The following is a 144,179-nucleotide window of genomic DNA, read 5'->3' as shown; positions in this document are numbered from 1 at the left end:
TGGCGGTGATCTGCGATTTTTATCATGACTGCGACATTATGGCAGACACATCGGACACTTTTGACGCTATTTTGGGACCATTGTCATTTATACAGCGCTCAGTGCTATAAAAATGCACTGATTACTGTGTAAATGACACTGGCAGGGAAGGGGTTTAAACACTAGGGGGCGATGAAGGGGTTAAGTGTGTCCTAGGGAGTGATTCTAACTGTGAGGGGGATGGGCTACAACTCACATGACAGCGATCACTGCTCCCGATGACAGGGAGTGGTGATCTCTGTCATGTCACAAGGCAGAACGGGGAAATGTAGAAAAAATGATCCGCACTCTGGTTGTTGCTCTTAAAATTTCTTCGTTTTACTGAATAGCCACAGTGAACAAACGCAGATTAAGTCAGTTGACGCGTTTCATCCTATAAGGCCTTGGTCATGACCAGAACGGGGAAATGCCTTGTTTACATAGGCACTTCCCCGTTCTGCGGCTCCGTGACACGATCGCCGGGAGACCGGTGGACATCGAGTCTGCGGGTCCCGCCGGCACGGTCACGCTGTATGTGGGGCGTGCGCGCCCGCGAACCCCGCCAATTAAAGGGGACGTACAGGTACACCCATTTGCCCACCACTGCCATTGTGCCGACAGATATAGGCGTGCAGCGGTCGGCAAGTGGTTAAAGTAAGGCAGTGCCGTATCGCAAAAAATGGCCTGGTCATAAAGGGGGGTAAAACCTTTCCGGAGGGCAAGTGGTTAAAACCCAGTCACCGCCACACACATGTGTCCATGGGGCTCTGAAGTTGTGTGCTGAGCATGCACTCAAGTCGCATTCCCAGCACATTGATTGAGTTGTCACCATCATCTCCCGGTCGCTGTTTGCAATCAGAAGCCATTGATGATCTCTGCGACCGCTCATCATATGACTGGAGTTGGGCTTTAACATATGTATAAAACAAAGGAAACAACTGTCATTTCCCCTCTACACTTATTTCATTACATAAGGGGGTGAGGATGGTCCTGTAGATCTTTGGTCTAGGAAATACACTGTCAATAAGCTCTATGGGATGCCTGGATTGAATGCAAAAATGTCTATAAATGAATTTGTTGCCTATCATCAAATTGTGCCAACTAAGTGCTGTTATCTTCCTTACTATAAACTATTGTCAAACTTACTTCTATGAAAATAGTGCAAAGAAATATCATCATAGCATTGTTGTCTACAGCAACCAATCTTATTATTCCCATTTTTAGTCTATGGGACCCAGCTCTCCTCCTTATAGCTGTGTATCTGGTGCCATCTCCTGGTCAGAACTGAGAACTGCAGCCTAAGAATGGTTTAGGAGTAAGCAGTAGCAGCAGCTAACCTATAAAGTACACCTGAGCGGGTATAAAAGATCAATAAAAGGATTTACAACCATTCCGGGTGACTGTTGGCAGAGCATGCAAAGATTGCACATGAAAATTGGACAACCCGTTGGACCGGCCGTAAGGGCAACTATTTTGTTAAAAGACTAGGTTTAGCCAAAGGAAAAAAAAAAAAAACAGCATAAGGGACGTGGCTTACTAATAATCGGATTTGTCCCTTGTGCGGCTTGCTTCTGGCTCCTGACTTTAAAGCGGGGGTCCACCTATCTATCGTTTTTTTTTTTTTTTTGAGTTCGTTCACAAACTTTTCTTCTCAGCATTACATACTCACATATTGTGTGTAATATGTCCGCCTGTGTCAGATTTTGTCGGAAAGAATAACTTATATTATTCACTGCAGGCGGTTTCCATCTTCATTGTGGGCATTTGAAGCCCACAAGCATTTATTTCCTGGATGTGGTGAATTCTGTGCTCCCAGCAGGGCTGGTGCGAGGATTTTTGACACCCTAGGCGAAACCTCATTTTGCCACATCCATTGGCTCCACCCCTGACTCCACCCCCTTTGCTCTGCTAATTTGACAGAAGGCGCCGCTATACAGGAAGCATCAGCTGTGCTTCCTCTAGCGCTTGCTCCGGTGCTGCGCTGCGCCTCTAATTACACTACCAGTCGGACTGAGTTAGTTACATGCTGCAGCCTGCAGAGCATGCAGACGCGGAGGGAAACCAGCGTCTGGGCGCCCCTAGACAGCAGTGCACTCTAGGCGGCTGCCTAGTTTGCCTAGTGGTAGCACCGGCCCTGGCTCCCAGCATTCACCGCTCATTCCCGCACATGCTCAGTGGCCTCCTGGGAAGCCTGAGACTAGCTCCCAGGAGTCTGGGAGAGGCTAGAAACACGCCTACTCCCACGGGAGGAGAACCAGGAAGTGCAAAGAAGAATAGAAAAATAAAAGGTAATTACGGTGATTTAAATTTTTTTTAAACGGCATGTCAGCATCTAGGCAAGGAAGAGAATACATACAGATATTGTTCAAAATTTGGGTGGAACCCCGCTTTAAGGCCTTGTTCACACTAGTGCGACTTCAGATGCAACTTGGGTTGCCCAGAAGCAGATGACAATGGAAATAACATTGATTTCAATGGCGCCCCTCGGAAATCAATGCAATGCAACTGCGATCCGACTTTGGAGAAGGTGCAGGTGCCACTTTGGTGTGATGCAGCGTGATTTTGTGCCCCGCAGACTTCAGTGGAAACACACCAAAAATGCATGTAAAATGCAGAGTTCAGAGGTCAGAAGTAAGTGATGCAGAATTCAGAGGTCAGTAGTGATGCAAAGGTCAGTAGTAAGACGCAGAGTGCAGAAGTAAGTGACACTGAATTCAGAGGTCAATAGTGGCGCAGAGCAGGGGCGGGCTGGGCCGGGGGGGGGCAATTTCCCCCCGAGGCCGCTCTGATTCCCAGTAAAAAGGCCGATGTGCTGCCAGCTGGGAACTGAGCATGTGCAGTTGGCCCAGTGTTACTGCTCGGGTGACTCCAGAGGGAGGCTGGCAGGGCTGGATACCAGCCCAGAAGCTGCAGGAACGTTAGTGCTGTGAGCGGACATCTGTCTTGTCACAGTGCTGTTCCCGGCTTCTGAGCTGACAGTTCTGTGTCCATTCAGAGCACAGCCGAATAGAAGAGGGGGGATCCGCTCTGCCTCCCCCAGCCCCCTCTCTCACTGTGCCCCGCCCCACACTCCGGGCAGCCTGTGTGCTGCTTCTGTGAATAGAACGTGTGTGCGGGAACGTTCAAACTGAGATCCGTCGGAGTTCTGTATGGAACGCTCTGGAAGCTGATAACTGGAAGCTGATAATAAGCCTGAGACTTTTGCCTGCGGACTTTCAAGTGAGTGATCCAGGGGAGGGCTGGCAGCCTTAGGCCTGGGGGGCAAGTCCAGACAAGTGGCCCATAGAACCGGTGGTGGCAAAGTGATGGATCGGGAAAACGGTCTCTAAGGTTTGGGAGAGAGGGGGGAGACCGGCCTCTCTCTCCCCCCTCTCTCCCAAATTCCTCTCCCCCCTCCTCTCTCTCTGCAGATGAGGAGGTTTCCTTCAGCAGCCTATACAGTACCGGCTCCTATGTACTATGATGTGAGCTCACACTGGTCTGCTGCAGTGTTGGTGATCTCACTGTCTTCCTGCATGTCCCATAGACTTCTATTAGTTTGCACATTTTTGCTGCATTTTCTGAAAGTGTACAAAAATGGCTGCATGCTGCATCTTTGGTGTCCTATAAAAAAAAAACCTAAAAACCTAAAAGAAGCCTATGGGACTGCGGCTAAGGAAAACTGTACACAAGCACTGCGGCCAAACCGCAGCTACACCAGTGTGCGCCCAAAGGCTTGTACACACTTGCAGCAGGCACTGCCACTCTGAAATGTGATCAATGCTCAGGTCACTTTTGCTCATGCTCAGCGGCTCCAACCAGAGCTGTCAGTTTTTTGTTCAACTCGCTGGATTGAGCAAAAAAAAAAAAAAAAAAAACTAGTGGTGTGTACAAGGCTTTACTATGTTGATAAAGGAATCAAGCAACTTTCTTGAGTAGTGGTCTCTCTGTGTGTGGACAATTTGGAGCGATGTCTCTCTGTCAGTGGTGGCTGGTGCTCAAAATGTTTTTTTTTTTTGGGGGGGGGGGGGGGGGGTGCAAACTAAAAAATACTGAAAAAAAACCCATCAATTGCAGCCTCACTCTGGCATTAAATGCAGCCTCACTGTGCCCATCAAATGCAGCCTCACTGTGCCCATCAAATGCAGCCTCACTGTGCCCATCAAATGCAGCTACTGTGCCCTATCAAAAGCAGCCTCACTGTGCCCCATCAAATGCAGCCTCACTGTGCCCATCAAATGCAGCTACTGTGCCCTATCAAATGCATCCTCACTGTGCCCCATCAAATGCAGCCTCACTGTGCCCATCAAATGCAGCCTCACTGTGCCCATCAAATGCAGCCTCACTGTGCCCATCAAATGCAGCCTCACCGTGCCCCATCAAATGCAGCTACTGTGCCCTATCAAAAGCAGCCTCACAATGCCCCATCAAATGCAGCCTCACTGTGCCCATCAAATGCAGCCTCACCGTGCCCCATCAAATGCAGCTACTGTGCCCTATCAAAAGCAGCCTCACAATGCCCCATCAAATGCAGCCTCACTGTGCCCATCAAATGCAGCTACTGTGCCCTATCAAAAGCAGCCTCACTGTGCCCATCAAATGCAGCTACTGTGCCCCATCAAATGCAGCCTCACTGTGCCCCATCAAATGCAGCCTCACTGTGCCCCATCAAATGCAGCCTCGCTGTGCCCCATCAAATGCAGCCTCACTGTGCCCCATCAAATGCAGCTACTGTGCCCCATCAAATGCAGCCCCACTGTGCCCCATCAAATGCAGCTACTGTGCCCCATCAAATGCAGCCCCACTGTGCCCCATCAAATGCAGCTACTGTGCCCCATCAAATGCAGCTACTGTGCCCCATCAAATGCAGCCTCACTGTGCCCATCAATTACAGTCACTGTGCCCATTAATTGCAGCCTCACTGTGCCCATCAAATGCAGCCACTGTGCCCATCAAATGCAGCCACTGTGCCCATCAATTGCAGCCAATGTTACCCCCCATTTAACCAGCACCCCACATCGCCCGCTGTCTGACCGGCACTTACCCCATCTTGGTGGCGGGTCAGGCAGCGAGTGACGGCGGGGAGCTGTCGGACAGGCAGCAGCTCCTGTGTTCTCTATGCTTCCTCCATGCTTTTCCTCCTGCTAGACATCCAATTGGAGCGCCTTTCCTTTCAGCCAATCAGGTGACCGGTATCAGACCCGCTCTTCCTGATTGGCAGAGAGGCGGTTCAGTGTTAGAAAAGCAAATATTCATTTGCTTTTCTAACACACCCGGGTGGGCTCTGCGCTCTGAGTCCACCCTATTTTGAAGCCCATTAGAGCCTCTGGTCAAGCTGCCTGAGGTGAGGTTGGGAGCAGTGAATGAATTAGAACATATGTGTATCATGGGAGAATGAGCAGGCAGCAGAGGAGGAGATCACATCCTTAAATCTCAGCCAGGGTTCATGCTGGGACTTGTAGTCCTTTACTTTTGGGGATGTGACACCCCAAAAGTGAAGGACTAAAGGTCCCAGCATGAACCCTTCAGAGCTCAGGATGTGTCACACACACCTGCCAGCCCCCCCCCAACTAGTGAAGGACTACAGGTCCCACTGTCCCAGCTTAAACCCCTATGAGCTGAGGATGTGTCACCCCCCCCCCCAATTAGTGAAGGACTACAGGGCACAGCATGAACCTGTGGGATCTAAGGGGACACATCCTTAGATCTCAGGGGTTAATGCTGGGACTTGTAGTTCGTCACTAGTTGCGGAGGGGGGGGGGGTCAGGTCCTCAGCTCTGAGGGATTCATACAGGGACTTGCTTGCAATTTAGTTCCTGAAGGCCATGGTAGTACAAGTCCCCCAGAGGCCCTGGAGGGCCACATTGCTCTCTCTGCCCTCCCCCCTCACCTTTGTGATCATGAAAAACCTTAGAGACCGTTTTCCCGATCCATCACTTTGCCACCACCGGTTCTATGGGCCACTTGTCTGGACTTGCCCCCCCCAGGCCTAAGGCTGCCAGCCCTCCCCTGGCGCAGAGGTCAGTAGTCAGTGACACTGAGTGCAGAGGTCTGTAGTAAGACGCAGAGTGCAGTAGTAAGTGACGCAGAGTTCAAAGATCATAGCAGTGGCGTCACTAGGGGGTGGCTTTTGGGGCTATAGCCCCGAATCTGGGGCCCATAGCCCAGAGGCAGGGGTCCCCAAGGGGAGGGGAGGCTCTCTGGGGACCCCAAACTAAGTGGGGGCTCTCTGGGGACCCTGATGCAATGGGGAGGCTCTCTGGGGACCCTGATACAGGGGGGAGGCTCTCTGGGGACCCTGATGCAAGGGGGAGGCTCTCTGGGGACCCTGATTTTAAGGGGGAGACTCTCTGGGAACCATGATTTTAAGGGGGAGGCTCTCTGGGGACCCTAATGTAAGGGGGGCTCTCTGGAAACCCTGATGTAAGAGGGGGGCTCTCTGGGGATCCTGAAGCAAGGGGGAGGCTCTCTGGAGACTCTGATGTAAGGAGGAGGCTCTCTGGGAACCCTGATGTAAGGGGGTGCTCTGTGGGGACCCTGATGTAAGGGGGGCTCTCTAGGGACCCTGATGTAAGTGGCGGGCTCTCTGGGGATATATACACACACACGTATATTACTGTATATACATGTGTATGCCCGCCCAAGCATATGACTTTCTTTACTACGCTGCTATGGGCTCTAGCCCCAGATCTTTTGTAGACCTAGCAATGCCCCTGGATCATAGTAAGTGGAGCTGAATTCAGAAGTCAGTAGTGGCACAGAGGTCAGTAGTAAGTGACACTGAGTGCACCCAAATAAATCCAATTGAGAATCTGTGGCAACTCAAGACTTGAAAATTGCTGTTCAGACGCTCTCCATCCAATCTGACAGAGGTTGAGATATTTTACAAAGAAGAAGAATGGGCAAAAATGTCCCTCTCTAGATGTGCAAAGTTGGTAGAGACATCCCCAAAAAGACTTGCAGCTGTAATTGCAGAGAAAGGCGGTTCTACAAAGTATTGACTCAGGGGGGCGCCATACAAATGTACCCCACACTTTTCACATATTTATTTGTAAAAAAATGTTGAAAACCCATTTATCATTTTCCTTCCACTTCACAATTATGTGCGACTTTGGGGTTGATTTACTAAAGGCCAATAGACTGTGCACCTTGGAAAGTGCAATTGCCCTCTGCAAGTGCAGTTGCTCCAGAGCTTAGTAAATGAGGTAAGGCTTCACTTTTGCAAAGAATACCCAATCACATGCAAGGAAAATTAAAAAAAAACATCATTTTTGCTTGCACATGATTGGTTGATGAAAGTCAGCAGAGCTTCTGCTCATTTACTAAACTCTGGAGCAACTGCTCTTGCCGTGTGCAACTGCACTTTCCAAAGTGCACAGTCTTTTTGCCTTTAGTAAATCAACCACTTTGTGTTGGTCTATCACATAAATCCCAATAAAATATATTTACGTTTTTGGGTGTAACATGAAAAATGTGGAAAATGTCATGGGGTATGAATACTTTTTCAAGGCACTGTATATAATGCATCTAGTGCAGAACAATGCCATGCTACATCAAAGAATGATGTATAAATTATATATTATTTTTGATTTTGCCCAGAGTTCCCCTGTAATCTGATTTGTGCACGTACAACTCACACTCGTGTATTAGAGTTCAGTGAAGATAATACGCTTTCCGTAAATGGAAACAAGTATTCCAGGAAATGCACTGCTAGTATTTTGAAGGTGGCGGAGGGCGGGAGGAGGGGCCCTTGTACTCTCCGTCTATGTAGTTGCATTACAGGTTCTATATAACTGCAGGACAAAAGAGACGTACGGTATAACAAACTCTTCATTGCTGCACCGAAAAAAAAAAAGGGCGACCTCATCTACTGCTTTAAAATAGTTAAAGTTATTATTTTTTTTTTTTTAAAGGCGGGAAAAAAGAGAAGAGGAAGTTCAAGAGCAAAATCAATCGTACATGAAAATTGCTTTCACTTTCAGTTAGGAACTTGCAGACATATTTTCCTTGAAAAGGGAAAGAGCAGACGAGCTGCTGGAGACGTCCATCCGAGGTTGGGATCTTCTGAGGCACCACATAGGAGAAGATGGTCTGGACCGTGCGAGATGCCCTGATCAAGGCCTTGGAGGAGTTGGGTGAGAAGAGCTTCAAGAAGTTCCGTAACAAACTGAATGATTGGAAAACTGAGGCTGGCTTCAACAAGATCACCAGATGCAAGCTAGAGACTGCAGATCGAGAAGACGTAGTGGATCTGATCTTGAGGTCCTACATGACTTCTTATGGACCGGAGCTGACGGTGGATGTTCTAGACAACATCGATGAGAAGCAAGTGGCCTTGGTCCTTAGGGAGGACCTGGAGAAAGGTAAATACGATCATAGGCTTTAGTTGTTTTTTCTTTTTCGGAATGGGACAATGAGCCGGGCCGATCAACAGATACTTGCGTCCAGGGGCGGACTGATAACTCATGGGGCCCCCGGGCAATAGGAGATTATGGTGCCACACAGTACACACACACACAGTATACAATCACACAGTATACACAGACAGAAGTAAAAAAAACACAGATTTATACATACTGTCCCTGGTTTTACTGGGGCTGGCAACCTTGATGGGGCCCCGTAGTGGCCCAGGGCCCTCGGGCAGTGCCCAAGTGGCTCAATGGTCAGTCCGCCCCTGCTTGCGTCCCATTTATAAACATGGGTTATCAAGTTGGTCGGGCAACACAGATCCTCTGGGGCCGGTGTCGATAGGCTTTGATGGGCAAATGCAGAGTGCTTCGAGATGCTTCTGTGATCCAATACAATACGATACAGGTGCAGTTGACCTGCGTGTAGGGTTGCCACCTGTCCGGGATTCACACAGACAGTTTGGGTTGGAATCATGCGTCCGGGTTTCAGAATGACTGGATGGTCACCAGCCATCCCTGTCTGTGACTGAAGTCTCCCCCTTCTCTCTCCTGCCTCTGAGTGAGTACACTAATGTAAATAATGTAAATCAGGGTTCTCAGAGAACCCCCCTTTACACCAGAGGCCACCCTCCTTACATCATAGTCCTCTCCGTACATCAGAGTTCTCAGTGTTCCCCCTTAAATCAGGGTTCCCAGAGCATTCCTTATGTCAGAGTCCCCAGAGTTCTCCCTTACATCAGAGTCCTCTCTATACCGAAGAGTTCTCAGTGTTCCCCCTTAAATCAGGGTTCCCAGAGCATCCCTTATGTCAGAGTCCCCAGAGTTCTCCCTTTCATCAGAGTCTGCACAGCCCCCCTTACATCACACACACAGTATAAGGGAACTCTGTGAGTTCAGATGTGAAAGGGGAACTCTGTGGACATAAAGAGGGACTCTTGTTATTCATTTCATATGATTAGAAATGTTATTTATTTGCAAAATATATGTACAGTGGAACCTCGGTTTGCGAGTAACGCGGTTAACGAGCGTTTCGCAAACCGAGCACTGTCTAAAAATTCTAACTCGGTTTGCGAGTGTTGTCTCGCAAAACGAGCAGGATTCAGGCCAAAGCGGTGTGCAGTACCGCTTTTGGCCTGAAGTGGGGGCGCCGGAGACGAGCAGAGCCGAAAGTCGACGATCGTCGGCGCTTGGAAATGCACGGAAAGGCCCGAGGACAGTTCGGCTGACCTCGGCAAACCTCGGAAAGGCTCGTGAACGGAGTCTTTCCGAGGTTCCAACGAAGTGTGCTCGGGTCTTTTCGGCCGTTTCCAAGGCTCTCCGGCACCCCCTTGCCTCTGGCCGCATGCGGTATTGCATGCCATTGAAGTCAATGCGGAACAAATTATTTTCGTTTCCATTGACTTCTATGGGGAAACTCGCTTTGATATGCGAGTACTTTGGATTACGAGCATTCTCCTGGAATGGATTATGCTCGTTATCCGAGGTTCCACTGTATAGTTTATACTATAAAAAAAATTGCTGTGCTCCGCTAAAGTGTTCTGGTTTGACTTGAAGAAAAGGTGGCGACCCTACCTGCGTGTGATTTGCATTTGATCTGCTTGAGCTGCTTTTCCAAAGTCTTGTATGCGGAAACATCCAAAAAACAAAAGTCCATCAACACTGGCCCCTTAAATTGTTCCAGTTGCCCTTATCTGAAGGGAGAGCTCATTGCCCACATCTACCGATCAGGTCCACCATTTTTCTTTCCCAGGTTGCGCTGGGAGAAGGAAAAGAATGAGCTGATTGGAGAAAAAAAATCATTGTGGGGAGAATTGAACTGGAGCACGCAGAATCTGATGCAACTGTGCATGGTAGCCAATCAGCTTCTAACTTCAGCTTGTTCAATTTAAGTAGAACTATAGTATAGGAAAAACTTTTTTTTTTTTTTTTTTTTTTTTTTTACATATTTTGGATAGAGCAAGGGAGGGTTACAACCTCCTCATATTTTTTTTTTCCATCTCTGTTATATTGCAGAGATTTCCCTTCACTTCCTGTCCCAGAGCCAAACAGGAAGTGAGAGGAAATCCCTGCAAATTAAGGGAATTCTTTGGAGGACCCCCAGCTCACCAGAACTAGTTTCCACATTGGAAGATTTCACCTTCATTACTTTTTTGGGGACAACCCAAATATTGGGATTTTATTTTACTTCCACTTTCAATGATAATAGAAAAACGGGACCAATAGAGGGTGAATCTCCCTAACGGGGACACAGACAGCCAGGGGCATTGCTAGGTCTACAAAAGATCTGGGGCTAGAGCCCATAGCAGCGTAGTAAAGAAAGTCATACGCTTGGGTGGGCAAAAACATGTGTATACAGTAGTATACGTGTGTGTGTATATATATCCCCAGAGAGCCTCCTCGTTACGTCAGAGTCCCCAGAGAGCCTCCCCCTTGCATCAGTGTCCTCCGAGAGCCTCCCCTCCCCTTGGGGACCCCTGCAGAGACTCTGGGCTATGGGCCCCAGATTCAGGGCTATAGCCCAAATAGCCACCACCTAGCGACGCCACTGCAGACAGCACTAAAATCTGACAGGTGTTCTAATCCCTCTCCACTCTATCCAAAACTAAAAAAAATAAATACTTTAAGCTTTTACAATAAAACCTGGAAGATGATTGGTTTCTATAAAACATGTGCACTGTCGAAAAATTTGTTTGTTGTCGTATTTTTCTATTTTCCCGTTTTTCGGGTCATTCGTTATCAGCGCAATTCGTAAATTCTAAAATCTGAAAATAAGAAAAAAAATTCGAAAGAATAACTAACTAAAAATCACTAACTATTAAATTACAGGTATTGGAATTTCCTTTCAAATTTGGCTGTTATTGAACCTAACAAATAAGAATTTATCCGAAGTTCCGAATTATCCGAAATAACGAATGGCGTATCTAAACAAATGGAACAGAACTAATTAATAATAAATAATAAAAAGTTTTTATTTTTATTATTGTTTATTAATATTAATTTGTTGCGTTCCATTCGTTTAGATGCGGCATTCGTTATTTCGGATATTTCGTAAATTCGGATAAAATTGTATTAGTTACGTTCACTAACAGCCAAACTTGAACGGAAATTCCAATACCTGTAATTTAATAGTTAGAAATAGTTAAGTTATTATTAGTTAGTTATTATTTCAGAATTTCGAATTTTCAGGTTTTCGAATTCCGACTTTTCGAATATTCTAATTTACGAATATTCTGAAAAATTCATTAAACAGGTTTTTGTTCATTAACGAATTATTCAAAATTTGTTAAAAAAACAAATTTGGAACTAAACAAATTGCACGTGTCTAGTTTCTAACTGCACCAGATTTTGCACACACCAGTTTTAGTAAATTTCCTCCAATGAGATACTTAGGGGTCTATTTCTAAAAAAAAAAAAACAAATTGCTGTGAATGTCTGTAGCAATAACTAATCTCCAGATTTTCTCAAATATGTGTAATTCCTATGATCGTCAGCGCCATCTAGTGGCCATAATGCAGTATTTTTCCTGAAATACCCCAGTCAGAAAAATACAGCTTTTTGGCCACTAGATGACGCTGATGATGATAGGAAGTAAACATATTACACAAATTACAAGGATTATTCATTAATGCTTAAGACGTTTGCACAGCAATTTTTTTTTTTAATGAATACAAAGACCCTTTTCACACTGAGACGCATTTCAAGGGCTTTCACGTTAAAAAAAAAAAAAAAAAAGCGCCTGAAAAGCTCACAAATTTTCATTCAAATCAATGAACACTTTCACACTGGGGCAGTGCGCTGGCAGGGTGGTGAAAAAACGCCCCCTCTCCATTGAAATGAATGGAAAGCTCTTCAAAAGCGCCTGAAAAGCTCTTCAAAATTGCCTGAAAAGCTCTTCAAAAGTGCTCAGTCTTTTACTGGCAGTTTATAAGCCCCTCAGTGTGAAAGGGGCCAAAGAAAGACCCTTGCTCTCTGTCTGGAAACAGTGGTCTCTGTGCAGAGGTCTGACACACCAACCTGCTGAGTCTGACCTATAGTACCGCAGTCAGCCCATCTAATGCTCCCTGCTGATTTGAGAGCTTGAGATCTGACTCAACATGGGATGCGTGGGACCTGTGCAGAGAGGACACTGCTTCTGCAGCAAGAGCAAGGGTCCTTCTTTATAGTGTGCTGGAAGGGGACAGGCTTTTCTACTCAGGTTGTGGCTGCTTTCTAAGGAAAATGAACTGTGAGGCTTTGCATAATATTTGCTTAGAAGCACCTGAAATAATCAGGGAAATGAAAGGGACAAGACGCCACATCCTGGTACTTTCCCTGGTCTCCAGTTCCTGGGCTGAGCTGATACCTGGGAATGGAGAGTCACACAAGGAGGTGACTTCCCGGAAAGGTTTATGGTTAACAAGAAGTCTGCATTCCAGCTGAGGGATGGGCAGGACTGTGCATGCAGAGGAACGTGGGAAAGCATCACTATGGATAGGTTGTGTCACTTTAAACAGTATTACATGAAAAGTCATATACTGCATCTTACAAATCCGTAAATGGGACGGCTGCGTTCATTTTTTAAGGCTTTTTTCTCTTTATTTTCACCTGGTGATCCGGCCAGTTAACACACTTCCTGTCTTAGGGTGCCTCCACTGCGAAAGAAGAGCAATGGAGACACCTCCAGCCCTTTAGTTCACACTGAAATGCGTCTTTAAAATCCTGCAAATTCACTTGAAATCGCACAGTTTCAAAGCTGCAGGTCAATGTGACTTCATGCACCCCAAAATGGCCAAAAGTAGCGCAGGGACTTCATTTTCAAACCGGTGCGGCACAGCAAAATCGACGTTGCGCCGATTTGAACAGTTCCATGGCCGACAATAGGGTGCGGATTATCACATGACAAGTCGCACTGGTGTGAACGGGGGCTTAGACAGCAGGGGAATACTATAGAATGACACCTGAGTGACAGATTCGAGTTTGCCGGGGATGCCGATATCACATCCAAGATGGTGGCATCCAGTAACAGTCTCCGGGCTTTTGGAGGTTTACATAAGGGGGGCGTTTACAGCTAGATAACATGCATAAAATAACCTAAATGCAATTATAATCTTATGGGAAGATTGTTGTGGCAATGAATGGTCTGCTGACAGGGTCTCTTTAGGTATATTAAATTCGTACATTCGTAAATTCGTACATTCGTACATTCGTACATTTGTAAATTCGTGCATTCGGAAATTCGTACATTTTTACATTCGTACATTTGTAAATTTGTACATTTGTACATTCGTACATTCGTATATTCGTATATTCGTACATTTTTACATTCGTACATTTGTAAATTCGTACATTTGTACATTTGCACATTCGTATATTCGTAAATTCGTACATTTGTAAATTCGTACATTCGTACATTTGTAAATTCGTACATTCGTACATTTGTAAATTCGTACATTTGTACATTTGTACATTTGTACATTCGTACATTTGCACATTCGTATATTCGTAAATTCGTACATTTGTAAATTCGTACATTTGTAAATTCGTACATTTGTACATTTGTACATTCGTACATTCGTATATTCGTACATTCGTACATTTGTAAATTCGTACATTTGCACATTCGTATATTTGTACATTTGTAAATTCGTACATTTGTACATTCGTACATTAGTAAATTAGTAAATTCGGAAATTTGCAAATTCGAAAATTGGGAAATCTGAAATAATAATTAACTAATAATAACTTAACTATTACTAACTGTTAAATTATAGGTATTGTAATTGTGAACGTAACAAATACAAATTTATCCGAAGTTACAAATTATCTGAAATAACGAATGCCGTATGCAAACGAATGGAACGTAATGAATTAATAATAATAAATAACAATAAATAATAATAAAAACTTTTTATTATTATTATTTATTATTAATTTGTTTTCCATTCCATTTGTTTAGATGAGGCATTCATTATTTCGGATAATTCGTAACTTCGGATAAATTTGTATTTGTTACGTTCACTAACAGCCAAATTTGAAAGGAAATCACAATACCTATAATTTAACAGTTAGTTACTATTTCAGATTTTCTCATTTTCGGGTTTTCGGATTTAAGGAATTTCGAATTTCCAAATTTCTGAGTTTTCTAATTTACGAATGTACGAATTTACGAATATACAAATTTTCTAATTTACGAATGTACAAATTTACGAATGTACGAATGTACGAATTTACGAATGTACAGATTTACTAATTGCGATTATAACGAATGACCCGAAAAACTAAAAAGAAAAAAACGAACGAAACGAAAATGAACACAAACACATTTTTTGGCAGTGCACATGTCTAGTTGGGAGTTTACTGTAGTCAGATGCCCTAAAAAAAATTCTATGGAAAATCAGAATTCTTTTGCATTTCTATACTGAAACAATGATGACATACATTTGTGTGTTGAAAAGAGGACAATTTTGCTGTTAGATAAAATAAGATAACATGTTAGGATAGAGAGAGTAACGTCCGTTCTTCTCTCTTATTTTCTTTTTCAGTGGAAGGTTTTACCTGGAGAAGCAAGTCCAAGGTGGAACCACAATCTACCTCAGGGGGTAAGTAATATAAGAACAGATCCTGCCACCAATTATTCTATAAAGGAGGCTTCTTTCCATAAGACTAGGCTACCAGATAGGTCCCCCAGGCATGTTCATTTATAATGATTTCATGGTCTGAGTGTATGTTCAGGGACCAGCTCTCTCTGGTCTTCAGTTGACATTTTCCCCTGGCCATGTCCCTGATATGGTCCCTGTTTGATTGGAGCCTCTAACTCTTTCAATACTGATAGAGCTGGTTGGACTATTATAACGTGAGGTGGATGGTGTTATTTCACCAGACAATATTTCGCACTGGCACCAAGACATAGGGGTTGATTTACTAAAACTGGAGAGTACAAAATCTGGCGCAGCTCTGCATAGAAACCAATCAGCTTCCAGGTTTTATTGTCAAAGCTTAATTGAACAAGTTAGAAGCTGATTGGCTTACTATGCAGAGCTCCACCAGATTTTGCACCCTCCAGTTTTCGTAAATCAACCATATAACTAGTAAAGAGGTTTGTTGGACCTGTCACTAGATCAGTTTGCTGCCACTTCTTAAAGAAAGTTCAGGCTGGCTCACCATCCCTCAACACTCACCATTGGTCAATGGGTCAAAGCAAACTAGTCAGATTGGCTGTGAATTTGGATTGGAACAAAAGGGGGAGTCACCCCTATATACCATTTCGATGTATAAGCAATCTTTTCTTTGTTAGCCTTTAGAGAGCTTCAGTGCTGAGATGTTCTCATCAACTTCTAAATACTTCTTCCAAGTTAGCGATTCTGAAAGTACGTGGCAGCTTAGATTTTTTGAAGAAAGAGTCCAGCACCAAGTTACCCGTGTATTCATAGTTACAAAGATCGTCTGGTTGAAAAAAAAAAAACACCATCCAGTTCAACCACTATTCATATTAAAAGAATTCAATTGGTGTATTCTGGGTGTAGAGATGCACTGAGGAGAGCCCCCTATGAGGCTTTAATGCTGTAGGCAACTTTGTTGCGGAGATCTCTCCTTGCCAATAAACCAGTTTTTTCTACAGAGAATCCTTTGAAGGGGAACATGGAACATTAATTATGGACCTCCCATCCTTGTGGATTCTCCTTAAGACATTAGGGAGAGTTTTTTTTTGGCCAGTGACACAGGTATCTCCACTGAAAAGCCAAACAGTGCATTGCTGATAGCAGTCTGAGCAGAACGTTGAGCTTCTACAAGAAGAAGACACCAGTTCTGGATGAGTGCATAAATGGTTTTCTCCTTTACTTGCCCTTAAAATTAAGTAGATCTTAGGCATATAAATGCTTGATGGGCAGTGGCATTCCGGACAGAACCCCTACAAATAAGTAGAACCTTCTTGGAGGAGACAATGGGCTTCGGTGGGAATAATATAGCAATTTCCTTCCAGTGTAATATTCAAAAGCCGTAAGAGATAAAAAACAGATCATTTTCACTAAGAGAAGCCCCTTTGTTTCGTAAAGTTGTGTGAATATTTTTTTTTTTTTTCCAATTACAGCTTCCTCTTCTTCTGCTTCCAAATCCCAGGTGGTACCGTTTGTGGATAAACATCGGGAGGCACTGATCAGCCGCTGTGTTCAGGTGGCTCCTATCCTGGATGGTCTCATGTCTAAAGGTCTGATAATGGATGAAGATTATGACGTCATAATTGCTGAAAAAACTTCCCAGGACAAGATGAGAAAACTCTACATGTTCGTCAGGAGCTGGTCGGCATCCCACAAGCAGACACTCTATGAAATTTTAAATGAAAAAAATCATCCTTTGGTTGAAGATCTGGAGCAGTCCTAAACTGTCTCCGAACATTACATGACAAATCACAAATGTAACACCATCTACAAGGATAGTTAAGACCCCTTTCACACTGTAGCGCGGCTGCGTTATCGATAAAGCGCTAGTTTTAGAGGCGCTTTACCGTAGTTTTAGCGGCACTTCTCGGCCGCTAGCAGGGCGCTTTTAACCCCCGCTAGCAGCCGAGGAAAGGGTTAAAAGCACCCGTGTTGCAGCGCTGCCCATTCATTTCAACGGGCAGGCCGTTTTGGGAGCGGTGTATACGCCGCTCCCAAACTGCCCCAAAGACGCTGCTTGCAGGACTTTTTCTAACGTCCTGCAAGCGCACCGCCCCAGTGTGAAAGCACTCGGGCTTTCACACTGGGGAGGCATGGGAGGCGTTTTTCAGGCGCTTTACAGGCGCTATTTTTAGCGCGAAAACGCCTGCAGTGTGAAAGGGGTCTGAGGGATATCTAAACCCTAGAACAAAATGTCAGATGTTTCAGCTTCTCAGTCCTTAGATGTGGTGGCTGCCTTCGTTTTCTTTTTTTTCGGGTTAAAGGGGTTGTAAAGGTAAAAATTTTTTCACCTTAATGCATTCTATGCATTAAGGTGAAAAAACTTTTGACAGTACCGCCGCCCCCAGCACCCCCCGTTTTACTTACCTGACGCCTCGAATCTTCGCTGCTCGTCCTCGTCAGCTTCATTGCAGCTCAGCCTGGTCGCTGATTGGCTGCAGTGGATGGATTGAAAGCAGCGCAGCCATTGGCTCGCGCTGCTGTCAATCACATCCGATGACGCGGCGCGCCGGGGGGCGGGGCCGAGTGATACAGAGAGCGGCTATAGCCGCCGGCTGCATCACGGGAGCGCGCCCGCAAGCACTCACCACCGTGCGAGGGAGCTCGCGTGAAGGTGGTAAATGCTTGCGGGGAGGAGCTGAAACAGCCGCCGAGGGACCCCAGAAGACCAGGTTCGGGGCCACTCTGTGCAGAACGAGCTGCACAGTGAAGGTAAGTATGATATGTTTGTTATTTAAAAAAAAAAAAAAAAATAACTTTACAACCCCTTTAAGGAAATTTTTTTCCAAGTACAGAAAAATACCTGTTGATCCTGCCAGAATAACCAGTGACCATGGAACTTCCTCCTAAACAATGTTATCAACCTTCTCAGCTATCTAATGTGATTTACAACATACTTCTTCTAATGGAGATGGGGAATGGGGGATCTGGGGGGGGGCTGTAGTCTAAATCAGGAGATAATGAGCCTAGGGTGACACCCAGTGGCGGCTGGTGTTTTTTTAATTTTTTAAAATTTTTTTTGGGGGGGGGACTTGTTGTTTGCCCCCCCCCCAAAAAAATATATAAAACATCAGCCGCCACTGGATGACACCCTAGGCCCCCCCGGTCGGCCGGTCATCCAGCACTTACCCCATCTAGGTTTGCTATTGTCACACAACTGAGTGGGCTCGGAGTGCAGTGCTCTGCGCCCCAAGCCCACCTTTTTGTGAAGCCTATTAGAGCCTCAGGCTCGAATCATGTGCTTAAAAAAAAACACCCCGCCCTGCATTGGAATCCATGCGTCTGCCGCCACAAACGTAGATTAGGGGGCCGGACGCACGGATGGGGTGGTGGCGCCCGTGCGCCCCTAATGGACTGGCCGCCACTGGTGACCACACTACTCCTAGATAGATGCAGTACAGTAGTGAGCGATGTCACCCAGGACAGGACGTGTGTTACTATCACAATCACCAGGCAGAAATAAAGAAAAAGAGCCTGAAAATAAACACAAATACAGTCACCACATCTAAGGACCGATAAGCTGCAATATATTATACTTCTTGGGGGTTTAGATACCTTTCAAAGAGGAATTCCAGACAAAAACATTTAAAGTATATCTATAATCTAAACTTTTTGGGGTTGATTTACTAAAGGCAACTAGACTGTAAGTGCCGTTTCTCCAGAGCTTAGTAAATGAGGTAAAGTTTCACTTTGCAAAGAATATCCAATCACGTGCAAGGAAAAAAAAAAAAAAAAACGAAAAAAAAAACAGCATTCTTGCCTGCACATGATTGGATGATGAAAGTCAGCAGAGCTTCTGCTCATTTACTAAGCTGTGGAGCAACTGCAGAGTACAACTGCACTTTGCAAAGTGCATAGCCTATTTACCTTTTAGTAAATCAACCCCTTCCTGTAGTTTTGGATAGAGTAGAAGATGGTTGAAATCTCAGTTTTCCTTTGTGTCCTTCTGGGGAGATTTACATTCACTTCTTGTCCCAGAGACACAACACGAAATACATTGGAACCTCGGATTGCGGTTAACGAGCGTTTCGCAATACAAGCACTGTATTTCTAAAATTCCTAATTCGGTTTGTGAGTGTTGTCTCGCAAAACAAGCAGGATTCAGGCCAAAGCGGTGTGCAGTACCTGAGGTGGGGGGCGCCGGAGCCGATCGTCGCCGTTCGGAAATGCACGGAAAGGCCGAGGACAGTTCGGCTGACCTCGGCAAACCTCGGAAAGGCTCGTGAACGGAGTCTTTCAGTGGTTTGCCGAGGTCAGCCGAGGTGTCCTCGGGCCTTTTTGTCCGTTTCCGAGGCTCTCCGGCACCCCCGCCTCTGGCCGCATGCGGTATTGCTTCCCATTGAAGTCAATGCGGAACTAATTATTTTAGTTTCCATTGACTTTAATGGAAAAACTCGCTTTGATATGCGAGTACTTTGGATTATGAGCATACTCCTGGAATGGATTATGTTCGTAATCCGAGGTTCCACTGTAAAAGTAAATCTCTCCAAAGTGATTGTGTGGAAATCCTTTCCTTGAACAGTTGTCACTGGAACAGATATCTGGGCCCAAATGGAAGCTTTCTCTTCACTTTCTGTTTTATTGACAATTGTAGAATTCTGGATTTGCCATCATTTTCCTGCTGGCAACAAACAGAGAGGGTGAATCTCCCCAGAGGCCAATAAAAACCCAACAGAGGTTCTATCCATCCCTCGCTCTGTCTAAAAAGTTTTGACCTTAGATATTCTTTAAAAGCCCAACTCCAGGTTTTAACTTTAAAACCCCACAGCATGGGTTAACTGCTTGTTTTGTCAAACACGGAGCCTATACTCACCTGATCCTCTGGGAAAATGGCTCTCCCCCCATGTCCAGTGGTGGACTATTCCAGAGGTCTTCACATCCAGAGCTGGTCTATGGGCATGATAATGTTAGGAACAGTCCACGGCACAAGTCAGCTGGACTCAGATTGGGGGCGTTGAGGCAGTAGATGAAGGCACTGGTCTTGGGCTGGGAGGATTGTAGGTTTAGGTGAATATATCTCTGCTTTAAGAACCACTAGACAAAAAAAACAGCAGTTAACCCATGCAGTGTAGGCACAGCCCCCACATAGAAACAAAAAAAAATGTATTCACCAGAGTTCTGATTTAATAATTACAGAAGTCATGGAAGTTATCCATATTTTTGTGACTTCGGTCTTCAATGGACCACCCTTTAGTCCCAGGTGCAGGCTAGATCAGTACTATGATGTTTATAAGTCAGGCTGCTTGGCAAGGATCCCCAAAAGACCACTCAGAATGATATTGCCAACATGACTGCAAACAGTATTACAAACTGGTCTGAATGTAAATGCATCTAATATATTGTTCTATGGATCGACCTGCTCATTCCAGGGTTGCCATTTCAGCCATTCTGCCATCAAGTTGGGCTCCTTTTAACTCTGTTGGCTATTTGCCATTTCCATAAATCAGCCAAATAGTTTTCCTTGCTGCTGGATAAAGCTTGGTACAATCAAGACAAGAGGTTTTTCTCTTCTGATTTTAACAATTGTATACAAGTTAGAAGAGGTTTAATGATGAAATATTGTTCTAGAAATGCAATTACAGGCATACCCCACTTTTAAGTACACAATGGGGTTTATTTACTAAAGCTGGAAAGTGCAAAATCAGGCTCCATTCTGCATAGAAACCAATGAGTTTCCAGGTTTTATTACCAAAGCTTAATTGAACAAGTTGGAGTTGTATTCATATATCAGTTGTACTTTATGCATTTTTAAATTTGTGTTTCCCTTGGAGCTCTTTTTTTGGTCTTTAAACTATTTGACTCATCTTATCATTTACGACTGGCAACGCTGGCAAACTACAAGCTACCCTGTCATTGGTTATCAAAGTGCTGCAGGTCAACAAATTGCCATGGACTTTAATGGAGCAGTACACGTGACAGCTCGGAGGTCGTGCCTGACCTGTTTTGCAATGCACTGCATTTCTTGGATGCAGCAAGACCTATTGAGGTTCTTCTCAGCTGCAGGCAAAGTTTGCCAATCTTGCCTTTTCTTGTTAAACACTGGGTTTTTCCTATGCATATTGAATGCCCATTGACTTGAAACCTGTCTACTGTACGTGGGTACTTAAGTATCTCAACTGACCCTCAAGAGAAATGGGGTGTCGGGTAGAAAGCTTCTTGACCACAGACTTGACTTTTATGGCATCCAAAGTATTGAAAAGGCAAAGTAGCCCCTGGGACTAAAGTATAGGGAACTCTGTTGGGGGCCAAGAGATATGCTGTATTCATGTACACTGATTCCTTGGACCTCTATGCTTACTTATATTACTGGTATTCCTCTGTAACGACTATGATGCAGTAAGCCAAAAGTCACCATTTTGTCACCCATTGGATGAACGAGTGGTTTTCAAAAGCCACTGCCCATCATTAAAATTCCATACTAATCTAACCCGTTATAGAATACAAAATGTATACAAAATTACAAAAGCAAGCAAGCAAAACTGTTTTTTTAAAAACTGAAAGGTAAAGGCCGGGCAGCGATTTACAGGTTTGCAGCTCATTAACGTGCATGGGAGAGCCGAGGCTTCTGTGATGTAGCAGATTGATCGTCAGGGAAGGTGTTGCCATAGATTCCTATAGAATTACATCTACAGGTTATCTACAGCAGCCCCTACATATCTAACAGTCTGTGCCAGTACAGCTGATCTCAGAAAAGGTCTCAAACTTCACGAGGCCCTATGGAAGTTAATGAGCTAAGAGAGTTGGATGTCACTGAATGGATACCAATAGCTAGAGAATTTAGGAAGCCACGAGGCAAAGTGCAATCAAAGAGTTCCTTGATGACTTTTTTTTTTTGAAGTCCTGTTTACTGAGCCCAGTGCCTTGTATCTGCAGAGATGTGCAGCGCTTCATTGCTCTGTCCATAGGTGCCCTCTGCTGTGCACACAGAGATTTACTAAAAGTGGAGAGTGCAAAATCTGGTGCAGCTCTGCATAGAAACCAATCGGCTTCCAGGTTTTTTTTTTTGCCAACGCCCAACTAAACAAGTTGAAGTTAGAAGCTGATTGGCTCCCATGCACAGCTGCGCCAGCTTTTGCACTCTCCAGTTTTAGTAAATCAACCCCAAAATGTCTTACGGGTAGATCAAAGGATCTGATTTTTTGCAATATCTTACAAACACAATGTCTAAAATGACTTTTTCTGTTTTTATATACTTTTTAAAAAAAAATTTTTAGTCTAAATGTTTAGGTTAGTTTCTATATACACAAAACAATTCCCATGTTTGTCATTCCATAGCTACCACTCGTTATGGCTGATAAGATCAATACATTTCTTACATACATCATTCCACCTTCAGAAATTCCCACTTTGCGGGTGTTGGTGATGGGGGAAGAAGGGACACAATTACATTATTTGTCTTATGGTTACTAAGGGAAGATGTCTGATTATCCAAACCACACATATCCTATTATATGTCTATCTTGTTGTAAGGACCACTGAACAACCATCCAGATGTTTAATTGACAAAATGTATATCTTTTCTGTGTTTGAAATATTTTTAAAATAAAATTGGGTGAAATCACGTCTCTCAGACTCTGTCATTAATATATGTAAATATACATCCGTGTTAAGAACGTGGACGGGAGTCAAACACTTTGGTAATAATATCCATTCTTTAGCTCAGTGTTTCTCAATCTTTTTTTACTCAAGGCCCCCTTTAAAATTATGGACAGTCTCAAAGCGCCCCTTTCTAAAATGTAAAAAAACTGTTCTAATGCCGTGTACACACGGGCGGACTTTTCGGCATCAAAGGTCCAACGGTCTTTCCGACGGACTTTTGACGGACTTTCGAACGAACGCACTTGCCTACACACGATCACACCAAAGTCAGATGGATTCGTACGTCATGGCATACGACCGGACTAAAATAAGGAAGTTGATAGCCAGTAGCCAATAGCTGCCCTATCGTCGGTTTTCGTCCGTCGGACTAGCATACAGACGAGCGGACTTTTCGACCGGACTCGAGTCCGTCGGAAAGATTTGAAACATGTTCCAAATCTAAAGTCTGTCAGATTTTCGACAGAAAAAGTCAGCTGAAGGTCCGATGAAGCCCACACATGGTCGGATTGTCCGGCGGATTCTTCCCGTCGGACCAGTCCAGTTGAGAATAGATCCCATGACCACGTCCTGTAGTGACGAAACGACGTAGGGAGGAGGAGCCACGTCCTGACGTCACCGCTACACGTCTAGTCCCGGAAGGCACGGGCTGTTTTGGAGCCGGCCGGCTTGTTCTTTTATGCTGTCATATATCTACTTACCTAGATCGGTGAAGGGGACTCTATAGGACGCGATGGTATCTAGTGCCTGCCTGTGAGATCCCGGGCTGGGGTTACAGCCTTCTGCCTAGTGTGGTCCCCTGTAATAAGGGACCAACATCATCTGGTAAGCGGCAGCATATACTTTTTCTGAAGGTGGAGGTTTCATCTTTTCACATATTCACTACAACAGAGGAATTTTTCACCTGTCACTTGGGAAGAAAAAAGTTTTTTTTTATATTTGTTGCTTTTCATGGACATTTTTTTTGGACTTTAAGTTTTTAATTCATGTTGATTTACTGTATACCATTTATTGATTTGCTCACATGTTGAGTATATGAGTATATTCTCTGCTATCAATCATGTTAGTTTCATGTATGGTGTTCAAAACATTTTTTTATCACACTTTACTAGCGCAACTTTTTTCTTTTTACCTTGGCTTGTGTTGTATAACATTTTAGTCGCAGCTTTTCACGTTTATTATTTTCACATAGATTGTTAGCGCAGTATTTTTTTTGTTATCCAGTCGAAAAATCCGCCTGTGTGTACACGGCATTATAGTTTCACATAACGCAGAACAAACATTGGAGGAGGGATTGGGCTATGTGTGAATAGGATTTGGTCTGTCTGACCCAAAATCAGAACGAACAGCAAAACACCTGGTACCAAAAGGCACGGTGGACAAACCCCTTAGGGTCTTTAACCACTTCCCCCCCGGCCCATAGCAGATGACGGCCGGGCGGTGGTTCAGTTATCCTGACTGGGCGTCATATGACGTCCAGCAGGATAACATGCCGCCGTGCGCCTGCGGGGGCGCGCATAGCGGCGATCGGTGGAGCGGTGTGTCAGCCTGACACACCGCTCCACCGATCTTGGTAAAGAGCCTCCGGCGGAGGCTCTTTACCACGTGATCAGCCGTGTCCAATCACGGCTGATCACGATGTCAATAGGAAGAGCCGTTGATCGGCTCTTCCTCACTCGCGTCTGACAGACGCGAGTAGAGGAGAGCCGATCGGCGGTTCTCCTGACAGGGGGGGTCTGCGCTGATTGTTTATCAGCACAGCACCCCCTCAGATCACCACACTGGACCACCAGGGATCGCCACTAGGACCACCAGGGAAGGGGCAACATGTGGATGGCCAGGTATGTACCCCATGGCAATCCACATGTGCCCAATGTGCCCAATCTGTGCCAATCAGTGCCCACAAATGGGCACTGATTGGCACCAACATGTTTCAGGTCTGCCCAGCAATGCCACCAATTAGTTTATTCAGTGCCACCAATCAGTGTCATCAGTACCACCTGTCAGTGCCCATCGGTGCCACCTGTCAGTGCCCATCTGTGCCCATCAGTGCCACCTATCAGTGCCACCCATAAGTACCAATCAATGCCACCTACAAGTGCCCATCAGTGCCGCCTATGAGTGCCCATCGGTGCCACCTATGAGTGCCCATCAGTGCCGCACACCAATGCCACCTATCAGTGCCACCTATCAGTGCCCATCAGTGCCGCCTATCAGTGCCCATCATCAGTGCCCGTCAGTGCCACCTCATTGGTGCCACCTCATCGGTGCCCATCAGTGCCACCGTATCAGTGCCCGTCAGTGCAGCCATATCAGTGCCCGTCATTGAAGAAGAAAACTTACTTATTTACACAAAATTTTAACAGAAACAAAGAAAAACTTGTTTTTTTTCAAAATTTTCAGTCTTTTTTTATTTGTTGCGCAAAAAATAAAAACTGCAGAGGCGATCAAATACCACCAAAAGAAAGCTCTATTTGTGGGAACAAAATGATAAAAAATTTGTTTGGGTACAGTGTAGCATGACCGCGCAATTGTCATTCAAATTGCGACAGTGCTGAAAGCTGAAAATTGGTCTGGGCGGGAAGGTGTCTAAGTGCCTGGTATTGAAGTGGTTAAAGGGGTTGTAAAGCTTCGTGTTTTTTCATCTTACTGCATCCTATGCAGTAAGGTGAAAAAACACCTTGCGCTCTCCGGCCCCCCCCCCCCCGAGCCCCTGTTTTACTTACCTGAGCCCCAAATCTCTGTGGGCGCAATCCCGCGTTGCTTTCCCCCAGCTCTTCATTGGATGATTGATAGCAGCGCAGCCATTGGCTCCCGCTGCTGTCAATCAAATCAATGATGCGGCACGCCGGGGGGCGACGCTGAGTGATACACTTGGCGGCTATGGCCGCTGAGTTTATCACACAGGAGCGCCCGCAAGCTAACCACCTAGGGAGAGCGCTTCCCAAAGGGGGGTTAGGTCTTACGGGGAGGAGCCCAGATAGCCGCCGGGGGACCCCAGAGGAGGATGATCGGGGCCACTCTGTGCAAAACGAACTGCACAGTGGAGGTAAGTATGATATGTGTTTGTTATTAAAAAAAAAACAAAAAAAAACCTTTACAACCCCTTTATCCACTTGCTTACTGGGCACCTAAACCCCCCTCCCATCCAGACCAATTTTCAGCTTTTAGTGCTGTCACACTTTGAATGACAATTGCGCGGTCGTACAACACTGTACCCAAATGAAATTTTTATCATTTGTTTCCCACAAATAGAGCTTTCTTTTGGTGGTATTTGATCACCTCTGCTATTTTTATTTCTTGTTAAGAAAATATAAAAAGATCGAATTTTTTTCAAAAAAAACTTTTTTTTAAATATTTTGTTATAAAATTTTAAAAAAGGTCATTTTCCTCCTTCATTGATGTACGCTGATGAGGCGGCACTGATGGGCACTGATGGGTGGCAGTGATGGGCACTAATGGGTGGCAATAATGGGCACTGATCGGTTACACTGATAGGCAGCACTGCTAGGTGGCACTGATTGGCACCACTGGTGGGCATTGATAGGTTGCACTTGTGGGCATTGATAGGTGGCACTCATGGGCATTGATAGGTGGCACTGTGGGCACTGTCAGGTGGCAATGGCAGGTGGCACTGGCAGGGGGCACTGGTGGCACATATGAGGCAGAATTGCCTCTTCCTCTTCGGGACCGATGTCCCTTGCAGATAAGCCGGTGATCGGCTTTTTTTTCTCAGCGCGAGGAGAAAAAAAAAAACGATCACAGAGCTTTTGTTTTGATCATGTGATCAGCTGTCATTGGCTGACAGCTGATCACATGGTAAGGGGCCGGGACCGGCCCCTTACTCGGATCGGTGATCACCCAAGTCTCAGTGACTCGGTGATCACGGTGCGCGCAGGGCACGTGCACAGGGGAGGCCGTCATATGACGGCCTCCCGGAAATTCAGGTCCGCGCTGTGACCGTCATTCGGCTATAGCGCGGATGTCAAGCGGTTAATAGACAGACCAAAGCACAAGGTATATAAAAGGTTTAAATTTATTAAGAAGTCACAATAGTAAACATATGGACAAAGGGCATGATACATAAAAACAATATCTGATACCCAATATGATACAGTTGTATGAGCTGGTCACTGGACTAGTGGCGGTCAATACAGTGTATAACACCTTACATGTTACGGACTACAAGTCCTTCTTCAGAGGTTTAGCTATTGGTTCAGATGGGTACAGATTTTCTACAATAAAGAGAGTATACAATAGTACTATATTAATATAAAGTAATAGAGATCAATACTGTTTCAGCTGAAAGCACTATACCTTGATTTAACATAACACGTGTTATCAGAAAAATGGATAAATTACTTACATAGTAAGACACTTCATACACAACTGACCTGAAAGGGATAGGATGGTCCAACCAATCATGGGCACTAGGAAGATCTATCTCCAGGGCACAACAGTCCAGTGCTTCGCTACGAGGACTCAAGCCAGTGGAGCCAGAGAGCTTCTACTTATACTGGGCCAGGCTAGCTGAATTAGAGGTATAGAACAGTATTATTGTATTGGTCCGTTCAAAGTGCACAAACGATAAATAAAGCACTAAGTGACCATCCTACCAGCTGAGTTGCATCTATGAAGGTTAGGGTATACTACTGATAAGGTGACAGTGGTACAACATACCTGAGCGATATCGGAGTATACATCCGTGTTAAGAATGTGGAAGGGAGTCAAACGTTTTGGTATCCATTCTTTAGCTCAGTGTTTCTCAATCTTTTTTTTAGTCAAGGCCCCCTTTAACCACTTCAGCCCCGGACCATTTGGCTGCCCAAAGACCAGAGCGTTTTTTTTGCGATTCGGCACTGCGTCGCTTTAACCGACAATTGCGCGGTCGTGCGACATGGCTCCCAAACAAAATTGACATCCTTTTTTTCCCCACAAATAGAGCTTTCTTTTGGTGGTACTTGATTGCCTCTGCGTTTTTTATTTTTTGCGCTATAAACAAAAAAAAGCGACAATTTTGAAAAAAACGCATTATTTTTTACTTTTTGCTATAATAAATATCCCTAAAAAAATATATAAAAAAACATTTTTTTCCCTCAGTTTAGACCGATATGTATTCTTCTACATATTTTTGGTAAAAAAAAATCGCAATAAGCGTTTATTGATTGGTTTGCGCAAAAGTTATAGCATCTACAAAATAGGGGATAGTTTTATGGCATTTTTATTAATAATTTTTTTTTTTACTAGTAATGGCAGCGATCTGCGATTTTTATCATGACTGCGACATTATGGCGGACAGATCGTACACTTTTGGCGCTATTTTGGGACCATTCACATTTATACAGCGATCAGTGCAATCAAAAATGCATTGATTACTGATTAAATGTGACTGGTAGTGAAGGGGTTAACCACTAGGTGGCGCTGTAGGGGTTAAGTGTGTCCTAGGGATTGATTCTAACTGTGGGGGGGAGGGGCTACGTGTGACACGACACTGATCACCGCTTCCGATTAAAGGGAGCGGTGATCAGTGTCCTGTCACCAGGCAGAACGGGGAAATGCTTGTTTACATTGGCATTTCCCTGTTCTTCCTCTCCGTGAGACGATCGCAGATATCCCCACAGACAATGAGTCCACGGGACCTGCAATCACACTCACGGAGCTCGCGGCGCGCGCCCACAATGCCGTGTCTTAAAGGGCAACGTACAGTTACATTAATATGCCTGTATGTGCCCTTCTGCCGACGTATATCGGCGTAAGACGGTCGACAAGGGGTTAAAATTATGGACAGTGTTGAAGCCCCCCTTTCTAAAATGTAAAAAACTGTTCTAATAGTTTCACATAATGCAGCAACATCCACACATGCAGGACACCCAACGTTAGAGGTGATTTTTTTTCTTTATCTAAAAGAAAAATTTGCGCTAGGTGTATAGGGGGCACAAAACAAATATATATACAAAAAAGTGCAGCGCTGGATGACTACTGTACAGTAGACAATAAACTATACTAAAAAGCAGATGAGACCATAAAAAACTAACAAATCGTGCACATGATTATACTCCTAAGGATTAGTGGATATTATCCATGGGTGAAAAATAACAAATACCAATTCAAATTTTCATAAATGACATGCTTAATTATATTATAGTGTCCACATATGTATAAGTGAAGATTCTGCTGAGTAAATCCGTGACTTCCACCGCTGATAAAGACCGTCACCACAGAAAGATTAAAGGCTTACCAGACAGCTATTGAAAAACAGCATGAAATATCCTCCACTTTGGATGTTATCCTCCCTGTGGATGGCTCCTAATTGAGAGCGCTGGAAAGGTGGTTTGCAGACTGGTTCTCAATGGTAGAAGGAGGGGGGAGGGGAAATCCCCTCTTAACGATGATAAATATCCAAAAAAAAGGAAGAGAAAACACTCCAATAGTGTAAAAAAGTTTCAGCTTCTTTTTATTTAAATTGCCATATAGGCATCCATAAAAGTTCCTTGCAAGGAGTTTAAAAACCGGCTCCGATACAAACAGAAAGTCCGCGCATGCGCAGTCCGTGCGTGCGTGTCTACCCTACGGCCGTTTCGTCAGAAATGACATCATCAGGGGCAGGGGTGATTTTTTTTCTGCCAAAGCAAAAACTTTTGCACACTGGTACTGACTAGTATTCCAATGTTTCTCTTCTCCCTCAATTTCTCTCCATCAGTCAGCTAATGTGACCCCAGTGCTGAGGAAGAGAGGCAGAGGAGGGCCAAACAAGGATGTGGTGGAGGCAACAGACATCTGCCTTATCAACTGATGCCAACATTGGTTGTTAGGATGGATGCCAGTGTCTAGAAAGTCGTAATGGTGCACGATGAAAGCCTGTGGCTTTGTGTAACTAAAAGGTGGGCTTTATCTATACGCCGCCTTTTTGATACATTTTTAGGCATTTCGCCAAGGGATCCCTGAAGAAGCCTCAAGGCACCCCAGGGTACCTGGGCACCGTGGCTGAAAAAGTCTGCTTTAGCTAAAAGTTGATCAGGAACAAATTTGCTACGTAACGTGAATATTGACATACAGTGTGATCAACCTCAAGGTCAGCACCTCCAAAATAAATATTACAAAAAGTGCACATTTAGAGGTTGATTTACTAGACTTGGAGAATGCAAAATCTGGTGCAGTTGTGCATGGTAGCCAATCAGCTTCTATCTTCAGCTTATTCAATTAAGCTTTGACCAAAAAAGCCTGGAAGCCGATTGGTTTCTATGCAGAGCTGCATCAGATTTCGCACTCTCCAGTTTTAGTAAACCAACCCCATAGTGTACCTATTCTTGGAGTTTCCCCCCTCCTCATGCTGAGCATTTTTAAAATCTTCCCAACCAGACACTGCGCCCCATGTGCACTCCATAGAGTTTGAATGAGATGCTGTCAACAAGTTAATGGGCTGTGCACAGGTTTTTCATTGAACTCTATGAAGGCCATGTTGTGATTTTTCAGGTGGGAGAGGTCCGTGGCTAGAGTTGCCACCTCATCCCTTTAAACCTGAACACCTTTGAATTACACAGGTTCTGAGGCTAATTAAATGCAGATAAGGCACCAAGTGAGTTTAATTACCACCTTAATCAGCCACAGAAGTAATTAATATGTGTTCGGGTTTAAAGGGATGAGGTGGCAACCATATCCGTGGCTGAAGACTTGGTGTGACCCGTTTGGTGTGGAGGAACTCAAGTGGCCTACACAAAGTTCTGACCTTAACCCTACTGAACACCTTTGGTATGAGAAGTAATTCTGAATGTGGGCCAGATCTTCTCATCCAACATCAGTACCTGACCCCACAAATGCTATGTTGCCCGAATGGGCACAAATTCCCACAGACACGCTTCAAAATTTTGTGGAAAGTCTTCCTGAAGAGTGGAGACTGTTATAGCCACAAAGAGGAAGGGTAGAGGGAGAGGGTGGGCTTTAGATGGACTTTCGGTAATTAAATTAAAATCCAGTTCCAGCTAACACTTTATAGCAGCTACAACAACAGATTTTATGAGTAAAGCCCTGTACACACGGGCCAAATATCATCCGGCAGAGGCGGCTCTAGACTTTGTGAGGCCTTAGGCAAAACTTAGACATGAGGCCCCACTGTATTATGAACTGTATTAAGAGGGTACAGTATAGGGGAGTGGACAGTACAGGGGGTAGGTAAGTGGGCATAATAAAGTTATATTTTCCTCAAGCAGAGCTGCACAGGGAAGCTACTCTCACAGATCCTACCTATTCTGGTATGCTGTCACAAAGAGAGAAATAAAGGGGGATGGGTGGAGAAAGAAAGAAAGAAAGAAAGAAAGAAAGAAAGAAAGAAAGAAAGGAAGGAAGGAAGGAAGGAAGGAAGGAAGGAAGGAAGGAAGGAAGGAAGGAAGGAAGGAAGGAAGGAAGGAAGGACAAATGGAAGGAAAGAAGGACAGACGGAAGGAAAGAAAGAAAGAAAGAAAGAAAGAAAGAAAGAAAGAAAGAAAGGAAGGAAGGAAGGAAGGAAGGAAGGAAGGAAGGAAGGAAGGAAGGAAGGAAGGAAGGAAAGAAGGAAGGAAGGAAAGAAGGACAAATGGAAGGAAAGAAGGACAGACGGAAGGAAAGAAGGACAGACGGAAGGAAAGAAGGACAGACGGAAGGAAAGAAAGAAAGAAAGAAAGAAAGAAAGAAAGAAAGAAAAGAAAGAAAGAAAGAAAGAAAGAAAGAAAGAAAGAAAGAAAGAAAGAAAGAAAGAAAGAAAAGAAAGAAAGAAAGAAAGAAAGAAAGAAAGAAAGAAAGAAAGAAAGAAACAAAGAAAGAAAGAAAGATGGAAAGAAGGACAGATGGAAGGAAAGATGGAGAAAGAAAGAAAGAAAGTGATGGGGATGGAGAAAGAAAGAAAGATGGAAAGAAAGAAAGAAAGAAAGAAAGAAAGAAAGAAAGAAAGAGAGGGGGATGGGGAAAGAGAAAGAAAGAGACAAAAAGAATAGAAAGAAAGAAAGCGAGGGGCATGGAGGAAGAAGGGAAGGAAGAACATCCCCTACATCAGTGTACTCACTGGGAGGCAGGAGGGACTGAATGGATGGATGAATGGGATGGATGGATGGATCAGACTCCACTTGTCCTTTTCTCTTTGCTGGGCTTCAGCTTGAATCTTCCCGCCCACACATCCCCTTCTCTGAGACAGAACAGAGAACACTGCCGAGGAGAGTGGGCGGGGCAGACACAGGAGGAGAGGGCGGGAGGAGGAGGAGCAGAAGCTCTCTCTCCTCTTCTGTCTGGCTGTGCCGGCAGAAGGGGGAGGGGGGAGATCTGTCAGAACAGGCTATGCTGAGCGTCTCTCCCTGTCTGTGATCCGGAGATGTATGTGAGCTCCGATCACAGGTCTCACTTGCCGCCTGTTATCTCTCCCTGTAGCAGAGCGAGGGGACTCAGGACGGAGATCTCTGCTGCTGAATGAGGCGGCTCTCTAATTAGGTAAACTAGCCAGCTGTGCGAGGCCCCTATGACTGCGAGGCCTGAGGCCACCGCCTATTTCGCCTAATTAGAGAGCTGCCTCTGTCAGCCGGTACCAGCCGGTTCAACAGAAAACAGCTGACATTCAACCTGTGTGTACGGCAACCTGTCCGGCTCATGTAGCTCTTCTTCAGGCCGCAGCCCCCTAAAGATAGTAGAGGGCTGGTGGCAGGGCTTTTTTTCAGGGGGAACTTGGTGGAACTCAGTTCCACCACCTCTGGCTCAGACCCATGGGGGGCCTGCTCACCACAATCACTTGTAAACGCAGAAGTCCGGTTTCTGTGTTTACAAGTGGCAGCTCTGCACTCTGTATATAATGCAATCCTGGTATTTAATGCCCCTTTAGGACCCTCCTACTGTTTGTGAAATATGACCACACCCACTATTTGATGTAATTTGGCGGGTGTGTGTAGGGGGAGGGGTTTTGGGGGGTCGTGGTTGAGTTCCAGCACCCATTGTTTGAGGAAAAAAAGCCCTGGGTAAGAACATTACATTTTAAGCTCCTAGACTGTGTAAATGTGAATGGTTAAATTTTATAAAAGGCTGCAAATTTATCCCATGTGCCTATGCCAAGAATAGAGTAGAATAAATAGTTACACGCATTATGAAAAAGCATTATCTGGATCTAGTTAAACCAAGTTTTATAACTGTAAAGAGGGCCTCTGGTTCATGTAGTAATAAAATAACACCATACCTTTCACTTTGAGATTGGCAGCATTTTTGGCATTGGCAGCTTGGAAGGAAATCTCCAGTCATGTCCATTTTGCAGTTATACAAAATAAGGACGTGTTTCTTTCCATCTTCTATGATTTCACAATCCTTTGATTTCAAAAAGCAAAATGAATTAATAAACTATATAAAAGATATAGTTAGATAATGAAATGAACAAATATAAGGAAGCACCTTCTGAAAACTAAGGGCCCTTTCACACTGGGGCGGGGGCGACATCGGCGGTAAAACGCCGCTATTATTAGCGGCGTTTTACCGTCAGTATCGGTAAAACCGCCCCGCTAGCGGCCGAGAAAGGGTTAAATACCACCGCAAAGCGCCTCTGCAGAGGTGCTTTGCCGGCGGTATAGCCGCGCCATCCCATTGATTTCAATAGGCAGGAACGGTGAAGGAGCGGTATACACTCCACTCCTTCACCACTCCGAAGATGCTGCTGGCAGGACTTTTTATCCCGTCCTGCTAGCGTACCGCTCCAGTGTGAAAGCCCTCGGGGCTTTCACACTGGAATGAAAGCAGCGGCTGTTTCGGGTCGGTTTGCAGGAGCTATTATTAGCGCAATAGCGCCTGCAAACCGCCCCAGTGTGAAAGGGCTCTAAAGAAAAGTTACTTTTTTACTGTAACAATGAAAATCAAAATAGCATTTCAGTGTATATAAGCAAACAAAAGCAAACAGTTTATGGGTTCCTAACACTATTTTCGAGACAAAACTTACCGGAGATGGAGATAATACTTCTCCCTTAAGTTTCCATTGGGCATGAACGTCAGGTTCTGAGATTTCTACTTCAAAACGAGCTGTTTCACCTTCAAACACTTCCACTCCATACAAGGGGCGCTCTACTTTAATAATGCGTGCTAAAACCACAAAAACAATGGCGGACATTTATCAAAACTAGAGCAGCTGTACATGGCAAACAATCAGTTTCTGTCTTCAACTTGTTCACTTAAACTGGTTGTAAAATCAGAAGGTTTTTTTTTTTTATCTTAATGCATTAAGATAAAAAAACCTGTGTGCAGCAGCCCCCCTCAGCCCCTCTAAAACTTACCTGAGCCCATCTCGATCCAGCGATGTTGCACAAGAGACTAGGCTGGCCAGACTCTTCCTCTTGATTGGCTGAGACAGCGGCAGAGCGCCATTGGCTCCCACTGCTGTCAATCAAAGTCAGTGAGCCAATGAGGAGAGAGAGGGGGCAGGGCTGGGCCACGGCTCCATTTCTGAATGGACACATGGAGCTGTGGCTCGGCTCAGGTGTCCCCATTGTAAGCTGCTTCCTGTGTGGGCACTCGGCAGGGGGGAGGGGCCAGAATCAGCAAAGAGGGACCCGAGAAGAGGAGGACCTGTACTGCTCTGTGCAAAACCAGTGCACAGGGCAGGTAAGTATAACATGTTTGTTATTTTAAAATTAAAAAAAAAACAAAAAAAAGAGACTTTAGTATCACTTTAACCACCTGCCATCTGTGCTATGGCCGAATGACGGCCACAGCGCGGACCTTAATTCCCGGGAGGCTGTCATATGACGGCCTCCCCTGTGCGCGCTCAGGGCGCGCACCGGGCGCACTGTGATCACTGAGTCACCGAGACTCGGCTGATCACCGATCCGAGTAAAAAAATCCGGTCCCGGCCCCTTACCATGTGATCAGCTGTCAGCCATTCTCAGCAGGTCAGGTAGGAACAGACCTAGTCACCAGCTGAGAAGGGGACGTGACCCTTCCATAGGTGTATACGGCTGCAGTGTATTGGGTTAGTGTGCTACTTTAAATGGCTTGTTGGTGCGATACCAGCCTCTAGGGGGTGACCTCCCATCCGGGGCCAGGACAAGGTCATCCAGTGCCCAAGGCGGAGATGGAAAATTTTGCCCCCCCAATCCTCACCCCATACACCCCCTTCCAGCACAAATCTCCCCTCTCAGCAAAAACCACCCCCATATGCTCCCTTCCAGCATAAATCATCCCCAAACCCCTCCTTTTTACACAAATCCCCCAAATCCCCTCTCTCAGAACATACCCTCTCCTCCATCTCCCCATCCCAGCACAAATACAGCCTTCCAGCACAAATCACACTCTAAGCACAAATCTCCACCCCCATTTACTTCCTTCTAGTACAAATCCCCCTCCCAGTACAAATACCCCCTCTCAGCACAAATAACCCCCCGCCCATCCATATGCACCCTTTCAGTATAAATTCCCGCAAACTCATCCTTCTAACACAAATTTTCCTACCCTCCCAAAATCTCCCCTCTCGGCACAAACCCTCCCTCTCTATCTTGCCCCTCTCAGCACAAATTCTCGATGATCAATGCGCTGGAAACTCAGGGACTCCAGGCAGCAGATGTGGACAGGTGCCCAGTGCTAGCGATAACCAACACTGTAGCAGTGTACTGGTGCCCCCCCCCCACATGCACACACTAGCACATTGTGGACAGGACAGGTGTCCCTTTCACTCCCACCCCTTGTCCCGGCCCCGCTACCAACACGCTATTGCACTGCCATGCATAAGTCAAACCTTTTGTCCAAATTTTGGACTGCTGAGGTTTAACATTGTCTGATGTTTGGCCAAAATCCTTGTAACTGTCAGCTTGCAAATCCTGGGAGGTTCAACAGGTAACAAAACTACATTACATGGGGCTCAGGAAAACACTGCTGTGTTAATGTAACAGACTACATCATATACACTATATTGTCAAAAGGATTGGTACACCTACCTTTACACGCACATGAACTTTAATGTCCCACATTATCCCCTGAGGAAGCCATCATTGGCGAAACATGTTGGGATTTAACATCCATCTGTGGCCATCCTTCTTTTTTCCATTCAAGTCACCAACAACCCAATATTTGTACCAGGTAAATGCTCTATCATTGTTTTTAACTATTTTTTGTGTGCCCTGTTCTTTATTCCTTTGTATTTAATAAAGAAAATATAGTTTTTTACTCAACTTGTTATGAAATAATGGTTGGTAGCACCATTACAATCCCATTCCTCCACATTTCCAATTTTGTTTAGTGGGATGAGGTGCATGATAATATAGAGCCACGCAGATTACATTCTATAGTCCATAAAGAAATAGATGATCGAGTTTGGAGTGGAGGAACTTGATTGGCCTGCCTAACTGGAACTAAGGGGCCAAGCCCAACCCATGAAAAACAACCCCACCCCATAATCCCCCCTCCACTAAAAGATTTGGACCAGTACACAAAGCAAGGCCCATAAAGACATAGATGAGCGAGTTTGGGGTGGAGGAACTTGACTGGCCTCAACCCCATAGAACACCTTCGGGAGTCCAAATTCCATTAATCCATCCATGCCTTTATGGACCTTGCTTTGTGCACTGGTCTAAATCATTTGGTGGAGGGGGGATTATGGTGTGGGGTTGTTTTTCCGGGGTTGGGCTTGGCCCCTTAGTTCCAGTGAAGGGAACTCTTAAGGCGTCAGCATACCAAGAGTACAAAGCAAGGTCCATAAAGACATGGATGAGCGAGTTTGGGGTGGAGGAACTTGACTGACCTGCACAGAGTCCTGACCTCAACCCGATAGAACACCTTTGGGATGAATTAGAGCGGAGACTGCGAGCCAGGCCTTCTCATCCAACATCAATGCCTGACCTCACAAATGCGCTTCTGGAAGAATGGTTAAACATTCCCATAGACACACTCCTAATCCTTGTGGATAGCCTTCCCAGAAGAGTTGAAGCTGTTATAGCTGCAAAGGGGGGGCCAACTCCATATTGAACCCTACGGACTAAGACTGGGATGCCATTAAAGTTCATGTGCGTGTAAAGGCAGGTGTCCCAATACTTTTGGCAATACAGTATATGTCATTTTTATTTTGCTCATCATTCCACTGTAAACTAATCTGCGGATACAACACATATCGACAGCACAGTTGTACAGAACACACGTTGGGGTCATGTATGAATGTTTAGTGCAGATAAAAAAAATTCTGAAAGAGGAGAACCTCTTTGACATATAATCACACACATAGGTTGGACTTGATGGACTTGTGTCTTTTTTCGACCTCACCTACTATGTAACTATGTTATAGGAAATGAACTGCCTGTATATTTCAGGTGGTTGTTGGAGGAAGGAAGGATTTGTGTCCTCTCCGTCTACGAAGTTGCATTATAGAGCTGCAGAAAAGACGTCCAACCAAATCTTAACCAAGATTACAAGCTTGACCCCATCTGCCTCACACAAGGAAGCTTTGAATTAAGTCAGGGTGTTTTTTTTTTTTTTGTTCGAGACAGAAAAAAAAAAACAAGTGAGTTACTTTCGATTTCAGGTAAAAACTTGACAGATTTCCTTTTGAAGGCACCACATAGGAGAAGATGGCAGGGACTGTACGAGATGCCCTGGTCAGGGCCTTGGATGATTTGAGTGGAAGTAGCTTCAAGAGGTTCCGAAACAAATTAATGGACTGGGACATCAAGGAGGGCTTCAACACGATCCCCAAGAGCAAGCTAGAGAAGGCAGATACAGATGACGTAGTGGAACTGATCGTGAGTTTCTACAAGGATTGCTATGGACCAGAGCTGACGGTGGATGTTCTCAATGCCATTAATGAGAAGCAAGTGGCCTCAGACCTTAAGAAAGCCCTGGACAATGGTAAGGCCATGGGCTTTAGATTCAATTGATATGACCATAACTTTTGACCATAACGTTTCTTTAAAAAATAAAACTGGCCATACACTGTTTGAATTTCAGCCAGTTCATGATTATTAGGCTGAAATTGGCTTAGTGAGTAGATCTGTTGGCCCCCTTTGACTGAAAAATCAAAGGCGTCGGGTGGAAAAATTGGTGGGAAAAAAGCATCTACATCCAATTATGCCAGCCAAAGATAGTTCGAATCGTGCATGGGCAGGCTGATTGTACCCAAGTTGATTGATAGATCAGCCTGTTGGATTTTTCATGTGACTGTTGCCAGTGGCTATAGCCGCTAGCAATAATCACTGTGTGTTCTCCCAGCCGGGATGGCTCCCTCCACCGGGAGAACACAATTCACAGTTAGTGTTGATGGGGGATTCACCAATGGTTGCAGGAAAGAAAATTGCACTAACTAAGGCTGGTTTCAGATGCAGCTTTTGTTCGGGTACTCTGACAGTCGCCATCAGCAGCAGTCAGAATACAATAGTCCAACAGGGGAATTTGCTGTATAGCATGAATTAAGGAATCTGCTATACACTATATTGTCAAAAGTATAGGGACACTTGCCTTTACACGCACATGAACTTTCATGGGCATCCCAGTCTTAGTCCGTAGGGTTTAATATGGAGTTGGCCCACCCTTTGCAGCTATAACAGCTTCAACTCTTCTGGGAAGGCTGTCCACAAGGTTTAGTAGTGTGTTTATGGGAATATTTGATATTCTTCCACAAGCACATTTATGGGATCAGGCACTGATGTTGGATGAGAAAGCCTGGCTCGAAGTCTCTGCTCAAATTCACCCCAAAGGTGTTCTATCGAGTTGAGGTCAGGACTCTGTCCAGGCTGTGTTAAAAAGTGAATGAATATTCGCTTTCCTAACACTAAACCGCCTATCCGCCAATCAGGTGCTTGGATCTGTTACCCGTCACCTGATTGGCTGAAATGACAGGCGCTGTGATTGGACGCCTATTAGGTGTCCAATCATAGCAGAGGACGGGAGGAGAGGACGGGAGAAGACATCGAGGAGCATTGAGGAGCTGTCCCACCAAGACAGGGTAAGTGCAGACGGCGGGCGGGGGGGCACACTGGCAGCATTTGATATGGCATAGCGGGAGCATTTGATATGGCACAGTGGCTGCGTTTGATGGTACAGTGGCGGCAATTGATGGTACAGTGAGGCTGCAATTGATGTTTTTTTTTTTTTTCAGAATTGTTCAGTTTGTTTGCGCCCCTCAAAAAATATTGAGCACCATCCGCCACTGGGTTTGGGGAAGGCCCCTTCCTGTTCCAACATGACTGCAAAGGTTGGGCCAACTCAACTGCGCACCAGTGCACAAAGCAAGGTCCATAAAGACATGGATGAGTGAGTTTGGGGTGGGGGAACTTGACTGGCCTGCACAGAGTCCTGACCTCAACCCGACAGAACACCTTTGGGATGAATTAGAGCGGAGACTGCGAGCCAGGTATTCTCGTCCAACATCAGTGCCTGACCTCACAAATGCACTTCTGGAAGAATGGTCAAACATTCCCATAGACACACTCCTAAACCTTGTGGACAGCCTTCCCAGAAGAGTTGAAGCTGTTATAACTGCAAAGGGTGGGCCAACTCAATGTTGATCCCTAAGGACTAAGACTGGGATGCCATTAATGTTTATGTGTGTGTAAAGGCAGGTGTCCCAATACTTTTGACAAAATAAGGTATTCTGTTAGCTCACAGGCTGAATGAAAAATATCTAATCCCACCCCAAACCATGTCCATGCCCAAAAAAACTCCAATCAAAAACAAAACAAAATAAAATATCTAATAGTGTATGGCTAGCTATAGGAATTTAACTATTGTGGGCAATTTGCATAGAGTGGAGTGATAGTTGAGATTGGCATAGGTGCCAACATGTACAGATAATTTCCAGGAACACCCTTTGTTGCCGAAGCAGTGCAGCCTGCAATCTCTGGGAGATACAGAAACCAGTAATACTCTCCATATAACTGTATTGGATAATAAGACACTTCTTACATGTGTAAACCTTGCTGCTATTGCCTTTATTAATAAAAAAAAAATCTTCTTTTGTACCCCTCCTCTGATTTGGTTTCACTTTTTTTAACCGGGGCCTGAGTTTCTCAGATTAAATGGCCAAGTCCTGACAACTGGCAGCCTCTAGGCAGATAAAGGGTTAATGTTTAAAGCATTTAGCGCTTGCTTAGCCTTGCTCTATCCGTTGAGAAAATCTTGCTGTGATGAAACGCGTTGGTTGGCGGAGTGAGGCATGCGCCCAGGCTACATTCCTGTAGCAGCGGAGAATCCGTGAGAGTAAACTGAGCATGGAAAAGAGTCTGAGCTTTATATATTGGTGTGAGTAAAGAGAATATATCAACGTTATAATACTAAAGTCGTTTTCTTATGGCATTGCTCTGAGTGGAATGTGTTGAAGATTGAATGGCACGGAAAGAGACAGGATTGGAGGAAATGTCAGGAATGATCAACAATGGCAATCTTTTAATGAGGATGATAGTGGAACATAAGAAAGAAAAATTATGGAAAGATGACATCACTTATTCAGTTCATCTCTCACCCCCCGTACACCTACCATAAACCAGAGCTATGTTTACACTTCCGCTGTTGGCTTCTTATTTCGGCAATAACTTTGCCATAACTTAAAGTGTTACTAAACCCACAAACAGTAAAATCAGTCTATATATGCAGTACAGCATGCTTGTCATACTCACTGTGGAACCTAAGGGGTTAATCTTTCGCATTGTGTAAAACAAGCAGTTTGATCCTGTCTTCTCTGATCCTCCCCTTCTTTTACTGTCCCCAGCCATCTCCTGATAGTACAACTCTCTCCTCTGCACATGCTCAGTTTGGTGTGTCTTGCTAGAGAGTTTTTTTTTTTTTGGGAGGGTGCATGTGATCAGCACAGGGCCAATCAGCACTGTCCAGACCGAGAATCAGGGGTCCGGCAGCCTCATAGGACAGTCAGGGGAAAATGAAAACTCCTCCTATAAGCTTTAACCAGACACTGATAGAAGTCACAAGACTGCTATATACTGCTGATGAAAAAAAGGTATTTAGCAGTTTATTTTAACTAAAATAATTACATTTCTATGTTCTGTGTACTGTGGGAGACCAGATATAGTGAATGCAGGGTCCTGAACACTTTAAGATATCAAAGTAAGGCCCCTTTCACACATATAGTAGAAGAGAGAAGGGCCGGCAACTCCATGTCAAATGTAAATCGTTTTATTGGCACATGTAAAAAAGTACAAAAGCGGGCGCGTTTCGGCACACCGTCTTGATCACTGCACACAATTAAAATGAGAAGCATACTATATATAGAGTACAAAAAAGGGGAGGAAAGGAACCCCACCCACCGAATGGGCAATAATCCAAATAAAGTGAAGAGCCCATTGAATTGTCCAAAGGATGGGGGGGGGGGGGGGCTCTTTCACACATATGCCTGGAGAAGGGGACAGTAAGAACAAGTGGTTGAGCTGTGGAAAAGCATTTAACGTGGCATGTGGAGTTGACAAGCGGCAGCCCCAGGCAAACATCAATCATTCAAGTGATTTGGGCTGCTCAACCGCACTTGTGGTATGAAGTGTAAGTCCCATTTAAAATTACAATTCTGACATTTTTTTGCTTTAAAAAAAAGCAGAAAACAGGCATTCAGGAAGTGGCTGGATGGAGGGAGGAAGCTGCTGCAGGGCTGAAGAACAGGACATGCTACATGTGCCCTGTGTACTTCAATGAACTTTTTGGGGCATATGTAGCATGCCCAGTGTCCACAATGGGTTAAAGTATATCTAATGCCAATTTTTTTTTTTTTTTTAGCAGTGAATGATTAAAACCCCCAACGGTGTCACTGCTATTTGCTGCTGAAACTCTGACGCTACTTGTGTGAGCTTTCTGACTCCTGTGCTAATTGTACTATGAGTGAGGATCACCCCCTTGATTAGGTCCTCCTTGTGGTCTTCCCTTTCCACACCTCCCAACTTTCTGAAATGGGAATGAGGGACACCTATTAGCAAAAGTATGTAGGCATAAGACACACCTCCTGCCACACCCCCTTTAAAGGAGAATTGTACAAAAAAAATGATTGGTTAAACCCACAAGTGCTTTTTACCACTACTATTCCTTTATATTGGCTTTTAGTATTTACAAATGCAGCAATTTAGAAATCAGATGAAAGGTTTAGCACTGGGAAACACTTTTTCATAGATAAATAGTACATTTTATATACAAACTATGTGGATCAGACCAAAATGAGGGACAAATGAGGAGGAAAGAGGGACAGAGGGACAGTTGGGAACTATGCCCTTCTACAAGCTGCCCAAGAAACCTTCTGCCCAGACCCCAGTACCTGAAACATGTCCGATGACAGTAGACCCGGATTACTTCACAGTTCAGCACATACCCATCTCAGTTCTATTTCTAAGAATACGGAATCTTACATAAACACACATTCGGGAAGTTGAATTGCAGCATTTACAAAAGTTCAGGAAGTGAATCTGCCTTCTGAAAAAAAGACTTCAAGCTCTAGAAATGCATAGCTCCCAACTGTCCCTGATTTCGAGGGACTATCCCTGATTTGGAACAAAGTCCCCCTGTCCCTCTTTGCTCCTACTTTGTCCCTCATTTTGGTCTGATCTATATAGTTGTATATAAAATGCACTACTTATCTATCAAAAAGTGTATCACAGCGCTAAACCTTTCACTCAATTTCTAAATTGCTGCAACTGTAAATTCAAAAAGCCAATATAAAGAAATAGTAGTCCTAAAAAAAAAACACTTGTGGGTTTAACCAATCATTTTTGTTGTACAATTCTCCTTTAAGGGGGCGTGGAAGAGGGTGTGTCCTATGCCTGCATACTTTTGCTGATAGGTGTCCCTCATTCCTGTCTCAGAAAGTCGGGAGGTATGGAAATAGATGACTAGGTAGGGATACATGGCTGCTTACAGAATACTTTTCATAAATGTCCGTTATTGTGCATAAAATGTTTCATTAAAGGGACCCTGGCACCAACTTAAAAGTTGCAGGTGACAGAAAAATCAAGTATTCTAAAAGCATACTTGTAGTGTTTTTTCCTTCAATAAATTATTTTTATTCACTTGGTTTGTACCTGGTGTACTGTGATTTTGTGTGAGCGTTCCCTCTCTCTTCTTATATAAATTATTGTATTCCACGCTTAGGTATAGGCTAGGCTGCTGCCTCCCCTGGGGGGGCTTCCCATTGAAGCTCCCTATTGAAAGATTGTATAGATGTAGGGGTGGGTGGCGCTGCCCGTCATCTTACCAGTGCAAAGATGACACATCAGAAATCTTTGCACAGCTGTAATGAATAAATAATGAACCGTTTACATTTGTGTTTCGATAAAGAGGACAATTCTGCTGATAAATTAAGATAACATGTCAGCGTAAAGAGACTAATGTCTGTGCTTCTCTCTTATTTTCTTTTCAGTGAGAGGCCTAAGCTACCCAGAGAAACCCAAGGAGGAACCACAACCTACTTCAGAGGGTGAGTCAAATAAGAGCAGGTCCTGTCACCCAGGGCCGGTGCTACCACTAGGCAAACTAGGCAGCCGCCTAGGGCGCACTGCTGCCTAGGGCGCCCGGCCCCTGGTGTTCCTACTCTCTTCTCTCTGCAGCAAGCAACTAAGTCTCAGCATCAGCGGGCAGCCGCCCCTCCATTCGCTGTGACTGTGTCCCGACTCCCAAATGAATGGAAGCAAGCAAACATTCATTCATGGGCACTGGTAGGCTGCATTGATGGTCAATTGTAGGCTGCATTTGATGGGCGCTGGAGAGGTTGCATTTGATGGGCGCTGGTGAGGTTGCATTTGATGGGCGCTGGTGAGGCTGCATTTGATAGGCGCTGGTGAGGTTGCATTTGATGGGCGCTGGTGAGGTTGCATTTGATGGGCGCTGGTGAGGTTGCATTGATGGGTGCTGGTGAGGCTACATTTGATGGGCGCTGGTGAGGTTGCGTTTGATGGGCGCTGGTGGTCTTCAGATGACATTTTCCCCTGGCCCTGGTGAGGCTGCATTTGATTGGCGCTAGTGAGGCTGCATTGATGGACACTGGTGAGGCTGCATTGATGGGCGCTGGTGAGGTTGCATGTGATGGGCGCTTCATTTAAAAGGTGTGGTATACATGGGCAGGGCTAAGGGGGTCGAGTCATGGGTGGAGCCAAGGGGGAGACAAAATTAGGTTTCGCCTAGGGTGTCAAAAATCCTTGCACCAGCCCTGCTGTCTTCAATTATTCTGTAGAAGAGGCTTCTTTCCAAAGATTAGACTAGCAGAAAGGTCTCTCAGTCCTGTCCATTTATAATGATTTAATGGGCTGAGTGTATGTTCCGCGACCAGATTTTCCTGGTCTTCAGCTGACATTTGCCCCTGGCCCTGTCCCTGATGTAAAAGCCAGTACCTGTTTGATTGGAGTTCCCAAATGTTTCAGTGCTGACAGCCCCAGTCAGATAAATCAAAGGTCAATGAGGTGGATGGTGTCATTCCACCGGGCAATATTTTGCATTGGCCCAACATATAGTGAAAAAGTACAGAGGCTTGCTGGACCGCTCACTAGATCACTTTGCTTCTTATGCCGCGTACACACGATCAGACTTTCCGCCAACAAAACCGTGGATTTTTGTTTGAAGGATGTTGGCTCAAACTTGTCTTGCATACACACGGTCACACAAATGTTGACCAACAATTACGAACGTGGGAACGCGGTGACGTACAAGACATACGACGAACCGAAAAACAGGAAGTTCAATAGCCAGTGCGGCTCCTTCTGCTTGATTCCGAGCATGCATAAACTTTTGTGCGACGGACTTGTGTACACACGATCGGATTTTCCAACAACAAAGTTTTGTTGGCGGAAATTTGAGAACCTGCTAGCAAACATTTGTTGGCGGAAAGTCCAACAGCAAATGTTCGATGGAGCATACACGTGGTCGGACTTTCCGACAACAAGCTCACATCCAACATTTCCCGTTGGAAAATCCAACCATGTGTACGCGGCATAATAATAAGTCTCAACTTACTCACCACCCCTCACCGCTCACGATTAATGGGTTGGTCAAAGCAAACTGGCCAGATTGGCTGCAGATTTGGATTGGCACAAAGAATTAGGTTATCCCTATACATCATTTCAACGTGCGCTAGTATGCTCCACATATTAGCACAATATGGCAGACTAAAGCTGTCAAAGAAGCCCTCCAGTGCTACAATGTCACCAGTCCAGTGGGTCCCGGGCACTTTCATTTTCTCCCTGGTCTTCCTCCCAGGTTCAGTCCATTCAGCCTCTCGAATGGCCAGGTCACGATGACTTTACTCCCAAGCATGCACCCAGGAGTCCCATCATGGTGGTACCAATTGGCTCCCTAAATGTAATCTGAGCTGCAGCTAAGTGTACATGACGGCTGACAGGCAAGAGGAAGCTTTTATGACAAGACCTATATAGGTTATTTACTAAAACTGAACTTGTTATATTTCCTCCTTCCTGATCCCCCCCATGACTTTACCATTAAGATCAACAGCAAAACCATCGGTCCCTCCACATATGCCAGGGTGCTGGGTGTACTCCTTGACTCTGACCTCTCCTTCAGCCCCCACATCCAATCACTGGCTAAATCTTGCCGCCTTAACCTCCGCAACATCTCCAGAATTCGACCCTTCCTGACTAACACCACCACAAAGCAACCTATTCACTCCGCCTTGACTACTGCAAATCTCTCCTTAATGGCCTACCCTTACACAGGCTATCCCCCCTTCAGTCTATTATGAATGCTGCTGCTAGACTAATACACCTCACTAATCAATCCGTGACTGCTGCCCCTCTCTGCCAATCCCTTCACTGGCTTACCCTACCCCACCGTATAAAATTCAAAATGCTAACCATAACATACAAGGCCATTCACAACATCTCCCCTAGCTACATCACCAATCTCATCTGCAGATATAGCCCAAATCATCTCCTCCACTCCTCCCAGGACCTCCTGCTCTCTACTCCCTTGTTACCTCCTCCCATGCTCGCCTTCAGGACTTCTCCAGAGCCTTTCCCATCCTCTGGAATTCCCTGCTCCAGTGTGTCCGATCAGCCCCTACCCTGTCCACCTTTAGGAGGTCCCTGAAAACTCACTTATTCAGGGAAGCCTATCCCACACCCACCTAACAACTGTCCCCGAGCCACTCCCATCAAATCATTTCCCTCATCTATTACCTTTTGTACCACCACCCCTCCCTTTAGAATGTAAGCTCTATGAGCAGGGCCCTCCTGTCCCTTCTGTATTGAACTGTACTGTACAGTAATTGTGCTGTCCCCCTATACATTGTAAAGCGCTGCGTAAACTGTTGGCACTATATAAATTGTGTATAATAATAATAATAATAATAAAAATGAAGTGTGCTAAATCTTGTGCAAATTTGCATGGAAACCAATCAGCTTTCAGGTTTTATTGCCAAATCTTAATTGAACAAGCTGAAGTTAGCAGCTGATTGGCTACCATACACAGCCGCACCAGATTCTGAGTGCTTCAGTTTTAGTAAATCTCCCCCATAGGGTTTCTTCTGTCATAAGTTTTCAGAAAGTGGGTTTAACCATGACTTTTTTAGGTCTTCCTTGTGGTCTTCTTCCAAGTTAGTGATTCCGTTGGAAATACTTCTTCCAAGTTAGTGATTCCCAAAGTACATGGAAGCTAAAATTTTTGGAAAAAGAGTCTGGCACCAAGCAACCTGTATTCATTTTAAAATAATTCCATTGATGTACTTTGGGTAGAATGATGCACTGTTCAGATACAGCGTTGAGTCTTCAATGCTGTCTGCAACTAGGTCATGCAGATATCTCCTTGCCTGAAGACCAGCCATAACAGGCCTAGCTTGGCTGTTCCTACAGGGAATTCGCTGAAGGGGAACATGGAATAGTATTTATGGACCTTCTATCCTTGTGGGTGCGCCTCAAGACAATAAGGAAAGTTTATTTCGACCAGTGATACTAGTAGCTCTATTGAAAAGCCAAGCTGTGTAGTGCTGAGCAGAATGGTGGGGGTGTCGGTGGAGGAAGGGGGGCTCCTTTCATCTTCCCTAGTGGGGATGTCTGCAATGCGGGGCTCGGGGGAGTCTTCTGCCTGTCTGGGGGGATTGTCCTCTTGGCTCCGGGGTGCCTGGGTCTCCCCGGGGAGAGCTGACTTTGCGGGGAGCCCCAAGATCCAGGGGGCTGAGTAAGCCCGCTTCAGGGGGTCAGGAACTGGAGACACAACGTGAGCAGGAGAGGGGGAGGATCGGAGAGACTGCATTTAATAGCGAGAAGAGGAGAGAAGCAGTGGCAGCTGGTGGGTGAGTCAGTCCTCCGTCTCCTCCGGCTGTGCATCGTCCTCCAACCGTGCGTCTCCTCCCTCCTCCTCCCAGGCCAATAGGATCCTTTTTCCTTTCGGCCAATCGGGAAACGGGTTTCAGGACCCGCTTCCGATTGGCGAGGAGGAGATTCAGTGTGAAAATAGAAAATATTCATTCTCTATTGTCACACAACTGGGTGGGCTTGGAGCGCAGTGCTCTCCACCTTTTTTTGAAGCCTATTAGAGCCTCAGGCTCTAATCACGTGCTTCAAAAAAACACCCCCCCCCCCATTGGAATCCATGTGCTGACACCCTGCATGTAGATTAGGGGGCCATACGCATGGATGGGGGGCGGTGCCTGTGCGCCCCTTATGGACGGGCCACCACTGATCCTGATAGAACTCCTAAAAATAAGTAGAACCCTTCTGGAGGAGACAATGGGCTTTAGTGGGACTAACATGGCAAATTTCATCCAGTGTAAATTTCAAAAGCTGTAATAAACCTATCTCTAAAAGATAATTCTCACTAAACAAGCCCCTTTGTTTTGTAAAGTTGTGTGAATATTTTTTTCCTGATTACAGCTTCCCCCCCTTCTGCTCCAGAACCCGCGGAGGAGCCCTTCCAGCATGAACCTCCGAGGGATTCGTCATTCTGTGTTGTCTGCTAACTGATGAACAATGTGACATCATATGAGCTGAAAATATTTCCCAGAAGCAGATGAAGAAACTCTACATGTTCATCAGGGGTTGGTCTGAATCTGACAAACATACACTCCATGAAATCTTAAAGGAAAAAAATAAAAAACCTCACTTGACCAAAGATTGGGAGCAGTCCTAAACTGTTTCTGAAAATGACATCACAAATGTAACACCATCTACAAGGATTATTAAACACAAGAACAAAAATGTCATATATTTAAGCTTCCCAGTCCATAGATAAGGTGGCTGCTTTCGTTTTCTTTTCATCAGGCTAAGATACAGAAAATACAGAAAAGTACCTGCTGTCACAATCAGCAATGCATTCCCCTCTCTTTCTGACCAACTCTTCCTCTATAGAGTACGAGTACCGACACTTTTTTTTTTAGTACTCGACGATACCAATTCCCGATACCTGCCGCAACTGTTTTGTTTTCCCTTCAGCTGTCAGCAATGGTACAAAGCATTGAAAAGTTATTTACAAATGAAATAAATTGATTTTTTTTTAATTTTGCGCTTTTTCAATGTGAAATGTGTAAATATATGTTAATATACATGTGTAAAAATATTCACTAACAAAGCAAACAAAAACAATTTTTAATTATTTATCGTTTATAAAAAAGACGTGAACAAAAAAAAAAAAAGCAGGAAAATAATAATTAAATGGAGGAGAATAGGGAGTTAATTAAGGCTGATTAGAGTAAATTAAGGGTTAATAAGGGGTTAAACAGAGGAACATTTGTTGATCCCTTTGATCTGCAGATGAAGAAAAAGAAAGATACAAAAAGAAACAATGTTTCCTTTTATTTTAGTGTTTCAGCGGCTGATCAATGTTGTTAATCAAAACTTTTTTTTGACAGCTCCAATTACCGGACTTCTTTAAAGTGGAGTTCCACCCAAAAATGGAACTTCCACTTTTTGGATCCCCCCCTCCCCTCCGGTGTCACATTTGGCACCTTTCAGTGGGGAGGAGGGAGCAGATACCTGTCTAATACAGGTATTTGCTCCCACTTCCTGGCATAGCTTACCGCGGCGCTTGCGGTGACCTACGCCACTTCCGGCGCCTACCCCGTCCTCCCCCGCTGTATTCTGTGAGACACAGAACACAGCAGGGACCTGAGAGGACGCGCAGCGTGACTCGCGCATGCGCAGTAGGGAACCAGGAAGTGAAGCCGCACAGCTTCACTTCCTTATTCCCTTACAGAGGATGGTGGGGAGTCAGGGGAGACCCACTGACAGCTCAAAGAACCGAGCCTGAGAGTATCAGTTTCAGGTATCAATGCATTTGCATGGGTACCGATACGTGTGTAAATACTCGGTATAGGCACCGATACCGATACTAGTATTGGTGCAACCCTACTCTATAGTAACTCTTCTTCTTTTTTCACTGCAGGTAAATTATGGATTCCAAGCAGAAGCAACATGCTGTCATTGAGTTCTTGATGAAGGAGGGGTGCAGGCTGTCCAAACATCCACAGCAGGCTACAGAATGTTTATGGAGATGACACCATTGACAAGAGTAATGTCTTGCCATTGGTGACTCTTAACAATGGTGTCACCTCTGCAAATATTCTGTAGCCTTCTGTGGATGTCAAACAGCCTGCACCTCTCCTTCATCAAGAACTCAATGGTGGCACGTTGCTTTTGCTTGAAATACAATTTTTACCTGCAATGGAAAAAAAAAGAAGAAGAAAAATTACTATAGAGGAAGAGTTACTTAAACATGAAATACAGTAGAACCGAAAACAGCGTGGGATTGAGGAAATGTTCTTAGTACACAGTAAGCATTGACAAAAGGTGAACCCGTGGCCTTCTGGCCACTGAAATTAATTAAAGCTGAAGCACTTGATGTGCCTTGATGTAGGCACATTTAGATGCGTCAATCATTTTTTCTGCCTATAAACACCCCTGCCTCTAAACTCCTCTAAACGCTAATGTCTGTATGAACACATGGCTAACATGGAGGGGTGACACCCCGAAAAGCAGCGTTAAAAACATTGTGCGTGTGTGTGTTGTCTGGGAAATTTAAGCTTCTCCCTATAAGCAAATAATGCCGGGAAAGCACGCTTGTATGTCTCCAAGTAACACAGACAGATGCTGGTATCACCTTGAGCTTAGCAGAATCCTCAAGAGAATAGCCAGCTCCTTTTATTTATACTTTAAACAGGGCTTTTTTTCAGGGGGAACTTGGTGAAACTCAGTTCCACCACCTCTGGCTCAGACCCTTTGGTTGCTCACCACAATCACTTGTAAACACAGAAGTCTGGTTTCTGTGTTTACAAGTGACAGCTCTGCACTCTGTGTGTAATGCAATCCTGGTATTTAATGCCCCTTTAAGACCCTCCTACTGTTTTCGTAAAATTTGACTGAACACACCCACTATTTGATGTGATTTGGAGGGTGTGTGTAGGGGGAGGGGTTTTGTGGGGCCGTGGAGGGGTTTTGTGGGGCTCCAGCACCTATTGTTTGAGAAAAAAAGCCCTGACTATAAAGGAAGGTGGTGGCTTCAGAATCAGCCAGACTCTTGTGTTCTTTCAAAAGAACCAATCACACACATGTATATATTCAAACAGAAATACAGTAGTGATGTATGCAGATGGTCATGTGCAAGGCCATGCGGCAGAGTGTCTCACAATTTGAACACTACTTACATGGCTCTGAACATGATCGTGTGCACATTGCCACTGCTACCAATGACGCGAGCCATACTCTATCATGGCTCAGTGGGCCATAATTTTGTATGGTTATGCTATGGTTCCCATGTACACAGATATGCTTACTCAGGAGTTTAGATGCGGTCGCCATGGAGTGGCCAGTCTCTTGGTGAGGCATAAACAAACATCCTTAAAGCGGGGTTTCACTGTCTCCACATAATTTTTATTTTTGGCAAACTGACAATGTATAGTATATTTTAACATTGAACTTACTTGTTCTGTTTTTCCAGCTTACTGCTCACCGTTTTCTGCATTAAAAAAACCATATATTTTTTTCTTTAGCCGGGTTTCATCTTGCCTATGGGCATGTGAAGCCCACAGGCATCCTCTTCCGGGATACGGTGCTGCTGATAGACCAGCATGCACCACCCGTTCTAGCCCCGATCTCGCGCATGCTCAGTACACACAGATCGGATCGCCGTCAAGAGCTCAGGTTGCCATCACAACAGGCGGCGTCATAGGAAATCACGTGAGATTTCACGGCGGCTCTCCGCACTGACTGCTGGGATGAATGACACGAGATCCCAGGAGACAGTGCGCCGAAAATAGGAAATGACGAAAATACCCGCAAAGTCCCCACCCACAGCCGCAGGGACAGAACAAAGGAAAGCACGTATATCGCAAGGTAGGGAAAAAAAAAAAAAGGTCCATATAGCACTCGGTGCTATCTATACAAGCCACTGATATCAAGTATAAAAAATGGGTAAAGATCCGCTTTAAAAGAGCAAACAAATATGCCGTGTCTGCAGCCAATGGTCTTCCACCAACGTCTGTATGTGCGAATACGCTCGCATGAGGTTTCCATAGCAACGGCAGTTTCAGAGGAAGTTGCCGACCCTTCCCAGAAGGCATTGCAAACAGGAAATGATGTGATGGGCCGCAGCCAGGGAGGAGGAAGTGAAAAATTAATACAGCAGATATACAGTAGGTGCTGAGAAAAAAAAAAAAAAAATATCCAATTTGTTTACATTGGAAAGTTTAGTGAGGAATGCTAAAGAGTTGTAAAAGTGGGTGGAACTTCACTTTAATAAAAATTTCCACAACAGTGTGTGCGCACAAGCCCTAATACTATAGTCTTCCTAGCATAAAACAAAAGTAATCTCAGGAAGGTCTTTTGAGCACCTCCAAGATCCATACCACCAAATAAACCTAATGGGCACCAGTTTGTGTTACAGCTATTAGGGATTTCAAAGTTTTGCAAAATAAATTCTGTAATCTGAGACCAAAATGGTCTAATCATAGGACAGTTCCAGACCATATGTATGCGAACCCAATCAGGACAGAGGAAGATTTCTCCTAAAATAAGAAGAATCAACACAAGGGACATGTCATACTAACTCTAAGGTATATCCCTTGTGCTGATTATTCTAGTTGTATTTTTTAGTAAACCTAGGCTTTAATGATTACAGAAGTCATGTCAGTTATCTTCATATATGTGACTCCTGTCCCCAATGGACCACCTCTTAGCACACTAGGTACTATGATGTCCATACATAAGCCAGGTCACCAAGGACCCCAAATGACCAAGCAGAATGATATTGCACACAATATTGCAAACTGGTCTGACTCTTGTTCACACTGATGCGACAAATCGCTCCGACTTTGGAGCACTTGTCGCATCAGAAGTTGGACTCCATTCGGTGCAATGGAACCGTTCTAATCGGTGCAACTTGACTTAGAAAATGGTTCCTGCACTACTTTTAGTCCGACTTTGGTCCGACTTGCATTGACTTCTGGTAAAGAAGTTGCATGCAAGTCATGCCGAAGTCACGCTGGGGTCCGACTTCAAAGTCGCGCAACTTTGATGTCGCGGGCAGTCTGAACCCCAGCTAATTTTAAATGTATCTAATATATTGTTCTGTGAGTTGACCTGCTCCCTCCTGGGTTGCCAGAATACTGCAGCCAAGTTGGGCTGCTCTGAAACTCTACTGGCTTTTTTTTTTTTTTTTTTTAATCACAAATCATACAAATACGGTAGTTTTCCTTGTTGCTGGATAAATTTGGCTGCATGTAAAACTAGACAACAAGAGGTTTTCTCTTTTGATTTTAACACTCTTATACAAGTTAGAAAATGTTTAAGAATCAAATATTGTTCTAGAAAAGCAACTACTTCTATATTAGTTGTATTTTATGCATTTTAAATATTCATTGCCTTACATTTGAAAAGATTTTCAAATGCAGGTCAACAAATTGCCATGGACTTTAATGGAACAGTGCACAGTTCAGAAGCTGAGTTTGACCTGCTTTGCATTGCACTTTATTTTTTGGATGCAGCATATCCTACTGAGATGATTTTGAGCTGCAGGCAAAGCAGAACAAATGCGTAATGAGTTCAACTGAAAAACGCTATGTTTAACATAAACGCCCATTGACTTGGACCCAAACTGTCTAAGTACTTGAGCAGCTCAACTGGCCAGGTCATTGAGAGAGATGGGATGTCAGGTAGAACGCTTCTTGACAATGAAGTGAACTTTTATGACATCCAAAGCACTGAAAAGACAAAGTGACCCCTGGGACTACTGTAAGAGAACTCTATTGGGGGCCAAGGGGTGTTGTATTCATGTACAATGATTCATTGGACCCCTGTGGTAAGGTAAGGACTTACATACACATTTGTATAAAAATATATAAATTTATTGAAACAAGGACAAGATTAAAAGGTCCTAAAAAGAAGGAATATACAACACATATAAATTCAATCTCTGAACAAGAACTGAGCAATTGGACATGCATCCATCCAGGGAAAGGAATCGGAATGTCGTCCTAGATCAGTTCAGACTCAACATGTTTCGCGGTGTGACCGCTTCTTCAGGAGTATGTTTCCAGAGACTGTATACAGTATATATATATGTAGCGCTTACCCCCGAAGGAGCGGCTGATTAATTGTTATATCCGTAATTCACGTTTACCACCTAACCCATCGCAGCCTATATAACCAGACAGTCCAAATTGCATTTTTCTCTTGCTTTATTAAATAACATGAACTGGGATAGGAGAAGGATTTCTTTTGAGATGCTCTTTTGTTGCTTTGTAATCTTTTCTTTGTCTCTCATGCAAAGACCTAGCAGCATTGCGGATGATAGGAAATCACCCTATGTAATTTCTTCAATCAGGGACAATGGAAGTAGATTTGATAGAGAATAATCGATAAAGAGTCACTCTGAATAACTTCTTCATCTGCAGAACTTTTTAAGAACAGTCTGTATCTCTATATGTGTGCTTGCAGCTTCACCGCTACCTTTTTACCACTACTTCCCATCTGCATGGTACTTCCAAGTTGAGCTAAAGAAAAGTCACTCTGAAGGAATCCCGGGGCATTGCTGAACCCAAAGTCACAGGCCATCACCGCCTGTCTCACTGACTTGCTTACCAACATCCCTCAGCCTCTGGCAGTACCCTTCCCTTGGGCTTTCACTCACGTGATCAATAGTCCATGTACCACTCATAAACGGTCGATCGCCCAGTTACCTTCCGCTTTGTTGCTACTTCTTCTGCAATGATTCTTTGTTCCCTTTCCGCCTTCCTGGCACGCTCCCTTCCCCGCAGGGGTGGCCAACGACACCAGCGACTACATGCTGTATGGTGTCATCTCTTCCTCTTGGAGGCCGGTTCCCCATCCTTCTCGCAAGGGGGGGGGGGGCACCGTTGGCTCCCCGGAGAGGGAACCTCTCCCCTCCGGGAACGAGGCTGTGCTTCTCCAAGCTCGCACAGGAAACTACTCTCTGACCATGTGACCAGGCTTTTATAGGAGAGTCCTGGGGCGTTACCAAACAAATTAATGATTGGCCGAGACTTGCATACAAACCACCTGCCACTCAAATCCCAAATAAACAAACAGGCCTGCTATACAGTACAAGCCTGCCTAAATTTACCTGAAACTGTTAAGCTAGCAAAAAGGTCACCTACAGGAAAGTAGGTGCCCGCTACATATATATATATATATATATATATATATATATATATATATGTAAAGGTGACACAGCAAAAACTTGCTGATGAAATGTGTCTCTGATTTAATAGAGACTATACCAAATAGGATTTTTTTAAAGTGTATATTAAAAAATATGTATAATATCTCATCATTAGTACGCACCTGAAATAGATGCCCATAAAATAAATTGCATATGTGGCAGTGGGGTCAGGGAAAGTGGACCTCTCAGAGATAGAACAGAGAGCCTCACTCAAGGAGAAAAAGCTGTAGAAAAAAAAAAAATATATATATATATATATCTCTAAGCATATGTATAACACCCCAGAAATATTCATATAGCTATACATTAGCCTATAAAAGCACAGCCAAAGCAGTGTCCATGGATTCATTCAAGAAACAGGGCTGATATAAAAATGACTTACCCTGATGGAGGAGGTGCAATGCATAGAATGTTTCATCACTCCTGGAAGGGATACAGTCAAAAGCCAGCCCAAACAGATGGTTTAAAGTGTGATGAAATCCACCATAACCAGAAGATTTCCTGGAATTGGCAATAGATAGGAGGCAATGAAGCATAAAAATACAGAAATGAACACAAAGGAGCCAAATGGCCATTGTAAAGTGCTGCAGATAATCAGGTGTGCAAAAAATGCCAACCACAAAGAGGGTCCAGGAGGGAGCAAACTGCCGCTGTCCCCACTGGCATACAACCACATAATGGGAAAACAATCCCATTAAATAGTCGACCTGGTGGTCCTTCAATGCCGCCTCCCCCCCCCACACACACACACACACACACACACACACCATCATTCTCGTCCTTTATCGATGACTGCTACAATAGATCAATTAAAAACATATCTCCACTATATACTCCCCTCCATCATCTCTATATACTCCCCTCCATCATCTCTATATACTCCCCTCCATCATCTCTATATACTCCCCTCCATCATCTCTATATACTCCCCTCTATCGTCTCTATATACATCCCTCTATCATCTCTATATACACCCATCTATCATCTCTATATACAGGTATACAGGCAGGCCAGGACGGTATACAGGCAGGCTAGGACGATATACAGGCAGGCTAGAACAGTATACAGGCAGGCTAGGACGATATACAGGCAGGCTAGAACAGTATACAGGCAGGCTAGGACGATATACAGGCAGGCTAGAACAGTATACAGGCAGGCTAGGACGATATACAGGCAGGCTAGAACAGTATACAGGCAGGCTAGGACGATATACAGGCAGGCTAGAACAGTATACAGGCAGGCTAGGACGATATACAGGCAGGCTAGGAGGGTATATAGACAGGTTAGAACAGTATACAGGCAGGCTAGGATGGTATACAGGCAGGCTAGGACGATATACAGGCAGGCTAGGAGGGTATATAGACAGGTTAGAACAGTATACAGGCAGGCTAGGACGGTATACAGGCAGGCTAGGCTCTAGCCTAGGAGAGAGAGAGAGAGAAGGTGATGATCATGAGGAAGAGAGGGGGAGGGAAGAAGGTGCATAGAACAAAGGGGTGGGAACAGAGAGGGGGGTTATTCTGGGGGTCTCACTCATCAGTTATGCTCTCCCATTCAGGCTGGTCTCCCCCAGGGCTGTGGCAGTCATTGTTTGAAAACAGAACTCCCCTCACAGCACAGTACAGTGCATTGCATGCATGTGGCTGGAATGTGGGCGGGCACAAATGGGAGGCGGAGTATTGGATTGGACAAGCAGTGCAGTGAGGGAGGGGTTAGGAAGACAGTGGAGACAGAACACAGCCCGACTCCTGCACAAGCTGTCTTTCCACGCTCTCACTATATCACTGTGACAGGATGCCAGAGGCTGTGGAGCGCCGGAACTAGAGGGGAATAGTTATCCTTCATCTCCACTCCATACAAGTCTTGCTGCCTGGGGGGAGAAGACGCTCCTCCCACAACTGCCCACAGACTCCGCCCCCTGCTCTCCTTTCTAGTCAGAACAGCTTGTTTATCCTCATCCCCGCCCTGCTCATACAGAGCTCCGAAGGATGGCAGTGCAGGGGGGGGCGGCCGCAAAAGCTGAGAAGTCGCCGCAGGAGCGGGGCCGCCCCTGCACCACTGCCGCCCCAAGGCCTGGCCCCGGTGGCCTTGTGGGAAATCCGGCCCTGGCCGTGATGGTGACGTTTGAATGGAAGAAAGAGATTCTGTGGACAGGTGTCATTTATACACATAACGAGTCATCCTTAGGAGCACCTTATTATATTGACAGGACTAATCTGTGTACTACATGAGCACCTACTGTAGTCCGTCTGTGGAGGGCAGAATTATTGTTGATTGGTAGGGGATCAAATACTTATTTTACTCACTGAACTGCAACTCAATTTATAACATTTGTATCATGTTTATAATGAGAAAAGAAAAAGAATTTTGGGACTTTAACTGAGGCAGGAACCAAAGGGGTAACTGCCTCCATCCCTATCATTGATTACAATTGAGAGCGAATGGTGGGACTTTATATGAAGCACACAGCAGCACAAAAGGAAGTCATGTGACTGGGAAACACTGTTTATTCATGTTGTATAATATAACATACAACTTAATGGGTATATAACCTCCAAATGCATTAGATCATTTACAATGATCATGAGGCATGTGCAATTCGTTTCGGTCCGAATTAGTTTTTTAACGAATTTCGACAAATTCGTTAATTCGGGAATATCCGAATTAACGAAAACCCGTTTAACGAATTTTTTCCGAATATTCGTAAATTCGATAAAATTGGACATTCGTAAATTCGTACATTAGTAAATTAGTGAATTCATAAATTTGTAAATTCGAAAATTTGGAAATCTGAAATAATAGTTAACTAATAATAACTTAACTATTAGTAATTACTAGTAACTTTTAAATTATAGGTATTGTAATTTCCTTTCAAATTTTCAAATTTTCCTTTCAAATTTTCGGGTTTTTGGATTTTCAAACTTCGAATTTACAAATTTCCGAATTTTCTAATTTACAAATGTAAAAATGTACGAATGTACGAATGAACGCATTTACGAATTTACGAATCGCGATCATAACGAATGACCCGAAAAACGAAAAAAGTAATAAACTAATGAAACGAAAACGAAAATGAACACATTTTTTGGCTGTGCACATGTCTAATTTACAACATAACATACCAATGGATACAGATATTTACCAGAGTGACAGTAGAGTAGCTTGGAATTGATTGGTTGCTTTGGGGCGATAATGATTTCCTCTAAAATGAATGATATTTGTATTTAATATCTTATATATATTTTATATATCTATGAAAAAAAAAAAAATGCTGTATATCTTTATTTCTTCAAATGCTCTTTATTCTAATTTCATGTTTTTATTTTATTTTATATATTAATTATTATTATTAATTAATATTATAATAATATTTATGTATATATTTATTTTCCTCAAATGCACATTATTCTAAATGATCTTTTTTATTTAACTTCTTTAGTATATATATATAATATTTATTATATATATTTTATTTATATACATATATATTTATTTTACTTATATCTTTATTCTCTTTAAATACTGTTTATTCAGAAATAATTTTATCTCTATTGTATACCTTTTTTAATTTATATAATATTTATTATACAATTTTATATGTATATATATATATATATATATATATATATATATATATATATATATATATATATATATTTATTTATATTATATTATATCTCAATTAGCTTTAAATGCTCTTTATTCTATTTTTTTAAACAACCTTATTATATAGAATAGAAAAATAGAATAAAGGGCATTTAAAGCTAATTGAGATATAATATAAATTATATATATATATATATATATATATATATATATATATATATATATATATATATATATACACATATAAAATTGTATAATAAATATTATATAAATTAAAAAAGGTATACAATAGAGATAAAATTATTTCTAAATAAAGAGTTAGCTTTATTTATTTATTAGCTTTAAATGCTCTTTATTCTATTTTTTTAACAACCTTATTATATAGAATAGAATAGAAAAATAGAATAAAGGGCATTTAAAGCTAATTAAGATAAAAAATATATAAATATAAATAAATAAATAAATATATATATATATACACACACACAGTATCTCCAAAATGGAGTACACCCCTCACAATTTTTGTAAATATTTTATTATATCTTTTCATGTGACAACACTGAAGAAATGACACTTTGCTACAATGTAAAGTAGTGAGTGTACAGCTTGTATAACAGTGTAAATTCGTTGTTCCCCCAAAATAACTCAACACACAGCCATTAATGTCTAAACCGCTGGCAACAAAAGTGAGTACACCCCTAAGTGAAAAATGTACAAATTGGGCCCAATTAGCCATTTTCCCTCCCCGATGTCATGTGACTCATTAGTGTTACAAGGTCTCAGGTGTGAACGGGGAGCAGGTGTGTCAACATGGCACCTCATGGCAAAGAACTCTCTAAGGATCTGAAAAAAGAATTGTTGCTCTACATGAAGATGGCCTAGGCTATAACAAGATTGCCAAGACCCTGAAACAGCTGCAGCACGGTGGCCAAAACCATACAGCGGTTTAACAGGACAGGTTCCACTTAGATCAGGCCTCGCCATGGTTCACCAAAGAAGTTGAATGCACATGCTCAGCGTCATATCCAGAGGTTGTCTTTGGGAAATAGATGTATGAGTGCTGCCAGCTTTGCTGCAGAGGTTGAAGGGGTGGGGGGGGGTCAGCCTGTCAGTGCTCAGACCATACGCCGCACACTGCATCAAATTGGTCTGCATGGCTGTCATCCCAGAAGGAAGCCTCTTTTAAAGATGATGCACAAGAAAGCTCACCAACAGTTTGCTGAAGACAAGCAGACTAAGGACATGGATTACTGGAACCATGTCCTGTGGTCTGATGAGACCAAGATAAACGTATTTGGTTCAGATGGTGTCAAGTGTGTGTGGCGGCAACCAGGTGAGGAGTACAAAGACAAGTGTGTCTTGTCTACAGTCAAGCATGGTGGTGGGAGTGTCATGGTCTGGGGCTGCATGAGTGCTGCTGGCACTGGGGAGCTACAGATCATTGAGGGAACCATGAATGCCAACATGTACTATGACATACTGAGGCAGAGCATGATCCCCTCCCTTCGGAGACTGGGCACCCCAAGCTCACCCTATTTTTAAGCTTATTAGAGCCTCTGGCTCTAATCAGGTGCTTCAAAAAAAAAAAAAAAAAAAACCCTGGCTGCTGTAATTCATGCGCCAGGTGACCCGAAAGGGGCTGGACACATGAATATGGGGCGGCGATGGATAGATTCATGCTATGCATGAATCTATCCATTACTCAAATAGGGGGTGGTGAGAAGAGAGGGGGCGGCGCCTGGGCGCCCCTAAAAGCCAGGCCACCACTGCCTACAGTCAAGCATGGTGGTGGGAGTGTCATGGTCTGGGGCACCATGAGTGCTGCCAGCACTGGGGAGCTACAGTTCATTGAGGGAACCATGAATGCCAAAATGTACTGTGACATACTGAAGCAGAGCATGATCCCCTCCCTTCAGAGACTGGGCCGCAGGGCAGTATTCCAACATGATAACGACCCCAAACACACCTCGAAGACAACCACTGCCTTGCTAAAGAAGCTGAGGGTAAAGGTGATGGACTGGCAAGCATGTCTCCAGACCTAAACCCTATTGAGCATCTGTGGGGCATCCTCAAATGGAAGGTGGAGGAGCGCAAGGTCTCTAACATCCACCAGCTCTGTGATGTCATTATGGAGGAGTAGAAGAGGACTCCAGTGGCAACCTGTGAAGCTCTGGTGAACTCCATGCCCAAGAGGGTTAAGGCAGTGCTGGAAAATAATGGTGGCCACACAAAATATTGACACTTTGGGCCCAGTTTGGACATTTTCACTTAGGGGTGTACTGACTTTTGTTGCCAGCGTTTTAGACATTAATGGCTGTGTGTTGAGTTATTTTGAGGGGACAGCAAATTTACACTGTTATACAAGCTGTACACTCACTACTTTACATTGTAGCAAAGTGTCATTTCTTCAGTGTTGTCACATGAAAAGATAGAAGAAAATATTTACAAAAATGCGAAGGGTGTACTCACTTTTGTGATATACTGTAGATAGATAGATAGATAGATAGATAGATAGATAGATAGATAGATAGATAGATAGATAGATAGATAAATAATATATATTTTTTTATCTTATATCTTAATTCACTTTAAATGCATGGGGGGAGGGGCTATTGTTGCTGGGGGTCTATTGTTTCAGGGGGAGGGGGTCAGTCTATTGTTGCCAGCTGCAGGGGATCCATTTTACCGCTTTTCTTTTCATTAACCACTTCAATACCGGACACATTCACCCCCCTCCTGCCCAGGCCAATTTTCAGCTTTCAGCACTGTCACACTTTGAATGACAATTGCGTGATCATGTAACACTGTACGCAGATGAAATTTTTATATTTTTTTTTCACACAACTAGAGCTTTTGGTGGCATTTAATCACCACTGTTTTTTTTTTTTTTTATTATTATTTATTTTTATTATATAAACAAAAAAAAGACCGAAAAAAATGAAAAACACTTTTTTCTTTGTTTCTGTTATAAAATGGAACAAATAAATTATTCTTCATACATTTAGGCCAAAATGTATTCTGCTACATTTCTTTGGTGAATATAACCCAAATTAGTGTATATTATTTGGTCCGTAGGAAAGTTAGAGAGTCCACAAGCTATGGGATATCTATCTGAAAATGGATCAATTCTGATGTACTGACAGTCAATCCCATTTTTGGAGGCCCCAAAAATGACAGGACAGTACAAATGCCCCCTTTTTGGAATGTAGACAGTCTGATGTAATTATTTAGAGGCACAGCAGTTTTTTTTTAAGTTGTAATGCTTTGTTGCATTTTTTTGGAAAATGAAGAAAAAAAAAACAGTTCCCCATTTTTTTTTTTTTACATACTGTCACCAGTGCAGTACAGTGTCCTCATATAACTGGTGTGGCAGTATATATATTTTTTCCATTTTCAGTTTTCTAAATTCATTTTCCTTTTTTATTACATTTTTTAATGATTTTTTTTTTTTTTTTACATACTGTGACCAGAGCAATACAGTCTTCCCATACATAGTAACACTGTACTACTCTGGGGAGGTGATCGGGATTTTTATTTTTACACACTGTGATTGCTTATATTTCACTGGTATAAACAACCATTTTTTCTGAATTAAATCTATTCATTCCATGTTTACTATTGCTAATCACATGGTACAGATAGGCTGTGATTGGACCTGTCTGTGCCATGTGATCACTATGGCCAATCACAGAGAGCAACACAATAGTACACAATCAATGGCATGAATAGAAGCCATTCATTGTGTACAATTGTCATGTTGGTCTGCGGTGATTGGTCACAGCAATCACATGGCACCGGCAGCACGCCGGTACACTGATCTGTCATCCGTTGTGTCCGGCTGCAGCGCGGTATGTGAGGCACGCGAGGTGCATTCTAGGGAGGACATCATATGATGTCCACTGAGAACAGCGAAAATCCCGTCCAGCCCTCATTTTACGGCGGGGCGGGAAGGTGTTAATGGTACAGGGACTCTCACCGCCGACCCGGTCGCTGCCTCCTGGCTGGCTGTCTTGCCTCGCAACGCTGTGGGTCCTGAGAGGAGTGCGGAGGAGCGAAGGGGATCGAGAAGTGGTGGACAGCCCCAGGCTCGGCTTGGTTCGGCTGAGTAGCTGTGATATCCCGGGGTGCGGGAAGCTCCTCGGAAGCCATCGGAGGTCACGTGGGAGCCTTCGGTAACTCCCGGGAGTTGCTGGTCATCTGGTCACCTGATCCACCCGACACGCTCAGCTGCCAGGTCGGGGCCCCTGGGAGAACCTCGGGGAAGGCCGAGACATCGGAGCGGCAGGCGCCCGAGAGGTCCATCAATCCCTGCATCTGAAAAAAGCAGAACAGAGCAGCAGCAAGAGCCACTGAGGTATATCGAGGACTAGAATATTGAGTGAGTCAAAAAAAAAAACGATCTGTAATGAGACTGGATGAGAGGATTGTGACTGTAAAAAATTGAGCATAAATTAGCCTTTAACCTACATCCCTGGAACTGAAATTGCATAGATACCTGCATACCTATGTTGCTACCCTTGCAAGAACTATATCATAATCTGCATATCTGCATAAACTGAGTGCAAAATCTATACTATTCAGCAGCCGTATAAAAAAGATCTACATAGCTACGCTCATAACTGCTAACAATCTGCTGATAATCTGCTGAGAATACCTGCATGTCTCCTTCTATATACACATTATAACAAAAATCTGAACTTCTGTACACTTGCTGGTGAAAATTGCTTAACCAACATATTATTCATACATCTGGGATATACTCACCACTAGATAACAAAATATTTAAATTATCGGTGTACTTGGCTATAAAAGTTGTATACCCAAACTGCTCACTCTTGGTTGGGGAGAATTGGAGTCGTGAAGATGAATGTGCTACCCAGGTTGCTGTTCATGTTCCAAATGATTCCGTATGGAATACCTGCAGGTTTCTTTACGCTGATAAGATCGTTAATCAGTAAATATGTCTGGAACAGAAGACGAGCCAGGCTTGCTAGGACCCTCCTCATTAGACCCAAAAGGGAGGTGGGCTTAGCCCTACCAGGTTTTAAAAGATATTTCTTGGCAATTGTGTTGAATAGAATATCTGACTGGAAGTATCACAAAGACTCTAAGCTTGGGGTTCACCTGGAAACTGAGCTCAGTGGCACAGATCTTTTCACACGAATTTGGATCCCTAGGAAATACAGAACTTTGTCCTCTACCACATTACCGCTTACATGCTCCACCCTCATGGTGTGGGACTCACTGCGCAAGACGAATAAATGGACATATAACTCTCCTCTCTTGTCAATGACCGGTCATAACTACTTTCCCCCGGGTAACATTGACCCCGGGACTCACGTTTGGAATTTTGGGGCTACGGCCCAACTACATCAAGTAACTACTCCATCGGGTATCGTGCCTTTGTCTATAATACATAGCTCCACAGTGACACTCATGGACCAGTTGAGATACCGCCAACTAGCAGCTTTTGTGCATTCTCTCCCAAAACCGTTACGTTCCGTCTCGGATCTGACACTCTTAGAAGCCGCTTTTTCTGAGGACCAACCAGTGGAGAAGCTTGTCTCCCACTTTTAACAAGCATTGCAAACGCTAACCTCCACAAGAGACACTACTTTCTTACGCAATTGGGAACAAGACCTCCGCAAAGAGTTGTCAGCAGCCCAAAGATCCACCATCCTCATAATGGCTCATACCTCCTCTGGGGCTTCCAAAACCGCAGAGGTGAACTATAAATTGTTGATGAGATGGCACTACACACCCCTGTGGTGCTGCACAAGACCTTTCCACAAGCATCACCTCTGTGCTGGAGGGGATGCAGTGAACAAGCAACACATGCTCACATCTGGTGGTTTTGCCCACTTATACGCCCATATTGGCTAGCTATTCTACACTGGGCCAAGGAGATCCAAGGTTATGAGATTCCCAATGATCCGTGGATTGTATTACTACATTGTACAGGCAAACCAGTGGGAACGTATAAGAAATCTATAACACCACACCTCCTTAACGCTGCAAAGGCACTTATTTCCCAATATTGGAAGCAACCGACCATACCCACGCTACACCAATGGCTAGTGAAAGTAGACCATATATACTATATGGAAGACTTGACTTTCTCCCTTAGAAATAAATCTTACCTAGCAAAGAAAATATGGTCCTGCTGGTTTGCCTTCAAATACACATCTGCTTACGCGGAAATTATGTCTCAACCTAGGTAATGTGATGTTGGCTAATTATATTGCATAAGAGGGATTGGACCAAGGCGGACACACTCCCCCTCCCTCCCCACCTTGTCTCTTGTTCTCTACTTTCACTCTTCTCTTTTACTTACATTCTGACTTCTCAAGGTTTTATGCCCAAGTAAAGGGCTTTTACAGGGAAGATACTGGAGCCTATGCCCTGTGTTTTGTGAATATGTCGCCGATTTTAACAAGATGGTAAGAACTGAGCGCATTGAGCCTCAATATATGTCACAGATGGTATTTGAATATGTATATAGATGTTTATTCCTGCATATATGGTTAACTGACTGTTCTGTTACTACGAGGTTCACTCGTCAACTTGTTTAAATCTTCTCTGTGTTGTACATTGTGCATTATACATACTATTCTTCAATAAAAACTAATTAAACAAAAAATAAAAGTTGTATACCTTTAACTTATTACACAGCAACAACTCCTTTTTTTCTATGTCTAGCGGCTTGTGAAAACCAAAGCAGCAGGGATTGGTCTTTCAATCTACATATCTAGTAGTATTTATTACTGTGTCTGCGTATCCACTGGGGGACTGAAGGCTGTGAAGGTTGTGCTTATATGACACTACAAAATTACCCAGAGTAGGGATTACTGCTTGCAGTGATCTCCATTCGAGGAAATAATGGTGAAAAAGGGAACTAAAGCAAACCAGGCGGAAGTGGGGAGCCATAACACCAATAAAACCATACTTGGTCCAGGAGGGGTTAGACCAAACAGTAGAAAATATAGGTGCGAACGTAACACCATTGCTGACAGGGTATAACTTGCCTTTGCAGTAAGGTGCACATGAAAGGAGCAAAAAGCAAATCCACACAAAAACCTCCTGCGCTTGGGAGTAAACCCACACAATGTAAGTTGGCTATATATCCGTCCTGGCTTGTATAGATGCACTTCGTCTTGCTGCCTCTTAGGACTGGGGGAGTCTGGAACAACTGAGACCATAAAAAGACAGAGAGGGCGCCCAGACTTAGTGCTGTAGACCCCTTTCACACAGGAGGCAGTTTTCAGTCGTTTTAGCGCTAGAAATATCGCCTGTAAACTGCCTCCCATGCGCCCGAATGTGAAAGCCTGAGTGCTTACACACTGGGGCTTGTAGGACGTTACAAAAAGTCCTGCAAGCAGCATCTTTGGGGAGGTTTTGGAGCATTATATACAGCGCTCCCAAACTGCCCCTGCCCATTGGAATGAATGGGCAGTGATTCCGAAGCACCTGAAAAGCCATTCGGACACGCCGCAAACACAGGTGCTTTTAACCCCATCTTCAGCCGCTATCGGGGTTAAAAGCGCCCCACTAGCGGCCCAAAACCACTGATTAAACAGCGCTAAAGTGCCGCTAAAACAAGCGGCGCTTTAGCGCTAACGCTGCCCGTGTGAAAGTAGCCTTATCCTTAACCACTTACCGACCGCCGCACGACGATGTACGTCCAAACTTTGGCGGCGGATATCGTTGTTATGGTAGCAGCTGGCTGCCATAACCCCGGTATCCCCGTTTTCGTGCGGCGGCTGGATTTCAGATAAAAGTGGTCCTTGCGGCGGATTCACCGCGAGATCACTTTTATCGGTGGCGGGAGAGGGGCCCCCCACCTCCCGCCGCAATCCAGTGCCCTCCGCCGCTTACCAGAGCCGTCGGTAGCGGCGGAGGCGATCGCATCCATCTCCGTCCTGTGTCTGGAGACGAGTGAGGCTAAGATGGCGCCCACTCGTCTCCATGACACTGCTGGGCGGAAGCGACATCAAAATGTCACTTCCGTCCACGCCTCTTAACCACTTCAGTCCCGGAAGGATTTACCCTCTTCCTGACCAGAGCACTTTTTACAATTTGGCACTGCGTCGCTTTAACTGCTAATTGCGCGGTCATGCAATGCTGTACCCAAATGAATTTTGCGTCCTTTTCTTCCCACAAATAGAGCTTTCCTTTGATGTTATTTGATCAGCTCTGCGGTTTTTATTTTTTGCGCTATAAACGGAAAAAGACCGAAAATTTTGAAAAAAAATGACATTTTCTACTTTTTGTTATAAAAAAATTCCAATAAACTCAATTTTAGTCATACATTTAGGCCAAAATGTATTCGGCCACATGCCTTTGGTAAAAAAAATGTCAATAAGTGTATATTTATTGGTTTGCGCAAAAGTTATAGCGTCTACAAACTAGGGTACATTTTCTGGAATTTACACAGCTTTTAGTTTATGACTGCCTATGTCATTTCTTGAGGTGCTAAAATGGCAGGGCAGTACAAACCCCCCCCCCAAACGACCCCATTTTGGAAAGCAGACACCCCAAGGAAATTGATAAGAGGCATGTTGAGCCCATTGAATATTAATTTTTTTTGTCCCAAGTGATTGAATAATGACAAAAAAAAAAAAAAAATTACAAAAAGTTGTCACTAAATGAAGGCCATAGTTTTGAAGGCCATAAAATGCCCAGATGGCACAACCCCCCCCCCCCCCCAAATGACCCCATTTTGGAAAGTAGACACCCCAAGCTATTTGCTGAGAGGCATGTTGAGTCCATGGAATATTTTATATTTTGACACAAGTGGCGGGAAAGTGACACTTTTTTTTTGCACAAAGTTGTCACTAAATGATATATTGCTCACACAGGCCATGGGCATATGTGGAATTGCACCCCAAAATACATTTAGCTGCTTCTCCTGAGTATGGGGATACCACATGTGTGGGACTTTTTGGGAGCCTAACCGCGGACGGGGCCCCGAAAACTAATCACCGCCTTCAGGATTTCTAAGGGTGTAAATTTTTGATTTCACTCTTCACTGCCTATCACAGTTTCGGAGGCCATGGAATGCCCAGGTGGCACAAAACCCCCCCAAATGACCCCATTTTGGAAAGTAGACACCCCAAGCTCTTTGCTGAGAGGCATGGTGAGTATTTTGCAGCTTTCATTTGTTTTTGAAAATGAAGAAAGACAAGAAAAAAAATGTTTTTTTTCTTTTTTCAATTTTCAAAACTTTGTGACAAAAAGTGAGGTCTGCAAAATACTCACTATACCTCTCAGCAAATAGCTTGGGGTGTCTACTTTCCAAAATACTACTTTAACAAAAAGTCCCACACATGTGGTATCCCCGTACTCAGGAGAAGCAGCAGAATGTATTTTGGGGTGTAATTTCACATATCTCCATGGCATGTTTGAGCAATATAACATTTAGTGACAACTTTGTGCAAAAAAAAAAAAAAAAATGTCTTTTTCCCGCAACTTGTGTCACAATATAAAATATTCCATGGACTCGACATGCCTCTCAGCAAATAGCTTGGGGTGTCTACTTTCCAAAATGGAATCAACAATAAGAAAAGGAGCCAATATTTGAGCTTTCCCGGGGATCACTGTCACATCCCATGTAAGGAAGAAAACCAAAAAAGGAGGGTGTGCCCCAGAGGGATAATATGGACAGTGTATCACCGGGAAACCAAGTGGCTGGTGCAGAGAATCAGATATACAATTTTGTTAAAATTAATAACAACGATTTTTATTAGTTACAAAGTGTACAAAATATTCTATAATATAAAAGCAAAACAAAAAGAGGTAGAAAAGACAGTAATCAAAACATAATCAAACTGCTAAGGTGCTGTCATGCAACAACCCAGGAAATTCAAGAATTTCTTCGTTGGGGTGAAAGTACGGCAACACGTGATACTCTACATGTTTCAGAATATAGAAAGGCTCAATTCCTTCAATACTGAAAAGAAAAACAAGGATATATATGTATATGTGGGTATGTATCACAGAGTATAAGTATGATTAGCACCAGCATGGAGTATAAAACAATTGTGTCACCAAGTATAAGAGACTGTTAAACTTTAAGCAAAGCATAAGGATAAAAACAGAATCTCAGTCTGAACAGGCATGAACATTTTGGTGTACTCACTAGAAAACTTAGCAGTGCTGATGCGCATGACGATCGGTCTCGCGCCTGCACATATGGTAGTTTTCCATCCTTACCCCGCCAGCCTGCTGTCTTTCTGTGTCTGCGGCCTTTGTCAGCGGATGATGTCACTGCACCTTCTGACGCGCTGGCGTCCTCCGCTGCTTTGCTTTTATATTATAGAATATTTTGTACACTTTGTAACTAATAAAAATCGTTGTTATTAATTTTAACAAAATTGTATATCTGATTCTCTGCACCAGCCACTTGGTTTCCCGGTGATACACTGTCCATATTATCCCTCTGGGGCACACCTTCCTTTTTTGGTTTTCCTACTTTCCAAAATGGGGTCATTTGGGGGGGTTTTGAACTGTCCTGGCATTTTATGCACAACATTTAGAAGCTTATGTCACACATCACCCACTCTTCTAACCACTTGAAGACAAAGCCCTTTCTGACACTTTTTGATTACATGAAAAAAATATTTTTTTTTGCAAGAAAATTACTTTGAACCCCCAAACATTATATATTTTTTTAAAGCAAATGCCCTACAGATTAAAATGGTGGGTGTTTCATTTTTTTTTTTTCACATAGTATTTGCGCAGCGATTTTTTAAACACATTTTTTGGGGAAAAAACACACTTTTTTAAATTTTAATGCACTAAAACACACTATATTGCCCAAATGTTTGATGAAATAAAAAAGATGATCTTAGGCCGAGTACATGGATACCAAACACGACATGTTTTAAAATTGCGCACAAACACGCAGTGGTGACAAACTACATACATTTTTAAAAGCCTTTACAGGTTACCACTTTAGATTTACAGAAGAGGTCTACTGCTAAAATTACTGCCCTCGATCTGACCTTCGCGGTGACACCTCACATGCATGGTGCAATTGCTGTTTACATTTGACGCCAGACCGACGCTTGCGTTCGCCTTAGCGCGAGAGCAGGGGGGGACAGGGGTGCTTTTTTTTTTTTTTCCTTTATTATTTTTTTTGCTTTTTTATCTTATTTTTAAACTGTTCCTTTCATTTTTTTTTTTTAATCATTTTTATTGTTATCTCAGGGAATGTAAATATCCCCTATAATAGCAATAGGTAGTGACAGGTACTCTTTTTTGAAAAAATTGGGGTCTATTAGGCCCTAGATCTCTCCTCTGCCCTCAAAGCATCTGACCACACCAAGATCGGTGTGATAAAATGCTTTCCCAATTTCCCAATGGCGCTGTTTACATCCGGCGAAATCTAAGTCATAAAATGCTCATAGCTTCCGGTTTCTTAGGCCATAGAGATGTTTGGAGCCACTCTGGTCTCTGATCCGCTCTATGGTCAGCTGGCTGAATCACCGGCTGCATTCTCAGGTTCCCTGTTGAGACAGAAGAGCCAGAGAAAAACACAGAAGACAGTGAGGAGGGGGGGCATTCCCTCCCACTGCTTGTAAAAGCAGTCTAGAGGCTAATTAGCCACTAGGATTGCTTTTACATGAAAGCCAACTGGCTGGCTGAAAAGAATGATACCAAGATGATACCTAAACCTGCAGGCATCATTCTGGTATAACCACTCAAAGTCGTGAATGGCGTACCTGAAGACAAAAAAATGGTTAACTATAAAGCACAGTAAACGGTAAAGTATAAAAAATTGCTTACCTGAAAAGCAAACATGATAAAACATAATAACAATAAAACATTGCAGAATAGAATACAGTAAAAAAGAGCATAACAATAGAGAGAGAGAGAACAATAAAACGACAACTATTATTTTTTATTTTATATATATATATTTTTTTTTTTACACTTTTTTTTTTTGCAACTAACTGTAACCGGTTCCAGGTTCGGGTCTCTCAAAATGCGATGGCATCTTGGGAGACCCTGTGAAAGTGTGCCTAGTCTGTGCAATGCTGTACCCTACGCTAATACTCAACTAGTGAATGTTAGCGTTCAAAACATTCACCAATGCAAAGACCGGGATTGTCAGGACAGGAGGGACAATAATAGCGGGTGTCACGTCTATATCCGCGCTTGCTGCAGGCATGACATCTTTTTTGGGGGGGGTTCGCTGGGTAGGGGTACTCGGGAGGACATAAAGAAAATGCCTCTCATGCAGCCGACTGCATTTGGTTGGGGATGTGAATGGGGGAAGTACGGGCGCTGCAGAAGTGGTGGGTTCCCAATTAGGATTGGCGAATGCAGCAGGAAGGGCATTATGGGCACGACGGGCCTGTTTGTCTTCTTCTTGGTGGCATCCGGCGAAATCTAAGTCCACAGCCACAGCCCGGCGCATACAGTTGCAATGCCGGCGCCGCCGAACGGAGGGGGAGACGAGCGGGGCTTCCATCCCCCGCATCGCTGGACCCAGGGACAGGTAAGTGTCCAATTAAAAGTCAGCAGCTGCAGTATTTGTAGCTGCTGACTTTTAATTTTTTTTTTTTGATGGGCCCTCCTCTTTAAGTGGTTAAACCATCACTTTATTAATATAAAAAGTGGTAAGTATTATACTCACAAGATGACAAATGTATCAAGCACATCACATAGTACACTGTCATCTAATCCACATTGCATCAGATCATGTGGTAGGAGAAGGTGAAGAGCCAATAGGCTAACATGTTTCGAGGACTAGCCTCTTCCTCAGAGCCCTGAAGAAGCTATTCCTCGAAATGCATTAGCTTATTGGATCTTCACCTTCTCCTACCACATGATGCAATGTGGATTGGATGACAGTGTACTATGTGATGTGCTTGATACATTTGTCATTTTGTGAGTATAATACTTACCACTTTTTATATTAATAAAGGGATGGTTTTAGGATAAAGCACTAGGTCTGGGCGCCCTCTCTGTGTTATTATGGTTGCACATGGAAGGAGATTGCACAATACAGGCAAAGAAAAATTCCCAGCAGACTTACCAGCCAGCCAGCAAAAGAAACAAATTGTCCTGTCTAACAATTCAGGGTAAAAACAGAGGCTTTTGTTGCACTCATTTGCAAAACTATGTGGAAGCCGCAGCGCCCCGCCAAGGCTCCTCTGTAAAGTGCGGCCCTAACTCTATATATATGTTTAGTTGCAGGTTTGTCCCTACATAAGATTGTTACTCTTTATTGCTTTCACTAAATATCCTATAAAGAGACCCAGTCACCAGCTACAACTTTTCAATTTACAGGATTTTATTGACGCATAAATGTACTTTATTTATCACAAGTATTTCTATAATGTCGACAATTTACACATTTATATTGCACATTCATATCAGCCCTCTCGGATCTAACAATCTATAGCCGGCCACAGAAGGATTGAACCTCGGCTGGTTCAGCAGGGACAGGCCTGAGATTCAATCTATCCATAGGCAGGCTGGTTGTACTGAAATCGATTGACTTCAGTACAACCAGTCTGTGGGATTTTTATTCAGGCAATCACAGCTGGCAATGATCATTCTGTTCTGCCAGCAGGGAAAGCACCCCGCAGGCAAAACACAATAGCGCTATGGGAGGGATTCCCCCATCTGTGTTGATGGGGGAAATCAAGCAATTTTCTTTCCATTCACCCATTGTGTAAAAGAAAGTTGCATAATCTATGGGCTGCTAAAGTCCTTAAGGTTGGCCATAGAAGTGTATTTTTTTTTTTTCAATCAGGCAGTGGGCGGATCGGAAAAACCAAATGAAATTCCCATCCCCATCTGTTTACATAAAGCAAACACCCTAAAGAACACAGTTATATAGAAATGTAACAGTACCACACCAGTATTGTTAAGTAATAGTAGTCAAATTTGATTACAATATCCAATAAAAAAAATCCCATAGATGGGACTATATTGCAAATGTAGAAAACACTTTACAGTAAAAGGCATTGCCACCCATGGTGGTAGATCAGTGGGTGTAGCTGAGCCTAAGAGGTATTGCCACCCTTGCTGGTACAAAAAAGTGGTTACTGCCCGCCCCCACCTGTAACTGGTAACTGCAGAAAGGAGCATTTCAAAGGCAAACACATAAAAATAAGACATTTCCACACTCAACTTACCGACCAGCCTGTGACCAACCAAACTGTCCTGTTGAGCAGTATGTGTCAAAGACAGGGGTTTAGTTGCACACATTTACAAATGCATGCGTAAGCCACAGAGCCACGGCAAGGCACCCCATTTTCTGTGGAACCTTAGAGGCATTGCCACCATTGGTGGTAGATGAGTGTATGTAGGTGGGAGCAGGGGGTACGCTGGGCATGGGGGAGTGAGGGCAGAAACTTGGGGGGAAGTTCCACTGGCCACACTCACCCCATACCCAGGGTGGTAGCATCCCCTCTTGGTGGTAGATGAGGGGGTGTGGGCAAGAAGTACATATGGTTAAAGGAAGATGAGGTGTATATTCACTATAGATAGGTAAGGGGTGGAGTATGGCTTATAGAAGCCTCATATATATATTTTTTTTTTGGGTGTTGAGTAATATGGACATGGCTCATTGAAGCCTCTTAATTTTTTTTTCTCTTGGTTTGGGCGAATTGGGAGCATATTTAATATAAGGTATTTGGAGGAGGGAGGAGGGGGGGGGGGAAGGGAAAGTTTTTTGTTTTTTTTTACCCAGGGTGGTAGCGTCCCCTCTTGGTGGTAGATGAGTGGGTGTAGGTGGGGGCAGGGGGTATTACCAGTATGCTGGGCATGGGGAAGTGAGGGTAGGTGAAACTTGGGGGGAAGTTCCACTGGCCACACTAACCCCCTACCCAGGGTGGTAGCGTCCCCTCTTGGTGGTAGATGGGTGGGTGCAGGGGGTATTACCAGTATGCTGGGCATGGGGAAGTGAGGGTAGGTGAAACTTGGGGGGAAGTTCCACTGGCCACACTCACCCCCTACCCAGGGTGGTAGCGTCCCCTCTTGGTGGTAGATGGGTGGGTGTAGGTGGGGGCAGGGGGTATTACCAGTATGCTGGGCATGGGGAAGTGAGGGTAGGTGAAACTTGGGGGGAAGTTCCACTGGCCACACTCACCCCATGCCCGGGTGGTAGCGTCCCCTCTTGGTGGTAGAAGAGTGGGTGTATTGGGTTGTGAGGCAGTTGATCCAGAGGAAGGCGAAAAACCCCAGCAAAGCATGATCTAATGTGCTCCAGCTGGGGAAAAAATTCCTTCCTGATCCCCCGAGAGGCAATCGAATATTTCCTGGATCGGCCCTGTGTGTGGGGGAGGGCGGGCAATTGGAGCCCCACCCTCCGTGGTAGGTGAGTGGAGATGTGGGTGTCAGTGTGTGGAGAGCGGGGGAGGAGGCACCATCCCCCACACAGAGCTCTGGAGGGAGGAGCCATTGTCCGGACTACAGCCAGGTCACGGCGTGTCTGTGTGATCTGCCTCCTCTGTTCAGGGTCTAAAGCAACTACAAGTCCCAGCAATCTGGGAGTTGTAGTTCCTCAGAGCCGGAGCAGAGGAGGCAGGTTCCCCGGACACACAGACACGCTGTGACCCGGCTGTAGTCCGGACAATGGCTCCTCCCTCCGGAGTTCTGTGGTGGAGATGTTTCCTGGATCGGCCCCGTGTGTGGGGGAGGGCGAGCAATTGGAGCCCCACCCTCGGTGGTAGGTGAGTGGAGATGTGGGTGTCAGTGTGTGGAGAGCGGGGGAGGAGGGACCATCCCCCACACAGAGCTCTGGAGGGAGGAGCCATTGTCCGGACTACAGCCGGGTCACGGCGTGTCTGTGTGATCTGCTTCCTCTGCTCAGGCTCTAAAGGAACTACAAGTCCCAGCAATCTCTGTCCACATGAGGAACTACAACTCCCAGCATGCACTGTGTAAGTGATGGGGGTTCCGCTCCCAGCCTGGAATAAGATGCTGTGGGACTACATATCCCAGCATGATTTTCTCTATGGAGATATTACAGGTCCAGTGATCTCTACATACCCCAGTCTGCTCCCCGGCCCCTCCCCCTCCTCAGGGGGAATTGCACCTCCCCAGTCCTGATCAGCCCTCCCCCATCCTGGGGGGAGGGGACCCACCACCTGTGGTGGGAGAGGATGGTGAGGTGCAATTACTCCTGAGGAGGGGGAGGGTAGCAGGCTGGGGTATGTAGAGATTGCTGGGACTTGTAGTACATCTATAGAAGAAATCATGCTGGGATATGTAGTCCTGTAACATCCTATTCTAGGCTGGGAGCTGAACCCCCATTACTTACACAGTACATGCTGGGAGTTGTAGTTCCACATGTGGACAGAGATTGCTGGGAGATGTAGTCCTTCAGGGGTTGAGCAGAGGAGGCAGGTTCCCCGGACACACAGACACGCTGTGACCTGACTGTAGTCCGGACAATGGCTCCTCCCTCCGGAGCTCTGCGTTGGAGATGTTTCCTCTTCCCTGCTCTCCTCACACTGACGCGCTCCCTTCCCCCGCTCGGCTATTTACCTGATCAAGCCGTGACGTCACAAGTGTAACGGCTCCAGCCTCCAGCTCCTGATTGGCTACTCATCCTCTGGTCACGCCCGTCCCATGCGCTGATCACGCCCACTCCCACCTGAGCCGTTAGGTCGCTCTCTGCAGCAGTCACGTGTTGCACGTAACGGTCAGAACGAGGCCACGTGACTTGACAGGAGGAGACGCATGAAATCCTCCCTACAGCTACTGCGCATGTGCGGCTCAGAGACTGCAGAAGGTAAACAAGCCGAGATAATGATTTCCATGGAAACCATTAGCCCCGTGAATGCCAGACACTGGAGTCCCCGCCCCCTGCAGGTTCACAGCCTATCTCCTGCAGGCTGCTGCTTGAGTGGGCGGGATGGGGGGTGTGGCCTGGAAGAGGGAGGAGTTCCTGGAGGTGCATTACTTTCCAGGCCTGAAACTCGCCCTCGTCAGTGTTGTCTTTGGTCAGGGTGAGCAGGAAGCTTTCTTCAGCTCCTCCCCCCTGAGTCCTGACCTCTGACCCCCCTCCCTCCAGATCATACTGTCACTGAACTCCAGGCTTTGGATGGAGTAGTACTTCTGCTGGAGGGGGGAGGGGAACAAAGTCACAAAACTTTAAGATTTTGGAGAGAGGTGAATATGAAGCCAGCCTAGAAGTGCAGAGAGTTGTCACTGCAGTGCTGAGCAAGAAGCCAGTGAAGACATCTCTATGTCTCTCCATGTGCCAGGAATCTCTGCCCAGCCATTTCTATATCCCATCCCTGTATATTTCATTCTATATACCATCCCTAAGATCCCTGTATACTTCATTCTATATCCCATCCCTAAGATCCCTGTATACTTCATTCTATATACCATCCCTAAGATCCCTTTATACTTCATTCTATATCCCATCCCTAAGATCCCTGTATACTTCATTCTATATACCATCCCTAAGATCCCTGTATACTTCATTCTATATACCATCCCTAAGATCCCTGTATACTTCATTCTATATACCATCCCTAAGATCCCTGTATACTTCATTCTATATACCATCCCTAAGATCCCTGTATACTTCATTCTATATCCCACCCCTAAGATCCCTGTATACTTCATTCTATATACCATCCCTCAGGTCCCTGTATACTTCATTCTATATCCCACCCCTAAGATCCCTGTATACTTCATTCTATATACCATCCCTCAGGTCCCTGTATACTTCATTCTATATACCATCCCTAAGGTCCCTGTATACTTCATTCTATATCCCACCCCTAAGATCCCTGTATACTTCATTCTATATACCATCCCTCAGGTCCCTGTATACTTCATTCTATATCCCACCCCTAAGATCCCTGTATACTTCATTCTATATACCATCCCTCAGGTCCCTGTATACTTCATTCTATATACCATCCCTAAGGTCCCTGTATACTTCATTCTATATCCCATCCCTAAGATCCCTGTATACTTCATTCTATATCCCATCCCTCAGGTCCCTGTATACTTCATTCTATATACCATCCCTCAGGTCCCTGTATACTTCATTCTATATACCATCCCTCAGGTCCCTGTATACTTCATTCTATATCCCATCCCTAAGATCCCTGTATACTTCATTCTATATACCATCCCTCAGATCCCTGTATACTTCACATAACAAACATTCCTCATCACATTTCTATATACCATCCCTCAGGTCCCTGTATACTTCACATAACAAACATTCCTCATCACATGTTCTTGTATTTCGCACATAGGGGAACCCGTTCTCTTGAATGGGCCGCCATATATGTGACAAACACATCATAGAAGCTTTAGAAACTTTTAAGGCATGCAACTTTTCCACAAGACAGAACACACGTCTGATCATCGCATTTGGGGCGCCATTAACAATTATTGGGCACCACAAGTTCTTTGCGCATGTGAAGTACATTTCTGAAATGCTCTGCAGATTGCCCGTTATCTGTGCACTTTGTCACACATTCAGGTGACCTCAAATGTCAATGTGGCCCAATGTCTCGTATACACGGCTAGTTTTCTTTTCATTTCCGGGGGGCGAGCCCTGTCAGGTAAGTTGTAGGGGGCCCCGTGATTTCTAACAGCGGCCCTGCGTGACCAATGGGGTGCCATCTCCTACTCATGTATCCCGTGTGTCATGTATGTAATCTGTTACCGTCCCATGTGTCATGTATCTAATCTGTGACCATCTCGTGATCATGTATGTAATCTATGACTGTCCCGTGTGTCATGTATGTAATTTGTGACTGTCCCTTGTGTCATGTATGTAATCTGTTACGTCCCGTGTGTCATGTATGTAATCTGTTACGTCCCGTGTGTCATGTATGTAATTTGTGACTGTCCCTTGTGTCATGTATGTAATCTGTTACCGTCCCGTGTGTCATGTATGTAATCTGTGACCATCTCGTGATCATGTATGTAATCTATGACTGTCCCGTGTGTCATGTATGTAATTTGTGACTGTCCCTTGTGTCATGTATGTAATCTGTTACCGTCCCGTGTGTCATGTATGTAATCTGTGACCATCTCGTGATCATGTATGTAATTTGTGACTGTCCCTTGTGTCATGTATGTAATCTGTTACCGTCCCGTGTGTCATGTATGTAATCTGTGACCATCTCGTGATCATGTATGTAATTTGTGACTGTCCCGTGTGTCATGTATGTAATCTTTGACTGTCCCTTGTGTCATGTATGTAATCTGTGACCATCTTGTGATCATGTATGTAATTTGTGACTGTCCCGTGTGTCATGTATGTAATCTATGACTGTCCCTTGTGTCATATATGTAATCTGTGACTGTCCCTTGTGTCATGTATGTAATCTCTGACCGTCCCGTGTGTCATGTATGTAATCTCTGACCGTCCCGTGTGTCATGTATGTAATCTCTGACTCTCCCGTGTGTCATGTATGTAATCTATGACTCTCCCGTGTGTCATGTATGTAATCTGTGACTGTCCCGTGTGTCATATATATAATCTATGATCGTCCCGTGTGTCATGTATGTAATCTCTGACTCTTCTATTATTACCTGTACTGACCCATAGACTTCTATTATTACCATTACTGACCCATAGACTTCTGTTATTACCTGTACTGACCCATAGACTTCTGTTATTACCTGTACTGACCCATAGACTTCTGTTATTACCTGTACTGACCCATAGACTTCTATTATTACCTGTACTGATCCATAGACTTCTATTATTACCTGTACTGACCCATAGACTTCTGTTATTACTTGTACTGACCCATAGACTTCTATTAATACCTGTACTGACCCATAGACTTCTATTATTACTTGCACTGATCCATAGACTTCTGTTATTACTTCTACTGAGCCATAGACTTCTGTTATTACCTGTACTGACCCATAGACTTCTGTTATTACCTGTACTGACCCATAGACTTCTGTTATTACCTGTACTGACCCATAGACTTCTGTTATTACCTGTACTGAGCCATAGACTTCTATTATTACCTGTACTCAGCCATAGACTTCTGTTATTACCTGTACTGAGCCATAGACTTCTATTATTACCTGCACTGAGCCATAGACTTCTGTTATTACCTGTGGGTGTGGTGTGCTTTCAGAAAGTGCATCACCCCTGCAGGATATAATAGAATTCTATGGCAAAGTGCAGCTAACCCACAGGAAAGCCACAGGCGCACTGCGCTGAACCCACGGTACAGGTAAACTGTAGCGCATCAGTGTGAAAGCAGCCTTAGCACTCATTCATACAATCGGTCCCTGCTTTGCAGGGAAGCAAAATCCAGCACATCCCCCACTGACAGGACAAAGCTCTGCCTTGTTTACATAGGCAGAGCTCTGATCTGTGTCTCTCCTCGCTAATCAGCTGGTGTCAGAGGACATGCATTGGCCGGAGGACATGCATACTTACCTCCTCTATGCAGTTGGTTTTGCACAGAGCAGCCCGGATCCTCCTCTTCTCAGGTCCCTCATCGGTGCTCCTGGCCCCTCCCTCTTGTTGAGTGCCCACACAGCAAGCAGCTTGCTATGGGGGCATCCGAGCCGAGTCACCAGGGCCGCTGTTAGAAATCATGGGGCCTCCGCACAGCCTACCTGATGGGGCCTCTTTCAACCACACCCTTGACCCCACCCCTGACCTCGGCTCAAAACAAAATGCAGGTTTGTTGCCATTTACATATATGTGTGTGTGTTTGCAATTGCACAAAGGAGTGGGGCAGTTTAAATTGTATTTTATTATTTTTTTTTTTAAATAAAAAAATCTTACACTGTATCTTTTACATTTTTTTTTCTTTGTTTTTTTCTTTCACAAGGGATGTACAACATCCCTTGTGATAGTATAGGCCATGACAGGTCCTCTTTATGGAGAGATCTGGGGTCTTTTAGACCCTCTTATATGTCCTCTGGCCTCCAAAGCACCTGATCAAACCAAGATCAGTCTGATCAGATGCTTGTTCAGGCCGGTAATGGATTGTTTACATGATAACAAAACCGGAAGTGATACAATTCTCGCCACTCCTGGTTTGTGACGTCACACAGTGGGAGGTACGACATCCACCCCTCTCACTGTGTCTCAGGAACTGGATGCTACTGGTCCCATCTTAAAGGTGGTGGTTGGGGGACCCCCTTCCACCGCCTGGAAAAATAATCCAGCGGCTTCTTAGCCGCTAGGATAAAATGATATCATTGCTGCAGTGATGACCGAGATATCACCCTTCCAATCCAGAGACGTACTGGTACATCGCTGGAGGGGAAGAGGTTAAAGTGGATTTGTTTGGGGGGCAGTAAAAATTCAGCTCTGCTGCACATCTTTACTGCTCCCCCCAAATGAAGTGTAAAGTAGCAGCATCTCACCGTCTTATGATCATCAGCATTACAATAATCACACAGACAGCACAGTAAGCAGGTGCTCTATCATGGCCCTATCATGGCTCTATCATGGCTCTATCATGGCTCTATCATATCCCTACCATGGTCCTATCATGGCCCTATTATGGCTCTATCATGGCTCTAACATATCCCTATCATGGTCCTATCATATCCCTATCATGGCCCTATCATGGCCTTATCATAGCTCTATCATATCCCTATCATGCCTCTACCATGGCCCTATCATGGCCTTATCATAGCGCTATCATATCCCTACCATGGCTTTACCATGGTTCTACCATGGCCCTATTATATCCCTATCATGCCTCTACCATGGCTCTAGCATGGCTCTATCATATCTCCACCATATCCCTATCATAGCTATATCATGGCTCTATCATATCCCTATCATGGCCCTATCATAGCTCTATAATATCTCTATCAAATCCCTATCATGGCTCTATATTATCTCTATCATATCCCTATCATGGCTCTGCTTTTGAATGAACGAAATACTATTTGAATTTTTTCATTAAAAAATTTCTGAAACGAAATTCGAAAGAACAAAAAACATTTGGATAATTTTGTTTATCGTATTTTCTAACATAATTAAATTATTAACCATTATTATAGTTTTTATTATTATTATTTTAATAATAAATAATAATAACCTATAATAATAGTTATAAACTGTTAAATTATAGGTATTGGAATTTCCTTTCAAATTTGGCAAACTGAACGTAACGAATTTATTTGAAATAACGAATGCCGCATCTAAATGAAATGATCTGATAAACGAAAAAAACAAAAAAAACAAATAAAACGAGCACTTACTGTGCTGCCTGTGTGATTTATTATAATATTGATACCCTGCTGTGCTGGGAGTTCTATAATAGGACACAGTGAGGGTTCAATGCTCTATTATTCACTCGCTGTGTCCAGTGCAGCTACGCTCTCCTTCTGATGTTCCCTGGCAGCCTTTTACGTCACGTAAGGGAATTTAACAAGACTCGTGGCCACTCATTAAAATTAGAAGAAATGCAGTTTTACTGCGTAGAGGTTTCTTTACTGTAAGGGCGGCAAGGATGTGGAATCCCCTTCCACAGGCGGTGGTCTCAGCGGGGAGCATCGATAATTTCAAAAAAACTATTAGATAAGCACCTGAACGACCGCAACATACAGGGATATACAATGTAATACTGACATATAATCACACACATAGGTTGGCCTTGATGGACTTGTGTCTTTTTTTAACCTCACCTACTATGTAACTATGTTTTTTGAGAAGCGCAGCTCCTTACGTTTATCTCTTTATGCTTGTGTACATTTCACTTTGAGCTGCAGCTGTAGTTGTAGGTTTGGAAACAGCGCAGTTTTTTTCTTTTACATACTACAGGAGACGGTCAGAGACTGCAGACATATTACAAGAGATGGTCAGAGACTGCAGACATAGTACAGGAGATTGTCAGAAACTGCAGACATAATACAGGAGACGGTCAGAGACTGCAGACATGATACAGGAGATGGTCAGAGACTGCAGACATGATACAGGAGATGGTCAGAGACTGCAGACATGGTACAGGAGATGGTCAGAGACTGCAGACATAGTACAGGAGACGGTCAGAGACTGCAGACATAATACAAGAGATGGTCAGAGACTGCAGACATGATACAGGAGATGGTCAGAGACTTCAGACATGATACAGGAGATGGTCAGAGACTGCAGACATGATACAGGAGATGGTCAGAGACTGCAGACATGATACAGGAGATGGTCAGAGACTGCAGACATGGTACAGGAGATGGTCAGAGACTGCAGGCATGATACAGGAGATGGACAGAGACTGCAGACATGATACAGGAGATGATCAGAGACTGCAGACATGATACAGGAGATGATCAGAGACTGCAGACATGATACAGGAGATGGTCAGAGACTGCAGACATGATACAGGAGATGGCCAGAGACCACAGACATATTACGGGAGATGGTCAGAGACTGCAGACATGATACAGGAGATGGTCAGAGACTGCAGACATGATACAGGAGATGGTCAGAGACTGCAGACATGATACAGGAGATGGTCAGAGACTGCAGACATATTACAGGAGATGGTCAGAGACTGCAGACATGATACAGGAGATGGTCAGAGACTGCAGACATATTACAGGAGATGGTCAGAGACTGCAGACATGATACAGGAGACGGTTAGAGACTGCAGGCATGATACAGGAGATGGTCAGAGACTGCAGACATGCTACAGGAGATGGTCAGAGACTGCAGACATATTACAGGAGACGGTCAGAGACTGCAGACATGATACAGGAGATGGTCAGAGACTGCAGACATATTAAAGGAGATGGTCAGAGACTGCAGACATATTACAGGAGATGGTCAGAGACTGCAAACATAAAACAGGAGACGGTCAGAGACTGCAGACATGATACAGGAGATGGTCAGAGACTGCAGACATATTACAGGAGACGGTCAGAGACTGCAGACATAATACAGGAGATGGTCAGAGACTGCAGACATGATACAGGAGATGGTCAGAGACTGCAGACATGATACAGGAGATGGTCAGAGACTGCAGACATGATACAGGAGATGGTCAGAGACTGCAGATATGATACAGGAGATGGTCAGAGACTAGAGACATGATACAGGAGATGATCAGAGACTGCAGACATGATACAGGAGATGATCAGAGACTGCAGACATGATACAGGAGATGGTCAGAGACTGCAGACATGATACAGGAGATGGCCAGAGACCACAGACATATTACGGGAGATGGTCAGAGACTGCAGACATGATACAGGAGATGGTCAGAGACTGCAGACATGATACAGGAGATGGTCAGAGACTGCAGACATGGTACAGGAGATGGTCAGAGACTGCAGACATAGTACAGGAGACGGTCAGAGACTGCAGACATAATACAAGAGATGGTCAGAGACTGCAGACATGATACAGGAGATGGTCAGAGACTTCAGACATGATACAGGAGATGGTCAGAGACTGCAGACATGATACAGGAGATGGTCAGAGACTGCAGACATGATACAGGAGATGGTCAGAGACTGCAGACATGGTACAGGAGATGGTCAGAGACTGCAGGCATGATACAGGAGATGGACAGAGACTGCAGACATGATACAGGAGATGATCAGAGACTGCAGACATGATACAGGAGATGATCAGAGACTGCAGACATGATACAGGAGATGATCAGAGACTGCAGACATGATACAGGAGATGGTCAGAGACTGCAGACATGATACAGGAGATGGCCAGAGACCACAGACATATTACGGGAGATGGTCAGAGACTGCAGACATGATACAGGAGATGGTCAGAGACTGCAGACATGATACAGGAGATGGTCAGAGACTGCAGACATGATACAGGAGATGGTCAGAGACTGCAGACATATTACAGGAGATGGTCAGAGACTGCAGACATGATACAGGAGACGGTTAGAGACTGCAGGCATGATACAGGAGATGGTCAGAGACTGCAGACATGCTACAGGAGATGGTCAGAGACTGCAGACATATTACAGGAGACGGTCAGAGACTGCAGACATGATACAGGAGATGGTCAGAGACTGCAGACATATTACAGGAGACGGTCAGAGACTGCAGACATAATACAGGAGATGGTCAGAGACTGCAGACATGATACAGGATATGGTCAGAGACTGCAGACATATTATAGGAGATGGTCAGAGACTGCAGACATGATACAGGAGATGGTCAGAGACTGCAGACATGATACAGGAGATGGTCAGAGAAATCGGGCATTTAATGTCCAATTGAACTTTCAGTTAAAATCAGCTAAATGCATTTCAGGTGCATCAAAATAAAAGATCCCCCTCCCCCCCCCCCTTCTTTTCCCCTCTCCTCCCCCCTTCACTCCCTTTCACTTAAACTATTTTTTATAGTAGATTTATATTTCACTTAGGATATTTTCTTTTATTAATTTTTGCACTACTCCTTTGGCTAGATTCCAGCCGAACAATTTTTTCGGGCCCTATTTGGCATCTCCCTATGTGCACTACCCAGTGACGGTTTTACTTGACATTGAGTCGCAAGCAAAAGATCCTCATATGGGTGAGCGGTTGGTGATGGGCATGGTAGTCGACAGCCTACTCTACCGTGCCATTATTATTTTTATTTCCTATTTTTTTTTTGTATTGTATTCTAAGTCAATGTAATGTTTTTAATTTTGTTTCGTTCTATGCAGTGTTACATCTAATTGTCTTTAAAACATCCCTTGATGAGCCCAGAGTGGCGAAACATGTCGGGACAATCACTCCAATGATATTGCCGAGTGATTCAATGTTGTCATCTGCTTTGAATTCTAGATGTTTCCTTGTACATGTGCACATATCTTATACAGTGGAACCTCGGATTAGGAGTATAATCCGTTCCAGGAGAATGCTCGTAATCCAAAGTACTCGCATATCAAAGCGAGTTTTCCCATTGAAGTCAATGGAAAGGAAAATAATTCATTCCGCATTGACTTCAATGGGATGCAATACCACATGCGGGCAGAGGCGGGGGGGGGGGTGCTGGAGAGCCTCGGAAACAGCCGAAAAGGCCCGAGAACAGTTCGGCTGACCTCGGCAAACCTCGGAAAGACTTCCTACCCGAGATTTGCCGAGGTCAGCCGTGCTGTACTCGGGGCCTTTCCGTGCATTTCCGGACGTTCGGCTCTGCTCGGCTCCGGCGCCCCCCCCCCCCCCACCTCAGGCCAAAAGCGATACTGCCCACCGCTTTGGCCTGAATCGTGCTCCTTTTGCGAGACAACACTCATAAATCGAGTTACGTTTTTTAAAAATACAGTGCTTGTATTGCGAAACGCTTGTTAACCGCGTTACTCGCAATCCGAGATTCCACTGTACCAAAAAAACCTTTTAACTTTGTCTTGTATGTAGCAATAAAAATCTTGTCATTTTTTTATACATATTGCGGAGTATTGAAATGACTTCTTCTTGTTTTGCCGGCACCCTCAAAAATTTCCCTTGTCTACACTTATCTACAGGGATGTTGGTGCCATTTCCTTGTCATTGTCACCTACCCATATTGCTACATCCCAAAAGATGCGCAAAGTTTTACAGTTGTGTTTCTTTTTCTTTTTTTTATAAAGCAGCCACAGCCTGAGTAGAAAATCCTGTCCTCTGCCAGCATGCTGCAGAGTGGCACCCTTGCTGTGGTCTTCAGAGGCTCAACACAACCCCTATAAGCCTCTCAATTGAAAAGTTCCTGCTCCCTGCTGATTGGAGAGCTCCTGGTCTGACTCAGCAGGGGGGGGGGGGGGGGCATGTGCAGAGAGGCTGCTGCTTCCGTACAGGAGATGGTCAGAGACTGCAGACATAGTACAGGAGATGGTCAGAGACCGCAGACATAATACAGGAGATGGTCAAAGACTGCAGACATAGTACGAGAGATGGTCAGAGACTGCAGACATACTACAGGAGATGGTCAGAGACTGCAGACATAATACAGGAGATGGTCAGAGACTGCAGACATAGTATAGGAGATGGTCTGAGACTGCAGACATGATATAGGAGACAGTTAGAGACTGCAGACATAGTACAGGAGATGGTCAGAGACTGCAGACATAATACAGGAGATGGTCAGAGACTGCAGACATAGTACAGGAGATGGTCAGAGACTGCAGACATAGTACAGGTGATGGTCAGAGACTGCAGACATGATATAGGAGACGGTTAGAGACTGCAGACATGTTACAGGAGATGGTCAGAGACTGCAGACATAGTACAGGAGATGGTCAAAGACTGCAGACATAGTACAGGAGATGGTCAAAGACTGCAGACATAATACAGGAGATGGTCAGAGACTACAGACATAGTACAAGAGATGGTCAGAGACTGCAGACATAGTACAGGAGATGGTCAGAGACTGCAGACATAGTACAGGAGATGGTCAGAGACTGCAGACATAGTACAGGAGATGGTCCGAGACTGCAGACATAGTATAGGAGATGGTCAAAGACTGCAGACATAGTATAGGAGATGGTCAGAGACTGCAGACATACTACAGGAGATGGTCCGAGACTGCAGACTAAGGATGAGCTCCGGCGTGTTCGCAAGCTGCACTTGCAGAGCCCACCAGGAAGTCGGCACTGCACAGCGCTAATCGCAGGCAGTGACACATTTCCCAATCTCTGCAGCCGCACATTGGGAAATGTCTCACTGCCTGTGATTAGCGCTGTGCAGTGCCGACTTCCTGGCGGGCTCTGCACGTGCAGCTTGCGAACACGCTGGAGCTCATCCTTACTGCAGTCATAGTACAGGAGATGGTCCATTAGACCCCTTTCACACTGGAGGCGTTTTTCAGGCGCTTCAGTGTTAAAAATAGCGCCTAGAAAAAGCCTTATCTACAATCCCAGTGTGAGAGCCCGAATGCTTTCTTTCACACTGGAGCAGAGCACTGGCACGACGTCCAAAAAATTCCTGCAAGTAGCTTCTTTGAGTCGCTTTAGGAGCGGTGTATACAAAGCTCCTAAAGCGCCTTTGCCCATTGAAATCAATGGGCAGTGCCTGCAAAGCGCCTCCGCAGTTGCGCCTTTGAACCCTTTAGTGGGGGTTAAATGTACCTCTAAAGCGACAGTAAAGTGCCACTAAAAGTTGCGGCGCATTACCGCCAACGCCCCCGCACTGTCAGTGTGAAAGAGCTCTTAGTACATCTCATTATACATCATATCTGTAGATGGACTACTGAGGTGCAGGAAGGGACAGGGCCTGTGTATCCTATGTAATCTATCTTTCCATAAAACATCTCCTAGCAGGGGCAGCCCAGAGCACATGTAAAGGTGTGCTGGGGATACCATTCCCACACACAGCACACTGAAAAATGTGACTCACCTCGGTTCTCTCTCCTTGCAGCCCGAGATAGAGATGGGAGGGGGAGGCATTCCAACTGGAGTTGGTGGAGACAGTGCGGGATCCCAGTGTGAGGAATTCATTCCCACACATCAGCACTCAGCAGCCACTGACTAGAACCCTCATGTCAGGAAAAAGAGCGCCCCTCTCCCCGAGCACTGCCAGGCTGGACTGCGCTCACACTAGTGTTCTGGACGGACACTCACAAGGCGAGAAGGAGGGAGGAGAGAACTCTGGCACTATGGCGCCCCCACCTCTGCAGGCGCCCGGGTGCAAAGCACCCTGCGCACCCCGGGTAGGATCAGCCCTGGTAGGAATGGTGTTCTTAGGGTCATAATCAGCATTTTTCTTCCTCCAAACACGGTGAGTCAAGTTAATACCAAAGAGCTCAATTTTGGTCTTGTCTGACCACAGCACTTTCTCCCAATCCTAATCTGAATCATTTAGATGTTCATTGGAAAAACTTCAGATGGGCCTTTACATGTACCTTCTTGAGGAGGGGGGCCTGGCGGGCGCTGCAGGATTTCAATCCACGGCTACATATTGTGTTACCGATGGTTTGTTTGGTGACTGTGGTACCAACTGCCTTGAAATCATGCACAAACTTCTCCAGTGTAGTTCTCGGCGGATCCCTCACTTTTCTCATGATCATCCTCACCCCATGAGGCAAAACCTTGCATGGAGCTTCAGACTGAGCAATTGATGGTTATTTTGTATTTCTTCCATTTGCGAATAATCGCTTCAACAGTTGTCACCAAGCTTCTTGATGATGGTCTTGTAGCCCATTCCAGCCTTGTGCAGGTCTACAATCTTATTCCTGACGTCCTTTGACAGCTCTTTGGTCTTGGCCGTGAAACAAGTAGTTTTCTTAAGCCACTGCCCACAATTAAAATGCTGTACTAACATAGGTGTGCGCAGCCTATCGCATTAGGGTGTGCACATCAAATGTATTAAAACATGGACGGTGTCACTAGAGCAGTGGACTTCTCAGTAGAGCAGAGGTTGGTGTCAGTAGGGCCATGGACAGTGTCACTAGCTTTTTATTTTTATTATTTTAATTTTCTGCAATTTTTTTAGGAGCCTTGTTCAGGGGCATTGGTGCAATATCAGCAGAAGGAATCTGCACATCAAGCGGTGATTAGGGTGTGCCCAGGCACACCCGGCACACCCCCTGCGCACGCCTATGTGTACTAATCTAACCCATTAGAGATAAAGAGAGTTTAAAATAAGCCCACTCTTACATATTTGTTGTTATATTTACAAAAATGAACAATCAAAACTGTTTTCAGGCTGTGCAATGATTTACAGGTTTGCAGCTTATTAACATACATGGTAAGTAATCAATAATCAGATATGATGGAACAGATTGATTGTCAGGGAAGGTTTTTTTGCCATAGATTCTTATAGAACTGAAGCCTAGTACACACTGATTTTTTTTTCGCTCAACTCGGCGGGTTGCACATGGCCCTTCGACAGAAGGACTGGCTCCAGTACACATGGGCAAAACGTTGGCCGGTTTCCATTGATGCCGCCCGAGATTCGGCTCATGTGTACTAGGCTTAAATCTACAGGGTATCTACAGTAGCCCCTACTGCATATAACAGTCTGTGCCAGTACAGCTGATCTCAGAAATGGTCTCAATCTTCACAAGGCCCCATGGAAGTTAATAAGCTGTATACTACTGAATGGACCTCACTAGTTGGAGAACCTTTTTGAGGGACTTATTTAGGAAGGGCAAGGTGCAATCAAAGAGTTCCTTCAAAGAGTTCCAGTGCCCTCTGCCATGCACACATTATGTCTCACTGTCCATTTTTTTTAAATGTAGTCTAAATGTCCAAACAATTAAGTTCTTCATACACAGAATATTTCTATATTTGTCATTCCATGACTTGGGATGGCTAATAAGACTAATGCATTTCTTACATACATTATTCCACCTTGACAATTACCACTTGGGGGGGGGGGGGGGGGGTGGTGATGGGGAAAAGAAGGGACACAGTGGCCAACTATTTTATGGTCACTTAGGGATAATGTCTAATTATTCACCCCACAGATATCCCATTACATGTCTATCTTGTTGTAAGAACCTCTGAAAGACAATCCGAAAGTGTGGCTACAATGCCAAAGGAAGAGCCAAGTAAATCAGAGTCATGAAACGTCAAAAACTAAAATACTAGTTGTGGACTCAACCAGATATGAAAAAGGGTCTATACATGCAAAAATCTCAGTAGCCAAAGCATTGTATTAATCCACTTTATTGTACACAAATGTTAAAAAACAATTTCTAAAACACCTCCACTATACTCAAACAAATGCCCTAGTGCAGGGATGCTGAAACTACGGCCCTCCAGCTGTTGCGGAACTACACATCCCATTAGGCATTGTAAAACTCTGACATTCACAGACATGGCTAGGCATGATGGGAATTGTAGTTCTTGAACAACTGGAGGGCCGTAGTTTGAAGACCCTTGCCCTAGTGCATATTGTATATGCTATGGTCAAAATATATTGTCCTTGGTGATGCAACAGCAGCTCTCTGTGTAATAAATGTGACGCCCTTACAAAAATCAAGAAAAAAGAAAAATGTCCATGGAAGTTTAGATAGTCATATCGTGCATTGATTGGTAGGACACAAAGCATTTAGTGTCTATATAGGGATTAATGTCCATTGGGATATATATGTGGCTCCATAAAATTTTGAACATATGTTAACCATGCAGATCATATAGTGTGGTCTAGAGGAGGGCACAATGAAAAGGGGGGAGAGGCTATGCAGATGTTGATCCACCTCCCTCGCACACTAAAGTAGGATGGTATGCAGTCTATATTTCAAGACGTTGCAAACCCTTCATGTAAACAATGTAGATCATATATAGAAGTTGATAGCAGATGAACAATAGCGTGGTCCAGGGGAGGATTTCAATGTCATACAGTCCCCCTTGCATGCTATACTTGAAAACATATTCATGCATGTATATGCCAGTAGATTGCGTGTCAAAACTTGTGATGTTTCAACACAGATCACATCTGTAAATCCTGTGATAGGTAAATGTAGAGGCGTGGTAAGCCACCATTTATCCATCAATGACCAGCAGAGTCTCTTATGTGCAATACAAGTGTCCAAATGCTGGTCATATATCAACTAGCAGAAAAACAGTTACATGGAACTCATATGTTTCGGCATCGCATCACCAAGTACAGTATAAACAGTCCCAAGTTTCCATAATGGATACATCCTAGTAATTAGTATATTTATCCCTCGGCCATGCATGCGCCCATAGCCTATTTACTGGGTCATCTGAGTTGAGGGTGGGGGTGGTTGAGGAAAAAAAACGCCAACCTGACTGGTTTAGCCGGTTCTACCAGCTGTCGCAGAGGTACGGCTCTCCCAAAACCAGAATCATCCAAGCACAAAGAGCAGAGACAAAAACAAAGAATCTGGCCCCCTAAAAGACTGACTTATGATACTTTAGGCGAAAGTTCTGAGGAAGCTATCTTCTCCTCATAAAGAACTCACAAAGGGCCGACCCATCCAGTGGATTCGATTCAGTCCGATTCGGTGGAAGGCAACTCCAACTTACTCCCTGGCACATCTAAGTGGGCCATCCGATATCGGTGGCTTATGGGCAAGATAACCTCACCGCTTATGGCAAATGGTGGGAGGTTACCTTGCCAGATTCAAATGCACATGTCATTTGCTTGTTCTCTTATTTGTATTAAAATGCTTTTGCCTCCTGATGTATTTTGAGAGCTTGTATCAGGTTATGGACATTATACTGACTCTAAAAGAAAACAAGGAAAGGGGCGCCTCTGAGTGTATAAGTAAAACACTTTAATAATAAAACACAATACCAACTCACATGGGAGCAGGTATTTTAGAGTACATCTCTGGGCTGAGTAGTGTCCAAGAGCAGGATGGGTGACCAGGTCACAATAGTTCCACTTCTCCCTGACGATGTGGAGCACGTCAGATCCCAGGAAGGATGGGGTGGTGAGCTGTCAATGCCTGTAGTGCTAAGAGCTGGGGCTCCTGAAGTCCTCCACCTTCAGCGGTTACAAGAGAGGACTTCAGGAGAAGTTCCTGGACACTACTCAGCCCAGAGATGTACTCTACCATACCTGCTCCCATGTGAGTTGATATTGTGTTTTACTATTAAAATGTTTTACTTATACACTCAGAGGCACCCCTTTCCTGGTTTTCTCTCAGCTTTACAGGAATTGGCTTCTGGTCTCCAATGGTGACAGCCCTGACATATGGACTCTATACTCATCTATACCTGTTTGGACTATCATGGTTTATAAATGGTTACTACTGAGGTACTAAAGTTTTGCGCCTTTTACTTGTATATTATACTGACTCTGTCACTCCTTTGGGGACCAAAGATTCTTTGGTGGGAGGAATGTGTAGTGGGTGTAGTGGACACCCCTCCTCCCCCCTCTCATCCCCTCATGCTGCCAGAACAGGGAACAGAGCGGCAGTGCTGTGGGTGGCTGACCCCCCCCCAGAGAGATAGAGCGGCTTTCAGTTTTCCTGCCCACTCGCCTCTCCGCCTGTCAACAGTGGGGTCCAGAGAGGACCAGAGCAACTACAGGGGAGGACAGCGGACTCTCTGTGATCTTAGTCTGCCAGCCGCTTTGTCTTTCCCTCCCTCTTAGCAGCACCAAGAGCCAATTAGAAGAACCTGAGGAGCATCATGGGAAATGTTGCCCCAGAGACAGTGTGACCCATAAAATTGATTGGACATGGACTACAGCCCCCAGCTAGCTTGGACACAGACAACCAGATTGGACGAGAGTTTATTTTTTCCCAGGCAAAGTAAGTCACCTCAGGGCAGAGTTTCCAGGGGAGAAGGGAGAGAGATCGAGCCACTGGAGAGCCATTACTGTCAGGAAGACTAGAGCACTGCACTGTGTTTTGAAAGCTGAAGGACACAGCTGCTGCCAGGGTACAGTCCCTGCCGTTTCAGAGGTTACCACGGGCAACTGAGAGTGAAGGGACAACCGCCCAGAGGTGCCACTGCATTGCTGAGTCTGGTGAGAGGCCGTCGGCCATTGTCTACTACCGTCCTTAGAGACTGAGCCATTAGGAACCATCTAGTCAGCTACTCCATTGCTACATTACTGCCTGCAGGCCTTATTGACTGCCTCAAAGGGCTCCGACGGTTAAAGAGCTCCAACATTTTAGCCAACTGAAGAGATAAGACTAAAGACTAACCCCTAACCTTTGCTGCCCCAAAGCCTTCGCCCCTTTGCTAGTTAAAGAGGCACCTCTTAGCCTGCCAGTGACATTTACACAGTAATCAGTGCATTTTTTATAGCACTGATCGCTGTATAAATGTCACTGGTCCCAAAAATGTGTGAAAAGTATCCGATCTGTCCGTCGCAAAGATGTTGCAGTCCTGATAAAAATCACCGTTATCACTAGTAAAAAATAAATAAATAATAAAAATGGCATAAAAATGCCATAAATCTATTCCCTATTTTGTAGATGCTATAACTGTTGCGCAAACCAATCAATATAAGCTTATTGTAATTTTTTTTTTTTTTTACTAAAAACATGTAGAAGAATACATATCAGTCTAAACTGATGAAGAAATTTGTTTAAAATTTTTTTTTTTTTTGAATATTTATTATGACAAAAAGGAAAAATATGTATGAATCTCAGTTGTTGGTCCGGTTGGTGAAAACAACACCCTTCCTAAAGACACCTCATCCCAATGAAGACTAAATCAAAAAAGGAGATTAGGGGGGATTTTTGCGGTGTCAGATATGAAGATATACAATTGACTTCTTATGAATAAAATATAGTATTTATTATCAAAATATATTTAAAAAAAGGGGGAAAACAAACAAGACATACTGTAACTAGACAATATGGAATTACAGGCATTTGGTGGTAAGCATCATATACAGAGGAATATTGAATCACAGCAAAGAATATTGCACACTAGCCCGACATGTTTCACTACTCAAGCTTCCTCAGGGGATGTGCAAGGAGTTTGTTATGCTGAGACCACTAAATAAATGAAAAAGCAGAATTATAACAACAATTCACAAAATATTCAAGGAAATTATACATACAAAGTGTTAATTGGGATATTAAACCTATTTGCATGAAATAAACTAGACACTTACCCCATGCGGTAATAGTACCCATGAGCCACCTGGCAGAGCCCCTAACTTGGTCCCAAAAGACCGGATCCAAGGGGGTCAGTTTGGCAAGGTCATAGAGGGCTGATAGGGAGACACTGAGGGACAATAGATTTGCCAAGGATTACATTTCTGGATTGAATATATAAAGGTAATTTGGTGTGGAGGAATGGGGGGGGGGGGAGAAGGGAGGAATGAGGGGGAGGGGGGGTGGGGGGAGAAAAGGGATGAGGGGGGGGAAGGGTTGGGGATGGGAAAAGGAACATCTCTTACTAAAAAGGATTTATATATGTATATATATACTTACACTGAGTTTTCTATTCGTTTGGTTATCTAATAGTCCATAGAACACAATGATGTTTAAAGGGTTATGGTCAGACCCTATATGAAGTTTTCTGCTGGGGAAGACTGAAAAATGATAATAGGGGATTTTTAGTATATAGTTGTAATGTTTATGATATTAAAGGTGAAAAAAGTGAGTAAATAGGATTACATGATAACTAACGTGGGTTGTTAGGTATGCCTATGAGAAGAATGGAGGCACTGTAGAATATGGCTGACTATCCCAGAATGGTAGCTGAGCGTCAGCAAAGGAATAAATAAATGAAATAATAGATAGAATAGGTTGCAGGAGACAAGCTCTCCATACTTAAATTACTTAATACAAGCAAAGTAATGTATTATGGGTCAGCTGCAAAGAGCGATGCCACACAGCTAGATAGGAATAGAGACACCGATCGTCATAGACATGGATAATATAGACCAGTAGCCTCCAAGTAAAGACAGATTAGTGCACAGTTGAAGGATAGCATAAGGTTAGTTAATAAGTCATGGGTCCAATTCTACAGCGTCTTACCTCTCTATTCAGTGGTCACAGATCCAGTATCTCCCTCCGGCTGAACTGACAGCCTGAATAGCCGGTTTATATCAGCCCTCCAACGAGCCGGCGTGTGACGTCACCGGCTCGAGGCGGACGTGAAGACGCCTGTGCGCATGCGCACAAGCCGCTCTCCACCCTCTAAACTACAATTACCATGAGACCCTGCAGTGAGGAGGAGGGTCCAGGCTCATCCACATTCAGGAATGTTCCCGGATCCCTCAACCAATCACTGCAGCGCTCAGGCATGCAGTGCTGGTGCAATATGTATATATGTATATTTTTTTTTTTCAAAATTGTCGGTCTATTTTTGTTTATAGCCCAAAAAAAGAAAAACCGCAGAGGTGATCAAATACCACCAAAAGAAAGCTCTATTTGTAGGGGAAAAAGGACGTCAATTTTTTTTTTTTTGGGTACAATGTCACACGACCGTGTAATTGTCAGTTCAAGTGACGCAGTGCCTTATTGCAAAAAAAATGGCCTGGTCAGGAAGGAGGTAAATCCTTCAAGGGCTGAACAGGAGTGTGTCTATTCACTAATAATAACCCACAGCCAGGATAAAAGTTTTTTCCACTTGTGTCTTTATTCGTGCTTACAGTGATTTTCATTCAACTAGGTGTTTCGGAGGGTCTGAGTTTGTTCTTGGAGACAAGGCGCAGAACAGAGAACTTATGCCGCGTACACACGGTCGGACTTTATGGCAGACTTTGCCCGGCAGACTTTGACGGACTTTATGATGGACTTTCCGAATGAACGGACTTGCCTACACACAATCCACCAAAGTCCGTCGAATTCGTATGTGATGATGTACAACCGGACTAAAACAAGGAAGTTCATAGCCAGCAGCCAATAGCTGCCCTAGCGTGGCTTTTTGTCCGTCGAACTAGCATACAGACGAGCGGACTTTTCGACTGGACTCGAGTTCGACGGATAGATTTAAAACATGTTTCAAATCTAAGTCCGTCCAACTTTTGAGAAAACAAAGTCCGCTGGAGCCCACACACGATCGAATTGTCCGACCAAATCCCGCCCGCCGGGCAAAGTCTGCCGTAAAGTCCGCTCGTGTGTACGCGGCATTAGATTTACCAAGCGGCTCCTTCAGGGGTGGCTCTACATGTAGATAAAAACATTTTTATGAGAGGAAACCATTGTTCTATGAAATGAAGTGCTATTATATTTCAGGTGGTTGGAGGAGGGAGGTGTCTGTGTCCTCTCCATCTACGAAGCTGCATTATATGTCCAACGCTCAGAAAAGACGTTCAACCAGATCTTCACTGCAAAAAACCAAGCTGACCTTATCTGCCTGACACAAGGCAGCTTTGAATTTAGTCAGAAATCATCTGCATTTGATACCCAAAGCTCTATCAGGAAACACTACTTCCATAAGAGGCTCCTGAAACTCAGGGAGCTACCATGAATATAATCTAATCACCAATACGGAGATCGCAGACTACCCTGGGCGCCCTACATGATCGCGGTGGTGAGGAGATTGTGGATGACATAATCATATGCTGTTTGCCCCTTTGGGGTTGTTGGATCCGGTGAGTGGGGACCCTTGAGGGGGGAGCACAAAAGTCACTAAGAACAATTGAAAGCACTCCAGTCACGGTTTGCTTGAAGAAAATTTGAACACGTTTTTTTGCAGAAATTTATCACCCTATGGACTATGATCACTATTTATAATTTGTTTGGTGTTATTTGTATATACCTGAACTATTAGGCAGAGGTGCACTTTTATGTCTCTGTTCAATGCTAAATCACTATACTATATGGTGGTCTCTCTTTGAAGTTGCATCACTATTAATTATAGGTGTTTAGCTCACACCTTCTATACTCATGTGTTTACCATTTATTATGATTTTTCCTATCACTTAAGATTGTTATTAATTTGGCACAATTCTATTGGTGGTCACCGTAAACCACCACTAGGGGTTATGTGGTTTTTGCAAACTACATTTAGATATTCATTATAGTTTACACTATCACAGGACACAAGGGGATAACAACCCCCCCCCCCCCCCTCGCTGTAGCTGCTCATCCCATATAATCCTATAGGGAGCGCCATACCCCATTGTGAATAATCTTTGAATTTAGTCAGCGTGATGTTTTTTTTTTTTTAGGCGGGAAAAAAACGAAATGACTTTCACTTTCTGGTAAAAAACTAACATACATATTTGCCTTGAAAGGGGAAGAGAAGGTGAGCAGCTGCAGACGGAGCTGAGGTTGGCATCTTTTGAGGCACCACGTAGGGGAGGATGGCACGGAGTGTGCGAGATGCCCTGCTCAGGGCCTTGGATGAGCTGGGTGAGAAGAGCTTCAAGAGGTTTCGGAGCGAATTAATGAACTGGGAAATTAAGAAGGGCTTCAACAAGATCCCCAAAAGCAAGCTAGAAAAGGCAGAAACCGATGATGCGGTAGATGTAATAGTGAGTTACTACATGGAACCTTATGGAGCGGAGCTGACGGTGGATGTTCTAGAAGCCATTGATGAGAAAAAAGTGGCCTCAAACCTTAAGAAAAACCTGGAGAATGGTAAAGCTGATCATTAAACTAATATGACATCTTCTTTTTTTTTTTTTTTTTTTTAAATAAAGCGGGCCATCCACTTTGTTTCCATTTTGTCCATTTCCTGATGAACTGGCTGAAATTTTGCTTAGTGGGTGGCCCTGTTGGCGCCCTCCCTCCCAACTTTCTTTGACTGAAGAGATCAAAAGAGCTGGGCAGAAAATTGATGGCTGAACAGCCTCGACATCCGATTGGATGCAGCTGCTGTTTGGGTACTCTGACAACCGCCCACCGGCAGACGTCAGAATGCTGTAGCCCAGCAGGGTGATTGATCCATCTGTGCTGTATTCCATTCGGGAGGAATCTGTTGAAAATCTGTTAACCTGCTGGCTGAATGAAAACGATCTAAAAGTTGTACAGCCAGCTTTAGGAATTGAGCCTATTGTGAGCAGTTTGCATATAGTGAAGTGAAATGAAGAGATAGGCATAGGTGCCAACATGTACAGATTTCTCCGTTCCCTCCCTTTTTCTTTTCTGTACGTAATTGATACAAAAAAAAAAAAGGATTAAGTAACAAATACAGAACATTTCCAGGAGTACTCTTCTGCTGAAGCAGTGCTCACTGCAATCTCTGGGAGATACAGCACCCTGTAATACTCTTCATATACTGTAACTATATTGGATAATAGGATACTTCTTACATTTGTGAATGTTGCTGTTTTTGCCTTTATTAATCAAAAAAGCTTCTTTTGTGCCCCTCTCTGATTTGTTTTCACTTTATTACTGGGGCCCGACACTCTCAGACTGAATGACTAACTCCTGCCAAGTGGCGGTCTCTAGGTAGACAAAGGGTTAATATTTTGAGTGTTTAGCTTTTATATGGACGACCCGGCTCCATGCTTTGAGCAAGTCTTGCTATAATGAAACGCATTGGGTGGCGTAGTAAGGCATGCACCTAGGCTATGTTCTTGTAGCAGTGAAGGAAGTGTAAAGCCCCGTATACACACGATCGGACTTTCCTACAACAAAACCGTGGAAAATTTAGGATGTGTTCAGGCTGAGATAACATAAGAGAATAAAGAACTTAAATAAAAAATAGAAATTGGAATATAGAGGCCAGATAAGGACACAAAATATAAAAGATCATACATTATTTTTGCATGACATATTTAAAACAGGCATACAAAATGAATGTCTTCTTTAAATAAAAAACAGTAGTGCTTCAGGTAGAATAAATCAGATACACCGAGGAGCGTGGACGTGGAGGACGCCACCGTAACCCGCTGTAAGACAGGTAAGTCCCGACTCCCGGGCGATGCACACTGGCAGCATTTGATGGGGCACAATAGCGGCAATTGATGGGCACACTGGCAGCAATTGATGGGGCACAGTAGCGGCAATTGATGGGGCACAGTAGCGGCAATTGATGGGCACACTGGCAGCAATTGATAGGTACACTGGCAGCAATTGATGGGGCACAGTAGCGGCAATTGATGGGCACAGTGGCAGCAATTGATAGGTACACTGGCAGCAATTGATGGGGCACAGTAGCGGCAATTGATGGGCACACTGGCAGCAATTAATGGGGCACAGTAGTGGCAATTGATGGGGCACAGTAGCGGCAATTGATGGGCACACTGGCAGCAATTGATAGGTACACTGGCAGCAATTGATGGGGCACAGTAGCGGCAATTGATGGGCACACTGGCAGCAATTGATGGGGCACAGTAGCGGCAATTGATAGGGCACAGTAGCGGCAATTGATGGGCACACTGGCAGCAATTGATAGGTACACTGGCAGCAATTGATGGGGCACAGTAGCGGCAATTGATGGGCACAGTGGCAACAATTGATGGGCACACTGGTAGCAATTGATGGGTACAGTAGGTGCGTTTGATGGCACAGTGGCGGCAATTTATGGGTACAGTGGCTGCGCTTGATGGACACAGTGGCTGCACTTGATGGGCACAGTGGCTGCGTTTGATGGGCACAGTGGCTGCGTTTGATGGGCACAGTGGGTGCGTTTGATGGGCACAGTGGCTGCGTTTGATGGGCACAGTGGGTGCGTTTGATGGGCACAGTGGCTGCGTTTGATGGGCACAGTGGCTGCGTTTGATGGGCACAGTGGCTGCGTTTGATGGGCACAGTGGCTGCGTTTGATGGGCACAGTGGCTGCAATTGATGGGTTTTTTTTTTCAGTTTGTTTGCGCCCCCCCCAAAATTTTGAGCACCAGCCACCACTAACCTTAACTAAGAGTTTACACAACAGGAAAAACAAAACAAACTGCCCGCTGCAGCAGAAAGTATGTAGCAAGTCTTAAAACTACACAACACTGCCCTGACATCTATATAAATAACCAGAGTGAAAAAAAAAGGTTCAGAGAGAGCCACCTGAAGGTTGGGCATTCAGGATGGTGGGGCCTTCTTCCGAATCATATCAGGTGGTCCCCTCTCTGAACCCACAATAAGCCATAGTTAGCAATGAAAATAAATTTACGGTGCAAGTTTGCTGTAAAAATGAAAGTCCAGGAAAGGAGCAAAAATCACTTTATATCCAGATATGCAGTGGTGGAAAGAGTCACCAAGAGGTCCCTGAGCAGGACAAATTTTCACAGGAACACAAGGAAGCCACAGAACAAATGCAGGGCCACGATCTTGGCACCCAAAGTAGGTACGGAAGTGCTGCCAAAGGATTTATCAGATGAGTGTGAAAAATAAATGAGGCTCAGTTACATAAAAAACCTTTTTCTGGCTAGAGACATACAGTACATGTGTTACAACTTTTCAGAACCGGTAAAAGGGGACACCTTTTGGCACAAAGTATGTAGGTAGAGTACACAGCCCTGCCACTGCCTCAGTTGTACGGACCATGCAGAAATAAAAAAAAATAAAAAAGTGTTTTTTTGCCCTTTTTCTATAACAATCAATAGAAGGACACATTTATAGCAGAAATCTTTATAGCTGCAGAAAAAACTTAAAAGTCCTAAAATCAGGTCTTACTCACTTACTCAATGTCCTATTAGCTGTTTGCCACCCAGCCTCCACAGGTAGATCCTTTGTGAGGGAGATGTCAGAACAATGCCCTCCAGCAAAAATCCTGTAGCAACCTTCTTCAGGCCTTTAGCTCAGCACCTGCCGAGACCCAGACTGCAAGTCTTGTCTCTCATTAGCTGCCTCCCAGGGGCAGCAGCCCCAGGAGAACTGGAATCCTTCTAGCAGAGGAAGAACATTTTAGGAAGGCCTCCCAAACATTTATCCTCTCCTCAGCCACCTTCTGGATGCATCCTTCCAGGGGATTGGCTGGGGCATAATTAAATATTCATACTGGACATTTGACTCTACCTGCCCTTCTCCCAGAAGCAAGTAGGAGAGTTCAAACACCAAGCTTAAAGAGCCCTGACCAGACAAAACCAATAGATCACTTGCTCTATTGGCTACAGGGAAACCAGCAACTAAACAAAGGTAGTTGGGAACAATGGACATGATATGTCATGAACCTGAACTTCGGGATACTACATGCCAGGTAGCACAAACATAACCCAGACTGGTTACAGAGGACCAAATGTATCCACCAATGTGTGCACATCTTATTCAACATGGCTGTGCAGAGGACAATGATGATATGCTGTACCAAAAGCAGCCAATCAGGTGTGAGCTTGCTGCAGTAGTATATTTAGGTTTTGTGCTGCCCTAGGCCTGACTAAACCCCCTAATTTAAATATGACCCACACCTTCCTGTCAAGACCACACCCCTTGCTGTTTAAGCCCCGCCCTGAAATCTTCGAGTGGGGACACTAGTTCTGAGGGCCGGGGGGCGGGGCAATGGATTCCCTTAATTTGCATAGATTTCCTCGCACTTCCTGTCTGGCTATGGGGCAGGAAGTGAAGGGAAATCTCTGCAATGGGACAGGGATGGTAAAAAAAATATACTGACCGGGGCTATAACCCTCCCTTATTCTATCCAAAATGAAAGAAAAAAATGTTGCTTATAGTTCTACTTTAAGCACAAATTTCTGATAATTTTATGGAGAGGACTAAGAAGATAAAACTATGCCAATGGTGCAGCAGAAAACATATAGCACAGTGAGGAAGGTTTGTGGTCCAGGATGATGGGATAGTCAAAATTGGAAGCGGCGCCCCCCCCCCCCCCCCCACACAGGCAAGATAGCATGTTGGCGTAGAGACACTAATTCTTTTTTTCTTTTTCAGTGAGAGGTTTTAGCTGGAAAAAGAAGAACGAGGAGGAACCACAATCTACTTCAAAGGGTAAGCTATATAAGAGCAGGGCCTGTCACCAATTATTCGGTAGAGGAGGCTTCTTTCCATAAAAATTAGGCTAGCAGAAAGGTCCCTTAGGCGTGTCCATCAATAATGATTTCCTGGGCTCAGTGTATGTTCAGTTACCAGGTTTTTCTGGTCTTCAGTTGACAGTTGTCCCTGGCCATGTCCCTGATAAAGAGCTTGTCCCTGTCAACTGCTTTAGTGATTACAGCCCCGGTCAGATAATTATACTGTCAATGAGGTGGCTGGTGTTAATCTGCCAGTGAATTTGTAAAGAGGCTTGTTGGATCTGTCAGCACATTATTTTACTCCTACTTCTCACACTAATGCCCCGTACACACGGTCGGATTTTCCGACAGAAAATGTGCGATCGGAGCTTGTTGTCAGAAATTCCGACCGTGTGTAGGCTCCATCGGACTTTTTCCATCGGAATTTCCGACACACAAAGTTTGAGAGCAGGCCATAAAATTTTCCGACAGCAAAATTCGTTCGCGTAAATTTCCGACCGTGTGTGGACAATTCCGATGCACAAAGTGCCACGCATGCTAAGAATAAATCAACAGACGAAAGCTATTGGCTACTGCCCCGTTTATAGTCCCGATGTACGTGTTTTACGTCACCGCGTTCAGAATGATCGGATTTTCCGACAACTTTGTGCGACCGTGTGTATGCAAGACAAGTGTGAGCCAACATCCGTCGGAAAAAATACGATGGATTTTATTTGTCGGAATGTCCGATCGTGTGTACGGGGCATAAGTCCTGGCTGACTCACCACCCCTCATCGCTCACGTTTTTTAAAATTTTGGAAATAATTTTTATTGGTTTATAAGAAAAGGTAAGTAGTATAAAAAAGAGCCTCTGGGCATTTCCCCAGCTCAGGTAAAAACAAAAAGAAAACAATACAATACAAAAAAAAAATACAGCCTTCAATAACAATATTCAAATATACCCCGTTTCCCCAAAAATAAGACCTAGCGTGATTGTCAGTGATGGCTGCAATATAAGCCCTACACCCCAAATAAGCCCTACCTGGTTTCCCCGAAAATAAGCCCTACCCTGAAAATAAGACCTACAGGGACTTTAACTAGGGCTTATTTGGGGGGTTTCGGGGAAACAGGGTAGTTCTAAACAATGAAGAATACATCTTATCCACTGAAATAGAGAAAACACACATTTAGAAATTAAGAGGCTGCACACCCCTAAAAAAATTGGAAAAGTTCCCCCAAGGGGTTTTTTAGCAGCGAAAAGATACCCCTGGATACCCCTGTCCATGTGGCTGTCATTCTGTAATATAATGTCTTGCTCCACTGTATCAACCTCACTATTCATGATGAAATGTGTTTTGTATCATATAATCAGAGCTCATATTTTATTTCATACATGCTATTGGAATTTCATATGGCAATAAAAAGAATTTTACAAATAGTTACTTCTTTTTTTTTTTTCTTTGATCAATTTAACCCCTTTATGCTGCTAAAAAACCCCTTGGGGGAGCTTTTCCATATTACATCTTATGCACCTGCCCTGGTGATGACTGGTTTCTCTCAGTCAATCACACTGTGTTAGTGTTGCCACCTGTCCGGGATTAATCCGTACAAATCGGGTTTGGAATCATGTGTCCGGGTTTCAGACTGCCTGAAACCCGGACACATTATTCAGACTGGACTATGGCTTTCCAGCAGGGTTGTTGGCTGCAGTTGTCTAAGCTAAGAGTGTCTGTTACACTTTCTTTCATGCTGCCCAAAGCTAACACTATCAATCCCCCCCCCACACACACACACACACACACACACACACAGACAGGAGAGGAGGAAGGGCTTGATCTGCTCCTCTTCCTTCCCCCCCTACCCTTCTGTGTCTGCCCACACTCCGATCCCTGGTGCTGTGCCTCAGAAAAGGAAAGTGGGGGCCGTAAATTTGAAGTCCAGCAGCCTCAGATACATCTGGATGAGAGGTACTGACTGCCAAGGGGTGAGTGAGCTCACCATCCATCCCTGTCTGTGACTGAATATGAACACTAGGGGTGATCAAAGGGTGAAGTGTTCCCTAGGCAGGTGCTTTCTAACTGTCAGGAGGACGGCCCGACTGGGAGTAGAGAGCGATCGCTGTTCCTGATCACTAGCAACAGCTGATCTCTCTCTCTCCTCCCCTATCAGAACGGGGATCCATCTTTTTTACCCTGATCCTCGTTCTGCCTCTCATACCATGGGTGGCCAGAGGACATTGAGCACGCCCACTGTATCTAATGCACAGACCGATGTACAGGTACGTTGGTTTGTGCAGCCGGACCGCCCTGCCCCAGTATATGTGCAGTGGGCGGTCCGGAAGTGGTTAAAGATGTGGGTGGGTGCAGCGTGGTGCGGCGGCAGTAAACACACGGAGTCCGGTTGCAAATAACAGAACTTGTTTCGAAGGAACAACCCACAGTTACAATCAGCCCAGTGGGAAGGAATCCAGTTCTGTGCAAAAATGTACAGCGGAGAAGGTTCTGATGCACTGACAGCATCTGTCTCCAAGGGCGGAATGTGGCTTGGTCAGTCTAAGCCCAATTTGGAGGATTCCGATGCAGGATGGTGTCCCTAGCCTGTCCCTACTTGTCTGGAACTTTTCATTACCGCTATTCACTTTCTTTGACAGACAGGTGCTCTTTCCCTACACTTTCCGCTCTCAAAATGCATGCCAAAGACTAGGGGCAGGCACATAAAAATGCTCTGCTGACCCAAGATGGCCACCAGAGTCAACTGAAAGCAGCAAAGCCAACCACAATGTTGCCTCAGGAGACCAGGAAACCATAGGGAAACCAGGTTTCCTTTGACTTCCCCTCCAGTTGCCGTACCACTCTGGTCAAGCGCCACCTACAGTGGGGAAAGTAGACTGTACCTGCCTACAAAGAGAATTCACTGAAGGGGACTACGGTACAGTAATTATGGACCTTCCATCCTTGTGGATTTTCCTGAAGACAATAGGAAGACTTCGCTTGGGCCAGTGACACAACAAGTAGCTCCACTGAAAAGCCAAGCTGTGCAGGGCTGATAGCAGCCTGAGAAGAACGTAGAGCTCCTACAAGAAGAAGGCCTCAGTTCTGGAACAGTGTATAAATGTTTTTCACCTTTGTTACCTCTAAATATTCAATAGATCTTAGGAACTGTGCATACAAATGCTTGAATCCCTGCAAATAAGTAGAACCTTCTTCTAGGAGACAATAGGCTTCAGTAGGATGGCAAATTATTCTCAGTGTTAAAATTAAAAGCTGTAAAACGTTCACGACTAATATATAATTCTCACTAAACAATCCCCTTTTTATTTTATAAAGATGTGTGAATATATTTTTTTCTGATTACAGCTTCCTCCTCTTCTGCCCCAAAATCCCGGGTGGGGCACTTTGTGGATAGACATCGCAACAAACTGATAGCTCGCTGTGTTCTGGTGGATCCCATTCTGGATGATCTCGTCTCTGAAGGTCTGCTATCTGATGAAGGATATGATGCCATACGAGCTGAAAAAACTTCCCAGAAGCAGATGAGAAAACTCTTCACGTTCACCAGGAACTGGTCTGCATCTGACAAAAATACACTCTATGAAAGCTTAAAGGAACACGATCCTCATCTAATCAAAGATCTGGAGAAGTTCTAAAATCTAACATCATCTACAGAGATATTTAAAGTATAACTAAAAATTGAATAACTTTTATTTTAAGTTTTGAATGGAGTGGAGAGGGATTAGAATACCTGACAGTCTTTTATTGCTGTGTCCCCGCTATGGAGATTCACCCTCTGAATTTGTCCTGTTTACCATTATCATTGAAAGAAAAAATAAAATATTGTCCCCAAAACAGTAATAGAGGGTAAATCTTCCAATGGGGACACTAGTACTGGTGATCCTGGTGACAACCCGGGATTTCATCACTTTGGAGGGATTTCCTCTGGCTATAGGCAGGAAGTGAAGGAAAGATTTACATGGTTTTAGTGGATAAACAAAAGCGACACATACAGCCATAGGAAAAAAGGTTATACAGACTGTTATCACATAGAATACACTTGTGTCCAACAAATCCTATTGTGTTCGAGTGAGGAACTGTTTAAATAGCTAACACCTGGGCAAACACAACTCATTGTGGATAGATTTTAGGAATTGTGGAAACTTTCTAAACATCCATTGAAACTAAGTCCATCATAACACATGGTGTTAGAAAGATGTGAATGGTTATGCGAGTCAGAAATATTTTAAAATATCTACATGTTATTATAAGACATTTGAATTATGTATGATAATGTAGGTCACAGAGATTATTATAATTTTAGTATCTGCGGACCCAACAACTTTGGTATAAAGAATATATAGATATAGATATATATATATTTATATCTATATATATATATATATATATATATATATATATATATATATATATATATATATATATATATATATATATATATATATATATATATATATATATATATATATATATATTGGGGCGGCACAGTGGTCTAGTGGATAGCACTCTCACCTAGCAGTAAGAAGGGTCGCTGATTCGAATCCCAACCACGACACTACCTGCCTGGAGTTTGCATGTTCTCCCTGTGCCTGCGTGGGTTTCCTTCAGGTACTCCGGTTTCCTCCAAAGACATGCTGGTAGGTTAATTGGATCCTGTCTAAATTGTCCCTAGTATGTATGAATGTGAGTTAGGGACCCTAGATTGTAAGCTCCTTGAGGGTAGGGACTGATGTGAATGTACAATGAATATGTAAAGGGCTGCGTACATTGATAGCGCTAGATAAGTACCTTAAATAAATAAATACATAAAAAAATATGGATAGATATATCTATCTATATATAGATATATCTATATCTATATATAAATATATAAGAAAGTGTGATTTTGTAAGTAGAAGTGTTTTAAGAAACTACCGTATATACTGGAGTATAAGTCGAGTTTTTCAGCACATTTTTTTGTGCTGAAAGTGCCCACCTCGACTTATACTCGAGTCAAGCACTTTTCTGCAGCAAAAAATTTCATTTTCCGAACCGAATTTGGGGCCCCGTATCTCAGGGCCACTTTGTGCAAGAAACCCCAAACTTGGCGTGCAAACCCAGTGGAACCGGTACCACAACATATCCAAAGCTGGGGTTCCTAGCACCAAGTGGCCCCGAGATACGGGGCCCGAAAATCGGTTCGGAAAATGTCATTCTCTGCTGCAGAAAAGTGCTTGACATTTTCTGAACTGACTTTGGGGCCCCGTATCTCAGGGCCACTTGGTGCTAGGAACCCCAAATTTGGTGTGTAAACCCAGTGCAAACCCAGATACGGGGCCCCAAAGTCAGTTCAGAAAATGTCAAGCACTTTTCTGCAGCAGAGAATGAAAAAGCACAAAAGTGCTTGACATTTTCTGAACCGATTTTGGGGCCCCAGCTTTGGATATTTTATGGAGCTAGGTCCACTGGGTTTGCACACCAAATTTGGGGTTCCTAGCACTAAGTGGCCCCGAGATACAGGGCCCCAAAGTCGGTCAACTGTGTCCATCTGCAGCAATGTCATTTTGGGACCCTTTGGGTTCAGAGACCCCAAATTTTGGCTGCAGCTAGGGGGCATCTAGGAACCCTTAACTACCGAGTTTGAAGTTCGGGGGACCTATGGTCGCAAATGGGCACAGTGAGGCTGCAAATGGGCATTGTTGACCCTCTTTTCCACTTACAGTAGCTGCACATTTCTCACCCTAGGCTTATAACCGATTTTGGGTCCCTGTATCTCAGGGGCACTTGGTGCTATAAACCCCAGCTTTGGATATTTTATGGAGCTAGGTCCACTACAGTAGCTGTGCATTTCTCACCCTAGGCTTATACCCGGGTCACTAAGTTTTTCCCATTTTTTTGTGGTAAATTAGGGCCTCGACTTATACTCGGATCGACTTATACTCGAGTATATACGGTAATTAGTATTATGAAAAACATATAATCATGATTATAACTATATAAGACTGTAGCCTATGTTTAGCAAATATTAATTGGATATATATATATATATATATATATATATATATATATGAATTATACAGGTATCCATATAGATAATCATTTTATGTGATATTGATTAATATATATAACAACATGTGTCTTTCATAGATAGACCAGTTTTGATAGATATACATTTATAGATATACATATATATAACCATTTTTATGTAATGGTGATTAATCAAAATTATACTGAGTGTATTTTATATTAGACCGATTACCAGAATATTTAAAGGTATATATTCTTCTCACCATTATATAAACTAATACATATTAGGAAAATAGAACATATTAACTTCAGAAGATAAAACTCAAAACACATGTGAGACACCTGGGGGTTGAAGGAGATATTACCTAAAACTCACAGAACTCCCTGGGAGGTAATTGATTAAGTTTTGCTTACCAATGGAAATAGAAGCCATACCTTTTTTTTCGTCTTAAAAATCCTGGTAACCAGCAATCCAGACTAGTAGCCATTTTTGAATGGTTAATTATGTCATGTTGATTTTATCTTGTATGTTCTCTCAAATACTGATGTATTGAATATTATACTATTGATAATCGTTCTCCCGAATCAATAACCGCCTTGTAGATTTTTCTCTAAAGATTAAATTTTTCATTATATTTTTCTTTTTGCATAGCTGCCACTTTTATTGACAAAACAAATGTCTAATATATTTCACACTGTTAACCACTTACTTACCTGCAGTATTTCACAAGGTTATTGATTCTACTGAGAAGTTATCATGGTAGTATTATGTCAAAGGGACTGCACGCCCATTTTTGTGAGTGTTTTTATTGATTTTTCAAGACGTTCATGTAACGCAATCGGTATTTTAATTTCATGTAAAGATTTGTTTTGTCAACCAATAAATGTAACTAAACATTGAAAGAATTGAGTTTCCTCTGGGTGGGACTTTTGAAAAGGGATAGATAACGCAATGAGGTGTGAGAGTAATATAAAAAGTATGTAGAATTTTATTAGAAAACATAAGTTTAAAATAGTAAGCACTAGGGGTGCAACGGATCAAAAAACTCACGGTTCGGATCGTTCCTCGGATCAGAGTCACGGATCGGATTGATAGGGTTGAAATAATGACTTAGATTTCCACTTTAATTGTTTCTGTTTCTTTCTTACCTGTGTACGTATCTGTCACGGAACGTCCCACACTCCGCTTGAGTGCTTCCGTCATATACCGCTTCCTAAGTTCTGGAACACGAGTCCAATGGATCTGGCTATAGGAACCCCAAGAACTAGACAACACCAGTCTTGGAGTACATCAGAACTACCTTTATTTTGAGATCTCCCAGACCTTTATACAGCAGGGATGACTCAAAGCTAACCTAATTAACATGACCTAATTTACTACAAAATGTACCCAGACCAGATGACAGTCTTGTGGGCACCGAGCTTCACACATTAATACAATTAACAATACAAACAACAATCTCCCCCCTCCTCAGCCTAGACCATTTGTCTATTAGCCAGGGCTGGTGGCTAATGTGATCAGCTCTCTTAATTAACATAAACACATGTTGATAACACCAGCATCTCCTCACAGGATGTGTCCCAGCAGAATGAATCGGTCTTATCAGCAGGGGGCTGCTGGAGGAATCCCCCCTCCCTCTTCAGGGACACAAATATACAGTAAGGAGTCCCCATACAATATATACATGACTGAGTCCGATTAATACAGTTCAGACTGGATTTCTCATTCACCTCAAATGCTAGGGCCCATAATCGGTGGGCAACAGGCTTGCACACAGTCCTCTCCAACAGCCTCCGCTCTGGCCATGCCCGTGACATTTCTCCCCTTTCGGCAGGAGACTAACACAGGAGGAGACCCCAGACGGGTTGACTCCGAAGTTAGTAAACAGCTCCAGTCCTCTACTGCCTGTACCCACACAGTACCCCAAACAAATTATCCCAAACAGTGCATTACTCACCCAGCCATCCTCTGCCTCTCTCAGAGAACATATCTGCCGCTGGAGAGAAGACAGGGTGACTGGGCTCACTCTGTCATGCTGTTGGGGATCTGGGCCCACTGCCCAGCATCCCTGGGGTATACAGGCGGACACTGAAGTCCCATCCACCTTCACAGGAAATCCATCCTCTGTTAGTTGAGGGCAGAGTCCAGCAGTCCTCGGCCCTGTTGCCAGCCCTTCTGCTGGAAACCCCACACCATCTGTTCCGGCTAACTGTTGGAGAGGGAGGCCGACTGCCCCGCCTCCCTGGAACTCTGTAGTTGTTGCCGGTGCTGGGCAGAGGTTGGTAGCACTCTGCCCTGTTGCCAGCACTTCTGCTGGGGACTCCGCATCCTCTGCTCCGGCTAACTGTTGGGGCAGGCAGCTGGCTTCCTCCACTCCCAAACTGTGTAGCTGCCATTGGGGAGGTGAGCCGGCTGCTTCCCTTTCCATTCCCTCATCTGGCTGCTGGGACGACATGTCGATGGTACTGTCTCCCAGGTACACGGATCTTTGCTGGGGAGGAAAGCCCACTTCCTCCACCCTGGCCAACTGTTGGGGAGCGACAACACACACCTCCTCTCCCTTCTCCCCCTGTATCTGCTGCTGGGAAGTGATTGCCATCTTCTCACCCTGAGCCTCCACAATTGCTGCAGGTGTGGGGCAGAGGTCTTGGACCCTCTGTCCGGTTGCCAGCACTTCTGCTGGGGGTTTGCTAGGTGGTTCCTCCTCTACAGAAATGTCTATTAAATCCCCAGTCTCTGAAAGTGGTAAAAGTGTGGGACAGAGGTCTTGGACCCTCTGTTCAGTTACCAGATCTTCAGCTGGAGAAGTTTGTTTTAACTCCATAGATGCTGCTGGCAGAAAATCACATGTCCCTGTCAGTGTCGTGGGAGAAAGGCCGACTACCTCTTCTCTCAGGAAGGCCGAAGCCACTGTTGGTGCTGGGCAGAACACAGTGAACTTTGGCCCTGATAGCAGCTCTTCTGCTGGAGGCTCATCAGGTTGTTCTTCCTCAGCAGAAAAGTCTATCAAATCCCATGTCTCTGCAACTGATGTCGGGGAATAGGGGTTCACCATCTCCTGTCCATGGAACCCAGAAGATGTTATCATTTCTGGACAGAGGTTAGCAGAGCTCTGCCCTGTTGTCAGCACTTCAGGTTTGGGGACGGCAATCTCCGGATTTTCCACTGCCGATTCTCTGGCATGCTGCTGAACTTGTTCTAGCAGTTTCCTGTATGCCCTTTCCAGATGCTGCTCCTTCCTTAGCAAATGGTCCAGATCAGGTTTGAGCTCTGAGACCCCTGCAAGACCGAGCATAGACTCTCTATAGTCTCTCATGTCCTCAAGGTCAGGTTCCCCTTCATCGCCAAACATAAAAAGATCTGTAAGGTTCTCCCACAGCAATCCAGGGCCGCCAAAGTCATATCCCTCCGGAGAGCATTCTGTTCTCTCCCCTAAATATCCCTCCTCTGCGTGCCATTGCAGAGCCCGATATCGATTGTCCAGCTCTATCTCCTGCTGGACCAACCTGTCCAACTCAGTCACCCATTGCTCCTGGGGCTGCTCTCCCAGGAATGCCATCCGCAATGCCCGTTGGTCACTGGCCCGTTGCTCTTGGGTTGGAAAGCACTTGCCCTGTTTTATACCAGCGAGACGGAGGGCTGCAATCCAGAGCTCCACCCGAATCAGCTGCCTGAGCTCCAGGTATTCATCCTCAGACACAGTCCTGGTGTACGTTGAAAGGATGATCCGCAGCAGCCCCGGGAATTCTGATGCCAGGTCCATATCTCCGCTGGGGTGACTGAAGTCTGCTATGCTGATCTTGGATCCAGTTGGAGGTTTGGATGTCCCAGACTTCAGACTTCAGGAAGCTTTCCCGCTGCTTGCCACCAATGTCACGGAACGTCCCACACTCCGCTTGAGTGCTTCCGTCATATACCGCTTCCTAAGTTCTGGAACACGAGTCCAATGGATCTGGCTATAGGAACCCCAAGAACTAGACAACACCAGTCTTGGAGTACATCAGAACTACCTTTATTTTGAGATCTCCCAGACCTTTATACAGCAGGGATGACTCAAAGCTAACCTAATTAACATGACCTAATTTACTACAAAATGTACCCAGACCAGATGACAGTCTTGTGGGCACCGAGCTTCACACATTAATACAATTAACAATACAAACAACAATCTCCCCCCTCCTCAGCCTAGACCATTCGTCTATTAGCCAGGGCTGGTGGCTAATGTGATCAGCTCTCTTAATTAACATAAACACATGTTGATAACACCAGCATCTCCTCACAGGATGTGTCCCAGCAGAATGAATCAGTCTTATCAGCAGGGGGCTGCTGGAGGAATCCCCCCTCCCTCTTCAGGGACACAAATATACAGTAAGGAGTCCCCATACAATATATACATGACTGAGTCCGATTAATACAGTTCAGACTGGATTTCTCATTCACCTCAAATGCTAGGGCCCATAATCGGTGGGCAACAGGCTTGCACACAGTCCTCTCCAACAGCCTCCGCTCTGGCCATGCCCGTGACAGTATCAATTGTTCTATTTAAATAGTTTGTGCTCCTTTCTTACCTGTGTACGTATCAATTGTTCTATTTAAGTTGTTTGTGCTCCTTTCTTACCTGTGTACGTATCAATTGTTCTATCAATCTGTATCTAGATGGAATTTGGAACTGCTGAATAATCATTACATGTTCGCTGATGAGAAACTCTTTGTACCTTAACCTCATTTGGTAATGCCGATAAGATTACTGCTTTTGGAACTGCCTATAAAAGAAGTAAAGGGAGCAGTCCTTTTTGGGGGATGCTCAGAACTTTGATACAGACATACCTGACTCTGTGTCTTAATTCCTATATGAAGCAATAATTAGACAAAGCAATATAAACTATAAGCAACTTGTTTAAGAGTTGCCCCTAACATTTTGGCGCCCGAACAGGGACTCACCGATGATACTACAAGAGGTGGACGAACGCGGCTGACGGAACAAAAAGACAGGCATTCCGGGAACCACAGATCAAAAAAAACCTGCGCAGGTAAGAAAAAGCTTTATTTTTCTTATATTCTGTGCTCCCCTGATTTGTGCCTATCCGTTCTGTCAGTTACGGTTCTCCTGGTTTTAAAACACCAGCCTCTGTAGTGGTGAGTCTAGAATTACTGCATATTTTAGTTTATATTGCTGGAATTATTTGTTTGTTTTGTTATCTGTGTTTGTCTTGTCTGTCTTGTTGAGAAAGTGAATGAGCCTTGTCAAGGATGGTATGAGTTAGAAGGGGATTGCCGAACTAAGCAACGGAATGCGCCTTACCTCACACGATTGGGAACCTGAGGGCTTGTGAGCTTGGGGGTCTGACGCTTATGCTTAACCTCACATCTAACTCATAAACCATAGACGGGTTGAGAGTATAAGCCCTGTCTGCTCCATAAAGCAGGGATAAGAGTGTATGAGAGGGATTCCCAGATACGGGGAGGGAATAAGGTCTCAACAAAGTCCCGAGATCTAGTCGGATACCTGGCCACTTAAAGGAATGTTTGTATATGTTGTAGCCGCATTTTTGTATATGTTGTAGCCGCATTCTGGTTTGTTATTGGGCTAGCATATAAAGTAATTATTTATTATTGGGCTAGCATATAAAGTAATTCGGTTTCAGAAATCTCATTCCGGAGAGGTTTCTAGAATTCTAGCACCCTAGGAGGAAGGCAACGAGGAACTAGTGTAACTTAGCTGGTTTGCTATTGGGCTAGCATATAAAGTAATTATTCATTCTTGTATATGTTGTAGCCGCATTATATTGTACACTAAGTGTCCCACACGCTACCTAGGCAGGACTGTTAGAATGGGCCAGAGGAACACAAAACCCCGTCAGGGAATTGTGGCGCACTATACGGTGCCACAGATAATTAAGAACATTTATGGGAAAACTGAAGCACAGGACTTAAAGGATGTCCTTCGTAAATTTAAGGTGAAAGGAGCAGCGGGTTTAGACCCGGATGTATGGAGTGAAATAGTGAAAAAAAAAAAAGTGAAATAAAAAAGGACAGACAAGGAGAGGTGTTAGAGAAGCAATGGATGAGTCAGGTTCAATGCTTAATTAAGGTTTCAAATAGAGAAAAAGAAGAGGGGTGGAAACATAATCCAGATTGTGATGGTTGGGATATGAAAGACAGAAGAACAAAAAATGTTGAAATTTTAAATAATCTTAGTTCAACCATCCCACCCCCATATACTGACATAGAACGTAAACCACACAAGATATATCCTGTACTTAAGGGTAGAGAATGTTTTTTTTTTTTTTTTTTTTCAGGTTTGTGGAGTATAAGAATTTCATTCAGAAACTGTAGCTCCCGTACGCACTGATACATGCATTATAGTAAAGCCAGCTGCTTTCTGTAGATTTGTGACACAGTTAATGAATACACATGAAGCAACCTGGCAGGATGAGGAGGATTTATGCAGACATAAAATGACTCTGACCCTGTTTAACCAGTTTATGACCGACCTGCAGACCAAGCTGAGGGGGATGGCAATTTAGAGACAGGACACACGTCAGACACATAGACTCAAGGGCCCCTTTTATTGCTAGATTAGAAGCTTTTTGTCAGGCAAAACAACAGGAGAGGGGGTCAATATCACCCATGAAACAAATGCCAGGACAGACTGTATCAGACTTTTACTTATCTATAGAAAGTTTGATGGCAGATGAGGGAATGGATTTAGAGCTGCCAGTCACGATCTGAGCCTTCAATAGACAGTTTATGGAAGGATTAATTCCACAGATAAGTGAGAGACTGAAAGCCTGCACACCACCCTTAATTTGTTGCGATTTTTGGCAGAAAAAGGTTGCAAGGTTAATAAGAAAAAGTTACAAGTGTGTCAAGAAAAAGTTATCTTTTTGGGACATTGTATATCACAGGGTACAAGACATCTCACTGAGGAGAGGGTTCAAGTGATAAAGGGAATGTTACCCCCACCGAATTTCAAACAATTGCGTATGTTTTTAGGTATTGTGTCATATTGTAGACAGTGGATACCACATGCTAGCGCTTTGATGCAGCCATTATACGATTGTTTGAAAATTGTACCGTATGTGCTTACAGAAGTAGCTTATGAGTCGTTTATCACTTTGAAAAAGTTGTTGATTTCTGCCCCGGCTATTGGTATACCAGATTACACCAAGATATTTAATCTGTACATTGCTGAGATCACTGGACACGCCACAGGTGTTCTGACACAGGCACATGTAAAACAAAGACCAGTCGCTTACTTTTCAGCAGCATTAGATCCAGTATCTAGAGGTTCACCGTCTTGTGTACGGGCGGTAGCTGCAGTGTCAATTATCATAGATAAGTCATCAGAGATTGTTCTAGACAATCCAGTCGTAGTGCATACCACACATGACATACATGCAATCTTGTCTCAGGTACAGCCCAAACACATTTCAATGGCTAGGCAATTAAGATTACAGTGTACTTTACTCTTACCTCCAAATGTTACTTTTCAGCGCTGTACAACCTTAAATTTGGCCACCTTTTTGCCTCTTCAGTCACCAGATTTGGCAAGGGGGAATGATAGTACTAATAGTACTAGTGAGAAAAGAAATGAGGACACTGACACTCTTTTGTTTAAAGAAGTAGATCAGCACGATTGTTTTCAGCTCATGGAACAGGAGACAATGGGATTCCCACATGTTACAGATACACCAATTTTAAATGCTGAGCACACCTTGTATATAGATGGTAGTAGGTTTGCTGATGACAAGGGTAAATATCACACAGGGTATGCTGTAGTGACTGATACGCAGGTAATTGAAGCACAGGCCTTACCAGCCCACATGTCAGCACAGGAAGCAGAATTAAAAGCTTTAGAACAAGCCCTAGAATACTTAAAAGAACGAGAAGGGAATATTTACACTGACTCTGCCTACGCTTATGGTGTAGCGCACGATTATGGCCACATATGGAGGGCTAGAGGTTATCTGACAGCAGCAGGTACACCTGTAAAACATGGAGAAGGGATTAAGAGAGTCCTGAACAATCTTCAAAAGGTTAAACGAGTAGCCATTATGAAGATAGCGGCACACACGAGCGCAAAAACAATTGAGGCAAAAGGAAATGCATTTGCAGATTTGACTGCAAAACAGGCAGCTCTAGGGGAAGGAAGCCCTGAGACCTTAGCAGCGGTAGAGGTGAGTATCCCAGAACCAACATGGCAGCAGCTGAGTAAATTACAGGAGCAAGCAGGGGAGAGCGAGAAAGATAAGTGGGTCAGGATGGGAGCAGCACCAGACCTTGACAATGTATGGAGGGAAGGAGGCAAAATATGCCTGCCTGCCTCTCTGTACCCAGAAATGGCAGCAGCAGTTCACCTACCCACACATGTCAGTTCCAATTCCATGTATAGGATTGTGAACCAAGGATGGCTCGCCCCTGGATTCAGTAGCACTGAAAGAAACTACTGTGCAGCCTGCCAAATCTGTCTCCTGAATAACCCAGGACAGAGAGTAAAAACCCCACGAAAACACCAGGTCCGGGCCCAATACCCCTTCCAGAGACTACAAATTGATTACATACAAATGCCTAAGAGCGGCCCTTTTGAATTTGTCCTCGTGTGTATCGATTTATTCTCAGGTTGGCCCGAAAGTTATCCAGTAAAATCGGCTACAGCTAAAGCCACAGCTAAGAAACTGATCACTGAGTTAATACCTAGGTTTGGTCTTCCTGAAACCATAGAATCAGATAGGGGGACACACTTTACAGGAGAAATCATGCAGAATGTGATGACCATGTTAGGGGTTCAACAAAGTTTTCACACCCCTTACCACCCACAGAGTTCAGGATCAGTGGAGAGAGTAAATGGGACAATAAAGTTAAAAATACAAAAAGCCATGCAAGAGTTAAACAAGCCTTGGCCAGAATGCCTGCCTTTGGCTTTGTTCTCTATAAGGTACACTCCAACAGGAAAGACAGGATTATCCCCATATGAGATACTTTTTGGGAATGCACCTAGATTGGGTTTATACTTTCCACAGAGTATGCAATTGCAATGTGATAGTTTGACTGCATATGTGATACAATTACAACAACGTCTAACTAAGATCCACAAAAGTGTGTATTCTTCTCTTCCAGACCCTAATTCAATAACAGGTACACATACTCTGCTACCAGGGGATTATGTATATGTGAAGAAACACACCAGAAAGACATTGGAACCCAGGTTTGAAGGTCCTTACCAAGTACTCTTGACCACAGCCACCTCAGTAAAGCTGGAAGGAAAACCTACCTGGATACACGCATCACATTGCAAGAAACAACCCGAGAAAACAACATGATGAAATATCTACTTACAGATTTTTTGTTGAAGATTGTTGTTTTACAAATATATGCATGGACTCCTGGTATTAATGTACTTGAAGTAGAGGAAACAACAACTTTCGAATGGGCTATAGATGATCCTAAAGTAGCAAATTATTATTGACAAAGGTAGACTAGTACATCTTTCCTCACAGATACAACAGGATACTGCACCACATTGGTGGGATATATTTAGTGGAATGTCTTCTACAGCAACCAATACCTTTCACTGGTTGTTAAGTCCAATGGTAATTATTATTCTAATATTAATATCACTTACAATCACGAATATATGTGTATACAGGAAATTAAATAGGAAAATTAGGAGAATAGACAGGGTATACTGATAAGTGTGTATTGACATCACCCTACTCCTATAAAACTCCTCTTCTTGAATTTTAAGATGTTGGTAATACCTAGGGGGATGGGTTCTACCCCTCTGACAACTCGCGGTCAGGGAAAGGACTCTGGGGAAAAACTGACTAGAACTTATTCATGAGGACCCAGGGGGAAGGAGAGAATGATGTCAAAGGGGGAAATTGATAGGGTTGAAATAATGACTTAGAGTTCCACTTTAATTGTTTCTGTTTCTTTCTTACCTGTGTACGTATCAATTGTTCTATTTAAATAGTTTGTGCTCCTTTCTTACCTGTGTACGTATCAATTGTTCTATTTAAGTTGTTTGTGCTCCTTTCTTACCTGTGTACGTATCAATTGTTCTATCAATCTGTATCTAGATGGAATTTGGAACTGCTGAATAATCATTACATGTTCGCTGATGAGAAACTCTTTGTACCTTAACCTCATTTGGTAATGCCGATAAGATTACTGCTTTTGGAACTGCCTATAAAAAAAGTAAAGGGAGCAGTCCTTTTTGGGGGATGCTCAGAACTTTGATACAGACATACCTGACTCTGTGTCTTAATTCCTATATGAAGCAATAATTAGACAAAGCAATATAAACTATAAGCAACTTGTTTAAGAGTTGCCCCTAACAGGATCATTTTCGGATTAACAAAAAAAAAAAAAAAAAGACAAGACAAATAAACATAAGTTTTGTTTTTTTGTTTATTAACACTTTTACATTACTTGAAAATATATAAAATCAAGTTAAAGTGCACAAAGGCATAATCTCTTCTTTGTAACATAATGAAAAACTTAAAGTGCAACATAAAAAAAGGCATATCTCCTTCCTTCAAACATGGACCGATGGGCAATGAGCCAAAAACAACTGAAAGTGCAACATAAGAAGGCACATCATCTTCCTTGAAACATGGATTGTGAAAGCCTAGTATGTCCACACCATCAAAGAAGAATAAAAGAAAGAAAGCAAAGCATTCCTGAGCTTATAATTTCAAATTCTTTTTCAAAAAGACAAGGGTGTCTACATTGTCTGGGGAGAGTGTGGACCTTGTTGCAGTCACTATGTCCCCTGCTGTTGAGAACACTCTCTCGGAAGGAACTGAAGAGCCTGGCACAGCGAGATAGCATCTTGCCATCGTGGCAATATGAGGGTATCTACACTCATTGCTTTTCCACCATGTCAGCGGATCACCATCCACTGTAATGCCGCTTGCTGCCAGGTAGGATGCCACCTCCTCTTTGATGATGTCAGCAGGAGTCTTGTTGTCTTTGCTGGAAGTGGCAAAGGTCTCTCCAAAAAGCTCTGCCATCGCCAACTTCTTTTGTGGAGGAGATGATGAGTCCAAGTTTGCTCCTGTTGGTTCTGCAGCTTGACCCTGCAGAAAAAAAAAAATGTTGATTAATTAAACCTATTATTTATTTTCATGTTTATATATGAAAATAATAACATTTAAAAAAAGCCATTATTACGAAAATAAAAAATGTATTTAGATTTAAATTTATGATTTTTAAATAATATTCTTTTTCTTTACCTCATCACAGTCTTCAGTGCCCAGACTGCTCACAATCTCAGTGGTGAGGTCACTGTATGTCCTCTGGCGTAGGGCAGGGTCCATGTGAGACAGGGACTTGAACCTCGGATCCAGGGCAGTAGATCTGTGAAGGTAGTCCTGTAGAGTAGGGGGTGAAGTGTATCTGTGCTGCAGGTCCTCTCTAATGGCAGTCTTGACATCTCGAGTGATGATGCTGTCTTCCACACTTGGAGCCATGTCATGGATTGTAGAATCCTTGTTTTAAGCGGCAGGATCATTGACACAGATGGTGAACTTTCAGTGCTCAGCAGAGATGTTACAGTTTTGAGGGGTTTAAGCACCTGGAGGACCTCCTCTGCCACTCTCACATCATCATCAGACAGGGTAATGATGTCTTTGACATTTTTCTTCAGGGTCTTGTCGGTCAATGCAGAGAATATAGCTGCCTGCTGCTCCAGATAACGCTCCATCATATCATAAGTAGAGTTCCACCTTGTTGGGACATCATGTATGAGCTTATGAGTAGGCAGCTTTAGCATTTCTTGCTTTGTCTTAAGCACATGAGCAGCTGTTGTGCTTCGGTGGAAGTAGGAAACCACCTTCCTGATCCTCCCAAGGAGGCGGTCCATCCTATTGATTGAGATTCCCTTCTGTGATGCCAAATTCACTACATGTGCAAAGCACCCTATATGTGGGCCCAGTCCTGCCTCATTCACTGCATTTATTTGATTTTTGGCATTATCAGTTGTGACTGGGATATTAGTACTGGGCCTCTTCATCTTCCATTCCTCCACTGCTTGAGTCAGTATCTGCGCAAGATGAGTGCTTGTGTGACTCTCATAGAGGGGACGTGTCTGCAGCACCGGACTTCTCATCTCCCAGTCTGCTGTGATGAAGTGAGCGGTTATCGTCACATAGCTCTGTGCTCCCCTGGATGTCCACCCGTCTGTCGTGAGCGCAACAGAGGATGCTCGGGATAGTTCATCCACAACTTTTTTCTTCTCCTGCTCATAAAGATCTGGCACAATCTTTTCGCTGAAGTGGGTGCGCGACGGGATGTTGTAACGTGGCTCAAGCACTTTCAGCATGTGTTTAAAGCCCTCGTTTTGCACAACCGAATATGGCCTCATGTCTGCACCTATAAACACACCGATGGCTTTTGTGATGGCTTTAGCCCGGTCTGATTGTGCAACAAGTGGCTGCGTAAATGCTGCGATGATAAGCGGTTGTTGAGTAGCTTTCGTTTTCAGTTTCACTCCTGTCAGTGAAACACCGGGGTGATGTCGCTTCAAATGCGTAGCCATGCTTGATGTGTTTCCAGTGTCATATGGCTTTCTTGTGCCACAGTGCCTACACGCCGTCACGGTTTTATCCACTAACCTCTTTCCTTCATCATCATATTTGACAGGGAAGCCAAAATGCTCCCATACAGGGGATTTCAGTAACGTGGGGCGTTCAAGCTCCTCCGTTCCTCCGCTCGCCATGACCACACTGTGTGTGTGGACTGATTCCTATCTCAAAGTAGAGGCAGGATGTGGAAGCGCTTCGGTAGCCTGGAGGACGTTCCAGGGGAGGACGAAACAGTGGGCAGTCGTTTGCCCGACTCGCCAGTCAGGGAAGGCAGGGGAGCTCACCTGGAAAAAAGGAAAGAAACTGCGCTAAGACCTAGAAGCGATCTTGTGCGGCCGAAAATCGCCTAAGACTCAGTGGAAGCAGCAATCCTTCTGCAAAACCCCAATACAAGGAAAAAAATATAGAAAAAATAGGATTGCGCTAAACGTAATATTACAATAGTGAACGACGTAAATGACGTAAACACATGAATTGACAAGAACACCAAAAATATGAAAAATAATTAGAAAAATATATGAATCTAAAAGTCAATTTGGATAAATGTGCAAAATGCAATTAATTGAATTTGCAAAAACCTGTGAAAATTCCACCACCATATAGTCCCCACTGTAATCCAGTTATCCACAATCTCCCCCACTGCAATATCCATGTCATCTCCCCCACTGCTGTAATATCCACGTCATCTCCCCCACTGTAATATCCACGTCATCTCCCCCACTGTAATATATCCACATCATGTCCCCCACTGTAATATCCACGTCATGTCCCCCACTGTAATATCCACGTCATCTCCCCCACTGTAATATATCCACATCATGTCCCCCACTGTAATATCCACGTCATGTCCCCCACTGTAATATCCACGTCATCTCCCCCACTGTAATATATCCACATCATGTCCCCCACTGTAATATCCACGTCATGTCCCCCACTGTAATATCCACGTCATCTCCCCCACTGTAATATATCCACATCATGTCCCCCACTGTAATATAGCCACATGTCCCCCACTGTAATATAGCCACATGTCCCCCACTGTAATATAGCCAGTCTACATGTCCCTCACTGTAATATAGCCACATGTCCCCCACTGTAATATAGCCACATGTCCCCCACTATAATATAGCCAGTCCACATGTCCCTCACTGTAATATAGCCACATGTCCCCCACTGTAATATAGCCAGTCCACATGTCCCTCACTGTAATATAGCCACATGTCCCCCACTGTAATATAGCCACATGTCCCCCACTATAATATAGCCAGTCCACATGTCCCCCGCTGTAATATAGCCACATGTCCCCCACTGTAATATAGCCACATGTCCCCCACTATAATATAGCCAGTCCACATGTCCCCCGCTGTAATATAGCCACATGTCCCCCACTGTAATATAGCCACATGTCCCCCGCTGTAATATAGCCACATGTCCCCCGCTGTAATATAGCCACATGTCCCCCACTGTAATATAGCCACATGTCCCCCACTGTAATATAGCCACATGTCCCCCACCGTAATATAGCCACATGTCCCCCACTGTAATATAGCCACATGTCCCCCACTGTAATATAGCCACATGTCCCCCACTGTAATATAGCCACATGTCCCCCACCGTAATATAGCCACATGTCCCCCACCGTAATATAGCCACATGTCCCCCACTGTAATATAACCACATGTCTCCCACCGTAATATAGCCACATGTCCCCCACCGTAATATAGCCACATGTCCCGCACCGTAATATAGCCACATGTCCCGCACCGTAATATAGCCACATGTCCCGCACTGTAACATAGCCACATGTCCCCCACTGTAATATAGCCAGTCCACATGTCCCCCACTGTAATACAGCCAGTCCACATGTCCCCCACTGTAATATAGCCAGTCCATGTCCCCCACTGTAATATAGCCAGTCCATGTCCCCCACTGTAATATAGCCAATCCATGTCCCCCACTGTAATATAGCCAGTCCATGTCCCCCACTGTAATATAGCCAGTCCATGTCCCCCTCGGTGACGATCCGTTGCACCCCTAGTAAGCACATATGTACACTACACATATCAAAAAATCATAATTGAGTACTGGACAAGACTATTCAGACAATAGAAGTTCAGAAGGGACAGCTGATAATCGCAAGGATCTGGTATGTTGAAGATGAACATAAGAGACAAGACCCAATGTGTTTCGAAAATGCTATTTATTCATCAGGGGTGTATGCGATTTTGTCGCAGAACCTAAAAGCGTCGTGTGAGCTGTGTAGTTCTAGAATAGATTTCTTATCCAGGGTTTAACATTTAAAAGCAGTTGTGTGTTGCAGCTGTCAGCCTGTGGGGCCCCCGGCCCGGCGGGGTAAGCCGGAGCACCAGCGCAGATGGATAAATCCAACGGCAGTAGGAGGGGGAGCAAAAGCAGAATCCCACACAAAGGACAACCCAAGCTGGCCCTCCGAGATGCACCCCTTGCCTAGAGGCGGTCACAGTGAAGGGGGAAAAACAGATGCCAAAAGCCAAAGAGACAGTGATCTGTTTGTTTGCAGCTCTACACATCCATGAGTCAGCAGACCAGCAATGACGCCCAAGGGGATGAGCTGATGGATGTGGGAGCTCAGTAAAAAACGATCCTGTGCAGTGTTCACCCTCACAGCAGACAAGTGCTATGTAACTATTTTGTATGATCACATGTCTCTGTGAATACGTTTCGTATGTATAGACTGTGTCATATAGATTGATCTTGTATCTTAAAAATATCCTTGTTAAAAATTACTCAATAACAGGAAACCTGTCTTTAAAAAGCACAACAGTACACACGATCAGACTTTCCGACAAATGAAAATATATAAAGTGATCTCGCACGGTAACATGAAATCACTAAAAAACACTAAGTGAAATCCACAAAGGGATTAATAAAGTGCAAAAATATTATAATTGCAAAATGTTATATCTCCACAAAAAAAGTGCAAAAAATATGTATAAGTGTCCAAATAATGTGCATAGTCCTATGCAAAATGATGATATATGAAATATATATATATAGGAGGTCACAAAAAGCAGACAATGAGTACCGTCCTACAAGGAGAATGATGGTGCTGAGGGGGAATCAAAATGGTGGACACAATGGATGAAAAATAAGCAAATAAATAACAACATATTGTCTATAAATAACTCCACGAATTGCCTCCTGGAACAATAGTCTCACAGAACTCTCACCTCCTATACATGAAGAAAATTGCATCAATGAGTAAGACTCTCCACAGCATCCTATTGGAACCCTTTCCTGCTCACATACACTGATGATGGGGCCATAGGCTGCTTCTCCAGCTTTATAAAACCTCCACTGAGCCGTCCATTTACAGTCCTTCGGAATGAAGCCCTCCACCTCCACACTGTGACTGGGTTTGACGATGTAGTTATTTAGGACAAGTGTATATTCTGCTTCCTTATCACACAAACTTGTTTTGTCTAAAAAGTTTTGTTGGTGGAAAATTTGAGAACCTGCTCTCAAACATTTGTTGGCGGAAAGTCCGACAGCAAATGTCCGATGGGGCGTACACGCCGTCGGACTTTCCGACAACAAGCTCACATCCAACATTTCCCGTCGGAAAGTCCGACCGTGTGTACGCGGCATTACTCTATGCAAAACAAAAAAAAATTTCCTTTAGTTTTACTTTATAGGTTACCTAAACCCGAAGAACAAAAGTGTAACATATTTGAGCTTACCGGTCCTTACATATGTTGTACATTAGTATTCTTTTTCAAGCTTTGAATATTTTTTGCAAGTACAAAAAAAAAAAAAAACTCTTGATCCAGCCTGAATTACCATTGTCCCTGTAACCTCCCCCCCAAACAATGCTATTGACCTTCCCAGCTATCTTCTGTGATTTACAACACACTTCTTCTCATGTAATGAAGATGGAGAGGGGGAGTGGAGGGGAGGTTGCTAGACTACTCAAGAGAGCAGCCTAGGGTGACAACACTACTCTTAGATAGATATAGTACAGTGACTGAGTGTGGTCACCCAGGACAGGAAGTGTGTTTCTGGCAGGATCATCAGGTGGAAATAAAGGAAGATAGATAGAAATTCAGCCACCACATCTCAGGACTGGTACGTTGCAATATGTTACATTTCTTCTGGGTTTAGATACCTTTTAAAGATGAACTCCAATTTGTTACATTTTTTAATGACTTTTTTTTAATAAAAAGTGATATTTGCTTAGCCCAGGCTTTGTAGTGATGTGTAGCACCTCATTGCTCTGTCTATCAGTGTCCTCTGCTGTGCACACATTACCTCTAATATTACCTGTAATATAATCTAAATATCACATAGAATCTGATCTATGCAAGGTTTTATAAACATTATTACATCTAAAATCGCTCTTTCAGTTGTTTTTAATATACTTCTTTAAAAAAAATTGTTGAAATGCTTTTCATACACAAACATTCTCATATTTGTCATTATTCCATGGCTGCAACTTGGCATGGCTAATAAGATCAATACATTTCCTCTCTACATTTCTTCTGTTCCTAATTCCACCTTGATTTGGGGGGGTGTGGAGGCTGGTGATGGGGGGAAGATGGGACACAATCAGGGCCCGTGCAAGGATTTTTGACACCTTAGACAAAACCTCATTTTGGCTCCACCCCTGACTCCACCCCCTTTGCCATGCCCATGTATATCCTACCTTTTTAATGAAGCACCCATCAAATGCAGCCCCACCAGCGCCCATCAAATGCAGCCTCACCAGCGCCCATCAAATGCAGCCTCACCAGCGCCCATCAAATGCAGCCTCACCAGCGCCCATCAAATGCAGCCTCACCAGCGCCCATCAAATGCAGCCTCACCAGCGCCCATCAATGCAGCCTCACCAGCGCCCATCAAATGCAGCCTCACCAGCGCCCATCAATGCAGCCTACCAGTGCCCATCAATGAATGCTTGCTTGCTTCCATGCATTTGGGAGTCAGGACACAGACACAGTCCTCTGCCGTCGCTGTGCCTCTGACACTATGTGGGAACGGATCGGCGGCTGCCTGCTGATGCTTGCTGCAGAGAGAAGAGAGTAGGAACACCAGTGGCCGGGCGCCCTAGGCGGCTGCTTAGTTTGCCTAGTGGTAGCACGGTCTCTGAACACAATTGTCAACTGTGCTATAGTCACTGAAGGAAGATGTCATATTATTCACACCACAGATATCCCATTACATGTACATCTTGTCGTAATGACTCCTGAACAACAATCTGAAATTGTCATTAACAAAGTTTAAATCTTTTCTGTGGATGACATGATTTTATCACAGCACTAAAATTAAAATAGGGTAAAATGACTTCTCTCAGACTCTTTCATTAATGTATTCACCTGTGTTAAAGAAAGGAAGTGAAACACTTTGTTGGCAAATGTTTTTTGAGCTATCGTGATCAGAATAAAATTTCTACATAAGGCAAATGTTGACATATGACCGACCTCATGGTCAGGGCTTCTAAAACAGTTATTAAAAAGCTATCTTCTAGCCCAGGGGTCTCCAAACTTTTTAAACCAAGGGCCAGTTTATTGTCCTTCAGACTTTAAGAGGGCCGGATTGTGGCCAGCTGGGGGCAGAAAATGTCCTGGGCCCAGCATCAGTGAGAATAAATATGGCCTCAAGGTTGGTGGTCACTCAGTAGGCGGAGTAGTAGTTCCCCCTATTAGTAAGAGGAATAGTATCCCATCATTGATATCAGTGGAAGAAACAGTGCCCCATTGTTGATGTCAGTGACTGGGAGGAATATTGCCCCAAGGACTAGATAAAGGTTAGCAAAGGGCCACGTCTTTGGTTTGGAGACCCCTGTTTTAGCCCGTTCTCGTTCTGAGCATTTTGGGGGAAATCACACCTCCCAGACTCTTTCATTAATGTAGTCATCTGACTGTAAGGAAAGGTAAGGTAAATGTTGACATAAGTTTAAGCTCAAGGTCAGCCCTTCCAAAACAAATACTAAAAAAAGTGCACTTTTAACGTACCTCTCCTTGGAGTTTCCACCTCCTCATGCTTTTTAAAATCTCCCAGCCACACATCCATTAGAGATTGATGGAGATGGTGTCAACAGGCTGATGGGCTGAGGACAAGTTTTCCATTGAACACTATGGAGGCCACGGTGTGGAATTCGCAGGTGGGGGAGGTCATAGGCTTTACGAAGAAGAAAAATGAAGCAAAGCTGTTCAGCGCCTGGTCACATAGCCCAGATCTCCAGATGAATGTGTTTTAGGTAACTAGATGAATGTGTTTTTCAAGTAACCAGAATTTGATTAATATTTAGCACAAGAAGGATAGGTGAATTAAACATCATTTAAATCATTTAAAGCAGTGGTCCCCAACCTCCCCGGCACCTGGGACTGGCCTTGCAGAAGGCCTTGGGGTGAAGTCTGTCATGTCGGGGGGGGGGGTCCAGCCTATTACTTCGAGTCAGTTCAGTATGAAGGACCCCCTGTCCCTCTCCTATCTCCCCTTCTTCTCCCCCTTCTCCTCATCTCTCTTCTTCCCACGTTTTGCCGATGTGACCACAGAGAGGGAAGGGTGTATTGGATTTACTGCTCGCCACCCACCCCCCTGCTGCGTAGGCCAGTCCCCAGCAGGGTGGTCCATGGCCTGGGGGTTGGGGACCTCTGATTTTAAGCTCATCTACTGCCCAAGCTTCACTCTGTCATATTATTTTATTGCTATTTCTCTCGCAGTTTGGGAAATTTCCCCCCACTTCCTGTCTCTTTGACACCCTGTTTGTGATTGGGTGTCCCTAGGAGAGGAAGTAAGGACTGTATACTTCAATAGTGCTGGGCTGAATGTTCAATTCAACCAAAAGAAAAAGAAAAAAAAAAAGTTTTAGTAGGAAATTCTCGTACATGCCATCATAAATACACCCAGAATAACCAAAGAGAAGGAATATGGAGCAATTGGATTGAAACGCGTGCAGCCAACAGCCAACATTACAGTCTACAGTCTAGCAGCAAGTATAGAAAAACACAGATGGCATGTAGGCCTAGCGCATTATCCTTTATATATGTTTTTATTGAGAAGTAGAAAACGGAGCTGAGCCCAGGTTCACACTGGGATGCGAGAATGGAGCCGTGCGAGTTCAGCTGAACGTGCACGATTTCACTGCCGCTGGCGGTCCCGATTTCGGACGTGATTTCAGAGACATCTGTGCACGTAACGTCCCCCTGATGAAGACACGTGATTCCCGGTGTCGAAGACGCGTAGGGGAGGGGCCAGGACGGAGCGATCAGCACAGAGCTGGGTTGTGGATTTCTCATACCCCGCAACACGCCGATTAGCGTTAATTGGACCTGTATTGTATGGTGCACAATAGCACCTGAAAAATGTGAGTACCCCAGTGTGGGGATGGGGTGTATTTTTAATAAAGTATCTGGCGGTATCACACTATATAGTCCTTCTCTTTTTTTGGTATGATGCTTATGGAGCCATAGAGAGCCTGCTTGGAGATCATCTGTTATCAATCATTAAGCCCAGGGGTGGGTCCATAGCGTGTATTGACGCAGCTGAACAATGTGTCGCATGCTCTAAAGTGAGCGCAACCACTTTGGGGGTCACCGAGGCACATCACGGCATGATTTGGGCACTCTGATTCAGCAACTGGATTTTTTCTTTGAAGCACTTTATGTACCAAAGTTTTCTTTTGGAACTTTTCACTGCACACTGTTGTGTTGGAAGATTTTTCACAAATAAGGACAATTGTTGTCTCAAATATCACCTGTCACACATATGGTTATTTTTTTATTTTTTTTTTATTCAATATCACCTGTCACTTGTATGGTTACAGTGGAGTTTTGCACGTGACATGTATATAATATATTATTTGTAGTGCACGTTTTTAATTTATTCCATTGAGTATTATTGATTAATAAGTGTTTGCTGTATTTATTTATTTATATATGCAGAGTTGATTTCAGATCCGTATTATTTGCACATTGCACTTTGGGATTTATTGTATATGGCACCTTGTTGCACTTTCTGATATATTTATTTATTTTTGTATGCAGAGTTGATTTCAGATCCGTATCATTTGCACATTGCACTTTAGATTTAGTGTATATGATACCACTAGGGTGAACGGACACATAGATATACTCCTAAGCGCAGCGCAATTTTTTGTTTATGTTTCATTGCACGGTTATGAATACGTGATCTGCGTTTGCAGCTGGGCATTCACTTCAGTTGGTTCTCCATTAAGGTATTGGATTATTGTGGCTCGCAAGATTTTTTCTTTTATTACAGTCTACAGTCTAGCAGCAAGTATAGAAAAACACAGATGGCATGTAGGCCTAGCGCATTATCCTTTATATATGTTTTTATTGAGAAGTAGAAAACGGAGCTGAGCCCAGGTTCACACTGGGATGCGAGAATGGAGCCGTGCGAGTTCAGCTGAACGTGCACGATTTCACTCCCGCTGGCGGTCCCGATTTCGGACATGATTTCAGAGACATCTGTGCACATAAATCTGTAAATCGCGGGCTGAAATTGCAAAAAGTAGTACAGAAATTACTTTTTGAAATTGGTCCAGCTCCGCAGATGCGGCGTCGCACCGATTAGGACAATGTCATTGCCGGCAATTGCCGACATGTCAAATCGCATGTCAAAGCTAAGCAGGGCTGAATCTACTCACAAACCAATGCTTGCATCATGGCTTTAACACAACATCAATTGCTTGAATCCATATGCGTGAATTCACAATGCTTGTGGACACATCGGCTAACACGTTTTGAGGTTTCCCTCTTCATCAGAGCCTCAACTGGATGGCTGTTAGTTAAAGGTTCGAAGCTCTTTTGGTCCTGCTTCGTGTCTCTCAGGTCAGTGACTCAGTGCTTTTCGTGCTCAGAGCCTCATTCCATGCCTGAACTCTAGCAGCCACCCCCTTATACACCTCAGACCCCCAACCAATAGTGCCTACAAAAAAATATTACCAGCAGGTTTTAGGTAATTAAAGGATACTTATCATAGGAGAAACATGGAGCCTGCCATTGCTGAGTTCTTCTGAAAAAGGATGACCGCCATGCCAAACCTCTAGCCCAGCCTTTCTCAACCTTTTCAACACAGAGGGACCCTTGAAATAGTTCTCTGGTCTCAGGGAACACCTGCTAAAAATTTGAAATCTACAACTCATGATTCATTAGTGTGGTGGTCAGTGGGAAGAATGGTCCTTACACTTGTGGTTATTGGGAAGAATTACCTCCTTACAGATAGCTAAAAAGATCAATGGTGTCAGTGGAAACCTATCTGAGAGGCAGAAATTGCCCCATGCTGAAGGAACCCCCAGCAACCTCTGGAGGAACCCTGGTTGAGAATCACTGCTCTAGCCTATACTATGTGACCAAAAGTTTGTTGACACTGCTCCAAATTATCCAGCTCAGATAATTCCAGAAAAGGATACTGGTAATGTTGCAGCATGTAAAGACATTTTAGACAATTCTCAACAGTTTAGTGAAGGTCCTTTTTACACATGGTGGGTGTAATGCAAGATAGATTCATGGGCGCCAGACACTTCTTGAATGCAAAGAGATTTATTTTTCTCTTGAACAGAACTGTGGAAGAGAGGGTTAGGGCCAGGACACACTTTAGTAGTTGCAATGCCATACAGGGAAAGGCATCCAGTGGGACACCACATCTGCTTGTGTAGGAATGCTGTCTCCTATGGCAACAGTCTTATAACAGTTCCTAACACAAGCTGTTACAAAAAAAACAGTAAACTCCTTTACTTCCACTACAATCACTTCTTGTAGATTTTCAACCCACTGATCTCCCAGTCTCTCTCACTAGACTTGCTGATTCACTGCCACTGAATCCCTCAAGCTCTTCTGATCAGGTTACTCAGTATCTTCCTCAAGTGTCATCCCCCCCCCCCCCCCCTGCTTCCCTACTGGGTCCCTAGCTTGGCATTTCAGATACTTCTCAAGCGTCTCCCCTCTGGCCTGCTCAGTCCCTGGCTTGACACACAAGGCTGCTCTACAAACTTCACCTCCACTGGTTGGGTCCCTGGCTTGACACCTGCTGAAGTTTCCAGATTCTTCACCATCCTCAGTTGGTGTGAATACTGCCCCGGTACTTGCTTCAGCTACTCACTGTGATTCCTGGTAATAAGATGGTTGATCCCTTAGTGGTGACAGCTTCCCCTCTACCTCCGACAACGACAGGTTCTCTGGCCGGCAGAACCGTCACTTCTGGTTGGATTGCCAGCTACAATCCCAACCCTGCGCTGCCCTCACTCAGCCTGGCAGCCTCACGTCCCCGGCATAGGCCCAATCTCCAGCCTAGAAACCCGGGGCAGACGACACACGTCCATCCAGACGGCAGTCCGGGTGGCACAGAACATGGATCACCGTCACATCTGGCTGGACTGCAAGCTGCAATCCCAACCCTGTGCTGCTCTCTCGCTTCTGGATAAGCCCTCAGACAGCCTAGCAGCCAGATGTTCCCAGGTTAGGCCCAAACTCCGGCCTAGCAGCCCAGGGCAGCACAACACACATCCACCCAGACAGCCATCCAGGTGGCACAGAACATAGATCACCTGACTCCACCCAAATATATAGGTTCTCCCAGCAGGCCAAGGGATTTAAGAAAACCCCTGCCCATTGGCTGAGATACCCCATATACTCCTAATCTGCCCTTGCATCGCCCTTGTCTTATATAATGTCACCAAGTACCTGGCCACCTAGCGACAAAAGAGAAAAGTGCAGCAATTCCAGATTTGGGGTGAAATCAATCGATCCCTAACAATTAGCCAAGGCAACTGCATGATGGTAAAAAAAACCTCTATGTAGAAGCCCCCTTCCCCCCCATAATACTTACTTGGGCCCAATCTTCCTCCAGCAATGTGCACAAGAGCAATTAGAAGAGGGTATGTCTGGACAGCCGCACTCCAATAAAAACACCTTTATTGTGCAAAAGCTATGACTATGCACTGTTAAGAGTGTGAAATGCTTCAGTTTTTTTTATCCTGTACCCTGCTGTGGTTTGTACTTTTGCTATTTTGCACAATAAAGGCGTTTTTATTGGAGTGCGGCTGTCCAGACCTTCCCTCTTCTAATTGCTATATGCTTAGCCTGCACCTGATGCTTCCACCTTGAGGAGAGTGTCATTTCCACACATCCACCTGGAGCGTGATCCCTTCCCCAAATGTGCACGAGAGCCTCGGCTCTCCAGGGACTCTCCTTCCTCATTGGACAACAGCGGGAGCTATTGCCACCTTCTGCTGTCAATCACAGCCAGTGAGCCAATGAGGAAAGTGGGGGCGGGGCCAAGATATGGCTCTGTGTGTGAAAGTATAACATGTTTTTTTTTTTTTTTTTAACCTTTAATGTCAGTTTAAGTGCCGGCTATACTGACTAGAGGTGTCAAGAACACGGTTTTCCACAAACTTGTAAGGGGTGAGTTGTGGCAGCTTGGATATAAGTGTCTGCATGTTTTATTTCCATTTCTACCCTTGTCTGGATCGGGGAACTTTGGGATTCTTACGATAATTGACCAGGGTGCTGGTCCATTTTCCTAGGATGCGCGATGAACGGTGATACCCTCCACATTGTTCAGTCTACCTGGTCCCTGTACCCCTTGGTACCCCTGATCCAGGACAGGGAGGATTTAGGGAAAAAAAAAACTGTAACTAATGTTGGTGACAGACTGTATTTAGTATGTAATTTTCTTCTCAGAGTTCCACTGGAAATTGATCCATGCATGCACGGCCGGTGTTGAAAACTCCAACCCCTCAAAATCTCCAACAGCAGTAATTGCAGATTTCGACGACTTGGCTGTTTTCACAGAACACTCGCAGTGTATACACTATGGTACACTACATAATGAGTGGACATTACTAGTCCGCCCGCTAGCAGCCAACAACATGGCCGCCTCAAAGGCGGTGACACATTTTTTCCTCCTTAGCCGGTGTTCTGTCAAAACAGCCAACTCGTCGTGTACCATAGTGTAAACACTGCCAGTGTTCTGTCAAAACAGCCAAGACGTTGAAATCTGCAATTACTGTTGCTGGAGAGAAACCGTAACTGACATGGTTGGAGAATTTGATGGGTTGGAGTTTGACAGAACCCCCTGGGACAAGGGGTGGCCAGGAGGGGCGGCTGCCCTGGGCACTGTGGTAGTGGAGGGGCACCACTAGGAGATTGGGGGAGGGGGATTTGTGTTGAAAGGGGGAATTTGTGGGACAGCAGAGGTTATATGTTGTTTTAGTTGCGGAATTGTTTTTTCTTTAGGGCGGGGGGTGGGGGGAGTTAAAATTGGTGATTTAAGGGAATTTGTGTTGGGAGGGTGGAAGAAGATTCATGCTAGGAGGGGGGATTTGGGGGGAATTTGTGCTGGGGGGGGGGGTTAAAGTGGGGGGATTCATCCAATGCATGAATCTATCCATTGGTCATAGAGGGGGTGGCTGGAGAGAGGGAAAGGTGCCTGTGTGCCCTTATGGATGCACCGCCTCGAGTGGCACCAGTCCAGCGCTGTCTTCCACTCAAACTTGATACCCATAGACTTGTATGGGAGAGAAGCAGTTCTGAATTTGAACCAAAGCCTGTTGTTGCTGAGAACTGACTTTCCCTGACTTGATGGCCAAGGCCCCATGTGTGTACATGCTAAATCAGGTTAGGGAGTCTTAAAAAAAAAATAGACCTTCAGATGAGACAGTGAGCCCAAATCTTTGTAAAAGAATATTAGGTGCTTTATTCATAGACTGCAATGGAGGAGACACAACACACACCGACTTCCAGCTCTACCGGGCGGAATGAAGAAGGAAGTGTCTCTGACCTACAAACTAGGGTCGCCATCTTTTCTTCAAGTCAAACCCGAATACTTTAGCGGCGCACAGCGATTTTTTTTAATACATATAATTTGCTAATAAATAACATTTCTAATCATATGAAGTTAATCACAAGAGACCCTCTTTACATCAGAGTCCACAGAGTTCCCCTTTTACATCTGAACTCGCAGAGTTCCCTTTCACTGTAAGGGAGAACTCTGCAGACTCTGATGTAAGGGAGAACTCTGCAGACTCTGATGTAAGGGAGAACTCTGCAGACTCTGATGTAAGGGAGAACTCTGCAGACTCTGATGTAAGGGAGAACTCTGCAGACTCTGATGTAAGGGAGAACTCTGCAGACTCTGATGTAAGGGAGAACGCTGCAGACTCTGATGTAAGGGAGAACGCTGCAGACTCTGATGTGAGGGAGAACTCTGCAGACTCTGATGTAAGGGAGAACGCTGCAGACTCTGATGTAAGGGAGAACTCTGCAGACTCTGATGTAAGGGAGAACATAACATAACATAAGGGATGCTCTGGGAACCCTGATCTAAGGGGGAACACTGAGAACTCTGTTGTACGGAAATAACTCTGATGTATGGAGGGGACTCTGATCTAAAGGGGAACACTGAGAACTCTGATGTACGAAAAGAACTCTGATGTAAGGGGGGACACTGTGGCCTCTGGTGTAAAGGGGTGCTCTGATGTAAGGGGTACTCTGAGAACCCTGATTTACCTTAGTGTACTCACTCAGAGGCAGGAGAGAGAAGGGGGGAGACTTCAGTCACAGACAGGGATGGATGGTGAGCTCACTCACCCCTCGGCAGTCAGCACCTCTCATCCAGATGTATCTGAGGCTGCTGGACTTCAAATTTCCGGACCCCCACTTTCCTTTTCTGAGGCACAGCCCCGGGGCTTGGAGTGTGGGCAGACACAGAGGGGTAGGGGCGGGAGGTAGAGGTGCGTATCGAGCCCTCTCTCCTCTCCCGTCTGTGTGTGTGGGGGGAGGGGGGATTGTTAGTGTTGGCTTTGGGCAGCATAAAAGAGAGTGTAACAGACACTCTCAGCTTAGACAACTGCAGCCAGCAACCCTGCTGGGAAGCCATAATCCGGTCTGAATAATGTGTCCGGGTTTCAGGCAGTCTGAAACCCGGACGCATGATTCCAAACCCGAACTGTCTGGGTGAATCCCGGACAGGTGGCAACCCTATTAAAAACATATATTTAACAATATATACTTTATGAATATGCATAAGGTCTAGGCATGTTATAGGTGTGACCGCATAGTTTAGTCCAATCAATGTCCATATCTTCTTAGGAGCAAGGGAACAGTTAAATGAGTGTATACATCATGTGACTGATAGAAAAAGAGATTACAACAGTATTTGGTTGGTTCAGACTGGTTTGGATAAGGAAGTCATTTTGAGAAGCGTCACATACGCAACAGTTTCGATTTCTCAGGAATTGAAACAAAACAAAACAAAAAAATGCCTAGGGAAGGTAAAAAAGTGCATTACCAATTCTTAAAGTGATAGCATATATATATATATTGTAGGGGATCAGAGGGGTGGACATCTGGCTCAGAGACAGTCCAGTAAAATAAAAGTGGCTTTATTCAGCAAAATGGCAAAATAAACATAAGATAAGACAGACTCGTCTTGTCACACGGTTGTGCACACAGGTACAGCTCACAGTTCAGCAGCACACAGGGTTACAGGTAATAGTTCAGAGCTCCACTCAGAGCTACCGTCTTTATGTGGTTAAGCTCACCCAGCAGGTACACCATCCAGCAATGGACCTTTTCACACAGCATGGTTCTGTGTGTCTCTCTCTCTTCTACTCAACAGCTCTTCTCTGACATTTTCAGCCCAGCTGACAATAAGCAGGTCTGAAGGGGAAATACCTGCCCTCTTTGATTAACCCCTTCTTAACCCTGCCCCAGGCTGACCCTCTATATATCCCCCCCCCCCCCTTCTGTTCCACGCCAGGGTTCTGGACCACCACTAATCCAGTGGCAATAGACCCGGGAAAGGGCATCCGCATTCTGATGTACCTTTCCTGGTCTATGTACTACTACAAACTTGAAGTCCTGTAGAGCAAGGAACCACCGGGTGATTCTGGAGTTTTTGTTTTTATTTTGGGCCATCCACGTAAAGGGGCGCATGATCTGAAACTAACTTGAAGGGTCGACCCAACGAGTAGTAGCGGAGTGTTTCCAAGGCCCATTTTATTGCGAGACACTCCCTTTCCACAATGGAATAATTCCTCTCAGCTGGTGTGAGCTTCTGGCTCAAGTACACAACGAGGTGCTCACCACCCCCCCAACCATCTGGGACAGTACTGCACCCAGACCCAACTTTGAGGCATCTGTTTGTACCAGGAACTCTTTTTGGAAGTCGGGAGCTACCAAAACTGGTTCCTGGTACAAAGCTTGCTTCAACAGGCAGAACGTTGCTTCTGCTTCTGCACTCCATTGAACAACAGTTGCGTTCTTTCCCTTGGCGAGATCAGTCAGAGGCGCTGCTAGACTGGCAAAGTTGGGGACAAACCTCCTATAATAGCCCACAATGTCAAGGAAAGAACACACCTGTTTCTTTGTGAGTGGACGGGGCCATTTCTGAATAGCCTCCACCTTGTTTAGTTGGGGTTTAATCACACCCCTGCCTACAACATACCCCAGGTAGAGGGCCTCCTCCAACCCAACCTTGCTTTTTTCTGGGTTCACTGTGAACCCTGCCCTTCGGAGTGCATCCCAGACCAGCTGGACCTTCGGTAATGACTCTCCCAGTCCTGACTAAAGAAGACAATGTCATCAAGCTAGGCTCCTGAGAATTCCTTATGAGGTCTCAGGACGAAGTCCATGGCCCTCTGGAAAGTGGCTGGGACCCCATGTAACCCAAATGGCATTCGGGCATACTGCCATAACCCCTCTGGTGTAGCAAATGCAGTTTTCTCTTTAGCCTATGGGGAAAGTGGGATCTGCCAGTATCCCTTGGTCAAGTCAAAAGTGGTGATGTACCGGGCCGGTCCTAATCTCTCGATTAACTCATCCACCCAGGGCATGGAATACCCATCTGGCTTGGAGACTTCATTTAACTTGCGAAAGTCATTGCAGAACCGCCAGGTTCCATTCAGCTTGGGTACAAGTACTATAGGGCTGGACCAGCTACTTGAAGACTCCTCAATGATCCCAAGGTCCAACATACTCTTAAGCTCAGCCAAGACAATATTCCGGCGAGCTTCGGGTATGCGGTAGGGTTTGAGGTTTACTCGAACGCCAGGGTCTATGATGACATTATGTTCAATTACTGAGGTTAGGCCTGGGAGGTTTGAAAAAATGTTTTGATTCCTCTGCAAAAACTGCATCTACAGATTGAACCTCCTGGTTAGAAGGGGGGACTTTGATAAAATTCTTTGCCAGAAGGAAAAAATGTGGTTATATAACCTAAACAGTATGCAACCTCAAGGGTTAAATAATGAATGTAATCTTGCTGTATTTCTTACTTCTTAGCCCCAAGCTGTGAAATGGTAACTCTTGACATATCAGACTTTTGATCCTATGTCTGCTTTTTTTATTCATTTTGTGTTTTTTACTATGTATTCATAACCCCATTATTTATTCCTCTCACTTCATTACCTATCCTTATTATACTTAGGTCCTCTTCATATTTTTTGTAGAATTTTCCCCTCCCCTTTTTATCTATTCTTTGGGCGTCTATACTCCCAGACCGGACCGCTGATTCCATGTTGTTGTCTTGTATGAATGGTAGTCCATTGGTTGCGCAGTTGCCTAGACAACCAGATGCGGACCCGACTACGTAACTTGAAGCTCTGGCTATTTAAGGACGTCTTGTTGGCTTCTGCGCATGCACTGAAGAAACCCTGGTGATGGGTGAAATGCGTCAGCATGACGCCATCACGCTCCCTGTAGCGCACACGCTGGTTCATTCACACGCCAAGGGGACACCTCCGTGAGCTTCACGAGTGCCGACGGAAAGCCCCGACTCTCTGTGACGGCTGTGCTGTCAGGGCTACGAAGTGAATAAAGACTTTCCTGCTCTGCTCGGCAATATACGGCAATACTCAGTAACACATGGAAGGCGGATATCCCTCGTAACCCAGGAAACTATCCTGATGAGCTGAAGGAAGACTCTTTCTGAAGGAGCTGCTTGTCCATCGGTGTGGAGGTGCGGAGGTGGTGTTCGCTGTCAAGAAAGCAGTGAGATCTTACCTTTTACACCTCCCGTCAGGGAGGGCTATACTCACAAGCTAAACCACCTACTATCTAAACACACACCAACCTACCCACATTGAACCTTCTGAGTCAGCAGCAAGCTCCATACAACTTTAGTTCAGCCACAGGATTCTCCTCCAAGCATACCTAGCACTGACTTAGTCTATATGAGCACAGTGAGCTCTGTGTTCATTGAACAAGTACTAAGGGCAAGTGCAATCAATCACTATATCACTGCTGTTGATCTCTGACCGTCCATAACTCAGCGGGGAAGATGATCCAACAGTGACTATCTTTATTCATACTAATCCATAGGGGAATGCATGGAATGCATGGAGGAATGTGTGATGGCCATAAAGCGTGTATAGGCAACGTTGTCTATTTTAATGAATTGTTGGTGGTATTTCTTTGATGAATTTTGTTTGATCAGTGTTTAAGTGATTTGCATAATAAAACTTTATATTTTTGCTTAATTGCCTGTTCCTCCTTGAAGAATAGCTTTTTTGGAATTGATCTGCCAATTCCTACCTTTTTTTCTTTATATGCCTAATCAATTCAGAGGAACTCACCTATAGTATCATACTATTTAATCTGAGGTGTGTGCAATTAGCTAACTATCAGCCGTTGTTGTGATTTTCATCAACTTGCTTCGGGTATGCGGTAGGGTTTGAGGTTTACTTGAACGCCAGGGTCTGTGATGACATTATGTTCAATTACCGAGGTTAGGCCCGGCAGGTTTGAAAAAATGTCTCAATTCCTCTGCAAAAACTCCCAGGACTACTGTTTTTGAGAAGGGGAGAGAGCCTCTGCAATCCTTACCTTCTTAATCTGGGCATCAGGGTCTTCCGGGACCTTCAGACTGACTGTCAAAACCTGTCTATCTTTCCATGGTTTGATCAAGTTGACGTGGTAAATCTGGTAGGGTTTACGTTTGGTGGGCTGATGGACTTTATAGTTGACCTTGCTCACCCTCTCAACTATCTCAAAGGGTCCTTGCCACTTGGCGAGAAACTTACTCTCCACGGTAGGCACTAAGACCAGCACCCGATCCCCAGGTTTAAACTCTCTAAGCTTGGCAGATCGGTTGTACACACGACTGGGCGTTTTGCGCAGCCTGCAAATGTTCCCGTACTATGGGCATAACTTTTGTCATTCGGTCCTGCATTTGAGAGACGTGTTCTACCACACTCCGATACGGGGAAGCTTCTTGTTCCCACGTCTCTTTCATTATGTCCAGTAGTCCACGGGGGTGTCTCCCATAAACCAACTCAAAGGGGGAGAATCCCATGGAGGCCTGGGGTACCTCTCTTATGGCAAACAACAAGGGAGGCAACGAGCAATCCCAATCCCGACCATCCTCCTCAACTGCTTTCTTTAGCATTCCCTTTAAGGTTTTGTTGAACCGCTCCATTAACCCGTCAGTTTGTGGGTGATACACTGAAGTCCGCAAGTGTTTAATCTTAAACAGTTTACAGAGTTCTGTCATCACTGTTGACATGAACTGGGTACCTTGGTCTGTCAAGATCTCAGATGGGAGCCCTGTTCTCATAAACATCTGAAACCACTCCCGTGCGATGACCTTAGATGAGCAATTTCTTACCGCTTCCGGATACCTGGTGGCATAGTCGAGGACAACTAAAATGTATTGGTGTGCCCTAGCTGACTTAGGTAAGGGACCCACCAAGTCCATGGCTATGCAATCAAAGGGAACCTTGATAATTGGAAGCAGACTGCGAAAATGGGGTGTTGGAGCGGTTCTTTGACAGGTAGGGCAGGACTCACAGTAGTCCTTAATTTCCCGATATACACTGGGCCAAAAAACACGCTGTAAAACCCGTTCCTGAGTTTTAGCTGCTCCAAGGTCACCCCCAAGTACATCACCCTAGACCTAAAAGGTTTGAGTACCACCAGTTATTCCAACACTTCTTTATTGACTTTAGTTACTCGGTACAACAAGTCACGATTCACAGCAAAATGGGGAAACTGCACGTCTGCCCCAGGGTGCTGTGGTTCACCGTTTAAGACCGTGGCCTGTTCCCTGGTGGGGATCAAAGTCGGGTCCCTCATCTGAGCACTAAGGAAATCTTCCCAGGAGCCCCCGAGATCTGACATATTTAGCTCAGAGGAGGTACTTTCCGCTTCTAATCCCGCAAACACCTCCAGGGGACCGGGCTCACTTCCTGCAGGTTTAGCAACCTGGTACTGATCCTTAGTAACAACCTTCTGCAACCCAGTATTATTTACCACCTCTGTGGGTTCTTGCTTTTTGGGGAAAACCCCCGAACCTTTGAGCTTTTCCTCATAAAAGTCCCAAAACATGGGGCAGTCTCGCCCCATTAGTAAGTCATGAGGTAATCCCGGGACAACCTCAACTTTTAGTGTAGCCGTTCCTGCTGGTGTACACAGGGTCACACAGGCCACCGGATACTTTTTAACATCACCATGCACACAGATGACCCCAACCTGTTCCCTTGGTACCAGCTTTCTTGGCAACCTGTCTGATTGGAGCAGGGCAACAACACTCCCAGAGTCAAGGAGCGCTACCACCTCCTGTCCATTGACCCGCACCACACACTCATGTGGATTTAGGCTGGTTGCAGCACATAATGCATCGGCATACATGGAGCGACGGCGGCCCATGTCGCACTCCATTGGCCAGATGACCCAGTTGATGGCAGGACCAACAGCGAACCTCATGGGGTTCCCCCTGTCGGTTCCCTGGAAGCTTAGGCCCTGGGGTGATCCTGGCAGTTGTATTATACCCCCGAGAAGCCACCATGCGATCACCGGGAGCCATACTGGTGCTGGAACGCACTTCTTTGAAATGGGCCAGCTCTCTTGTGACAGAGGGACTCTCCTAGAACTTTTCTGCACAACTGTAGTGCTCAACCGCTGTAGCCATCTCATCCAGGGACTGAGGCTCGGACTGAGCCTACCATCGGTGGAGCTCCCTGGGTAGTCCATGCAGGAAACGGTCAAATGCGACTCTGTCCACAATCTGAGTGGGTGTCTTCTCCTCAGGTTTCAGCCAATCTTGGAACAAGTGCATTAGGTGGTAGAGCTGCTCACGGGCAGGCTTAGCCTTGTCAAAGCGCCAGCCATGGACTCTGTTTGCCCTTAAAGCGACAGTCACTCCCAGCCTTGCTAGTGTAGCACTAACTCTGTGGAGCTGCTGATTTAAGCGGGCTTGTTACCTTTACTTTCGATCCCTCTGTTTCACTGGCACCGGGTCTAGGGTTCCGTTGAGTTTACCTCTGGACGATATAAGCACCAACACTCGAATACGTTTTCAATGCTTTATTGAACCAAGTAATGAAGGAAGTAGCAGGAAAGAGTCAGGAGGAAAGCTGCAGGGAAGCTCAAATACCTTTCTTTAGGATTCTTGAGAACGTCCTTTACAGTTGAATAGTGTAATTGTATGCGATCCCCTTATGGGACATAATCTTTGCTTGCCTGGATAGGCCTCTCTCACTTGCCTAGCAGCCAGTACGTAGCACGAACAAAAGTCTCTGCCACAGACTTGCTTGAAATAAACCTGTACGATCCTCTGCCACAGGATGTATTGGTTTTGTGGTGAATGTTAGACACAGTACTTGGACCTCTAAGCCAACCCGGCAGTACTATGCTGTGAAACTACTTTAGGATACGTCCTCCAACCGAGTCACCAGGCCCCTCTCCAGACCAGCACTCTGCGTGATCCTTCCATGACGGGTCCTCCCCTGGGATCTTCTCGGTTGTCCAGCTTCTTCACTCTGGATTGACAGCTCAGGACCATTCCTCTGCCGCTGTGGTAGGCCCCAGACAGGCTTCTGGGCCCAACCACGCGCCGCAGCGACGCGGGCCTCCGGAACTGAGGACCACGAGGTGGTACTCTAACGCATACCTGTCAGCCAGGAGGGCCAGCAGGTGGCTGTAAAACGACCCCTAAAACATGGCGTCTGTCCCATAAATACCCTCTCCAGGAATGCAACTCGGAGGACCACCTCCACCGAGTTGTCTCCGGGATGGAGGAGCACCCATACGCTTCGACACGTTGCCTTTCCAACACCAACCAATGGTAACAACGACACCCATTGGCTAAGTGTGGAACTACACGCAACGTCAGCCAAGTTGGAACAGAGGCAAATTAACTTCCTCTAACGAGCAATTTACTAAATTTACCTATCAGATGGTAGATCATAAATCTACCAGCGCTACACTAGGATTTCTGCTGATTCAGGTGTCAAGTCACAGTATGCTTGTTGGGGGTCTATATCAGGCAGACCTTCCCTTGCTGCAATCCGCTCAAACATCGCTAGGTATGCTTCCACGTTGTCTAAGGCCATCATCTTTTGCAGGGTCTGCTGCACTGCCTTCCGGGGGTCACTCTTTACAGTGGGGTCACCTTTCATCATTTCAGCCTGCTGGGTCACCGCCTTTTGTAATACCGCTATCTGTTCAATCTTGGCAATCTTCTTATAGCCTAGGCCATCTTTATGTAAAGCAACAATTATTTTTTTCAGGTCCTCAGAGAGTTCTTTGCCATAAGGTGCCATGTTGAACTTCCAGTGACCAGTATGAGAGAGTGAGAGCGATAACACCAAATTTAATATAATGCTCCCCATTCAAACCTGAGACCTTATAACACTAAGGAGTCACATGACACCGGGGAGGGAAAATAGCTAACTGGTCCCAATTTGAACATTTTCACTTAGGGGTGTACTCACTTTTATTGCCAGTGGTTTAGACATTAATGGCTGCGTGTTGAGTTATTTTGAGGGGACAGAAAATTTACACTGTTATACAAGCTGTACACTCACTACTTTACATTGTAGTAAAGTGTAATTTCTTCAGTGTTGTCACATGAAAAGATAGAATAAAATATTTTCAAAAATTTGAGTTGGGAACTCACTTTGTGAGATACTGTATGTCAGTGCCCATCATTCCACTGCAAACAGATCTATGCAGTTACATATCTCCCAACTTTTTGAGATGTGAATGAGGGACACCTATTAGCAAAAGTATGCAGGCATAGGACACGCCCCCCTGACACGCCCTTTTAATGGAGAATTATACATAAATAAAGATTTGTAAAATCCACGCGTTTTTGTTTTTTTAACCACTAGTATTTCTTTATATTGGCTTTTGAAATTTACAAATGCAACAATTTAGAAATTCGATGAAAGGTTTAGCGCTGAGAAACACAGAAAAGATAAATGGCTCTTATATCCACATCTTCAAACTTTTTCAAATGGGAATGAGGGACATGTATTAGGAAAATTACGGAGGTATAGGACACACCCCCTGCCACGCCTACATAAAGGAGAATTATACAAAAAAATGATTGGTTAAACCCAAAAGTGCTTTTTTTTTTTTTACCACTACTATTGCTTTATATTGGCCTTTGAAATGTACAAATGCAGCAATTTAGAATTTGGATGAAAGGTTTAGCGCTGGGAAACACTTTTTGAAAGATGCATTTTATATACAACTATATGGATCAGACCAAAATGAGGGAAAAATGAGGAGGAAAGAGGGACAGACGGACATTGTTCCAAATCAGGGACAGTCCCTCCAAATCAGGGACAGTCCCTCCAAATCAGGGACAGTTGGGAGCTATGCAGTTATGACACACAACGGTTGTACATAACACATGTTGGGCTCAAGTGGGAAAGTTTAGTGCAGATAAAAAATTTCTGAAAGAGGAAATTGATGTTATAGGAAATGAACTACTACTATATTTCAGGTGGTGGTTGGAGGGAGGATTGGGGTCCACGTCCTCTTTATCTACGAAGCTGTATTATATGTCCAACAGTCCAGAAAAGGACATTCAACCAGATCTTCACTGCTGCACCAAAAAACAAGCTGACCTCCTCTGGCTGACACAAGCCTGGGGCTGACTTTGAATTAAGTCACAGTGATTTTTTTTTTCAAGGCGGGAAAAGAATGAATAAATTGCTTTCGTTTTCAGCTAGAATTTTGCAGATCTCATTTCCGTGGAAGTGGAAGAACAGGCGAACTGCTGGAGACAGAGCTAAGTTTGGTTTGGTATCTTTTGAGGCACCACATAGGGGAGGATGGCACGGACTGTGCGAGATGAATTGCTCGCTGCCTTGGATGATCTGAATGAGGACAACTTCGAGAGGTTCTGTGGCAAAATAAGAGACTGGGAAATCGAGAGGGGCTACAGAAAGATTCCCAGGAGAATGTTAGAGAAGGCAAAAACTGGTGATGTAGTGGATCAGATATTGAGTCACTACACAAATTCTTATGGACCTGAATTGACGGTGGATGTTCTAGACGCCATCAATCAGAAGGATGTGGCCTTGGACCTTAAGAAGGCACTGGAGAAAGGTAAAGCTGGCTATGGGCTAAATATTTATCTTATGTGACTGTCACTCATTTGAATAATAAAGCTGGTCCTACACTATATGGCCTCATGCACACTGGACGTTTTTGGACATTTTTATAGCGGGGGTTTTTGGCGTCAGACTTTTTTTTTCTACAGTCAATGAATTCTCCAGCATGTTATCCTATGTGTCCATGCACACATAGACTTTTGTCAACGGTTTTTGGCTGGGGCATTTTTTTTGGCTGTAAAAAACCCCCAAAACTACTCTGTTTCCCCGAAAATAAGACCTAGCGTGATTGTCAGTGATGGCTGCAATATAAACCCTACCCCCCAAATAAGCCCTACCCTGTTTCCCCGAAAATAAGCCCTACCCTGAAAATAAGACCTACAAGGACTTTAACTACGGCTTATTTGGGGGGTAGGGCTTATATTGCAGCCATCACCGACAATCACGCTAGGTCTTATTTTCGGGGAAACAGGGTAGTGGGTTCTGAGAGGCGTTTTTCAGTAGTAAAAACTCTCCAAACACCGATAAACATTCAAAAATGTGGCTCACCAGCAATTTTTAAAGTTTTTGATCCATTGAAAAAAAAAAAACGCTAAAAACGCTACTGCTGAAAAACGCAAAAATGTTGAAAAACTCACTGCAAAGCTACTGGTGTTTTTATAATGTTATTATAACGTCCAGTGTGCACGAGGCCTTGAAATTTCAGCCAGTTTCTAATGAAACAGACAAAATTTGCTTGGTGGGTGGTCTGGTTGGCTCCCTCCCTCCTGGTATCCTTTGACTGAAGGAGCCAGGCAGAAAACGGACTACCAAACTAGACGCAGCTAATGTTCGGCTACTCTGATAGCCACCGCTAGACATGTGCGGTTCGTTCCAAATTAAAATTTGGACGAATTCTCGTTATTTTGGAAATTTAGATGTATCTGAATTAGAATAGTACCGAATTTAAACTAAACCCGAAATAACGAAATTTCGAATCCGGACGAATTTCCTATGCAAATCGTTTTCGAATACTTTTCGAATTCGAATAGTTTTCAAATTCTAAACTTTTCGAATTTGAATCGTTTTCCAATTTCCAAAGATAATAAAATAGAATAGAAAATAAAGGAATAGAATAGAAAAAAATTTTCCCAACTATTTGGTTTTTGGGATATTTTCCGAATTAGGGGAACATGCGGTTCAACCAAACATATAACTACGAAGAAGTAGCGATACATAACAATCATCTATATTCATTTTCAGATGGTTTCTATCAGTATATGTTCATCATAAGCATTGAATGTTTAACCATTAATATCGATGTAATTATTAACAATAGGTCATGTATTCACCATGAACATCAAATAGGATGTTGAACACTGTAACATGTTCTCTATATTGATTTTCTGTTCTCATTCCTTTTTTCTTTGTTTATGGAAAAATAAAAAAATTTATATTTGAAAAAAAAAAAGAATAGAAAAAAAAAATTTTTTTTCTATTCTATTCCTTTTTTTTTCTATTCTATTTTATTCTTTTTGGAAATTGGAAAACGATTCGAAAATTGAAAACTATTCAAATTCGAAAACGATTCAAATTCAAAATTGATTCGAAAACTTTTTGAAAACTTTTCGAATCGATTCGAAAACGAATAAACGAAACGAATCCCGAAAACGAATTAAAACGAATGAAACAAATTTAACTAAATGAATTTATGTAAATAACGAAATAAAACTAAGCTAATTTTTTCGTTCTACACATGTCTAGCCACCACTGGCAGCTGTCAGACTACAATAAGCCAGTAGAGAGGGATTCATTGTATGGCATTGTTGGAGGAATCTGTTGGGTCGTTTTTTATTTAACTGGTGAGCTGAATGAACAATATCTAATAGTGTATGGCCAGATTTAGGATATGTATCCTGTGTGTGCTGGTTTTGTGAACCTATTATGAACAATTTGTATTTAGTGGAGTGAACGTGGAGATTCCCTCTTCATCCTGTAAGAAAATCATAAAAAAATTAATTAAAAAAACCTGTCTGTGATGGGAAACAGATGCACTATTGCACAGATGTCTTTGCTCAGTGGAGGACGTGTGAGAGTAAACTGAGCATGGAACAGAGTCTAAACTTTTTATACTGGCGCGGTTTTAGCACTGTTGCATATAAATAGAGTATAAAAACATTATTATACAATCGTCATTTTCTTATGGCATTGCTCTGAGTGGAACACGTTGAAGATTGAACGGCACGGAAGGAGAGAGAATCGGAGGAAATGTCAGAAATGATCAGCAGTGGCGGGCTATAGATTTCCCTAGTGGCAGATTTGTGAAGCCAACAGATGTTCGTAATCAGGGAAATTAAAGG

General features: G+C 44.3%; 4 protein-coding genes across 5 annotated transcripts in view; 3 read left to right on the top strand and 1 right to left on the bottom strand.

Moving 5' to 3' along the window:
• The first annotated feature begins 3,001 nt into the window (after positions 1–3,001).
• On the top strand, positions 3,002–22,601 carry LOC141148426 (apoptosis-associated speck-like protein containing a CARD). 2 transcript variants are annotated; one of them, XM_073635924.1, is made up of 4 exons: positions 3,002–3,237; positions 7,911–8,360; positions 14,927–14,983; positions 16,474–22,601. In XM_073635924.1, the coding sequence occupies exons 2-4, from the start codon at positions 8,084–8,086 to the stop codon at positions 16,761–16,763; spliced, it is 624 nt and encodes a 207-aa protein (XP_073492025.1). In that variant the 5' UTR covers positions 3,002–3,237; positions 7,911–8,083; the 3' UTR covers positions 16,764–22,601. The 2 variants fall into 2 exon arrangements, with proteins under 2 accessions (XP_073492025.1, XP_073492024.1); XM_073635923.1 differs by lacking the exon at positions 3,002–3,237 and adding an exon at positions 7,681–7,813.
• Positions 22,602–37,099: 14,498 nt separating this feature from the next.
• On the top strand, positions 37,100–104,250 carry LOC141147959 (apoptosis-associated speck-like protein containing a CARD). The gene is made up of 6 exons (XM_073635117.1): positions 37,100–37,456; positions 42,951–43,007; positions 47,407–47,489; positions 95,362–95,644; positions 99,827–99,883; positions 103,242–104,250. Exons 1-6 carry the CDS (start codon positions 37,180–37,182, stop codon positions 103,529–103,531), a joined length of 1,047 nt encoding a protein of 348 aa, XP_073491218.1. The 5' UTR covers positions 37,100–37,179; the 3' UTR covers positions 103,532–104,250.
• A 12,344-nt stretch (positions 104,251–116,594) lies between these two features.
• Positions 116,595–118,627, bottom strand: LOC141147958 (E3 SUMO-protein ligase ZBED1-like). Its single transcript, XM_073635116.1, has 3 exons — positions 117,485–118,627; positions 117,144–117,398; positions 116,595–116,987 (listed from the first exon to the last, which is right to left on the bottom strand). Exons 1-3 carry the CDS (start codon positions 118,625–118,627, stop codon positions 116,595–116,597), a joined length of 1,791 nt encoding a protein of 596 aa, XP_073491217.1.
• Positions 118,628–141,429: 22,802 nt separating this feature from the next.
• LOC141148425 (apoptosis-associated speck-like protein containing a CARD) overlaps positions 141,430–144,179 on the top strand; it is a 10,621-nt gene continuing 7,871 nt past the window's right edge. Inside the window, exon 1 of the mRNA XM_073635922.1 lies at positions 141,430–141,835. Within this exon, the coding sequence (XP_073492023.1) occupies positions 141,559–141,835 (277 nt within the window). The 5' untranslated portion in view covers positions 141,430–141,558. The remainder of the gene's footprint in view (positions 141,836–144,179) is intronic.

This window comes from Aquarana catesbeiana, linkage group LG06, assembly GCF_042186555.1.
Source record: "Aquarana catesbeiana isolate 2022-GZ linkage group LG06, ASM4218655v1, whole genome shotgun sequence".
In the NCBI taxonomy this organism is placed as follows: Eukaryota; Metazoa; Chordata; class Amphibia; order Anura; family Ranidae; genus Aquarana; species Aquarana catesbeiana.
This window is presented reverse-complemented; position numbering and strand designations above follow the sequence as displayed.

What these genes read in the sequence shown, in the direction of transcription:
- LOC141147958 (XM_073635116.1), bottom strand. Translation starts at nt 118,627, where the DNA reads ATGGCGAGCGGAGGAACGGAGGAGCTTGAACGCCCCACGTTACTGAAA. An exon ending in TGGCAGAGGAGGTCCTCCAG is followed by an intron (nt 117,399 to 117,484) that starts GTGCTTAAACCC and finishes GCTTAAAACAAG; the next exon opens with GATTCTACAATCCATGACAT. An exon ending in GCACTGAAGACTGTGATGAG is followed by an intron (nt 116,988 to 117,143) that starts GTAAAGAAAAAG and finishes TTTTTTCTGCAG; the next exon opens with GGTCAAGCTGCAGAACCAAC.
- LOC141148426 (XM_073635924.1), top strand. Translation starts at nt 8,084, where the DNA reads ATGGTCTGGACCGTGCGAGATGCCCTGATCAAGGCCTTGGAGGAGTTG. An exon ending in TAGGGAGGACCTGGAGAAAG is followed by an intron (nt 8,361 to 14,926) that starts GTAAATACGATC and finishes TTTCTTTTTCAG; the next exon opens with TGGAAGGTTTTACCTGGAGA. An exon ending in ACCACAATCTACCTCAGGGG is followed by an intron (nt 14,984 to 16,473) that starts GTAAGTAATATA and finishes TTCCAATTACAG; the next exon opens with CTTCCTCTTCTTCTGCTTCC.
- LOC141147959 (XM_073635117.1), top strand. Translation starts at nt 37,180, where the DNA reads ATGGCAGGGACTGTACGAGATGCCCTGGTCAGGGCCTTGGATGATTTG. An exon ending in ACCACAACCTACTTCAGAGG is followed by an intron (nt 43,008 to 47,406) that starts GTGAGTCAAATA and finishes TCCTGATTACAG; the next exon opens with CTTCCCCCCCTTCTGCTCCA. An exon ending in TAAGAAAAACCTGGAGAATG is followed by an intron (nt 95,645 to 99,826) that starts GTAAAGCTGATC and finishes TTTCTTTTTCAG; the next exon opens with TGAGAGGTTTTAGCTGGAAA.